Here is a 123,640-nt window from a genome sequence, read left to right on the forward strand (position 1 = left end):
GAAATCATCAAACAAACCGCTCACATTTTCCTCCAGGTAGGACGATGCAGACGCCCGCTTTTCACTTCTTTTAGATATCTCATCGTGAATGGCAACTTATCAGCTGGAAGTCAACGCTTGCAAAACTGAGGTGCTATTCATGTCAGGTGATTTCCCCATATGCCAGGATGTTGTGATCTCCCTGAACAGTTCCCAGACCTCAATTGACCTCACTTCAAGCCACTTCCACATGTTTAACTCACCACTTTTACCTTGGGGGAACCGTGTATGGTATATTGTTGTATAATACATTATAGTATAATAGAGTCTAGTATATTTTAATAGGGTGGTGTTAGTAGAGTATTGTAGATGTGAGGTGGATTATAGTATGGTATGATACGGTATGGGATAGAATAAAGGAGATAATACAGTATGGATTATGTTACAGTATGGTAAGGTATGGAGTAAATTAGACAATACAGTATGGAGTATGGTATAGTATGCCATGCTGTAACAGAGTAGAGTAGAGTAGAGTAGCATAGATGGTGGAGTATAGTATAGCATAGCATAGCAAAGTATAGTTTAGTAGATATGTAGTATATATCAGTATATAGTATAGTATAGTGTAGTATAGTATAGTATAGTGTAGTAGAGGATGGTGGATAAAATAGGATATTATAGTATATTGTAGTATGTAGTATATAGAAGTATATAGTATATCAGGGCACTGGTGGCTCAGTGTTTCGCCTGCCATGCGGAAGGCCCGGGTTCGATTCCCAGCCAGTGCTCAAACCCCAGCCACTGGATGCAGTGCCGGTCCCAAGCCCGGATAATCTGGGAGGGTTGCATCAGAAAAGGGCATCTGGCGTAAAACCTGTGCCAAGTTGTAGTGCGGACTGGGTATTTCGCTGTGGCGACCCCTTGCCGGGAGCAGCCGAAAGACCAACACCAACAACAACGGTAGTATATCGAATAGTAGATAATATAATGTAGTATAGCATAGTAAAGTATAGTAGAGGATGGTGAGTAGTATAGTATAGTATATAGTAGTATATTGTATATCGATTAGTAGATAATACATTGTAGTATAGTAGAGGATGGTGGGTAGTATAGTATATAGGAGTATATGGTTTATCGAATATTAGATAATACAGTATAGTAGATAATGGTGGATAGTATAGTATAATATAGTATAGTAGAGGATGGTGGATAGTATAGTATAGTATAGTATAGTATAGTATAGTATAGTATAGTAGAGGATGGTGAATAGTATAGTATAGTATAGTATAGTATAGTAGAGGATGTTGGATAGTATAGTATAGTATAGTATAGTATAGTATAGTATAGTATAGTATAGTATAGTATAGTAGAGGGTGGTGGATAGTATAGTATAATATAGTATAGTATAGTAGAGGATGTTGGATAGTATAGTATAGTATAGTGGGGTATGGTATGGTATGGTATGGTATGGTATGGTATGGTGTAATATAGTAGAGTACAGTAGAGTAGATAAAAGAGTCCTTTTCCTCTCACTAATCTGATGTCCTTTTCCTCTCACTAATCTGACACACTCATGCTCAGGAGCGTGTTCAGTCACTTGCCATTTCAAGACTGGACTACTTTCCCTCAGTCGTGGTAAGTTTGCTACTGAGCACCTTTTGACCTCTGCAACAGATCCAGAATGCAACTGGCTGCCTGGTTTTCAAGATCTCCCACACCACTCCATTACTTCCTCCACTGGCATCCTGTAGCTGCTGCATGAGATTTAAACTACAAAAACAGACCAGCACCCACTTACAGTACCTCAAAGCACTCATCACAAACTGCACTGAAGTACTCACTACACCACGCTCAATCCGGTCCCACAGCACTGCTCGGTATTCTATCATGTAGTCAAACAGCATTGTGGGTAAAGTAGGAAACGGTTAACCAAAGTTAAATTATGTTAATGATATAGTAAATATTTGAGTCACCAAAGATCATACGGTATGTACGTCAGTCAGGGTTGATTTGTCCTGGAACTGGAACTGAAAATGTTCTCGTCGTTAGCGCTGAGTTAGCACCGGTGAGATTGTTAGCTCTTATCATTGCATATGCCTGATATATCCAGCCTTCCCCTTTTACCCAGTTCCTTATATGGTGATAATATGGAAGCTGGAGTACACTACATGTTCACACACAATCTCAAAGAGTAGACTCACCTACACTAATGTGTGTGGTGGCACATGCAGGGTCGGAGGTCAGATGACAATCTTCCAGACTGTTAGGTGATCAGCTTTTACCCTGAGACACAGAGGTACGGGGGTACAGAGGTCGCGTGAAAGCACAGCTGTCTGAAATCACGTATGCAAAGACGAATAGACACGTTATCTGCTCTAAGCCCAGCGACAAATCTACTGTAGTGATATATATACTCTTTAAGGTAATGGTTTGCAGTTCAGATAACGCAATGCTTGATTTTGATTGACTGACTCGTTTTTTTTTTTTTTTTATAACATAACCTCTGACTCTTGATTCATTCAATGCATGAATTATATACAGTAAAGGACAAGGGTGATAAGCATGTGGTTACCATGCCAACCCTGTTTGTGCTTTTATATTGCTGGAATTAATGATGACACCCTAACAGGAAGTTCTTGTACATAAAACCTGGCTCATATATAATTGTCATTTTGTCTGTACGTTAAATAATGTGTCAAGCTTAAGCTCACTTTATACAGGAATTTGTAATGAATGTGCCCCATCCAGTTCATTTATCAGTCACTGTTCTTCCTTGCAGATTAACAAACAACAAAGGACAACAAAAACCTCATACCAGTGTAGTGTGTGTTTAATATTTAACTATTAACTCTAAGGAACTGGTTATGTAGGGATCATTTACACTTATACAGACATTTTAATCAGATTACATTATTCATTTCATTTCTCAGAATCAAATGTCAAATGCAGTTTATGCCATCATGCAGAAGACAATTATCATATAATGCATGCATCTCTTGATTTAGTGTTTATGGCAAGCATTACACATTAGGGGAAAGATTAGTTCATAAATAAAGTAAAACTGAAAGTTGGAAACAAAGCAGCATTACATATCTAGTATAGAATGTATGCCGCATACTGTTCTCTATGATGCATCATTTGTAAGAGCATTACTTCTATTATTAGGAGCTGGTAGGTTTTGTTTTAAAGTGTATTACTGAACGTACAGTAGACAGTACAGATTTCCATGTCAGTGTGGTTTCCCAGCGCCACCTGCTGACTGAGCAACACACTGCAGTCAAACCTGCTGTCACTAACTGCTGAGGGGTGTGATCAATGGGAAGAGCCTCAGCAGTAATTACACCAAGTTAAAGACTTATTTAATTATATGACTATAGTTTTATGTATTGTATAGTATTGTATTGTATAAGTTTAATGCATATAAAAAACCTGGTCATGATCCAGTCCACATGTGCTCATGACTATTGGGTGCAATCCATCAGTTAGAAACTCCATCAGTACTCCATCAGTTAGAAACTACTGTGCCATACTATACCATACTATACCATACTATACTATACCATACTATACCATACTATACTATACCATACTATACCATACTATACCATACCATACTATACCATACCATACCATACTATACCATACTATGCTATACTATACCATACTATACTATGCTATACCATACTATACTATACCATACTATACTATACCATACCATACTATACCATACTATACCATACTATACCATACTATACCATACCATACTATACCATACCATACCATACTATACCATACTATGCTATACTATACCATACTATACTATGCTATACCATACTATACTATACCATACTATACTATACAATACTGTACTGTACTATAGTATACTATACTATACCATACTATACTATACAATACCATACTATACCATACCATACTATACCATACTATACTATACCATACTATACCATACCATACTATACTATACTATACTATACTATACCACACTATACTACAGTTAACACACATTTTAGTCTTTTCTCGGCTCTCAGCACACCTGATTTAACTAGAATACTAATTAACTGTCTTTGCTTAATTGAAGTGGGAGTGGTTGAGCAGGAAAAACGGTAAACTATGCAGGGCAGTGGTCTTCCAGGTCTAAGGTTGAGATCATCTGCTCCACTATCCTATCATATACACTATTTCACCCAAAGTATTCCATTGCCCCCCATTACATGCATATAAACTTAAGTAACATCACATTCTTAACCCATACAGTTTAATATGATATTGGCCCCGCCCCCTTTGCAACTATAACAGCTTCAACTCTTCTGGGAAGGCTTTCCACAAAGTTTAGGTGTGTGTTCATGAGAAGTTTTGTCGTCAACATCATATTAAACAATATGGATTAAGAATTGGATGTTACTCAAGTTCATATGCATTGGAAGGCAGGCGGGTGAATACTTTTGGCAATATAGTGTACTGTACTATTCTATACTTTACTGTACTGTACTGTGCTTTACTATACTATAGTATATTATACTGTACTATAGTACACTACCTTGTTCTACTCCACCTTACACTACCCTTGTTACTATACTATACTGTACTTTACTGTACTGTACTATACTATAGCTTACCATATTGTAATATACTACAATATTATAGTACACTCTATTGTACTATACTATGCTCTACACTAGTATACAGTTCACTTTACTATACTGTACTATACTATACTATGCTATGCTATGCTGTACTGGCTCAATTGTACTAAACCATATCATACCATATCATAGCATTATGCTTTATTTCTGGAATTTCATTGGGGATCAAAAAAGTATCTCTCTCTCTGTCTATCTATCTATCTATCTATCTATCTATCTATCTCGTACTCTACTCTACTTTCCTCTACTCCATTATACTATACCTTTACTATACTATACTATACTATACTATACTATACTATACTATACTATACTAGAATAGAATAGAATAGAATAGAATAGAATAGAACACACTACAATATTACTCAGTACTACAGGACATTATACTATGTGGCAAATTATAAATTACTCCAGTATAGTGCACTAGTACACAAAGCTACAAAACATTATGGAAAAAAGATAATATACAGTCAAAGTTTAAATACACCTTATCCAAATACATTTAAACTCATTTAAAATACTTTTTCACAATTCCGGACATTTAATCCTACTGTACTAAGTCAGTTAGGATCACGACTTTATTTTACGAATCTGAAGAATGATAGTAGAAAGACAGGTTTATTTCAGTTTCACATTCCCAATAAGTCAGGAGTTTACCTACACAGATGATTTGGTAGCATTCCCCCGGGTCAAACGTTTAATGTAGCCGCCTTCCACAAGCTTCTTACATTAAGTTGCTGGAACATTAGTCCATTCCATTTAATTTTAGCCCAAAGGTTTTTTTTTAAATGTAATAATAATGTTTATATTTATAATAACTGTAACTACTCACACTCAACCGTAGTTACTCACTCATTCTCTAAAACGCACATCATGTACAGGGTAGTGGGGGGCCGGAGGCTATATACTGATATGGCATTTTAGGTACAATAGGGGGCGCCATTACTTTAGTAATCCTGCATCTTAGTGGGTTTATTTTCTCATTTCATCAACTCTGACTCCAGGCCTCCCACGACCCTGTATACAGGATAAAGCAAAATATACCATGTAGATAATAATGATATCTAAATAAGAATCAGTGATAATGTCATGTTTATGTAAATAAGGCTTTCGAGTAAAATATAGTCCCCACTACAGGTTTCTCACCTGCCGTGCAGAAGCCCCGGGTTCGATTCCCACCCAACGTCCAAATCCCATCCGAAGAAAAAAAAGGGAAGGGGTTGTGTCCAAAAGAGCAACCGGTGTAAAACCTGTGCCGAAATTGTTGTAACCTGTTGCAACCACTCGACAGGAAGAGCCGAAAGACTTACAACAACAGAATCCATACTGATGATAAGCATCCACCTCCATGAATCACTGTTGTTAGTGTTCTGGCCAGAACAACTTATGCTGATGATTCAGTCTCCTGCTTCAGAGTTAGCCTGGAATGAAATGAAGGGTTTTGATGCACCATAGAAAATAGTACATGCATGGTGTGTCCGCTTCACATCACGTCACATCACGTCACATCACATCACATCAGAGCACAGCGCAGTGCTGGTGGAGTTTGGAGTCAGGGGTCAGAGCTGAAACTGGATATACAGTATGTAGGAGCCACAGGGTAGAAATGTGACGTACCAGCGTCTCTGTGGCGGTGCTGTGTATTGGGGAGTAAAAGTGTAAAGCAGTTCAGGAACGGCCCTGACTTTTAGGATAAAATACAGATAAGATGTAATTCAATCCTTTATTATAACGTATTAAAACATTTTTAAAAATTTTGAATTTGTGGTCCTGTTGCAAATTTTTAGACATTTGCTTCACCATGCGAGATGCAGAATCCCTGAAAGGTGATCAAGCCTGGGTGGAAAGGTGCATTAATCCACCCTACGCTGTCTTTACCTGCCTCCTGATGAAGACATTATTCTCTCTCTCTCTCTCTCTCTCTCTCTCTCTCTCTCTCTTTGTGTGTGTGCGTGTGTCTGTTTAATCTCAGTTGCACGTCATAGCTCGGAGCCTGACTCTGAAACACATCTGATTCAATAAAGAGGAATCTGCAGAGGCTCCATGAGCATAAAGTGTCCCTGTGCTGCCATGAATTGTTCCTAAGTGGACATTTAAACCTGCCGTGGCGGTGTTTCAAAGCCCTGCTCAGCCCAATTACCATCCTGCGTCTGTGCAGATGGACCCCATTTTGAGGTGCGTGTTATAAACGAACGTATGTGCTTTAGCTTGGAAAGCAGGCCGGCGATATTTGATTCGATTACGCGATCACACGATACAGACAGCGCCTGCACTGAGCGGAGTCTAACAGCAAGATTTAATATTAAAATAATCTAAAATAATGTGTTTTTATTATTATTGATATCGAGCATGAAAGTGATGAATTGGATTTTTAATAAAAAAACACGTCTTGCAGAGAAAGCTGTGAGTAAAAGAGCGAAGCTTTTTCCGTTGTATTCTTCTTGTATTATTATTGATAATAATGTACTATAACTATAAGTGTAAATTGGCATCTATATGGCTTTATCCTGTATACAGAGTTGCAGGGGGCCTGGATCCTATCCCATGAGACTTGGGGCACGAGGCGCGGCACATCCTGGATGGGGTGCCAATCCATCACATGGCACACACACACATGCTTATTCACACACTACGGGCAATTTGGGAACCCTAATCTGCATGTCTTTAAACAGGCCAAAGCCCCGGGGAGAACATGCAAATTCCATGCACACAGACCCGAGATGGGAATCGAACCTGAACATTTACATTTAGGCATTTGGTAGTCGCCCCTTATCCAGAGCGACTTACATTTTTATCTCATTATACATCTGAGCAGTTGAGGGTTAAGGGCCTTGCTCAAGGACCCAGCGGGGTGGTCATAGGATTTGAACCTGGGACCTTCTGAACCATAGTCCAATGCCTTTACCACTGAGTTACCACTGACTCCAAACCTTACTGAACATGGTCTTTATCATAATCATATTCGATTTTGTTTCTTGGAATAAAGCTGCGTCTGAAAAAGTCCGTCCAATTTCTGTTGAGATTTCTGTTCAGTAAATGCAGGCACTGTGTGTGTGTATGATGTATTTTACTAAGACTGGAGGAGGGAAAGGAAATTACAGCGTGGATAATGACTGCATTTTGCAGATACGGCAAATTAGAAATGCGCGTGCACCACGGTGCACCTGTTTCCTCGCGTAAAAGGCTGAGAAAAACAAAGAAGAAAGAAATGTGTCTCCTTTATTCAAATATTTGGACTGAATTATTTTTTTTGTATGATTTTTACAGTCTTTGTACTGAAACTTGGCAATCCTGCTTGTGACCTTTATTGGCAAGTGTTTCACATTATAAAGGAAAGTAAATTCTTCATGATCAATCATCGTCTATACCACTGGATAGGCTGGCAGTCCATCTCAGCGCACACACACACACACACACACACACAATCACTCACATACTACGGGGCACTTTGGAACACCAATTAGAATAATCTGCACGTGGGAGGAAACCAGAGTACCCGGAGGAAACCCAGCAAGCACAGGGAGAACATGCAAACTCCATGCACACAGACCATGAGGTGGGACTCGAACCCAGAACCTGGAGGTGCTCCTTATATCCGTATTTGTATGTTCAGAATAATGTCTTGCTATTCGGTTACTCCTGTATCCATGTGACACCGAATAACGTTTTTAATCTCGGTTTGATATATATTTCAACAGTATGTGTGGTATTGGGGTTTCGGAGCAGCCTTGGGGATTGGTCTATAGATCACACTGATAATATGTGATTTCAGTCTATTGATTCACTGCTTCTCAGCTCCAGCTAATCCTGAACCTTGCCTGGCTTTGATAAAAAAGCTTCTCCCTCCCACTGAATGTCAAGAATATGATGAAGAAACTAAATATATTCTACAGTTGCACAAACACGTTACCTGACATCCTGCATTCAGAGTTTCTACCCCTCTCTTTCCGAGAAAGACATTTTCATGACACTGAAATGGCATCAATTTCCTGTATGACAAAAACACAGCGCTAACCACGCTGCCTGATCGCCCGGAGTGCTATTCAAAACCATAGGCACTTTGCTTCGAATGCGTTTACACGTCTCTTTAAATGGGGGATTCGGTGAGTCAGGTGCCATTTGTGTAACATTCAGGGGTGAAAGTGGTTTTAAATTCTTTTTCTACTGTATGTAGCTAAATAGTGAGGAGAATAAACCATGGAGGTGATGGACGGTTTCCATTTAGATTTCTACTTATTTAACTACATGTTCCATGGTTGAATTTCAATTAATGTTAAAAGTAAAGCTAGTAAACTAGAAAGTACAGTCTCTTGTTCCATGCACCAGGTAGTGCCTTTGATCAGGGGTTAGAGAGGGACTTGGGATTTTAGTTAGCTTCGTAGCTTGCATTAGCCGTGAACAGAATAACAGTCGGTTCAAATGCAATTCAGAAAGTGTTGTTTAATATGGCTAAACGTTATCAGATGTGTTTTCTTGCTGAAAGTGCTTCCTTGTCCGGTTCTGAAGGTGGGTTTTGACAGGCAGCTGCTCTCTTCTCATTCATAGTACTGCATACTGCCACTGAATCTTTTAGTGGTGCCCAGTACCAGACCATATTAGCCTACTTTCACCCAGGGTAACATTTAGAAAACAGTAAAAAAAAAAAAAAAAAAAAAAAAAATTTTAAAACACCTATAAAGTGCATGTTTCAGCACTTGTTGTTGTTCCAAAACATTAAATAAATACAAAAAACTTAATATAAACCAACAAAAGCTTTAGCATTTGATGTCTAAATGCACTTTTTTTGGTTTTAGAAATTGTTGGGTTTTTTTTTTTCGTTTTAGAATTTTTTTTAATTATTGTTAAATCCAAGTAACAATAAATCCTGATTCTTTTTTTTATTTAGAATCATAAGGCTGTTCATTTTAATTAATTCATTCAAATATGAACAAATTTCATTTCTATTCTATATGCTAAAATAAAGGATATAGGAAAAATTTATATATAATATCTATATATACATTGTTTAAAAAAAAAAATAAAAAAAAAAAAATAAAAAAAAATATATATATATATATATATATTTTTTTTTTAATATGATGATAATATGATATCAGTTAAAAATATTTAATAATATTAGAATTATTAATACATTTAAAATATTATTATAAATAAATATATATATATATATATACACACACACAAAATACAGTACTACGAAAACGTCTTACAGAAATGGAGTCAAATGTTTTACAACAATTAAAGCTTCAATTTAAATAATTTGTTGTTTGTGTCACAACCTCAGCAGCGACCTCATTTCCCCTCTTGTCTGTTCAAACCACTTAGCATCATTCAGTATTAGCAGTACACTAATCACCGGCCTGATCATCTGTCATCATCTGCAGCTGTTTCTTACAGGTTCATGCCTTTATTCTTTTTTTTTAATGCTTAAATGCTTTATAGGTTACATTGTGGCTTAATAAACAACAAAAAACATTCCTCTGAAACTGCTCAGGTAGAAGAACTGGACTGAAAATGAGAGACAAAAAAGTCCTTCAGGGAGCCTGGAGAACGATTGCTCGAGACTGCATTAAAAGTACAAGAATGTCTGACTCTTTGAAAAAAAAAATATGCAGAAATGAGGGTTGACTCAGGATTTTCGCCCAGTACTGTATGTTGGAACATTTAAAGAAATCATTAATAGTAAAATATACTACTACAGAATAGAATAAAAGTTGTGATTTCGATGGTGCATCTTTATTTCAGGCGTCTTACATTTTTCTGGCCCTGAAATACGCATCACTACTATTTAGAACAATGCTCGGCCCCGCCCCTTTTCCTTAAAGAGTAACTTGAGGCTTGTAGTTTAAACAGAGGAAGTGGGGTCAGTTGGAGGAAAGAGAGGCCATGTCAGTATTTTTACAGTCACCGTATGTCACTTTAAAAAGCAGCAGAGTCTTCTAAATATTACATACTGCTCCTTTAATGTTCTGTAATTTAAAGCCACTGAGCAATCTTTTTTCTTTCTTTCTAAATAAGACTCTAATTAAGTAAAACACGCACTGGATATCTTGCAACTGGAGCAATAAAATGCCTTTTTTTGAAAAGGGTAAACTGGAAAGCCACTATTTTCTCACTGAAACGTGAAGCAGAGCTGTGAGAATCGATGTGGTTGAATTTCTGATGTGATTTGAAGACATTTTGGAGTTGAGTAGACCGTGTGAAGCATGGGTGAAAGGTTTCGATGTCCAGGCTCGGTGACTCGCTGCTACTTGACATTCAGTGATAGATGACTGAAAAGTGTTTCAGGAGCTCTCAGTGCTGTGTTCCTGTCTCCGCATGCTGTGTTTCCTGCACTTAAATGGTTCTGTAGCTTCCTGCCCACATCTGACCAGAAAGCCGAACCTGAACGGACCCTTGCTCCTTCCCAAGAAGAAGAAGACATTACGAACCAAATGTGGTCTGAGCTACATTCTCTTTAAGTTACAGGCGCTGTTTGAATTGACCCATTGTTGTCCCTCAGGACAAGAGGAAGACATGAATCAAGACACCCCGGTGTTGAGAACTCCTGAGTCTTCGAATGAAGAGCGAGCACATCTTCACCAGGCACTTAAACAAACACCGAACCTACGCTCTGTGGTTTGTCCAAGGTTCTAACTCCCATACTAATCCCAGGCTTTTAACCCAGACCCGGGCTGATATGCATTAGCACATAGACTTGCTTTTCATCAGAACAGAGTTTCAATTGTAAACATTTACACAAATCATTTGAGAAATCTTCATGAAAACAGAACGTCCTTTCTCTACATACTTACACAACGGGTCAATTAAGAATTGGGAAATTTTCCCTGCTGGTTTTGCTGCTATTCTGAGCTTCCCTTAGCACGGCCATCTCCTCCTCCTCCTCCTCCTCCTTTCCCCCCGCCTCCCTTCCATCAGTCATCTCTCATGTCCCTAAAGAGAACTGGCTGATTGTATTTGTCTCCATCTATCAGGCTTCCTAAGTCCATAAACACTGTACAGACATACTGGCATACTAAAGTGCACAGCATTTTTCTCTCCCTCCATGGAAGAGATAGAGATCTTAAGAGATAAAAATCTAAATAACACTTACTAAAGAAGGAGTTGGGGACTTGGTCAGCTTATCCCTGGCAAACCATGGGTAGATTTTTAAAGTGTTGGACTGAAGATCCCCAGACAAGCTGCCACTGCTGAGACCTTGAGCAAAGTGTCTTACGGTCAACTTCTCAGATACAATCAAGCATCGACCTGATCCCCTTACCCATGCCCATTTGGTAGAGTTCTCATCTGCCATACAGGCTTGTCCCAGTCAATACTCCACAACATGCCACTGGGGTTGCAGGGCCCCTTTGGTGCTGGTCTCAAGCACAGGGTAAAAATGTGAGGGTTGTAGGCGTCTAGCGTAAAACCTGTGATAAAATCTTTATGCGTGGATTAGATAATCCATGATCTGTGTGAGAAGCAAAAAATGTGTTGAGTGTTAAGAACCCTTTGTCTAACACTTCTTGAATAATAATAATAATAATAATAATAATAATTCCTCCATCCATCTAGGAACCTCCGTAGTCCAACTAGGGACTGTGGAAGCCAGTGGTGATTACCACTGTTTTTTTCGTATTTAACAACCATGAGCGGCACCTCCAGGATGCAGGTTCGATGTCCCATTCAGATTCGATTCCCGCCTCTGTGTGCATGGAGTTTGCATGTTCTCCCAGTGCTTGGTGGGTTTCCTTCAGGTTCCTCCCACAGTCCAAGGACATGCAGATTAGGCTAATTGGTGTTCCCAAATTGCCCATAGTGTGTGAATGAGTATGTGTGTGTGTGTGTGCCCTGCGATGGATTAGCACCTCGTCCAGGATGTACCATGTGCACTCATTGTCTACACTGCTTTATCTTGTTTTCAAGGTTATCCTGGACAGGGATCTCAGGGCACACTCTGCATGTCTTCAGATTGTGGGAGGAAACCGGAGTACCTGGAGGAAACCCACCCAGAACGGGAGAACATGCAATCTCCCAATAATAGCTAATTAATTGTGATTATTATAACTTGAGGAGTGTTTATCCACGATATATTAGATTGATTTTAGATTTTATTGCAACGCTGGCTTCTACTTACTGTATGTATTGGTATTTTTTCATATTCTAACGTTCCCTGCTTTTTAAGCTACAGGTAAATCTCTCAAAGTGGGAGACAGGTTATGTGTAATTTGAGTCACGTGTAGTCACGGGGATGTTGAAGGAAGTGCTCTGGTGGTGAATAACAACTTCATTACGAGGAGATTGCAACACTGGTTGCCATTGGTAACTTGTAGGAGTGTGTAGGACTCGCTCATAGATACAGGGCCGCGGGTCACATCTGACGCGTGTGCTGTGTATTCTTAGAACCGACTTTTGCACCATCCTGCCTGGGAGGATTGAGCGGCTGACTCGGAATCAGTGATATCATATGGATGGAGAGCGCGAGAGAGATCCCTTCATGACCTCATGATGTAAGCGCTGAGCGACTGCACCGATAAGGGATTGATTTACCAACACATTCCTGTTCCTAACTCAAAGAAAGCAAAGGCTAATGATCAAACACAGTGTGTAAGGGTATGTGTGTGTGTGTGTTTTAGAGACAAAAGGAACACACGAGAGGGAGGGAAAAAAGCTCATGGCTCCCTCCTACACATGCACACTTGCAAGCACACTATGTTAAGCAGATGCACTGCATCATCAGAGAGGCTGATTTCTCCAACACTGCCGTCATGAATCAGAGCACAATCACAAGAATAAACTGACTGTTTACCCAGACGACAACTTCAAGACGCACACACACACACACACACACACACACACACACACACACACGCACACTCACATACACCCACGATTTGCGGATGTGATGTATCACGTGCCGCTCGGTGTGGTCGCCATCGAAGGTTTCAAGGTCAGTGACCAAACAGCAGCTTGATCACACAGCAGAGAGAAACCAGAGCCGGCTTCAAACAGACAGGAAACAGACGGGGAAGAAAAGAAAGATGGAGAGAAAGAAGGAAGAGGGATAGACTCACCAGGCGGGAAAAGAATTCAACATAAAAGGAAAAAATAATGCATTGCCTTTTAAGTGAAGGACAAAAGCATTGCAAAAGGATTTCTAAACTACGCGCTATGCGTTTGTAAACGATGTAGCTGGAGCATATGGAAAGGGTTAGAGATGCACAAAGGTTATTTTACAACGCAGCTGTGTAATATGAAACCGGGGAACCCAGCTAACGGAGAACATTAAAAAACATTCAAGCATTTCCAAAAACAACATTACTGCGATGTTTAAAACCGAATTAGAACTCAAGAATTATGCTTATGATTATTCATTGCTATATTATATACCTCCAGGGTCTGGGTTTGATTCCCATCTCTGTGTGATTGGAGTTTGCATGTTCTCCTCGTGGTTGGCGGGTTTCCTCCGAGTACTCCGGTTTCCTCCCACAGTCCAAAGACATATAATTAGACTAACTGGTGTTCCCAAATTGCCCGGAATGTGTGTTCCCTGAGATGGATTAAAAAAAAACTCTCGAGGTCAACCCATATAGTAGTAGAGTAGCATGCATAAGTATTGACCCCCTTTAAAAGCCTTTAACGATGACATCACCGGCGGAATGGAGTCCACCAGTGTGAAGTTGAAGTGTTAAATGATGTTCTCAGACATGTTCCTGCGAGACCCCAGAGCTTCCTAACGGAACAGTAGGTTGAAAATCAAGGAAATCCTGTTAAATACATTAATCAGAAAATGTAAAGATTTTTGTACAAATGTTAAATAAAATTCTAGATTTAAAATAAGAATTAGACTAAGAAAAGCAACCAAAAGGCTGGGGGCGTGAGTTAAAACTCCCTTTATTTCTCTCTATAATCCCCTGCTACACTAATGCACTTGTCCCAGTGTTTCACTAGTACATCAAGGTAGAAAGCTTTCCTAGTACGTCTAAATCACTGAAGCCACTTTTAAATGTACACCATATTACAATACGCACTATGACATCTGGTTAGCAAAAGTGGTTTGCAGCTGATTTATTTTTTTTTAGATCAGAAAAGCTGACTATCTGGAAACATTATAAAATGTACCCAATTAGCCTGATGGGTCTGCATGGCACATTTTTCTTTTATCTCTCACCACTGCCTGCTCCCAAAGGTAATCAGGACACAGAAACTAACACAGAGGATAATGGATTGAATGCGGTAAATGTGTCATGCCGTGTCCACCTAATACACTCTTCATCTTAATAAATGCGAGCTTCATAGTGGACGGCTTTTCTCCCCAAATTCGATTCTTCGGTACGAGTTGAATTTTACAGATTTTCCGACTGTATTATTTTAAAAGGAAAGACACTCTCATCTTCTTACACACACACACACACACTTACTCCATTAAATCCACCGTTTACAACCATGTTGGGATGTTGGGATGATGAACTCAAATCCCAGAGCTGCTGTAAATACAAAAACACATGGTGTGGTTTTGTAAATAAATGACAAAAGAGGCCGTTTCTTGTATGCGTTTTCATTAAAGCCCGTCTTGACAGAATACATAAATTATGATGGTGTGGGCTTTTTTGTGTGGATGAGTAACTAGCACAGAGGTGGGTGTAGGATGCAGTGGAGAAAGGTAGCGCATTAGTGAGCAGGAAGTGGCCGGGGGTGAGAGAGATCCTATTTTGGACATGTTCTGTGCTCTTCAAATCGAACCGAACTATGGTGATGAGTTTGTGGATAACATAAAAGGATATATGGCCTTTCGCCTTCCTTTTTTCTCCAAATGTGTATAAACAGTATAGATATGTATTGATGTGTGTGTGTGTGTGTGTGTGTGTGCGTCAAAGGCGAGTCAGTGGGTCACAAGGCACAGGAGAAGCAGACAGTGGAAATGGTCAGCATGTCCAGGTCACCGGGGAGCTATGAAGAGGAACGAGGGAAGCGTCATCCCATCCAGAAAGCAGCGTTATTTACGGCCGGCTATGTGACCTGTCGTGCTGTTTTCACACGCCGAGGCTTCACTAGTGTGGGGCATCCGGGAAACGAGTGCCCGCCTCCCTCTTCCTTGGCCATATCGATCCGAGAGTCTCTGGTGCTGCAGAGTGAGGACCGCGCTAAACGGGCCGCTCAGAAAGTGTCTGGCGATAAGAAAACAGAGGAGGATAAGCAGAGGGAGTTCGGAGGAGGGACGGAGGAGAGAGGTAGAGAGGGAGGAGAGGGCAGAAGGAGCCAATAAAAGCTTAATGGAGTCAACAAAAATAGCACCTTTTAATTGAGCCGGAAGAGTGCGGGAAAACACAGAACAATGAAAAGGAAGAGAGGCGTGTGATTAAAATCCCAAAGGTCACGAGGGACCGAGGACCGAAATTCCAAACAGTTAACCAGCGTCAAAAATAAACAAGTTACCTTCTTTTGTTTAACGAGAGGCACAAAAGCAATTCGATTCATTACCGTTCCCCGCTATGTTAACAGTACAAATTAAACGCTCTAGATAAAACAACATGAGTTTATTTGCAACTGCAGCTCGTAATTAAGCACTATAAAAGTTCTCTGTAATGTAATGTACCATTTGCTTGTTATTGATGTGGAGACGTACATGTGTATGATCCGCTCAGACCGGGGCTGATCAGAAAGAAATAAAACCATGGCCACAAACACACACACACACACACACACACACACACACACACACACACACACACACACATAATAAGTATTGTTCTTATGATGACCTTCTACTCACATTCTTATTTATGTGCTGTCCTACATCCAATAAATACATAAACACAAAATACATAAATGAATAGTTGTTTTTACTTGTGGGGACCAGATACAAGACTGTCCCCACCAAACACATCAAAACACTAACACACTCTTAAAACAAAAGCAATAGATAGATAGATAGATAGATAGATAGATAGATAGATAGATAGATAGATAGATAGATAGATAGAAACAAACAAACAAACAAACAAACAAATAGTTATTTTTTACAAATTTTACTTATTTGGTCCCCACCTAGATATAATATTTACCAATATACCATGGCCACAAACTGACACACACACACACACACACACAAACCATTATTGTCCTTATGAGGACTTTCTACTGACATAATTATTTACGCTGGCTACACCTAATAGATATATAAACAAGTTAAAAAAATCAATCAATAAAACATAAATAAATAGTTGTTTTTACTTGTGGGGACCGATCAAAGGGAAGACTGTCCCCAACAAATTCATCAATACACCAACCAATGCACACATAGAAATACTTCGGGACGGACAGACAGACAGACAGACAGACAGATAGATAGATAGATAGATAGATAGATAGACACACACATACATAAACAAATCATTTTTACTTGTGGGGACACTAGTTTTCCCTATTTTGTCCCTATGATGTAATACCATGCCCACACACATGATTATTGTCCTTATGAGGACCTTCTGACATTAATATTCCTGTGCTGTGTTCCAGCCAATAAATATCTCAACAACAAACAAATAAATAAACAAACAAACATAAATAAATAAATAGTTGTTTTTGAATGTCGGGAGCTACCGGATGGAAGTCTGTCCCCAAGAAACACATCAATATACCAAAATATACATGTTTCAGTTCAGACAGATTTTATCATAAATACAACACACTATTTCCCCTACACCACACACACACACACACACACACACACACATTGCCGTGTGGTGTAGAATTACACAGCAGACTGAACCGCGGGTCTGCGAGTCCTGATGCGTGTTTATTGTTTCGAGGAGGTTAAAGATCCGCCTCAATCTGGCAACCCTGCGTGTTTCCCGCACACTGAGCGGCGGCGGCGGCGGCGGTGAACCTCTCCATCTGCAGCGCGTCTCTCTCTCTCTCGGGCTTCACACACACACACACACACACACACACAGAGCAGCACTGAGGGACAGACAGCAGGACACGGGTTGGTCCACGGCTCTCTCGCAGTGTCCCCGTGTCTCTGTCCCCGCTGGAGGAATGCAAGAGGACAGGAGACCGGGGTCTGGAGACACGACGATGCGTAAAGAGCGCCGGAGTCTCGGGGAAACTCAGTCGCTCAGAAACACCGAGTTTATATGAACTGCACTTTCACAGCAGCCTGTGGCCATGAGGACACGCGGAACCGAGTTTATTCTGCCATTAATCGACTAAAGTTTCGGGGGAAAAACACCTGCACCGGCTTTGGACTGAACATGAGGAACAACCGGGACTGAACACACCGACTGGGAGGTAAAGTGGGCTGTGTTAGAATCATACACTCTAACCTGATACATTTATAATAATGATACATTCGAACATGATACATTTATAATAATGATACATTCGAACATGGTAAATCTACAATAATGATACATTGTAACATGATAAGCTTATAATAATGATACATTGTAACATGATGAATTTAAATAATGATACATTCTAACAATGTAAATCTACAATAATGATACACTGTAACATGATAATTTTATAATAATGATACATTCTAACATAAAAATTTTATAATAATGATAATTCTAACATGATCACTTAATAATAATAGTACACTGTAACATATACATTTATAATAATAATAATAATAATAATACACTCTAACATGATAAATTTATAATAATGATACTTTCTAACATGATGAATTTAGTAAATGATACATTCTAAAATGGTAAATTTACAATAATGATACATTCTAACATGATCATTTAATAATAATAGTACACCGTAACAGATACATTTATAATAATAATAATACATTCTAACATAATAAATGTATAATAATTATACATTCCAGCGTGGTAATATCATAATTATACATTTTAACATTTAATATCATTGTGTTATTGATGTTTATGATGATGATGATGATGTTGTTGCTGATTGTTGGTACATCAGACATTCGAATTCTCAGAGTGTTACCGAGATATACTGTTTAAGTGGATCTGCATTAACAGATTTGTGAGAAATCTTGTTTGAGTCCAAGTATTGTATAATGGGTGGCAAAAGTGGGCATAACCTTTTTAATAACTGATATTCATCTATACAAAGGTACTACTCAACACAGTCTCAAACACGAGGCATGCATTTGCGCTATCGTTGACCCTGACTCTAATCCTCCTTGAAAATCCCCTTTGTCGGAGTGGATGGTCTCCCACTGTGCTACAGAATGTTCCCGGAGATGACACCATGGATAAAAGTGAGAGACCGGTGACTGCAACAAAATAGTTTTTAAAGAGGATTTTTCAAAAGTTCGTTTTAACGATTGCGCAAATGGAGATGGCGACTATATTGAGTAGTACCTTTGTAAAGAGAAATGCAATTTGAATGATCTTTGCTGCTAATTCACACTTTTAGCCAAACATTATCATTTAAGAAATCCCTAAAATTTTTGCAATTAACGGAAAAGATTTTCTCGTCATGAAATAACACTTAGCATGTTGCAGCAGCCTCACTCTTACTAATGCCCAACTAACAAACATCCAGAGTTGGACTAACTTACCTATATTTTAAATTCCAATCAACAGTAATTGCTTAAAAGTCTTATACCAATGAATATATTCATACAGTGTTGAATAAACTCATCTAGTTTGGCATTAACAACAAATGAGTACATAATGAGTTAATCCAACAATAACTAAAGTTACACTGCCTGACCAAAAAAAAAGGCACTGTTTCAGGATGGTGAATATATTCTTTTGCATCATGACTTGGACTGATTGGGACTAAACATCTGTGAGTCCATAAAAAAACACTTTTTAGAGAGCTTTAGTTTTTTTAGGGTCATGTGGTGAGATGAGTTCAGACTGATCCTACTCCAAAGCAAAGGGTGCATCAAGATAAGAAGAGATGCACATGAAGTGATGTACCAATCCTGCATACACTGTACTGTACATGCCTCTGAAACCAGTGTTATGATCTGGAGTTGGAGTTGTTTCTTTACACGATGCAGGCCTTTATGAAACAATTTTTTTTTACAAGGCAGTATATGTTTGATTGCCTTCCCCCCAACCCCAAAGTGGTTCTTGCTTTTTTAAAATCAACCCATTTTTAAAGGTAAAAAATAACTCATCTTTTACATTCTTGTAATCGCAAAAAAAGATTACATTGCGAGTAAGCTTTCATTTTTACGGGATAATGTAAGTAGCAAGCAAACAATATTTATTAGAAAAGTTGCTCTAGGTTGCATGGTGGTGTAGTAGCTTGCACTGTCACCTCACACCTCCAGGGTCCTGGGTTCGATTCCCATCTCGGGTCTTTGGGCATGTTCTTCCTGTGCCTAGTAGGTTTCCTCTACAGTCCAAAGACACGCAGGTTACACTAATTGGCATTTCCAAATTGCCTGTAGTGTGTGAATGTTGAATGTGGAGGTCTGCTCACGCGCGTACACATGGGGATAAATAGAATGGTCGTCACTATTGGCCTCCACTGTCCTTAGTTGGACTATGAGCTAGAACTACAAACTTAATATTTGATATTTTACCAAATATCAGATCTTTTTAAATGTCGTTTAAAAAGTTTCTACATAGAACTTCTGTCCTTTTTTAAAGATTGATATAAACACTTTGAAACCTGTCTGTTGATTTGGCCAGGACCTTGATTTCTCAGTAGATTAAAACAAGAATGAAACATAAAACACAAATATTTTAGATTTTAAAGTTTTTAATATTATTTTCTTTTTAGATTCTACTTTAACATCGTTAATGTGTCTCTTGATGTGTTCAGGACCTTCAGGTGCTGAAGATGGAGTGTGCATTGGTGGGATCTCTGTGGCTGCCCCTTGTGGTTCTGCTCAGCGGAGTGTCTCTGGGAGTCGTGGACCTGGAAATGGCCCCTCAGCATGAAGGCTCACCTGCTCCTAAGAACATCACTCTGGCTGTTATCTTACCCCTGCGTAACACAGAGTACCCGTGGGCATGGCCTCGAGTGGGTCCTGCACTAAACTGGGCCGTGGAGAAAGTCAACTCCGACCCTACGCTGCTTCCAGGCCATCAAATGCACCTCGTCTTGAGAAGCAGCGAGAACAAGGAGGGGATGTGTTCCGACTCGGTGGCGCCCCTCGTGGCCGTGGACCTGAAGTTTGCCCATGACCCGTGGGCCTTCATCGGGCCGGGCTGCGACTACGCGTCGTCGCCGGTCGCCCGCTTCACCATGCACTGGGAGGTGCCCATGGTGACGGCTGGAGCGCCGGCGTTGGGATTTAACATGTACACGTACATCACAAACACGGGACCGACGCACGAGAAACTGGGCCAGTTTGTACTGAGGATGCACAGGGACTTCGGCTGGCAAAAGTACGCCATGTTCTTGTACAATGACCAGAAGAATGACGACCGGCCGTGCTACTTCGCTGTCGAGGGACCGTACACTGAGATGAGAGAGAAGAACATCACAGCCGAGCACATCGTGTTTAACGAGGACGATCACGTTTCCTACGCCGATCTCATTAACGATATCAGCCAGCAAGCTCGCGGTGAGTTGGAAAAGTTGGAACTCTGCATGTTAATCCATCTGTCGTGTTTAGTGAAGGGTGGTGAACTAGGATGTAATCCTAGATTTTTTTTCTTTTGACAAATCATTTTCCTCATTAAAAATAAATAAAGTAAAATAAAATTAAGAAAATATATATATAAAAAAATATATAAAATTGGTCAAATGTGTCATAACGGACAATTAAATGATGAAGGAGACGTTCCGCAGTGTGCTCCCTACTCGCACACTCCCTCGGTTAAGGGAACAGAATTCCAACCTGTGAGACACCGTGTAACGTCACCAGCGCAGACGTCAATTCATCCCCGGTTACCCTGGTAACCTCTGTTACCCTGGTAACGTAGGCACCTCGGATACCTGTTGCTGCCACTGTGGAAATTTCACACTACAGAAATTATATGCTGGGTATTTATTGAAACAGACCCGATGCTATTATAGAACGTGTACTATTGAATTTACAAGATGTAAAGAAAAAATATTTATTGTGGCGGTTTTTTTTTAATTAGCTATATAATGTGTAAGATTTATGACGTTGTCATCAATAATAATGTTAAAAGAGATATAAATCTCTTTCGTGCTCTTTTTCATTTACACACCAGCAACACATAATGATGTATGGGGTATATTTCATGTCCAGTTCCGGTGAAGTGACGGCCCATTGTTCACTTGTTCCCTACCAAGTTCACAAGCAGTTTCGTTCCCTAGGTTTGGAATCGCACTTAACATCTCGAACTTTATAATCTCTACAAGATACTGAAGATAGCATTTTATTCCTAGCGAAACTTTTCCATTGATGTGTGATGTCATTTCCTGATGACTGGATACGGCTAGAACTTCTACCAGTTTCTTGTTTCTACTGGTGAGGAGACGGAATATACAATATTTTTTTGCGTTGTAATGAAAAAATATAATATGAAAAACCTAGATATTATCATCAGTCTATCCTTTTTTTTGTATTGGTGGCTCAGTGGTAGGTCTCTCACTTCCCATGCTTGAATCCAACCCAGTGGCTCAAACCCCAGCCACTGGATGCAGTGCCGAACCCGGGTAAAATGGGAGGGTTGCGTCAGGAAGGGGATCCGGCGCCAAGGTGGGAGTGCGGATCGGATGCTCCGTGTGCCGCCCGATGATTCGTCGTGTATGCAAATTTCCTCCAATCAAATGCTTCCATTGAGTACGTCTCACTTCCACTTTTTTTTTTTGCAAGTGCTTGGGGTTTACCAGATGCGCAGTATACTGCTGCGTTTACCTCCACGCTCTCAGAAAGGTGAGCTAATGCTGAATCTCTTTTTGCAATATACAAGAAACATGTTTTATCTCGTCTTCCCATCACCACAATGTGACGTGACCAGCAGAACCAATCATGTTTCTCAGCATGCAGCTGTAGGACGATGGATTCCGTATCTCAGTAGGGTATCTCAGATCTGGGATGTGTTCTCTGGACCGGCTTCTGTGATGTCTCACGTGGTAGCGTTGGTGTATTCTAAACACGTTTGTCCGTAATGGTGACGCACAATGCGCTTTAACAATGTGCCTTTTTTTGTTTGTTTGTTTTTGTTTTTCCCTTTCCAACCTGTAGCCTGTCCTAAATCAATGAAATGATACAACGTGGCATGGTGCACCGTAGGACAGTGACACAAGATTTATTTACCCAGGATGAGTTTCGGAGAATTTTGGTTTCGGGAAAAGTTTAGCTGCTAAACACAGAGAGAGAGAGAGAGAGAGAGAGAGACTGACGAGGGAGAGAGAAACAGAAGAGCAAAACTTCAATGAAAGGTTCAAATCTGCTGCTCATCTTTTAATCATTCTGTAGCTTTTAGAAGTGATGGCTCCCTTCGCTGTTCCTCGTTCCGTCTCTTGTAAGAACGCGCGTCTGCGAATAATTACAGGGCCGGGTCGACCCCCTTCATCCAATTAAGAACAGCACTTCGAGAGTACCGTTTTGTCTCTTTTTGGAGTGTCAGATTGAAAACATGCACTCTTCTTTCTCACGCCTCTTTCATTACTTCCCTTTCTCTCTCTCTCTCTCTCTCTTTCTCTCTCTCTCGTCCCACGCTTTATCTCAATCTAATCAACACATTGTCTCTATTTCTCTGTGCCAATGGTCCTAGAATTGCCATTCTGTAATTCCATCGACTGATCTCCATACATGCATGTGTGTGTGAGTGTGTGTGTGAGTGTGTGTGTAAGAGAGACACAGAGCACTCATAAGGTTCTCGTGTGCAGTGTGCCGTGACGTTTGCTCCGTCATGCAGAAAGACGACGCTGGTCCGAAAATTCGAGATTCAGATGTCGGCGCAGACGCTGATGGAAATGCGTGTCGACAAATGCCAACGAACGCGTAACGAACGCACACGCACGTAAACACACATCCATATATGCATGCCCGTACACAAACACTCCTCTTCACTCCTTTTTAATGACATGCCTCGGAGCCAGAGCTTACATCAAGCTCATCCTGAACACCGACACATGTCAAGGCGCTGCAGGCACTACACTCCAAACATCGTTTATTATCCTCACAGCAGACTCATTTTTTTTCTTTCTTCTTCACGTTAATTAAAGTTAGGAATGCAACAGCTTCCAGGTGTTATTTACACAGATCTGGTCCGTACACTCAATGGGAATCTTTACATTAAGAGCAGCGATGAAAAATGAAAAAAGTCAGTACAAGTAAGTCAGTACAGAATCATCACAAGCACTCCAGGGCCGAGGGTTCGAACCTGAGCTCAGGTTGGTGCCTGTGTGGGTTTCTTCCGGGTTCTTTAATTTCCTCCCACTTGAAGGAGATGCCAGTGTGGCACATTGATGGGTGACATTTACTTGCTAGGAGGTTGGTAGGAGTGTGTGAATGTGTGTGTCATGGTGTGTTGTAATAGCAGAATGTTTTCCTAAGGGGATGTGCTCCAAGTCCTTGACAAACCAGACCACTTACTAAAGATAAATAAACAGATTTTTCTTATTTTTGTGGGACTGTGACAGAGGATGCCCTGAATCTAAATGGCTTGTCGTTACAGTATATGTGCATAGGGTTAAGCTCCTTGTGCAAAAATTGAGGTGCAATCCGGCAGTGGTGGGACTCAAACCTACGACCCTCCAATCACCAGCCCAGAGCCTCAACCGCTTGAGCCACCATTGTTGCGATATAGTGTAATATTAATCTAAGTAATTTAACAAATCTATGCATAAGCATAATAACTGTCTGATTCTGTATCAGTAACATTGTTTATAAGTAAGGAATAATGCTCAGCATGCTTTTATAGTGTCTGTTATTCTTGTTCCTACTTTATATCATGTGGAGCATCCACTGAACAAGTCCATGTGTATGAGCTGTTACTATAGAAACAATAACGTACCAGAACTAGGGCATTATAAACCTGTCATTCATGTTACACCAGTACTACCCTTCCTTGATGTAATACAAAACCAACTCAAACTTTGTAGACAAACAGACTGGAGCATTTACAGTAATAACATTACAGTTATATACTATATAGTATATAACAAGGCGTTACAATAGTCCAACCTAGAGGTGATAAAAGCATGAACTAGTTTTTCTGCATTGTTTAGTGACAACATATTCCTTAACTTGGCAATATTTCTGAGGTAAAAGAATGCTATCCTGGTGATATTATCTACATGAGCTTTAAATGAAAGACTAGAATCTGTAATCTAGATAAAACAGAAAGGCTATATAAAGTAACAGTGTGATCTAAAACCTTGCTTCTAGCTGCATGCGGTCCTATGACTAGAACTTCTGTCTTATCCGGATTAAGCAAAACAAAGTTAATTAGCATCCAGTCCTTTACGCATTGCTCAACTTTAGTAAGCTGGTTTTTCTCATCTGGTTTTGCTGAGACATATAACTGTGTGTTGTTAGCATAACAGGGAAAACTAATACCATGCTTACGGATTATGTTGCCCAGAGGAAGCATGTAAAGGGAAAAAAGCAGTGGGCCTAAAACTGAACCCTGTGGAACACCAAACTCCACTAGCGAACCTGCAAAATAATCACCATTTAAATCTACATACTGATAACGATCAGTCAAATATGATCTAAGCCAGGAGAGGGCTGTACCTTAATTCCTACTCTATTTTCCAATCTGTGAAGACGAATACTATAATCACTATGGGTTTGATTTCCCTTTTGGAAATGTGAAGTTTGCATGTTCTTGGCACCCTGTCCAGGGTGTAGCCCGTCTCATGTCCTACATCTCCTGGCATAGGCCCCCCGTGACCCTGTATACAGGTTAAAGTGGAATAGATGATGTGATGATGAGATGATTTCAGAAGCCCTGACACTGGAGACTCCTTCCATAAAAGTTAAGTTGTAGAAAATGTCACCATAGCAACAGTTACTTTTAGAATCCTTTTAGATATCAACCATTTTTAAACTCTCTTTGTTGTTTATTTAAGAATATGAAGCATCCTCTAAATTCTGTGTCGCTAAATAAACAATAATATACAAGAACTAAAAACTCCCTTTATTTCTCTATATAATCCCTTGCTACACTAATGCACTTATCCAAGGTAGAAAGTTTTCTTAGTACGCCGGAGCCATGATTGAACTTCCGGCATCACATTTGAAACACTGGCCTCCCAGGAACTCCTTTAATGGTCCGAACATGAGGAAATTCCTGTAGTTCCTGTAACATGCAAGTGGTGTTGGTGAATGATCGTATGTATAGTTCACATAGACCAATGTGTCCCTTTAACAAGATTTTCAAGGATCAGGCGTTCTACTTGCTGAATGCTCTGAATCGTTTGAATGATCATTTACATTTACAAACGTACGTTCACCTTAAAACCAGACCTGTTGTCAGAGCTGCAGTTATAGAAGGCCCTCTGACAAATCAGAATTGAGATTTCAGCACTGCGGTACAATAGTGCTTAACATGCATGCTTTCTTTTTGAGCCAAGAATGTTAATACACATAATTCGTAACTGTAAATCATAACACACTTGAAGTCACACAAACAAGGGTGACAATTTTCAAGCAATTATCAGGTTCCTTTCAGACTCACAGTTGTTTACTTAATAGAGTCTGTGTGTGTGTGTGTGTGTGTGTGTGTGTGTGTGTGTGTGTGTGTGTGTGTTTTACAGCATGTACTGTAATTAGAAAGAAGATAGGATGATGGGAAAAGAAATGGAGACAAAGACCTAACATCCTGCCTACAAGCTTCAGCTAAACAAAGCTTTTTCTTAAGAGTAAAAAAAACCACATCATTCTCCGATTAAGCGTGTCACAATGACATATAGCATTAGAATTTCTCTCTAGTAAACTTTTCCAAATATGATGTGCATAATCTAATAAAACCACGAGGCCTGAATTGAATAAAAGATCAAATTTGTTATTTTAATATATTTGGCCCGCTGTGTGTATGATGAATAATCATTGGTGGATTCAGCTTGTTGTTTCCTGACACTGGATTTATTCCCGCAGGTTTGGAACAAATTAATTCATTAGCTAGCCCAAGATTGAAGCAAAAGCTCCAGTATTCTTTCCAGTCTCATGTTTTTGTTGCCCAGAAACCTAAATGACTTCAAAAAACATGGTAACATATGGCGAGCTAGTTAGCCATTTCAAGAGGGGCGGTCAGCGATTCTAACCCTACACACTTTTTTTTTTGTCAGATTCAGCAAATTAGCTCCTCACGCTACGCTAGCTGTACGTTCTGTGTGTCGGCGTGTAAAAGTGTCCAGGGTTCATACACAGCCTTGTATCTGTAAATGACTCGTAAATGAAAAAAAACAAAGTGGTGCAGCCCGTGTCACATAACTCTATTCCAGCCAATCAGCAACAGGGGGTGTTCATGGTCTATGATGAATATGGGTCTGCTTTCCCAGTGTCATTTAGATGGCAATGCGCGTACTGGGATTTGAGGGCGGAGCTTCTGAGCAAGCACTAAAGGGGAGCGTGTATTTGTTTGGCTGTTAAGTTGTAGTGTCACTCAAAGTGCCGAACGGAACCCATCGTCAATCTGGGTTACACTAGATCCCTTGAAGAGCTCTATAATGTAAAGTCATTGAGTAATAAGTGTGTTTAAAGAGAGAGTTTAGGTTTTTCTCTGTTTACAAGCTTGCTATACGTCGCCTTGACGGTCTGGCCCATTGGAATGAACTCCTCGTGCACAATGTTGCGATTGTCGAAAAAGACGATGAGCATGCACTTGGTCGAGCTTCAGACCTGCCTCGCTGTTTTCGGCCATAAAGGTAATGGGCTAAAGAGCACTGTGAAGTTTGTTTTGTCACTGGTAATGATCCTTAATGCGTACCCTGACGTTCTAGGCGGACTTCGATGCGATGTTCTTTCTAATACTGGGTCAGCAGTCTGGGGACGAACATGGTAGCAGCACCACCAACCACCAACAGCAGCAATGTTGTGGATAGTTCTCCGACGATCATCTTGCACAAGTTTGTGTCCATGATGAAATCGCAGAGGTCAGAAACTCCCGATGTACACAGGACGATGTCTTTTGGCACACTGACTTATGAAGGTCAGTGCTCCCTGTGATCGTGCCTGCAGCCTTGTGCTGCCATCATGTTACAAAACTAGTCACAAACCTTTTTGATATCACCTTGAATGATGAGTGTGTTAAAAGGATAGTTCAGGGTTTTTTCCTTTTTATATCAGTCTTGGAATGGGTTTTGCCCAGTGTCTTTTCTTTTTCATTCCAGGTTTTTTCTTTTTCTTCACAGTCAGTGTGCGGACCACGAAAAATTATAGTGACCAAACCTTCGGTGATGTACTTGTATGAGCCTCAAATTTGATGTAAAATGGACTTGAAAAAACCCGAGCTATCTCTTTAACACACTTATCATTCTTTGACTTTTTATTATACACCTCCCGAAGAGAAACGATTTGGCATCGCACTATCTAGTGTCACCCAGATTGAGGATGGGTTCCCTTTCCGGTCTGGTTTCTTTAAAAAGGAACCTCTCTTCCTGTCGTCTCCACCGGTGCTTCAGGGTTGCTTTTTTATATCTGGATTCTTGTAAAGCAGTTTCAGGTCAATGTCCATTGTAAGTCAACCTTCAGTGCATAAGGTTTTGGGATTCCCTAAACTAAAAAACCTATAGAAATCCCTATAGTAACATTTTAACACTTTGTTTAGTTTACATATGTATAATCTGTAGATCGACTAAAAAACATTTGTATGCTAACATCTTGTTCTGGTTAATAAACACAATTTGTTGAACTGGTGCCCTGTTTGAGATGCCTTTGTGCAATCAGACTGCGTATGAAGAATTACTCTTGACTAAATGATTTGTACTCTTACACAGTGTGAGTCATTTTCCTTGACCGAATGCGGATCATAACTGTTAAACCTATTTTAAAATATACTTATCCTGTCACTCAGGCATTACGTGATGCCAGTGTTATAGTCCAAATTATTTTCGTGGACATCTGTTCTACCCGTGAGAGTTCCTCGGATTTACCGCTTTGCACTGAATGACCAGATTTGCATTTATGGGTATCCCTGTAAATATTCCCACACTCTAATCCACATCTGTAGATCTGTAAACGCTCTCTGACCGAGTGTAACTCAAATCTCGGGCTCAGCTGGGGTGGATGCGCTGGATTTTGCCTTAATAAGGAAACAGCCACTGGTGAATGGTAGATATTTCCTGAAAAACATAATTTGTCCCGACTTTTGTTCCTCTTTGATTTATGGCTCTATTTTTGGTCTGATTTCTGGTCTAACGCCTGGACTTTATATTGACCACGGTTCTCTAAAACTGACCTGGGAATTGATTTAGGGAGTTAATCAGACCCAGATGGCAGGAGGCAGGAGGTGAGTGGGGTGGGGAGAGTGTAAATCACATAAGGACACTCACGCACTGTTTTTTTTTTCCAGTTTACTTACAAAGATTAGCTTTAACATTAAAAACATTAACATTGTGCCAGCGAGGAGGATCTGGTGCCTCGGATCACAACTCTATTGGGGTGTGCTGTGGGGTCTGGCACCAGGACATTGGCAGTGGATCTTTTGGGTGCTGTGAGGTGGGGTATTCAGGGGTTCTGACTTGTTTGTGTGGTGGATCCCATGGGTGCTTGATCGGATTGAGATCTGTGGAGTTTAAAGTCCGGCTTGGCGGCCTTGGGCTCTTTGTGCACTGGGTGGTGCACTGGATGTTCTGGTGCCTTTCTATCATAACCAGCAGTGATTTTTGCTGCATTGGCTTTTCTGTGGGATTGAACCGGACGAGTTGCGTTTGGTTCCAAGGGGAATAGGCGTGCCATAGGTGCCTATGATCATGTCACCAGTTTATTAATGTACAGTTGGTGATCAATGTTGTTCTCTTCACCGGGAGGTGGTTTGATGTTGATGTTGGTTTTTATTATCACTACCTCATTGTTTAGATTACACACTATTGGGTTTCATCTTAACGGAGGTTATAGGGACCCTCGATTTAGGGGTTCTGTTGTGGTCACAGTTTTCTAGGACATCTCTATGGCATACGATATGTACAGTAAATCCCCTACATACGACTATTCGAGTTATGGACTTTCACAGATACAAACATGCGTTTCTGGGCTAGCTTCATTAGATCATTCCCGTTTTATGCTAGATTTCTAACTTCGAGTTAATATGATGTAACTTTGAAAATTAGCTTTACAGTACTTAATCAAACAAGAGTTGAGTTACAGTGTTTTAGCGGTAAGCAGTGCTAGCATCAGCCTAGAAAAAATATAGCGCTAAACTTTAAACAGAAGAAAAGAAGAGTTTATAGTGAGGAGCAGGTGACACTGGTACTCATAAGGATGAGTGTTGTTGAGCCAGATGCTCATGTTTGATATGGGAAAGCTAATGTTGTTCTGTAGTTTTAGAATGTCAGATATCAGGGTTTAATGCACCGTAGGTACATGAGTAGTATTTTAAAAAAGTGTGTATGGGTTTTAGGTTTTGGGTTTGAAGTTACATGAGGGTAGAAATGGTGATTTGTAGCCATCAGTGCTTCACAGACCCAGAAGCCCCATTACATCCAATTATTCTGGGTCCTGGTGCTTTGGCTCATATGTTAGCAGCGAGAGGCTAATTCAGACAGCATGGCGAGGGGCGAGCAGGATTACGTTACAGGGTCTCTGGGGTGATCAGGTGTGTTTACCCCTACAGCTCTATTTACCGAATCAAAGCTCTGTGCATGCATGTGTGTGTGTGTGTGTGTGTGTGTGTGTGTGTGTATGCGCGCTTGGGAAAAGAAAAAAAAAAGATCAGTATTATTATTTATTAAAATTCCCCTTCAGAATAATAAGTGCATATTATCAGTCAGAAGGCAGAAAATAAATCTATTTTTCTGTATTAATTACACACAACATGTCAGTTCAGAATATATCAATTTTTCTTTTTCCTAATGCATGTTTCTCGGCAGCTCAAACAAATGATATTTTGCTCATGGCATCGTGGGTTGGTTGTAATTGGTTGTAATTTTAGTAATCCATCCAGTTGTGTCACAAACGCTTTTGAAATACAATCATCATTCAAATTGATTCAACTGATCAAATTCAGTTTATAGGAAAAAAACAAGCTCAGTCGGATTGAATGGATTGATCTGATAAAGCATTCCACAGCATATTCGTGTGTTGGAACGGCTCAGTCAAAGTCCAGATCTAAATCCAATTCAGAATCTTTGGCAAGGCATGAAAATTTGCTGTTCGCAGACACTCTGCATCCAATCTGACTGAGCTGGAGTTGTTTTGGAAATAAGAATGCGCTAAAAAAAAAAAGCTGGTCGAGACATACGTACCCCAAAAGACTTGTAGCTGTAATTGCAGTGAAAGGTGGTTCTACAAAGTGTTGACTCAGGGGGGCTAAATACTAATGCATGCCTGGAGCCTATCCCGGGAGACTTATCATAGAGCACACACACCACAGACAATCTGCATGTCTTTTGAGTGTGGGAGGAAACCAGTCAAGCACAGGGAGAACAGGCAAACTCCATGCACCCTGACCCCGAGGAGGGATTCGAACCCGGACCGTGGAGGTGTGAGGCAACAGTGATAACCACTAGGCAAGGCAAGTCAGGTTTATTTGTATAGCACATTTCATACACAATGGTAATTCAAATGGCTTTACATAAAAGAGAAGAATAAATCATAAAAACAATAGAAAATAATAGCACTTAAACTTAACTAAAAATATTTTAATTTGATTTAGAATAAAAATAAAACAGTTAAAAATATCAGAAACATAAAATAATGCAGTCGGTTCGGACGTAGTACAGTGCTCATTCAATAAATGCACAGCTGAACAGATGAGTTTTAAGTCTAGATTCAAATATTTTAGCTCATCTGATCTCTTCTGGAAGCTGGTTCTAACTGCGGACTCCCCTTGTCTTGTGTAGTTCTGACTCGATCCTAACGATCTGAGTGGTCTGGTTATATTCAGTGATGTACAGTACAGTATTTAAGCCACCTTAGTGCCGCCTACTATTCAGATATTTCTTTGTAATTGATTTGCCGCTTTGTGTCAGTCGATTATATAAAATATCAATAAAATACATTCACGTTTGTGGTTGTAACTTTGGAAAAATTCAAAGGGTATGAATACTTTGGCATGGCACTGTATGTGATAAAAGTGCAGAACAGTTTTGCTGAAATGAAGCAGTCACTTATTCCGTTTTGTTTTAGAAACGTATGTTGTTCTTGAAAGAAATTTGACTTTTGATGGGTTGCTGAGTGTAACGTCATGAAACCACCCAAAATCTGCCCAGTGTCACTGAATCTGTTTATTATTGTAGACTAACCAAGGAGAATAAAGAAGTACTTCTATGGTAGTTGTCATATTTCAAACTGTGACACTTTGTTAAACACATTGTTTGCTAAAACATTTTATAATGGGCCATTTAGTCCGGTATGAGTAATTACACAGGACAAACCACACACACACACACACACACACTTGTATATTTTATTAATGCAAAAGTACAATTCAACTGTCAGAAAGTGGCTTGAACCCACAGCCATCATAAGGGTAAATTCACTAAAGTGGAAAACGACGCTCTGACCAAGTGCTGCACGGTGTGTAAACTCCTGCGTTAAAGTCGTTGGTTGTTGTTACTTTTACTTTTTTCTTCCAATCCTGTTCGGTATGCTATCCATAAGACAGAAACCTATTTGAGAACATCAATGGATCAGAAAGTGAAAGTTTTACACTGTTATTTTTTTTTTCTTCATGTATTTGATTATCACCTTTTTAAAAATGAAACCAATGTGAAAACCATTCCAGTGAGTCAAGGAGCGCGGCGATCTGCAGCTGCACCGACTAATGAGTACAGGACGTCGTTTAACGAAATAAACACTGGCCCGAGTGCAGTAACAATAACACAATGTGACCCAGAATACACAAACAGTCCGTGTTGTTGCACTGATTGAACATTATTAAACAGTTTCGTTCGAGCCCAAATACAAGAACGTTAGTCACGACCTCAGTGTTACATTGTTAAGGCCTGTCTGCCATTCAGTCACAACTCTGATATATAGTACTGTAGTCTTATAATATTACATTCACAAAGTGTCCACCTGCATAGTTGTTTTGTTTAGATATTGAATAGCAGCCGAGGTGAATAAGTGAACAAGGGGAAATTATTCACTGCAGGTTTAGTCTAAAATATTACACCACATTTTAGGTTTTGAATTTTCTCCCCGTGCTTGGTGGGTTTCCTCCGGGTGCTCCGGTTTCCTCCAACAGTCCAAAGATATGCAGATTAAGCTAACTGGAGTTCCCAAATTGCCCATAGAGTATGAATGAGTGTGTGCCCTGCAATAAATTGGCACCCCATCCAGGATGTACACTACCATGCCTCTTGCCCTAAGTCTCCTGGGATGGGCTCCAGGGCCCCCACGACCCTGTATACAGGATAAAGCGGTATAGACAGTGACTGAGTAAGTGACAGTAAAGAAATATAAATCAGGATAATGGTGTATATAACTTCTATCGTCATTCTAAAAATCACTTTGGAAACGTTGTACATTAAAGAGGTGGTGTAGTGGTTAGCACTGTCGCCTTGCACCTCCAGCGTCTGGGTTCGATTCCCGGCCAGACTCGATTCCCGTCTCTGTGCGCATGGAGTTTGCGTCTTCTCCCCGTGCTTGGTGGGTTTCCTCCCGAAGACATGTAGGTTGGGTTAATTGATGTTCTCAAATTGCCCTGTGATGGATTGGCACCCTGTCCAGGGTGTACCCCGCCTCGTGGCCCAAGTCTCCTGGGATAGGCTTCAGGTCTCCCTGACCCTAAATACAGGATAAAGCAGTAATGACAGTAAGTGTGTGAGAATGTGCATTAAAGAGAGACATACATACTTTATTAGATTATAATTTCTATTCTACATTCTTCAAGTGAAAAACTATAAATCTTAAAGTGTATGTAAAGTATAAAATTAAAAGTTCAAGAAAGATTCACATAAAAAAACAATGTCTAAAATCACAGATAGATTTTAGCTGCTGATGAAAAATTACTAAGAGCTTTATTGCTAATTCCGCTAATGTTAGCTAGCTTGATTATGACTAGCTGAGTGCATACAGTATAGATTTAAAAGTTTTTTTTTTGGAAATATGTTAACTTAAAATATAACATATGGCAAGGACAATTCTAGTAAAAGGATTATACTTGATTACTTCCAGACCTGTTGAATCAGGAAATCACTTAATTCGAACTTGTCTGACGAAGTGAAGCGCACAAAGATTTTTTTTTTTTTTAAAGCAGCCTAGTCAAAAGAAATTCAAGAGCAAAAGATTAACATTTTCTTTTTAATCATCCCAAGATATTTGTGGAAGTAACAAAAAAAAATGGATGATAGTGTAGCTGCAGCTGCTAAATTACTAGCGGCTAACTAACAGCACAAATGCTAGCTAGCATGATGATAACCCTGACAGAATAAGATGGCTGAGTGTGTATACTGTAGATTTAAATCTTTTAAAATGTGTTGAGCAGAAAGTTGATTTTCAATACAATGCCATGTGGGAAATAAAAAACTAAAGTAAAAGAATAATACCTAAAAAACAGACGTTGCGCTTTTTCCCACCTCAGCCTTTTAGTGGACAATGTTTGAGGGGTAACATGGACATCTTGTGAGCAGGACAGATGATAGATTGACATTAGTCTTGTTTTATTTTACTGTACAATGTAAGGGTTTGGAAAGCTGGATCATTACTATGAGTGCATGTGGTCGTTCCCCCCTCAGCTATTTCTACAGCACATGTCTGGTTGTACAGTGTGAAATTTAAAAGCAACTTAAAAAAAAAAAAAAGACCGTTTTTATCCTTTCTGTCCCCACATCTGGGGGAAAATTAAGATCACTAGGCAGCCAGTTTCCATAGAGACGGAGAACATTTGAGCAAGTGTACAGAGGAGTGCATCAGGCTGGAGAGGTGGAGAGGTATCATCGGCCCTGTGACCTGATCATTTATGGTGAACTGAAACTACTAGGGTAAACACATGCATATACAGTATATATCACTGTACTTTTTTATTAGAATAAAAAACACATGTAGACCTGCTTATTCGTGTAATTATCCAATCGACCAATCATGGGACGAAAGAGAAATGCAAAAATCATGCAGATATGAGTCAAGAGCTTCAGATGGTGTTCATATCATAGATGAAAATGAGGAGAAAATGTGATAACTGCAGCCTAGTTTGGGCAGCGGGTTAAGGAAGAAATAGGAAAGCTATAGTAACTGAAATAAACACTCCTTATAACCGTTGTGAGCAGAAATGTAGCTGAGATTGTGTCAAACCCCAAGTTGATTGGACTACAACAGCAGAAGACCTTTAGTGGATACAGGTTCAACCGAACTACAGGGTCTCCCCACGGTTTCCCTAAGCCTGTCCAAAAAGACTTGGGGCATAAGGTGGGGTACACCCTAGACAGGGTGCCAATTAATTGCTGGGCACACACACACACACACAAACACACACACAAACATACACTATGGGCGATTTTGAAATGCCAATTGGATTAACCCGCATGTCTTTAGACTGTGGGTAGAAACCGGAGTACCCATGGGAAACCCACCAAGCACAGGAAGAACATGTGGTCCATTAAACTTCTGGGGGTTTTTTTTCCTACAAGTTGCATCCTATCATTTCAAGTCAAATTCATTTGTCAAATTCTCTTTGATCTTCTTTGGACTTGATACTGGTGAGACATTTAAGCTGCACTGTTTGAAAAACATCTTCTATGGCTTTCTTTGCACTATTCTTTGATGGTGCTCCAGAATGTCTTGACTTCTTGTGTCTCTATTACGTTATAATATTGCATGCAACACATACAGTATACTCTCAAGTTATGAGTTATGATCAGGGCTAGCTCAGTGGTTAAGGTATCGGGTTATAGCCCCGGAAGGTCCCAGGTTCAAACCCCACCAACACCAGGTTGCCCTCGTTGGGCCCTTGTGCAAGGCTTTCAACTGGTCAGCTGTATAGTGTAAGTAAAGTTCAAAATGTAAGTAATTGCTTGAGTAACTGTAATCTGCTTTCATAGTTGCTGGTCACTGAATGATATTTTTATGGGTTTACAGACCATTCTTATAAGAGACCGTTGTGAGTAAAAATCCCAAGAGATCAGCACTTTTTGGAATATTAAAACCTGCCAATCTGACACCAACATCTATGCCATCCATTTGGCACATGTATCCCCTCTGCAGTGATATTGGTTTGGTGATCCGATCGCCATCCGGCACATCAAGTGACAGATTTGAGTTGCCAGATACCTGATTGTCATTCACACCCCACGTGCAAATCGAGCAGAAACCCATCATGCACGGGGAGAGTGTGCAAACTCCATGCACACGGCACAACCCAATACGCAAATCAAACCGATTTTTGCGATCAGCCATATACAGTACACACACACACACACTCTTAGGTAGTCTTCTTCATCAGAAATATAGGCAGATGGGAAAGTGCTGGTTGGTTAAAGGGCATCCAGGTACATCTCTACAGTGTGCTTAAAAAGAAAACTCTTTTTTTTTAAACACACTTATACACTCAAACAGACACACACACACTTATCTGCCAGATTTATACGGTGTGATAAGGTTGAGGTTGACATCTGTGTGGGGGAGATGTTTGACAAACACACCTGCAGTTTCAGTCATTTCCAATAAACAGGGCCATCTGTTGCCCTTTGGTCACCCAAATAGCAGTGATGACCTGGGTGAGCCGTTTAAGGTTCAAGCGGCAAGCATTGTAAGTGTGTAAAAGTGCTTTGAGTGTAGTTCACTGAAAATGAGCTCATACCATCTGAAACAAATAAAGTCGCACGATGATGACTTAAATTAAAAGTTTAGGCAGCAGTTATCAGGATGCAATTGATACCAAGGTTATACGTCTTTATGTTCTGATAATCAGTTATACAGTATATTGTGACCTTTGAAACAAACAGTGCTGTTAGTTTGAGCTTTAAAGTGTCAGTTTTGGGGAAAATTTGACCCTTTTCAACAAAATCACTTTTGCATTCTCAATTCTGATCGGTCAGAAGGTTTTCATTCATATTCTGTAAATAACATCTGTTAGAGCAGATCTAGTAAGATCAGTTAAATTAGTCTGATGCATTATTGTTTCAGATTCATCGATATTTACCTTGTCGACTGGCATCAGCCTCTCAGCTGGCATGCCAATCACCAGTGTGGGTTAAGTGCCATCTCATTTGGACATATGTAATTTACCTAGCTAATTTTTTCATCAGCAAAAAAAGAAACGTCCCTTTTTCAGGACTGTGTATTTCAACAATAATGTTATAAAAATCCAAATAACTTCACAGATCTTCATTGTCAAGGGTTTAAACACAAGGAGCCTATCCCTGATGACTTAGAACATGAGGGTGTCTAACTATCGCAGGGTACACACACACTCATTCACATACTACAAGCAATTAGGTAACGCCAGTTAACCTAACCCGCATGTTTTTGGACTCTGCGAGAAAACAGGAGTACCCGGAGGAAACTGATCAACCAAGCACAAGGAGAACATGCAAACTCCATGCACACAGAGACAGTAATCGAACCTGGACCCTGGAGGTGCAAGGCAACAGTGCTAACCACTACGCCAGCGTGCCACCACGCCACCGCATTGATTATCAGCCAGATTATAACTGTATTCAACGCATCAGTATCAGTTTTACAATCTGTGCATTGTTAATGATAAACATTATTGATATGGGGAAGTGTGATGCAGTATGAGCAGTGGTTGGAAAAAGCCAGTTGGGTGGCTTCGTACGTCTCAGAGAAAGCATGTAATGGGCTTCACCCTTCCTGGTTGGTAGCTTGTGTTTGATAGAACAGAGCTGACAGGTAGATGGGAAATGTATGGTGAGTAAATTGTGGTGAAACATGGGGGGGCGTTAAAAGTTCAAGCTCTAAATCAGTGTGTAGATCAGCTTTGTTATGTTGAAGATGAGTCTACATCAAGGATGTGATATGACAAAAGCAGTCTGAGATATTGTCCTAAGTTTGGGAATTCGTGTGATATCAGCATAGAATTGGCAGGACAAGTCACATGATCTGATCACTGAGAAAACAAGAGTGGACCATGAACTGAGCCCTGTGGTGCTCCTGTAGTGAAGCTGTAAGGTAATGAAACTGAACCTCTCCTCTCATCTCGCTGTGTGCTGAGATGAATCCTGTAGATATAATATAAAATCAGGTTCGAGCAGAGCTGTTGATGCCGAGGTCTGTGATTTTGAAAATAAATCTGTTGAAACACAGTACAGACGGCAGAACCGAGACGAGGACAAAGGATACAGTTTATTTCCGCTTTCTGTGACACTTCAGTGACTGAAATCTTCCTGGGGAGCTGATGAATATTTAACTAAACAGTATGTCAATCTGAGCATGCAATTTTAATGAAGACTGTGAATAAGTAAACTCAACATTTAGAAAAACCACATTATCCATTGGATACAGACCCGTTTCAATCAGGACAGATTTCGAGTCTAAATTGATGTAATTGATGAAAACAGTCATGCTGCACACCATCTGAGAACAGCCTGGCTTTGTTCTCAGTGTCTTTGTGTCAGGTGCAGGTGGCCTTTTTATTTCTCTACAGCTATCACTGTTATCTTATCACATCATAGGTGTTAAAATGAATTTCTTGTGATATCTAGGTTAGTTTTAATTTAGCGTTTTGATTTATTTATTTACCTACTTACTAAAATATTTATCTGTTAGTCATATAATTAGGCATTATGGAGAAAGTTTTCCCAGCATGCCGGAGTCATGATCGCACTGCCTGTCTGATTCACTGGCCTCCCAGGAACTCCTGTGGAAATGACTTGGAGCTAGATCAGGACTGTATGGGGGATGTGGCAATAACTCCGAGTTCCTGTAATGTGCAAGTGGTGTTGGTGAAGGATTGTATGTACAGTTCCCTAGGGTTAGGGTTAGGGGTCAACTTTAGGGTCAACTTGAAAAAACTTTTTTTCAAGTTGGTGACATATTATTCGTCGAGTTTTTCAACTAACAGGCGTTCCACTCGCTGAATGTTCCCGGGACGAGTGCAGTGGTTTCCAAGCCACCAACAGTTTTTAAAGTCTTATCATAGTGCTGTAGTTAAACCATTTAAATGTCCTGGGTTGACTTAAACAACCCTCGTCCATAGGGCTGTCAATCAATTAATTTTTTAAATCGTGATTAATCGCACAGCATGTCTGATTAATCGCGTTTTTAATCATGTTGAGATTATACGAAAGTCCCAGCTTGACTTAAACAAAGTATGCGTATTAATTCTCAACTTTATAATGGATTGAATGAACAGGGAGTACAGAAGCACGTCCCAAAATCTAGTTCTATCGAGTTGAAGGTGGACACAAGTGCATATAAAAAGCATGGTGTTTTTCGGGTTAATCAAAACACCGACCGTCAGGCAACATTAAATTAGAGTAATCCATGATCAGGAAACAGGAAGCACAACAAGGCACTACAGGACGTCCCAGACATGGACCGAGTCCAAGGCTTGGAGTTAACGACTAGAGATCACGGCAAGACTTTGCAATCAGATCGACGACACAGGAAGGATAAAAAAGACAAACTGATTATGTAAGCCTGAACTAAAAGTAACAATGAGGGCAAACACCTACTGTAGCACGGGACGCTGGTGGATAAATCAGTATAAACAATAATGGATGGAAATTTTTTTTTTTTTTCATTTGAGGCATAATGTAGGTTTCGTTGGTGTTTATATGCTGTAGCGTTAAAATATGACACAGGTATCACTTTATGGATTTAAAAGCCTGTGAATGCACTATAGGAACCGGACGTTCCAAAGCAATTATTTTAAACACTTTTATCATTAGTTTTGTTTACGTCTTGATGATTAAGAACACATTATTCATTATTTAAATAGCATTCATAATTCAAAATGTTCGACTCGTTAATCAAATTTGCTGCCTTATTACAGGTTACATGTACTATGTAGAGTTAGCAGGTTTCTACAGGACATATATCTATATCGAGTCGTATAGCTAATACAGACGTCATGTAATCAAGTCTCATTAAGAATGCCACACGGTGCTGCTTTCGATTTAGGACTTGTTGCATTAACGTAACACCGAGCCCCTGGTCTGTTTTTCCGCACGATAAACTGGGAAAGAAGAGCGCATGAAGAAAATAAGGTGCCTTTTCTGTTTTTGTGCGGTGTGAAGCAATTTATTTCAGAGGAGGCTGCCACTTTGACTCGAGCACACATTTTCAGAGCGCACGCTTCACCGTGTTGCCCACCTCCCGTGTTTAATTAAACCAAAGCCTCTATTCTTCTTGCTTTCCTGTAAACCGCTCCGCAGGCCATTACTTCTTGTGCTTTGACCATAGGCAGCTGTTTAGCACAGGACAACGACAAATCCCGTTCACCCAGAGAGAAGATCACCAGATCTTAGACATCTTGTACTGTATATACGTCTATAAGCGAAACCACATGTGCGGTCGTGCACTACAGTATGAAGCCTCCCAGTCACAGGATCAGGATCGCCACAACTGCGCAAATGATTTATTGATTTAAAAACAATCGGGCCGTTTTTTTTTTTTCTTTTAAGAGTGTGACTCAAACCTGCTTGGTATATTTAGACGCTGAGGTAGTACTCCCTGGCAGTGGGAATTAGCGCTGTTCGAGTTCCCATGAGTGGGTTGTCTTTGGAAACGGTTCACATTCTAAGATGGCAAAGCCCAGACTATGACAATGAATTTTGCTAAAATAGATGAGAAGACTCCTCCACACGCAGCCATTACTCATTAATCTACCGAACAGGCATTTCACAATATGGACGGCTGACTTGCTGGGCAAAAACAAAAGGCTTGGGGAAGGTTTAAAGCCTGGGAACTTATTTTAGGGAGGATGGGTTTGTGTGATGTTATGCATTGCTGTTCAATTTAGAGAAATTTGAGATTTATTACAAATATGTTGGAATATGAGATGTGTTTTTTTTTCGTTTTGCATGGGTATCTTTTTGAAGTTCAGTGTGTTCTGGAATAATGAATTAAAAATGTGTGCAGTAGCGTGTATAAATATGTTCAGGTTCGATTCCAGCCTCTGAGTCTGTGTGCATGGAGTTCGCATGTTCTCCTCGTGCTTGGTGGGTTTCCTCTGGTTTCCTCTCACAGTCCAAAGGCATGCGGATTAGGCTAACTGGTGTTCCCAAATTGCCTGTAGTGACTGAATGTGTGTGAAAGTTGACCGGAGGTCCTCCCACAGTTGTGAAAACGGGAATAAATACAATGGTAACTGTTGGTCTCCATGGTCCCTAGATGGATCATGGATGGATCCAAAGACATGGACGGCACTTCCAAGTTGCCAGTAGTGTGTGAATGACAATCGGGCGTCGAACTGGCAAACCTACGGATAAATCTTAAGGGGTTGGGGGCGGGGGGTCACCATCGCCAGATGGGCAGACAGGCAATTCCAGCAGTTAAGGTAATTTCCTGTACTATTTGGAAAGTTAATGCTGATAGTGACATAATTAGCTAGATTTGTATGAAGCACAGTACTAGTACTTGGAAAACCTTTCAACCCCCCTTCATTGAAAATGGGGTAGATTTAATTAAAGAAATGGAAGCAAAGATTTTACTGTGACAACCTGATGAAAGTGCCTAAATATAGTATTTAAAAATGGGTTGTTCATATTAAACCTCAGCAGCAACCTCATTTCCCCTCTCGTCTGTTCCAAAAACTCAGAATTCCGCATCAGCAGTGTCTGATATCATCTGTCATCATATCATCTGCACCTGTTTCTCCCTGGGTTATGCCTTAGGTTTGGTGTTTTTAAAGCTTGAATGGTTTATACTGTAGATCACTCAGTGGCTTAACAAACAAAAAACATTATTCTGATACGAGTCAGGTACAAAGAGAAAATGAGAGACGTTAGGAAGTGTGGAGATCTGTTTCTCATTTTGTACAATACAAATTGTTGGCTCAATACTTTTGCACAGTACTTTGTGTGTATGTATATATATATATATATATATATATATATAGTATAAATGATTGTTTGATTTGTTTCTGATTGGCTAAAGGACTAGTTATTTTTCAGTCTTTTTTTGTTGTTTTGTTAAAAGAGGGGAAGTAAGAGTGATGAGGGAGTTAAAAAGAACAAAGTTAGACTTAACCATCATTGAATAAAACCTGGAAAGTTTTATATTTTAAACGATTCAAATAATATAATGGTTTGAAAAACTCTGACGTGGTAGAAGGGGAATAAACACTTCAGGGTAGAGCTGGAAATCGTTGCCTGGACAGGAGGGGTTTGGTCGGGTTCGGGCTTAATTTCTATTATTTTACACGGCCTTGGGCCGGGCGCGCAGTAAGTGAGTGGTCATGTGATGCGTTTCGATTAGCGCGGGAAAGATGCGAAGATGGATGTTGAGGAGGTCCGATTAAGGCCCGATTACGGCTCTACTTCAGGGTGTGCTGTGATTGGAAAATACTGACCCGTGCGTCAATAGTCTGAGAAAACCTCGGCTCCGTGCCAGATCGCCTCACATCATCGCATCGTTGATCGTTGATTATTTTCCTAACAGCATGAGGAATAGTATTTATTTTTTCCTACACTGAATATGATCACGGCACAATCTGTATAAATATCCCTTCCTGTTTCTTATGTAATTTGTTGTAGCTGATGTTCACAGCAATTTGCACTTGAGGGAAAAAAATAAATGCGAGCACGTTTACACTCGGATGACACAACTTGATGCAAATGCTCTGACAGCATGAAATGGGGGAAAAAAAGCGTCAGGTGAAGCCAATGCATGCCAATTTTGCTGTTAGTCACATCAAAACCTGTTTACAGTCTTTTAGTTGTTTTAAAAAAAAAAAAAAAAAGTCTAGAACAAAAGAACATTTGAGTCTAAAAGCTAAATGCCGTGTTCAAGTGTCTGTGATTTAAAACGCATTAGTAAAACCCAGACCTAGTTTTAAATCCTAAAGTCCAAGCAGAGCTTTATTACTGATGGTACCAGATCCCGTTCTCTCTTACACACAGATCTGGCTTTTCAAAGCTTTTACACACACACACACACACCTCCATTACTGCTCAGCACTCGCACACCCCGGCAGCTTTAACAAGCCTCTCAGACTCTTATTAATTGCATATGATTACATCTTAATTGTGGCTTTGATTGTGTGATGGCTGAAAATAGATAATCGTCTCTAATAGTCTCTAATTTGTCTGGCAGAGATGAGGGCTTAATACGAAGTTTAGAATTTGCCTCTTTATATTTGTCCGGATTCTGTCTGTAGAATAATACCAGATTTCTCTCTCTTAGCTTTATAAGCCTTATGTAACAAATACTCAATTATATAATCAGTTATGCAATATGTTACGATATTGAACACTCACGGTACGGTGCACACCTCGGTGTAAGAAGAGGGTAGAGTTTATACCTCATCTGGAAGACAGTTATTCTCTGATGGGACATATTTTAGGACTATTTGACATCCACACTATATATATATATATATATATATATATAACGAAGTGTGTGCAGACGGGAGATCATGACGCACTCAGATATCAGCCCTTTGCGTTTAATCCCAAGTTCAGGCGTCAGCTTTTCAATAAGCGTCTCACTATACAAGCGCTGTCGATTGTTGAACCTTCTTCCTGATGATGTTCCAATACTGACACTTGAGATTTAAACATTGATGAATCTGTGGCTCATCATCAGTAATGATTCTCTTTAAGAAACTTTGGCCTTCCTTAGAGTCCAAATTGGTCCAAATTTCCAAAAATTCTGTTAACAGATATCCCAATGCTTCCGTTTCCATAATGGAGCATTTATGGACCTTATACATTTGAACATTCATGCACATTTGCCCTCACCCTGGACATTTCTATTTAAATTCTATATTAATTTTCACACCAGTTTCCATATTTTCCATATTTGTTATTCCATATTGTCTATATATAATACAATATAAAATATATAAAGTTTTTATATATTTTTTTAGATTTAATATTTTATATTTAGCTACGTTTTTTCTGTATTTGATTCTTATTTTGTTCCATAATTTATTTCTCATTGATAATTTTGATTTTAAGGTCACGAGCGGTCGTATAAGCATTCTACTTCATATCGTTCTGTGTATGACTGTGTATGCGACAAATAAAATTTGAATTTGATTTGAATTTGAGGGATCCTCTACTAATTATTATTATTATTATTATTGGAAATTATTATTGGTGGTAGTAGAGTAGTGGAAGCACGGATACCAAGGGGAATAAAGGGAGCGCACTAGTTTGTTTGTTTTTGCATCATCTTTTTTGCAAGTAAGCTAATTTTTGACTGAGTGTGAGGTTATTACTGGTCAATACGTTTACATTTACTCTTATTCAGAGCGACTTACTGTACAAAAGTGCTTTGAAGTTTCCGTCATTGGATAGATCCTTACGCTGGTTACTAGGTTACAAACTGGAAGGAAGGTTACGGAAGGTTTTTTGTTTTAGTTTAGTTTTTTTGGGAAGATCAAACCAAATATCTAAGAAACGGGAAAAAAAAAGTCTTTAGTCGTGGCTTAAAGGTTGCCAGATACTCAGCTGTTGTACCGGACGTCTATATACACATATAAAATCTCCTTTATTGTCCATTTCCATACAGGGTCAGAAACAAATCCTCTTTATACAAGAGGTAAAAAATGCAAACAAAAACCCCTTAAAGATGCAAGAGGTTAATCCGTTACTGAGCAGAAATAACAGTATCTTGTTTAAGTTGTCTAAGTAAAGCCTATATGCAGGCGGCAGTGCAGTAAATCAGCTGCTGCATGGATGAAATCTGCTTTTATGTGCTTGAGCTTAAATAAATGACTTCTGTAAGTGGTAAGTTTTTTTTTTTCTTTTTTTTTCGCGGAAGCAGGTGCAGCCTACGCAGTGTATTTGCCAGATGGAGCTCCTCACTGATCAATTATTTACGAAATAACTGCGCAGTAATGGGTGCTTTCAGAGCCACACTTGAACAGAGGAGATAAAAGCAGGTGACAGGATGCGTGACGGCAAAACCAGCTTGAATGAGAGCGCCTTTTTTCTCTTATATTGTGTATATACTGTATAGCGTTATGTAAGGAAATAAATGATCAAAGTCTTTATCATGTAGCTAGAGTACTGTAAGTGGTGGCTGGTTGTAATGTTCAGCTAAAACGTCGTAATGGGTTTATACAGTTTATGGAGTTTTTACCAGTAAGTCGAAAAAATATGCAATATGGGATACTTACGTCATCACTTTATATCTTTATATTTCTACACTAATAGGGGTTTATGTTATTTTCTCTGATAATGAAACTTCCAGCCTCCTAACACACAGCATGACTGCAGTTTAATCCCTGTGATCTGAATGAAAACACGTGGGATTGATGTAGACATTTTAATACATTTCTGTTTTTTTTTTTAACACAAATTAATCATATGACCAAGTTTGACCCTAATGGCTTCCCATAATCGTAGCATGGTTACCTGGCTGTGTGTGATAACGGCACAATTTGGATAAAACCAAAGTTGTGTGCTTAAGCCACCTTCAACTGGCACTATTGATGTAAGACGTGTGAGTGGTGACTCATGTGGTTAAGGCTCTAGGTTGTTGGTTTTCCACTCTGAGGATTCAGGTTCGAGCCCCGCCGTCGGTGGGTTGTCCCACCCTGTACTACTCAGCCATCACAGTGCCGGTCCCATTCGAGAGTTTTTGATTAAACATTAATATTTAAGATATTATAAAGGCTATATAATCTGATTTCTCTAACCAGTTTGTCATGCATTTCATTATTCCAACATTGCAAGTTTATAATAGAAGTATTTTTAAATTGCGATTAATCGCGATTAATCACAGAGAATGACTGAGATTAAAAATTTAAATCAATTGACAAAACGATTAAAAAATAAATAATTATGATATTTTCAGTAATAAATCAGTTACAATAAAATAAATAAATTTTAAGTATATATTAATTTATGAAATAAAGCTTTCATCTTTCATTTAATGTTTTGGTTCATCTTACTTTAAATATGCTGATACGTGGATCATTTTCTCCAGTGTACAGTATGTAGTTCATCTTTTTCTGTCAGTTGATTTTAAAGTGGTATGTAGGAAGTGTAATGTAAAGTCACATAGACAATCTTATTTTAGTAAATAAAAGCAGAGATTAAAAGAGCACGATTGAAAGGTCAAAGTCAGGCCGTGTTTTCATCTTCACCAAAGCCTAGTAACTTTTCAATATGCAGAAGGTTCAAATCGTCACACTTCTACTTCCTGCTAGACTGACGTGTGTGGCGGGCTGCGGAAAATCTGACATTTTCTGGTATATACTGGACACAGTAGATCAGGAAACTACGGGCTTTCCTGAACTGAAAGATTTCCCAAGTATGTCAACAGTGAGGAAAAAAGTTATAGTTGTAAGGATGCAGCCCAGTGCAAAGTAGAAACACTGTCACCACCCTGAAGTTCAGTAATATAACAGTGTATCCTGGGGGGGGATACACTGTTATATTGTGGGGCGATTTTTTCCTTAATTTGGTCGTGTCCATTTCCTCCCCATCACTAGGGGGCTCCCACATTAAGGCTACTAATACGACTCAGTCGTGAGGGCCGAAGACTATCACGCATTTTCTCCGAACCACATGATACCAGCCGACCACATCTTTTCGAACTGCTCGCTCACGCAGCGTTGGGGGCGGAGTAACACACTCGGAGGACAGCGCTATTCACTACTTTTGCTTGCGTGAGCTCACAGTCGCCCCTGATTGGCTGTAGAGCCGTGATTAATGTGGGAGCACGAAGTACCTCTCACCCCTCCCCTCTGAGAGAGCTCGGCCAATCAGCTCTCTCTAGACCTCCAGCTGCGAGAGGTTACAGCATCGGGAATCAAACTAGCAATCCAAAAGACTTGCAGATTTCCCGAATTGCCTGTATCGTGTAAATGTTGACCGGAGGTCCTACCATGGTCAGTGGACTGCAGAGGTTCCAAGATGGATGGGGGGAATTGTAGTTTTTTACTTTTTTTGTCTTTGTTTTTCTTATTACCTCCTGTGTTATAGCAGCTACAATACCACCTGCCTCTTTTTTCCTCTTGTTTTTGTTTCTGAGACAAAACACTTAATCCTGGTTTGGTTTGAACGTGTATTATATATAGTAAAGTATGTTAAGTTACTGTATTATATTATTAGATATAATATGCTATACTACTGTAGACAGATAGATAGATACGATGGACATTCAAGTCAAACTGGGACTGAATGTTTAATTTTTGGGGCAGTGTATAAGATGGTAATAGACCAAGTATATGACTAATAATCATATTTCAAGACTTTTATACTTTTTTTATTAAATTGTGCACCGATCTTTAAAAGGAAGCTAAATTATCAGACAACAGGATAAAAAAAATATTATAGTCAGGAAATTTTTAAGCAGGGTAAATATAATATATGTATTTGAATCATGATAAGACTTATTATATACATGTACCCCTATTAAACATATTTTAAGGTGTATCCAATTTAAAACCTCATTAAAAGTGCCCAGTGTTAAGACAAATGTTCTCTCTGCTTGCAGTGGTGTACGTTTGCTGTAAGCTCCAGACGTTCAGGAAGCTGATGGTGCAGTTTAGGAAGCAGAGGCTTCCCCAGGAGGAATTCGTCTTTTTCTTCATTGATCTGTTCGGAGAGAGTGTGCAGAGAAGTCCGGCTAAGCCGTGGGCTCAAGGAGACGCGGACGATCACATCGCGATGGAGGCATTTAAAGTGAGTCCGCTTTTAACATCGGATTTTTTAATGCAGCGCGCTGACGTGTGGTCCGCCAAAGATTAGGCGTCTCAGTCTCAGAAAGTAATCAGGCCGCTAAATCACTGATTGTTCCTTTGTATTATTTACATTACTGTAGTCATAAACTGCAGAAGTACAGCGCTGTGAAAAAATATTTGCCCCCTTTCTGATGTATTCTTTTTTTTTTTTTTTTTGCAAATTTGTGACACCTAAATCATTCATATCAAACCACACCATAATCATTCAATAAAAAGACCTTTATTATGTATTAATTATAGTTCCTAATGATTAAAATATACAATCTGCTTGTTCATTTAGATTAAGATACGTTTCACCCCAGGGAAGTCTATCACACATTCGTCAGTGTATACTCTACTCAAACACTGCTGGGAGGCCTAGTCTTCTAATTTAAAATGTTAATAAAGTCATCTTGAGCATGAGATTTGCATTTGTTGACCTTTTCCGGTTAGGAAATTGCGAAACTGTTTATGCGCTGGTGTGGTTAGTTTACACTAACAAGGGAGATAAAATTTAATTTAAGCACAGAGCCAAGGAATTAAATACTTTGGTCAAAAGATCAACCCTGGTGTAGTTCCAGTAGGGGTGTAGTGCGGTGTCACTATCTGTATGCGTATCTGTATTTGTGCTCAGATTGAAAAACAGAAGTTGCTCAGTTATTATTTTCGCCTATAACTATATTTCTTAAAAACGGATTTAGTGGGGTTGTTTTGGTTGTTGTTGTTTTGTTTGATTTTCTCCAAAATTGATTTGCATTCCTTTATACGTGTCACAATAAAGTAAAATACTTTACTCTTGCTTGTGCAGCTTTTTTGTTGTGTTCTAAAGGGATCTTTATCCTGGTAAGCTTTAGTCTCAAATACTGTAGCTGTTCTTTTTTGAATATAATTTCTTCATTCTGAATAAATCATTCATATTTGGTTAGATCTCTCTTCAGGAACTGGTACAAAAAAAAAACAAATATAAACATTATGAGCATTTTCTCCTTCGAATGGATTGAAAATTGTTTTTATGTTTCCAAGTTGATCATTTCTTGGTTTTTAAAAATAATGAACAAAACCATGAGCTAATCCGCCCTGGAGGCGAGTTCTTAATGCGAAATTTCGTATTGTAAAACGCATTTTCCCATCGGAAATAAGGTAAATGCAGGTAATCTGTCCCAGACTCCCAAAAATATTACCAATGTTACCAATTTCCAACACTATAATCATATTTTTTGCATAGAAAAACAATTAAACCATTTAGAGAAGACATGTAAATTCAGTAAAATATGAAATAAATAGACATTAAACCTCACTTAACCTTTATTTTACATGCGATTGTATACTTTATAATCTGTCCCCATATGATGTTTTGCCCCATCAGTTGTTTTGGTTTCACATTTTTACTCTTGCAATCCCGGTCACACAAGGAGAAGTAAAGAGAAGGGGGAGGCCAACCCTCCATTGTTAGTAACATACAGTAGTTAACAAACTGAGAAGTTAAACTATACCGAGTTAAAAGCTGTTCATGACCTCCAGATAAACTATATGAACAAAAGTACAATATTTGGCCAAACCTATTAATTATTTAGGTGTTTCAGCTGTTTCAATTAATCAGGCCTTTATCCCCAGTGAATGGCTTCAGCATACCAAGACATCTTGGACAATGCTCTGCTTCCAACATTGTGGCAACAGTTAACAAGTTTTCTATTCCAACATGGCTGTGCCCCAGTGCACAAAGCAAGGACTATAAAAACACATTTTTTTATGAGTTTGGTGTAGAAGAACTTGACCGGCCCTAACACAGAGCCCTGACCTCTACCTGATCAAGCACCTTTGGGATTTTCCTTCTCGTCCAACATCACTGCCTGACCTCAAAAATGCTCTACAGAATAAATGGAGACCAATCTCCACAGAAACACTCAGAAATCTTGTGGGATACAATGTCATTTGGCAGGTCTGGCCAAATACTTTTGTCCATATAGTGTATGTTACACTAAAGGAATTTACGAACGTGACCCACTATTTGTTCTATTGAGAATTAATACTGCTTTTGTACCTTTTTGCTTCTGTAATGCACCAAATTATAGAATGACTCTATTACTGTATTCACGTGTATCAATTTTACCATTTCTTCACCTTAAAAGGGGCCTTTGGCTCTTATCTTTATTAACGCAGATCTTCTCTTATAAGGCTGTGTTTCAGCTTCTTTGATTTTACTTTATATTCCGCTCGTGTAAATGAAGCTCTAAGTGTTATAAATCAGCCGAGTTCTTTACAGGCATGTCTGCGTGATGTGAGCCAGGAGGATTGTAACGGGACTCGTTCTGTCATTCGAACCAGTAGACGTCTTTTGAGGATAGCAACTGATGCTGATCTTGAAAATTTTTATGATTTAATTCGCGCCCGAAGACAAAGAACAATGCTTGATGTTAAAAAGGGAATGGAATAGAGTAAGGAAATCACCATATTTATTCATTCATTTCTGTACACATGTGTGGTTTGCTTTTTAGTTGTTTTTTTGCACAGTGGAAGGGATGACAGCTGCTCGACATGCTGTCTGCCAAACAGAGACATAGTCGTCTGAATTGATTGGGCTCAGTGCTGATGAGTGAGGAACAGCCTCTTTTATTAATACTGAAGGTGCTGACCGTAGGCACAGAGCTGCATCCGACACCCAGACGGCAGAGATGAGGAGCTCAAAAGATGAAAAAAAATCAAGAAGTTTCCCCTTTTTTTATTCTGTCTAACGGGGTCCATTGCCCTAAGATGATTTTTTTTTATGTTCTTGTGTGATATTTGGACATGGCGTTAACTTTCAATTAGACAGATCTCAAAAGACCAAATAATTTTTGGGGTATATTGCGTCCTGCTACATGAATATTATTTCTAATTTCCCTTCTGCAATTTTAATCTTTGTGTTTTGACTTTCAAGTCATTCCATTACATCATTCGCTTTTTAATCCATGTTATTCTGAAGAATCTAGAAATAATGACTCATTCTGCTAGGATGCATTGCTCACTGTATCATTATTTATAGGTCATGATTAAGCTTTTCTCTAGCAACTTTTGAATGACTTGTCTGACATTCTAAGGTTGTGCTCAGTCTGAGGAGGAAAATAATACACGGTTTTTAATGCTGTAATTATGCAAAAACAAACAAACAAACAAAAAAGTCCTTGAGGGAGACTGAAGAACTATTCCTCAAGACTACATAAAAAATACAAGAATGTCTGGCTCTTTGGAGACAAAATATGGAGAAATAATGGGGCACAAGACTATGATACAGTACAGTACTTTTTGCACAATGACTTTGTCGCTCTCCAGTGTAAACGTACCTCTATACAGTGGAACCTCGGCATACAAACAACCCACCTGGGTATACAGTACCAGCGAACGAGCTGATTGTGCATACTTTGGTTGTGTGTATGTCTGGTAGATGATCAAAACTTGTTTGGAAAGCCGTGAAGAAAGTTCAATTTTTTTGCATTTTTGCAAGATTTAGTGAAGGCATAGCACCATGGGTACCAAGGATGTTATCAAGCATGATAGCAGGAATGAAAGGGAGGTACTTTCAGTTTGGTTTTTAAAGCAGCCGGTGCCAAGAGGAATCATAAATTAAGGTTAAGTGAGGTTTAATGTATATGTTTATGTCATATTTTCTTTATTTACTTGTCTTTTCTAAATGTTTTTATATGTAAAAAATATAATTATAGTGTTGGAAATTGGAAACTCGTAATATTGGTAATATTGGTGATATTGGTGATATTGGTAATATTGCTGAAAGGCTGGAACAGATTATCTGTGTTTACATTATTTCCTATGGGAAAATGCCTTAAGAACTCGCCCTCGGAAAGAATCAAATTTGTACGTATGCCAAGGTTCCACTGTAGTACAAATGCCACACTATATAATAAAAAAATCTAAGTAATAAAGTTATTGTATAGCTATTTTTTAAAATGTGTCTATAATACTTCAAATATGTTTGTCTCTGCAGTTTTATCTTATAACAAATGTTTCGTCTTTTTTTTTTTTTTAGAGTGTAAAGATTTTGACCTACAGAGAGCCCCAGAACTCCGAATACAAAAACTTTGTGTCCAAGTTGAAAACAGATGCCAAGAAAATGTTCAACTTCAGCATTGAAGACTCACTGGTAAGTAGCATGAAACTTAGTAAGGTAAAGTGGTAAGGTAGTGGTAAGGTACAGTACAGTATGTACCATGGGAACACATACCAGGGTACCATAAAAAATGTTATGGTACTGTCTGTATTACATCACACCCATAGTATCTGATATGGTGCTGTACAGTGTGTACAAACATGAAGGCATGGTGAGGTAGTAGTTAGCGCTGTCCAGGGTCCGGGTTCGATTCCCACCTCAGCGTCTATGTGCAGGGATTTTGCATGTTCTCCCCGTGCTTGGAGTGTTTCCTCCGGTTTCCTCCCAGAGTTGGTGCTCCCAAATTGCCCTTGGTGTGTCAATGCGTGTAGGAATGTTGACTGGAGGGCCCAACATGGTCATAAAATGTATATGATTACAGTAAATAATAAAATACAGTGGTCACCACTGGCCCCCACCGTCTCTAGCTGGACTACAGAAGTTCCTAGCTGAGTCGATGGATCGATATACAAACATACCATATTAGATATCTGCTGAACTTCGGTAGCTGAACCATGGTATTCACCACAGTATTGTGGTACACACCATAGGGTACCACCATATGTCCTATGGTGCTGCCATGGTAACGTCTGAAAAACAATATAATACTAATATAGTATATGGTATATTATACATATACATTATACATATTTTAGATATTATGGTATGTATAGTGTAACACAGCACATATCATAGTAAAAGTTCTTATGTGCATGTAGTATGTAGTAAAAAAAAAATCACTTAATCAAGTATCACTGATAATTTAGAGTCATTTTGGTCCAAATGTGTTTACACACATATCAAAAGATATATAGGCCTATGTTAAATAGCTCCACAAAACATCAGTGTGATACATAATTAGCATAATAAGCTAACTAGCTAGCTGTTAATAATCAACATACAGCTGTTTGTGTGAAAAATATGACATTGTAAATCCAAACTGAATACTAAATTGTTTGTGTTTGTGACAAATGAAGTAAGCTTGTGTGCTAGCATTTGACTAGCGCTTAGAGATGACAGAGATGTGCTGTATAAATCTTGGCCTAATCTTGGATTTTTAATTAATTGTAATTTTCCAGCGCTTATGACCCTATGATAGTCTGAAGAGTTTACTAAGAGTTTATGTGGTGTTTATAATCTCCTCATGGTTTCTGTGTTTCTATCAGGTTGTGTTTTTTGTACCAAGCTGTTGATTTATTCTGATTAAGCCGGTGTTTGTGCGCTTGTCCCAGGTTACTTTTACCATTTACAGAAATGTAGGAAGGAACTCTATTTACTGAAGGAAAGTGAGTCAGCTCACCATGAGCCTTCAGCTGGAGCTCGTGCGCAAGTGCTTCCTGAGTAGGGCATCGGTCTAGCGGTCAAAAGTTTGTTTCGGCGATAAATCGTACACTGATAATGCCTCGAACAGCATGTTGCGCCATGTTCTTTTAGGAGAGGCTTTTATAGCGTGTACTTTCTGAAACCATCATTGTTTAAGGAGTGAAGCTTGTGAGGTTGTTTTTTTTTTTTTTTTTTGGCAGGGACACTTTAATGGAGGATTTTAGTGCTTGTCGAGCGCTGAATACAGTGGGTACAGCGAAAGAACAAAAACGCATCTTAATGACTTTACTGCCTCATGCTAGCTTTAAATTAAAGCCAGAATTCAAAGCTTTCATCCTTCTAAAGAGCCAACTAATCATTTACACATGGCAGCGTTGCAGACTTTCACAAGTCAGTTTCATAATCCATCATTTATTTAGCACAAAAATTGGACAGATTACGAGACTATCGCCGACTTAAACTGAGAACCGTATTAATTAAGTATTTGTAGTTTTACATTTAATACAATAAGGACGGTAAATTTGTGAGTTTTATTTTTTTTCACAAACAAAGTGAATCAGATACCGATGAAGTTTAGTCTTAAAGCAGCTCCAGTGTGTTAAAATTCGCTTATACCACTTCAGCGCTGTTATTTCAGCAACGAAAATATCATCAAATATCAACTAATCCCAGTAAAAATATTCAGTTCAGCTTCTCTAATTAATATCTATTGGTGCAGGCTCTTTCTTTACAGGTACTTTATTCGTAGTTCTTTTTTAAAGTAGATTATTAAATCAGGCTCATAAATGTTTAAAACATCGCTTTTACTTAACATTTTGATTTTACTTACGTGCAGGTAAAACTTTAGGCAGATATCTACATAAGTACTGCATCTAAACTCTGTGTAGCACTCGATTTAAGACGCGCCCATAATTGCTCATAGCTTCTCTTATATTCTACATTTTTATTTCATTTATGGTGCAGAATTAACTTCAGCTAGATATTTAAGTACTGCCGATGTTTCATTAAATTCTGTTCAGCCAGTTTTGCGTGATGTTGTGACAAAATCTGTCTGGACAGACATACAGACATAAAGATTTTTTTTTTCTGAGACTGGTTTCAGGTCCTTTAATGTATGAAATGTAAAGATATTATTAAAAGAGCGAGTTTAAGACAGACAAAACCTTTCTTTATTATATACATATGCACGCTATATATTTTTTAAAGATATCAACATTAATGGAATCATTAATGAATTGAATGAAGTGAATCAGTGGAGAGGTCTGGTGAACTCTGCTTGGTGTCCATTTTTTTTTAAAAAACCTAGACAAGCCCTCTACTATAACAAAGTCTCTACTCTGTACTATTCTCCAGGAGAGAATGTCGCATCTCTCCCGCTGTGTCTCCTAAGCACTTTGTGTTAACCTAAAGTCCGTAAACATCGGACCGGCCCCGAGGGGTTTCGGCCACTCGCTTCACTCGACACACCTCCACAGAGTACACAATGGCTCTTTGTTTTGCTGAGATCTGAAGCTATTCAGATGGCAGTGTGGAGAAATGTACTGGCATTACTTTAATCAGGCTCCAGTGTGCTGCCGGCCGTGTGTGTTCCCTCAGCAGAACACTTTAACATGCTAAAATATGCTCGGGGAGGGATTTCTGTACCAGCACTGAAACAGAACAACAGAATGTCTTGGTCTCTATTTCACATCATGATATCACTGGTCAAGAATTCACAGTTTATGATATTATTATTATTATTATTATTATTATTATTATGCTCTTCGGGACAAAATATGGCATGTACTTTTATTGTTTATTGTACTTTATTTTCACTACAAAATTATAAATACTTGATATTTCATAATTTAAATGATTCAAAATGTGTCTCTTGAGTTTCAAGCATTTTTTTTATTACTATATAAAAGGAATGATGAGGACATGGATCTTATACATACATATTTTTCTTAAAAAAATAATGAAACAACAAAATCACCCACGCATTGGTAATCCGTGGAAATATCCATCTGCTAAAAGGAGCGGAGTTTTATATCAGCCCTGGCCAGGAGTCACTAATGGAAACCCCAGTGGAGTGGTTAGCTAACAGTCCCTCAAGCGTACACACCTTCCAATTACTTCTCTCGCCTACTGATGAATTGAATTATCAGACACAACTTTGTACTTACTAAGCATGTTTTTAGAAATGAAAAAGAAATCTGAAAAATATATATAATTGAATTGGGAAATTTATAAAATCATGGTACTAACAGAATCACAATCCAAATTTATTCCATCCATCCATCTAAGAAACTCTGTAGTCCAATTAGGGACCATGGTGGCCAGAGGTGACCACTGTAATTATTCCCATTTTACGACCGTGGTGGGACCTCCAGTCAAAATTCACAAATGCATTCACACACTATGGGTACACTGTTTGGTAACGCCAATTATTCTAATCTGCATGTCTTTGGACTTTGGAAAGGAACCAGAGTACATAGAGGAAACCCACCAAGCAAGGGGAGAACATGCAAACTCCATGCACACAGACCTGAAGTGAGACTCGAACCAAGCGGCACCTAGGTATCATGATTTATTACTGGAATATTATTTATTACATAATTACTATCATAGTTATTTGATCATCATTGCAATTTGGCAAAGCAAAACTTAAGTTGCCATAGAAATGCTAATATTAAAAGGAGTGCCTTAATATACAGTAGTAATGGGAAGTTTGGATCATTTTAGTGACTCGGTTCTTTGCATCTCGTTCATCAAAATGGACTAATCTTTTTTTTTTTTTTTAGTCATTTAGTTCAGTCCCCCAACACGTCTACATACACAAATTTTGTCTATAGTTCCAGTAATGAAAATAATACAATGCAGCTAAGGACATAAACAGAATGAGCAGAAACTGAACTTCTCATATCGTTCTTTTGACTCTATTGCGCCACATAGCGACTCTGGATGTCACGTGACAAAAGAACGAACGACTCGGAGTAGAAGAGTCATTGAGAAAGAATCGCTCAATTCTCTTTCCTGTACATAACCTACGGAGGTTTTGCGATGATTTGCGCATGTGCGCCCAGTAAAAAATGAACAAATCACTCTCCGAGACTACTTGAACTTCTGAGTCACGTTAAAGATTCGTTCAAAAAGAAAGAACGAATCGTTCATGAATGACCCATCACTAATATACAGTATATACAGTAAGTTGGACACAAATAAGGACATGAATCACTGATACTTAATTGGATAGGATCCTGAGTTTATAATCATAATTCATATTTTTATTAATTGCAATCATACATCATTTTAGCGTATATGACGTTTAGCGTATATCACGCTGTTTAAGCAGTTGGCACAAGGAATTATGGGTAATCTACTCTGTCTCTTTCTCACAAAGAAAAAAAACCTAATTTAAATAGAAGAAAGTAACAGACCATGGTGAGGCAGAATGCAGTTAAAACTGAATTGATGACATTTTTGAAAATGTTAGACTTTTCCTGCTCTAGTACCTCGTTATGAAAACTAGCATTCGGGACCCAAGCTTTTATTAGACAGAATTAGTGTATAATCGTAATCCTCTGTAGAATGCCGTTTTCCATAGCCAGCGCCCGCTTAATTCATATTTGACAGACATGCTTTCTTATTAAGAGGATTTGCCGAGTCAGCCGTTCCGCCGTTTGTTTATTATTAATAAGGCAGAATCAAACGCCGGATGTCGAATTAGCCGAGATTGGCTTCCGCGCGAGTGGCAAGCGTGGGAGTCTGGAGCAGCAGCAGCCATTATAGGAAACAAGGGAGTAAGGGCGGGAAAGACTGACTGCTGAGAAAAGAAATGCAGGTAATGAAGTGACAGGAAGTGTTGGTAAGCAAGCGCGAATCCTGCACGAGGAACGCTTCATTAACGCCGCAGTCATTTCAACAAATCGCTGTCAATTAGAGTCAGGAACACAAATTGGAATCGCAATCAGTAGTGAAGAATGAACTAATCAGAGATAACGAGAGAGATTTTTAATAAAGGCGGGAGAAGAAATGCTCACTTGACGTCTTGACACGAGAGTGGAAATGTGATGCGACTATGGAGCGGAGTGGATGTGGTGCATGTGGTGTCAGGTCAGACTTCTCTCACTTGTGTATCTGGATCGTGACATTATCCTCAGGCTCTCTTTCGTTCATGGTTGGTCCGGGTCTGCTCCAGATGCTGTAACATGTCTAATTAGCGCTCTTATTAAAATGTCATCCACGTCACAAACGTCTGGACGCATAGAATCTACTCTAAAGCTTCTAGTCTCACTTCGTCTGGTTTACCCTTGATAGCTATTCCCATGGATTTATGTTTCAAATCTGATATATTCATTTACAAATGCGTTTTTTATCTTTGTATATTAAACACATTTTAAAGCTACACAGAGATAACTTAAGTAAATAAAAAATGCAGTTTTTAAATGCCGATTTTAATTTATTACGGAAAAAAAACAAGCTGTCCAAACCTAAAAAACAAATTGGCACTAAACCTAATATCTTGGCGGCAGAAACTGCAATCAAGCGTTTACGATAACTGGCAATAAGTCTTCCAGATCGTTATGGAGGAATTTTGGCCCGCTCTTCTTTGCGGAATTGTTTCAATTCAGACACGTTGAAAGATTCAACCTGTTTAAGGTCATGCCACAGCATCTCAATCAAATTTAAGTCTGGACTTTGACTGGGCCACTTCAAATAAATACATAAGTTAGTTATTTTTGAACCATTCAGAGGTGTGTTTTGGATTATTGTCTTGGGTTAAAAGTACTTTTTCACATAGAACCAGACAGCTTTTTTCCCCTTAATGAATGAAATCATCATTTAAAAAAAATGCATTTTGTATTTATTCAGGTTATCTTTGTGTAATATAAAAATGTATTTGATGATCTGAATGAGCGGCATGGTGGCGTAGTGGACCGTCCAGGGTCCGGGTTCCTCAGGTTTGTTTGTGTGCATGGGACTTTGCCTGTTTTCCCCCCGTGCTTGGTGGGTTTCCTCCACTTTCAGATTGGGCTAAGTGACTTTCCCAAATTGCCCTCAGTGTGTGAATGGGAATAGAGGGGGCAAATACTTTTTCATGGTACTTTACAGTCCAAACCGTTGACTTTCACCTGTTTAGACTATAAGCTAGATAGTGATTTCAGCATCAACAGCACAATAGTTTAATATCGTGCAACAGTTCAATGCATAATTCCCAACAGTACACAGTAGTTTCACGTTAAAGCTGTAGAATAAATATGTGGTTTTACAGTAATCTCCAGTTTCTTGTGGGACTACAACAGCTTTAAATTAAAATGTCATTTTTGGTTGAATGACAAATCTATTAGGCGTGTCAATGTGTTAATGAATTCCACTTAAGCAAGAGTCCTAGTGATGGACTGTATAGGGTTAGATATTAAGTTTTTAAAAAATGGGAGATAATAGCTTTATGAAAAAAAATAAAAAATGAACTATTAGGTCAAAATAATGGCATAAAATTCAGATCATTATTAGTTAATAAGTTATAATTATGGTTCAAGGGCTTTCCTACACTGACAAGTGAAACGATTCTATGTGCAAAAGGTCTTGAGCCAGCCCTCATTTCTTCATATTTTGCTTTCAAAGTGCCAGAAAGGAATTTGGGAAATAAGCCTGGAATAGTTCCTCAGGCTTACTGAACGACTGTTTTGGCTCTCATTTTTTAGTCCAGTTCCTGTACCTGAGCAGTTACAGAAGAATGTTTTTTTTTTCACACAGTGACCTATGAATCATTCAGGCCTTGAAAAAAAACATCTCACTTAAGGCATGAACCAGTAAGACACAGGTGCAGATGATGACAGATGATCAGGTCGGTGATGCTGAATGCTGAGTGGTTGGAACAGATGAGAGGGGAAATGAGGTCGCAATTTTTAAAATTTATATTTTTCGGCACTTTGCAGCCTGTCACAGATATAAAACATAAAACATTTGTTCCCCATTTATTTAATTTTATATAAATATATATAAATGAGCAATAATAAAACATAAAGACACACAAAACACTTCCATACATTAATTCTAACACTCTGGCGTCAGACGTGTTTGTTCCTTTTGCTGTGAAGGTAATGCGATGACTGAAATGACTATTAAAACACTCTCCAGGCTAATATGTATGCTGATGTGGAAAAGCTCGACAGGGGATAAGCAAAGGTAATCCTAAAAGCAGCTCCGAATGCAGGGTCTCTAGAGCTCAACCCATCAACTTGAAAACCTTGCTATACGATGACAGTCGTCGCACCGTATGTAGCACCAGAGTTATTTCTTCTTTCTCCATTTCCTAAGGTATATTTTTATATTCATGTCAGAGATTCCTCAACTGTTTGCAACCTTTTTGTACCTGCAAGTTTTACAACCTTTCTATTAAACAAATATTCAATAATGAGGTTGATTATTTAAATACAGTATGTGCAGTAATTAAGGTAACCTTTTGTACTGGCAATCATATATGAGTGGTGTTCAAGTCAAAGCAGGACTTTTTTGATTATAGAATAACTGATATAAAGCGTTCTATATAATCTGCCTGCTTGACGTCTAAATGTAGGCCTTCCAGGAACTCCCAATCATGTGGAAATGGCTTGGAGTGAGGTCAGGACTGTAGGCCGAGGTCCTGTACTGTGCAAGTGGTGTTGCTGAATGAGTGTGTGTACAGACAGATGCGTCTCTTCCGAAAGTTGGTGACGAGTTATCTGTCGATTTTACCTCGGCCGGGATCATCATTCACGGATGTACTGCCTAATTTAAAACATCATTTTGCATTATCCAGATGTTTTACTGCGTCTGAGGCTCATCACTGTACCGTGCTTAAAGTCCCCTGTAAATATAAATGTCAATCAGGTTTGCACCTTCACCATTCACGAGGAATTTCATCACAAGTCCCGGATTGACTCGAACACCCTCAACTTGTACTGTGATTAGTCCCTGGTTTTGGAGGAAATCCAGCCAATTTACTGATCAATCAGAGCGGCTGAGCTGAGCCCTTAAAAAGGATTAAGGATTTTTAAAAAGGATTAAGTTTGCTGGAAATGAGATGTATTTCCATCACGAGCATATCTGAACTTGAAGTTCAAAAATCCTTCAGATAGAGATAAAGGTTTAATTGTGTAGAAAATTTTGTTAAACAGTTTACTATTGTTTAATATTGAGTGATTGTTTAAGTTACAGTAGCATTGATGTGAGCTTCAACCAGTCTGGCTGCTCACTTCTGACTCCTCCCATCAATAAGCCATTTCTACCCATTAAAAAAATAAATAAATAAAAATCATTTTTTATATATATATTTTTTTATTTGTTTGTTGATTCGTTTTTCTTCACCATTCAGTGTGAAATGGCTCTGTGTGAAAATCCAAATCAGCAATTTTTCAAATATTCAAATCCGCTACAGGCAACGTCAATGAGATCAAATACAGGTGTTTGATATGATCATTAATTAAATGCTTTGCCTTTTATGTCCATGATATCACTATACTCACTGCGCCGCTGCCTTGAGATGATAGTACATATGAATAGGCGTTACTATTAAAGTGGCCAATGCATATGGGATTCATATAGTTCTGTGAATGTTTCTATATAGGAAGCAAATTTTTTTTTTTTTTTTTTTTTTTTTTACGATGATCTTGAATTGATCTGGATTTAAACCTTGTATCTGTTGCTCCAGTCTCGTTCACCGTCTTCAGTAATCTCAACCATTCATTTGCCTTTTATTCTCTCTCTCTCTCTCTCTCTCTCATTCCCTCCCCCTCTCATTTTCTTTCTGTCACACACACATGTTCAATGTGCATGAGTCCATGCAGCAGATGTCTATAGTTGCCATGGCAACTTCACTTTTTCATCTCCCCATCCGTTTTTTTTCCCTTTTCCTCTATCTATCCTTTCAGTTGCTCTTTTTTGGAAGTGCCTTGTTCTCTTCCCCCTCTCCTCTTTACATTCCACTGCTTGTTCTGTCAAGACATAGAACCGTCAATTCGCTGCTTCCACCTGGAGTCGCGCAGCAGCCGCCGATGCTAAACTTAGTCCCGCGTTCATACTGTATCTCACCCGGAGGAAAACACCAAACACAGATTAGGAGTGGAACAGTGTGATACTGAACAAGATCGTGTATTAAAGGTGACTGTTAAAATAGCAATAGTTGTTAAGAGTGTCACTCCTAATTAATTACACCCCAGTATTATATATGTGGAAGAAAAAAAATGAGCGGTGAACACCAACAGGGACCAGTTCATCCAACAGTTGGAGGAGGAACCACATACGGATTGTGCGGTCGGGTGTGCACATACTTTTGGACGTGTAGCGTATGTGATCCAAGTCTGAGGAATCTGTTATTTAATTCACAAACAAAAAATATCGCTAGCTTTAGGTCACACAATGGACCGCGCTCTTCTGTGGCTCGAGTCTGAGATGTTTATTATTAGCCCTTAGATTATGTGCCGCGTCCACCGTACAGAACCCCGTGTGTGAGCTGTTACTATAGAAACAATAATGTATTAGAGCAGGGAACATGTTAATCCAGCCCTTTCATTTATGGTGCAGTCTGTATTACTCTGATCAATTGACAATTCAATCAGTGGTATCAATTTTTTTTTCTCATGTTTAGTGTTTTAAATCACGAAAAAGTATTTGCCCCATTTTTTTTTTTGTTACACTTAAATAATTCAGATTATCAAAAAACTTTAAATATTACACAAAGATAACCTGAGTGAATACAGAAAGCATTTTTTTTTATTAAAATTATAATTCCATTTATTAAGGGAACAATATGCCTATACCTAAAAATAATCAAGCATTTGTGATAACTGGACAGTAGAAATGGCTTTATAACCCTTTTCAGGGTGTTGCATACTGTATCAATTGCTTATTTTTTTTCTTCTTCTTCTTCTTATTATTATTTGTTCTTGTATTTCCTTAGATCATGTGGCTTTTTGAGATCTTCACTCTGTCAGACGAGCTCTATTTTAAATGATTTCTTGATTCGATTGGTCTGGCAGTAATCAGGACATTCATTCAGGATTCTTTAAATTAAATTAGGTAGGTTTGGACAGCCTTTTCCCTTAGTAAATTAAATTATACGTACAAAAAAATAGTAGGAAAAAAGTAGTTTTCTGACATCTGGGTCATTTTTGTGTAATATTAAAAATTGTTTAATGATCGTTTAAGCTTGACGATTGAGCAAAAAATAAAAAGCATGGAGGTGCAAATACTTATGAGGATGTGTGTGTATGTATTTGTGTGTGTGTGTGTGTGTGTGTAGAGTATAGGCCAAAAGTTTGGACACACGTTCACTCAACTAATGTGTTTTCTTTATTTTCATGACCATTTCCATTGGTAGATTCTCACTGAAGTCATCAGAACCATGAACCATTAACAAAAAAAAGGTGAAATAACTGAAAACATGTTTTATATTCTAGTTTCTTCAAAATAGCCACCCTTTGCTCTGATTACTGCTTTGCACACTCTTGGAATTCTCTCGATGAGCTTTAAGAGCTAGTCACCTGAAATGGTTTCCAACAGTCTTGAAGGAGTTCCCAGAGGTGTTTAGCACTTGTTGGCCCCTTTGCCTTCACTCTGCGGTCCAGCTCACCCCAAACCATCTCGGGTGGGTTCAGGTCCGGTGACGGTGGATACCTTTTTTTGTTAAGTACATAACTCCACATGTGTTCATTCATGGTTTTGATGCCTTCAGTGAGAATCTCCCAATGTAACGGTCATGAAAATAAAGAAAACACATTGACAGATAGATGAGAAGGTGTGTCCAAACTTTTGGCCTGTACTATATATATATTAAAGTACTGCTTATATAGAGATTAAAGTACTGCTTAGTCCTGATTTAACTGGATTTTTTTTTTTTACATTTTACTTGAATTACTTTTTTTATTTTATTTATTTTTTATTTTTTCCTTAGATCGTGTGGCTTTTTAAACTTTATTTAAGAGATTTCTTGATTCGACATGTTTGGCAGTAATCAGTATATTCATGATCCTTATAATTAAATTAGTTAGGTTTGGACAGCTTTTTCCCTTAATAAATGAAATCATCAGTAAAAAACTACATTCTGTATTTTTTTCTTGTATAATATTAAAAATTGTTTGATTGTTTGATGAAGCTTGAAAATTAATAAAAAAAAAATAATAATAATAATCAGGAAGGGGCAAATACTTATGTTTATGTGTGTATACACACACAGCACAAAATACTGCTTAGTCCCGGTTTGACCTGAATGACCCTCATATGTATAAACGTTCAAGTCAATCCGGGACTATTTGTTCCCTTAATTTTATCAGCGTTCAGATTTACACACTTCTTCAGGAAAAAAAAGGTGCGTGTGTGTGTGTGTGTGTGTGTGTGTGTGTGTGTGTGTGTGTGTGCCTGTGCATCTGTCTGTGCTTGTGTGAGCTGGAAAATGAATAAAAGATTCTGTGCTCTGGAACCCCTGCACCCTCCTGCTCGCGCCCTCCTGCTGGAACCCATGTGTGGATGTTCAGCTCATTCTAGTTGTTGCTTAGATAAATAAACAACAAATGTCTGATGAGTGCCTGGCACCTTTTAGCAACTAGGAATTAAACCGAGGAGATTCGGACCTTCCCGGAGTTTTCGGCTGCTGGAACAATCAGTGGGCAGGTGTTTTATTTTCCCCCAGCTTGAGTAGGTCGCTGTTGAGTTTGGCGTTCCCAGGCCACTTGGAGTTGAGTAATAGCTCTGTGCGTTGTGTGTTTTCCTTCAGGGCCCTGTCATCTCTTTCATATTTTTCTCATTCATCAGTAGCGATTAAGAATGGAAACAAATGTGTTGACACGGGGGAACGAGAGCGCTGGAGCGTTTATGTAATCACCCAATCAGCCAAGGGGAAGAGATGATCAAAAGCGATTGTGGCAGGAGACAATCCGAGAGTGGTGAGAAAAGAGTATAAATAGCGAACTGTATACTTCACCTAGTACCTAATAATATTAGGTATTTATACAGTGTGTACAGGCTGGACATGTTTGGTGGACAAATACGTTCTGAGACGCGTGAACTATTAACATGGCAGGCTCTCTAGAAATAGTCAAAGTTTGATGTTTCAGATTGTAAATCTTTTATCTTGTACCACTCCACGTATATGGTGCTTTTACACATACGTGACATTTGACCCACATTAAAATGGAAACTCTAGGTTTATTTGTGTAACCGTGATGGGACCTCCGGCATTCACATTCAGACAGTTTGGAAATTGCTAGTTAGCATGCCTTTGGACTGTGGGAGGAAACTGGAAAAAAATCCACCAAGTATGACGAGAACATGTCCATACAGACCCGAAGCAGGAATCGAACCCACAACCTGGAGGTGCAAGGCGACAGTGCTGACCACTGAGCCACCATGCTGTCATTTAATGCTAGCACTGAATTCTCATTCAAGTCACATGACCACGTATCAGATATGTATCCTAGGATCTGGGATGCACAGAACATCAGGTTTGTGTCATAGTGGATAAAAAAATAAAATACAAAAATCTGATTTGAGCCCCTTTAGGCTGGTAATGTGAGTGTAGCCTTAGCCTAGCGTATCTGAGAGCATCATCATTGTTGCATGTAATCCAACTCAGAAATGGCAAAATGACTTACCAACACATTATATACAATATATATATTGATAATGTACACACTCACACACACTCTCACACAGACACGTCCACAGTCAGGTTGAAGCTATTGACTATCCTTGCACTTTCTCTCTCTCTCTCAGACAAACACACACACGCACACACACAGACATTGACACTCTCTTTTTTCTTTTTTCTTTTTTTTCTCAGATGAACCTGATAGCCGGAGGTTTCCATGACGGCGTGCTGCTCTACGCTCAAGCCCTGAACGAAACGATGGACCAGCAGTCAGGACAGAAACCTCCTGGGAACATGGTCACCAAGATGATGTGGGACCGCACTTTTCATGGTCAGTCCCTGAATCTGCGTAGAAAATAAATAAATGTCTATTTATGTCTAACCAATGCATGTCAGGTCTAAAATGGCAAAAAAAAAAATTGTTGAAGATTACAGTAGGAAAGCATCATTTCGGCTTTTTCTGTTTCTTAACCGTTGGGTTTCCCGAGAGCCTGTACCCAGGTGTAGCTTTACATTCCTTGCGTAGAGTGTACTGTATGGGTCTTCATTCGTTATAACCCAAGGGTTTGATGTATTCTGCATTTTTGACTTGCTTTTCTGATCACCACTGATGTAAAGAGTGGTTACTGCAGCTTTTCCGTTTCTCTCTGATCTCTCTGGAAAACAAGGCCTGGATGATTTCATCCTTATGAAAAAAAAGATGAGAAGTGTTGTTTGTGAAAATCCCAGAAGATCAGCCAACCACTCAAAGCAGCACATCTGGCACCGACAACAACACCATGTTTAAACTCACTAAGAGTTTTTTCTTCCCCTCATTCTGGTGTGAACATTAACCGAAGCTCTCACCCTGCATCTGCATGACTTTACGCATTGCGAAGTGAAAGAAGAGATATTTTACAGTCCGCTCCGGTAATGCTAACACATCTGCATTTCCACAGCAGGTGCTCATAAATATCATGAGAAGATTGATAATGTCAGCCTGCCAGTGAGTTTCCCAAGCATTTGCAGACTCGCTGTAGTTAAACCCCCTTTTCCCCTTTCATATTCCCAGTTTCTATGCTCCTGGCCATTTTTTGTTACAGCACCGTATTGTATATTGTAGATTCTCCAAAATATTAACACCAGTGTATAAAAGCTTGATATATGGTACCTACTGACCCTGGGCTCACATGGGATATGATTGATTTCACCGACATGGTGCATCATCATCATCATCATCATCATCATGTCTTCAGAAATATTAGCCTTACTTACAATCAGAACTGTTTCTATATCAATCATTTACTTTGATGTATTATCGTCATTCCTTCTTAGAGACGGTACACTTGGGCCGAGTCTCATAACCATGAGCATTACATGGTCGAACAAGCATGATATTGCTGTTTTTATATTAAACCCCGTTCCATTTGGTTTATTTGACCAAACACGCATACATAATTATACAGTACAGTGGTTAGTTCCAACCGAGCGATCTGATTGGATGAGAGACATTCCACGAGTGGTGATAATAGTCGGTAACACAGCTAAGATGTTTAACTACCACGTCCCAGGTGTTCTATGATCGTTATTTACACTATTCTAACTGTCGATCACAGCATGGGTGAAAATAGGTCTCTACTTGCCTGCCAAAAACACCAGGCATGGAGGCACTTTCATCATCTGTTTTCGCTTTCCATTTGGAATTCAACCCTGGAAGCCGTCAGTTAACGTACTTAATATTCTAAAGTGGTATAAGTGGAAATATAAAGAGAAACTTACAATTTCCGTCATCTCCATGGGTTACTTTCCTGAGACTTTGGCGGCATAGTATAGATAGAAATTTAAAACCCCTGTTCACTCCTGTTAATGACACTAACTCTGTCGCCAGCTCCGCCAGTTGCGGTTAGTTAGTTTTTTCAGGCGCAGAAGGATATCGGTAAAGTGCTCACCCTATCATCCGGAGATCGCTGGTTCGGTTCCCAGGTGATGCTGTAACCTCTGGCAGCCGGAGGTCTAGAGAGAGCTGATTGGCCGAGCTCTCTCTCGGGATGAGAGGTACTCCCACATTAATCACGACTTTACAGCCAATCAGGGGCGTCTGTGAGCTCACGCAAGCGCAAGAAGCGAATAGCGCTGTCCTCCGAGTGTGTTACGCCGACGCCACCCCGACAGTGCGTGAGCGAGCAGTTCGAAAAGATGCGGTCGGCTGGCGTCACCTGATTCGGAGGAAACACGTGATAGTCTTCGGCCCTCTCGGCTGAGCGGTAGTAGTAGCCTTAATGTGGAGCCCCCTAGTGACGGGGAGGAATTGGACACGACTAAATTAAGAATAAATTCAGGAAAAATAATTCGGGGGGAAAAAAAAGCAATATGACACTCAAGGTTGTGGTACTGCATATTGCTGGATATAGCACGGCTGTGAGATCTTCAGTACTCGAGTTGCCGCCATAAATATAAAACCAAAACTCATAAATATAATATGTCCTAACCAGCTTGTTTACTGGGGAAATTTCTTATTTCAACACCATTAGGGCCGAAAATCACTAGGTACCTCCCGATAAGATATTATCACGATACCTAGGCGCAGATTTAATTTGTGTTCCAATTTGATATTTTTTGTTTGTTAGTTTTTTCCAGATTTTGTTACAATTCTAAACAAACCTGGCAAATAATTTGTGAATGATGTATGAATAGTTTACAGCTCGCACACCTGCAGGTTTATAGAGAGCTGCCATATTTTACCACCTTAAACATATATAAATTCTACATTTATGTATATAAAAAAAATCGGTTGTGGTGATTTATGAAGGAATCGCAATACATACCTGAATCGATTTTTGCTAACCACTAAGCCACCTTACTATCAAATTTAAATAAAAATCACAAATCAAAATCCTTATGATGTGTTTGGGTGAAAAGTGCTCCTGAGGCTGTAGAAGGTGTAATTACTTTATCCATCCAAGTATTATCTTTACAGCTTATCTTGTGTAGTTTGTGGGGGGCCTTGAGCTTGTCCTAGGGAACTAAGAGCACAAGCTGGGGTACAACTCAAGCAAACTCCGTGCACATAGACCGGGGAGAGGATTTGGACCTCCAACCCTGGAGCACTAAGCTGCTGGAACGACTTCATATTCAAAAGTCAATTAGTTAACAATTTGCAAGCTCGTTTCTGTGCTACTTAAAAATGATTGTGATGGGATTTAAATTATTTCATGATTATTAACTTTTCTCAGTTAAATCAGAGCCAATCAAATCAAATCAAATGAAATTAGCTTGTAACCCTCGTGCCATGTTTGTCTCAGAGTCCCATGGACTGGCTTATTAAAACATGCATTAAAAAGTTTTTAGAATTGCCTATTGTTTTATTACACATTTTTTTTCCGAAACCTCATTACTAGTCATTCAAGATTTACACCTCCCTTCGGGATCGTCTATAAACCTCATTTACCTTAAATGATGTTTATTCTTTGTGTAGTGTGTTTTATTTGCATCACTATGATTTAGAACCCAACGGAGAGAACATGATGAAGAATGACAGATTATGAGAGCGCACAGGGAAGGAACGCAGCGAGAGACTACAAAACCATGTTTTTTCCTCACCGCATGCTGTAACACCGCGTCCTCCCTCCAGCTGCATGTGCAAACACATCTGCATGCCACATGCTGACATGACCAACGCTGCCACTCACTCAGCATTTTCCATAGAGAAAAAAGTAGGACATGAACAGGAGAGTTACAATGATGCTTGGTTGCTCAGCTTGTGTGTGTTTGTTAACGATCTGGACCAGCTAATCACTAGTGACAGTTGTACTAGAACATTGTATGGGAACAATGGTACATTTGTTTCAGTGTAGAGTAAAGCTTTTGTATAAAATTCCGCTAATGCTAATTTACGACAGCCGTGGCCAAATGTTTTGAGAATGACACAACTATTCATTTTTTTACAAAGTCTGCTGTTTTAGTGCTTTTGGATCTTTTTGTCAGATGTTACTAAAGTATAATCACAAGCATTGCATAGGTGTCAAAGGCTTTTATTGACAATTCCACTAAGTTTATGCAAAGAGTCAATATTTTCAACGTTGACACTTCTTTTTCAAGATCTCTGCAATTCACTCTGGCGTGCTGTCAATCAAGTTCTGGGCTACAGAATTGATGGCAGCCCATTCTTGCGTAATCAATGCTTGGAGAACTTGTCAGAATTTGTTGATGTTTTTGTACCATTCTTTATTCATGGCTATGTTCTTAGTCAAAATTGTGAGTGAGCCCACTTTCTTGGCTGGGATGCATTCCCACACATGAATCATGATGCCAACAGTAAAGCATCCTAAAACCATTCAGGTGTGGGGTCGCTTCTCAGCCAAGAAAGTGGGCTCACTCACAATTTTGACTAAGAACATAGCCATGATTAAAGAATGGTATAAAAACATCCTCAGAGAGTAACTTCTCTCAACCATCCACAAACAGTTTGGTGACGACTAATGCCTTTTCCAGCATGATGGAGCTCCTCGCCATGAGGCCAAAGTGACAACTAAGCATCCCTGGAAACAAAACATGGTCCATGGCCAAGAGACTTCCCAGATCTTAATCTCATTGTATTTTCAGGTGGGTCAACAAACACAACCCCACACATTCTGACAAACTCCAAGCATTGATTATGCAAGAATGGGCTGCCATCAGTCAGGATGATGATTGACAGAAGTTGATTGACAGCACGCCAGGGCGAATTGCAGAGGTCTTGAAAAAGGAGGGTCAATGCCGCAAATATTAAATCTTTACATCTTGGCACTTACTGTATGAGATGAAATGCTTGTACGTATACAGTAGACTTTGTGAAAATTCTTTTTTGTGTCATTCTCAAAACATGTCCATGGATAAACTTCTTATATGGAATATAAACTCACTGTTTTAAGTTGTGTTCACTAACATTGCGAATACTTTAGGTCTCTGCTGGGTCCATCCTTGCCCTTGAACATTAAAGCCAGTGCGTGCAGTAAATCTACCTTGAAGGTGCTCCCTGCCTGACCTAGAGTATAAATATACTGTGGTTCTCACAGTGCAGTCCAGAGGTCCCAGGAGCAGAGCCAGGGTTTTCAATGATTTGTGGAAGTTATTTTATAGTTAAAGGTGTCTTTGTGGAGAAAATGAAGGAGAACATTAGCGTCTGTGGTTTTCCCGAGACTAGTGTCTAGCACCCTAGAACCTGATCTCACATTTAAGGCATGGCCGATGAAGATTTATTACAGAAAATTTCCCATCAATATTCAGACCGCAGACGAAAACTGCGAAATGAAGGGCTTCTCAGACAGTTGCGTGGGACAGAGTTTCTAGAGAACAGAGACACGATTCAGTTTCTGACCTTAAGTTAAAGCTTCTTGTCTGAAAGCACTTTGAGCAAAAGCCACTTAAAAAAACAAACAAAAAAAAAAACAGCATTGCTCAAGGACTGAATTAAATCGACTGCTCTTGCTTGAAGACGAGCGCCCAGTCAGCTTATCCGACCAATCATGTGCATGCTGTCGTTATTAGAAGGTATGAAATGAACCAAAATGTTGGTGAAATGTAATTAATTCGTCAACTCGAAATAGAGATAACTGCAGTACATTAGCCTAAATTCTGTGCACATGTTACAGTTTCATGACCTTAAATTAGTAACTCATTAGTACAGTTAGACGTGTGCACATGTACGTGTCAGCACATTATATAAAAGAAGAACATTTTGGCGAGCTTGAGTAGGCATGGCATTGCGTGGGATTTGTGATTTTTAATGCATCCATCCCACCATCCATTCATCTGTCCAACCAAACATCCAGCTATACATACATACTGTAAATATATACAAACATGCAAAAGTTTGGGCACAATTTATTTTTTACATTCTAGAACAATACTAGATTTTTTCAGTTTTGGGATAGTGGTGGATCAAATGGTTAAGGCTCTGGGTTAATGATTGGAAGTCTCGGGTTCAAGTCCCTGCACCACCAAGTTGCCATTGTTGAGCCCTTGGCCAAGACCCTTAAACCTATCTGCTCCAGGGACACTGTATCCTTGATGATCCTGCACTCTGACCTCAGCTTCCTAACTGGGTTATGTGAAAAAAAAAAAGTTTTATTGTCAATATTGTTATGTTATTGTCAAGTACATTTGTAAAAACCCATCAAGCACCAGGATGAAACTGTCTCTCATGAAGACCTTCCTTGGAAAGCAAGACCAAAATGTACCTCTAAAGCTCATTTAGAGTCACCAGCCTCCGAAATCACCAATTAACAAACAGCACCTCAGATTAGAGCCGTTATAAAGGCTTTACAGAGCATAAATGCATTTAAATTTACGGCATTTGGCAGATGACTGTATCCAAAGCGACTTACATTTTTATTTCATTCTACATTTGAAAATTTTGGGCCTAGCTCAAGGGAGGGCTAAGGGCCTAGCTCGAACAGTGGCAGTGCTAGGGATTGAACATGGGACCTCTGATCAGCGGTCCAATACCTTATGCCACATCTCAAAAAAATCAGGAAAGTCTATGGAGTTAGAAAGTGTGTCCAAAAGTTTTGACTGGTGGTGCACATACATACATACATATATACATACATTCATACATCTATCCAACTAGCCAGCTAGCTATCCAACCACCTACAGTATCCATCCATCCAACCAACCATCCATAGATACATACTGTACATACTTAAATCCATCCAGGAACCTCTGCAGTCCAGTTAGGGACCGTGGAGGCCAATGGTGACCATTGTATTTATTCCCATTTTACAAATATGGTGGACCTCTGTAGTCGGACACACTATGGGCAATTTGGTAACACCAATTAGCCTAATCTGCATGTCCTTGGGCTGTTGGAAGAAACCCACCAAGCATGGGGAGAACATGCAAACTCCATGCACACAGACTCCGAGACATCTATTAAGTTAAAGTTAATATGTCAAAGTCTACGGGTAACTTTATTCTTTTTAGCATAAAAAAACAAATGAAATTCATTATATGCTGAATCTTGAGTGTGAATTAAGTTGTAATTGTAAATCTTGTAAATCAACTTGATCAGGGCATCCAAGGATTTGTGTCCTTGTGTGACTTGCACTTGTGTCCTCCTGGTTGTTCTTTGGGCATTACAGCTTTGCAGCCTGTTTGTGGAATTGCTATTGGGAATGTTTTAAAGATTGACTCAGAGTTTCTCAGGGGCTTCTGGGCTCTGCTCCATAGTCACACACTGAATTTACTGTGCAGATTTCCTTTTACACTAATTGATTCTGAGAGCCACGCCACAAAGCTGACCACCATCTTTTAGCTTCCCTTGCAAAAAATAGCTGTTCCGGTCAACAAAGTCCTTCAAAAGTTGACCCTGAGATGAAAACGCTTTCATCTACGAGAGATAGAAACCGTGGAAGGATCCGGGTTGTGGAATTTCCTTTCCTTTTCTCTTTTTTTTCTTCTTCTTTGCTTTTTGCAGCACTTACTTTTCTAGGTCCGCCACTCATGGGCATTCCAGCAAGCTCTTAGCTGCATGGGCAATACTGGAAGCGCTCAGCGATCCTTGCAATCCTTTGACAAGGTATAACCGAGGCAACCAGTGAGAATTGAAAAAGACATCAGTATAAGAGTTCGCTCTATACTGTATATGCGAATTGTTAGAAACGAGCAGGAAAGATTCTCACACATCTGCACAACAGCTGCTTACTCATCTAATGTTTCCCGACTTACTGACCACATCATGGTTTAAACACATAAATCACATCCATATTTTTTTCTTTTTAAAGATGTTGAATTTCCCATTATGCATTTTAAAAGAACTCAAGTCTCCGTCTCTGGAGCCGAGCGGCTTGTCGTCAGGCCTTGATGTCTGTGGAATGCTCCATTTTCTCAGGGTCATTATTCTGTTAAGACAGATGGCAGCCCAGTGCTGAAACACGACTGCGTTCTGATGATGATGATGATGCACTTGTGCGGATTCCATCTCATGAAATCTGCCAATAAGGGTGGAATATATATATATATATATATATATATATATATATATATATATATATATATATATATATATATTAGGCCGAGGTCGACAAATTTGACGAATTATCAAAGTTAGACCTGTACGATTTGGGCGATGAAAGTTATCTCCGTGTGACTGTGTAATTTGGCTGGCACTCTGATGACTTCAACTGATTTCTTCACCGCCGAATGTTCAACAGTAATGGCAACACTGGGTTACTAACGACTGACGTGTGTAAAACAAAAAGCGAAAATGTGCAATTTGATTTGCTAATGGGGTCTCCTGAGAATTGCGTCAATCAAATGAGCAGGAGAAAGTCATGTCCAAAGTTGTAATGAATATGCAGTTTTGTGACATTTCCACTAAGCGGTGCGAATTTATTCCGGTGTATTTTTACAAAACCTGAAAGTCACAGGGGGAATTAAAACTGCATGTACTGATAAATACAGCATGCACTATATAGTACGCGTGAAGGGCAGGTATCCGATAACCCTAACCCTAACCGTAGGTCTGATCCTATTATTTAAAAACTAGACAGTGTAAACTGTTAACCGTTATTGCTATTTCGACATTCACATATGTTTTAAACAGAAACCACTTATTATAGTGAGACTCATAAAAAAGGGGGCATAAACATAGGGCGCATAAGGATTGGACTTTGGAGCAAGGGAAAAAGGTAGGAAGGGAGACGCATAAAGCGATCAAATTGTGAGAGTGGTCCTGGGAGCACGAGGAGTTGTTTTCACACATGAACTGGGAACCTGACCTAAAGACTTTTCAGAGTGGTTCAACTCTCCCATCATCCCCAAGATCTTAACACCCCAAAAAATAGTTAAAGCAAGGCCCCAGCATATGCGCTCTGTATATATCAATGCTACCAAATAGTACTGCATGTGAAGTCTTATGTCTATTATTCTTATTGTTACCAATGTACAGTCCAAGCTAAGTAGTACGCCTATCTTTTTGTAATAAAACACCTGCAAGCTTTTACTAACCACATGTCCTTTATCATCTTGCACAATAACATTACCTCTCCCTTTTTTGTTTTTGGATCTTAGTCAAATAACTTTTGCAAAATCCATGTAACATGTGTGAACCATTTGGATGGAAATGTCAGAAATGTACCTATGATCCAAGACAGATGCTTATCTCCAATGGTAGGTCTGCACAAGTGACCTGGACGCTGTGAGGTCAAATTCCTGAAGTATTCAAGAGCCACTGTCTAACCCTGGAGGAAGGACCGTAACCCCTGACTGTTAAAGCTCTATTTCGGGATCCTGAGGTTATCTAAACACTTGCACTTTTTGACGCCGTGACCATTTGTATAAACAGTCAAGGAGGATTAAATTATTTGAAGATGGCGATTCAAGTGAACTCGGAGGGAAATCTACTCCTGAAAGCTAGACTCATAAAAAACAGTCGTTTCAACTTGACACAGAACGAGGAGACGAAGACGCTCAGTTCAGACATTACATAATCACCTACACTACCAGTCCAAAGTTTGGACGCACTTTCGTACTTCATGGTTTTAATTTCTGTCTACACTGGAAAACCATCCTAAAGGTGTGAAAATATGCAATAATCTTCTTTAAACAATTGACATTGAGATGTGTCTGCAACTCGGAGGTGCAGGTTGTTGATTGGTACTTTTTGAGGCTGGTAAGAAAATGAACTTCTCCTCTGCAGTGGAGGTAGGTCTTGGTCCTGCTTTCCTGGGATTGTCTCCATGAGAGACAGCTTTATCATGGTGCAGTTGGTGTGTCCAAACTTTTAACTTGTACTGTTACTGAAAAGTTAAAGATTCCTAAAACGAATACACATTGTTTACATGACAGGCTTTTGCAAAAATTAAAAGAGCTCTTTTTTATGATGCCCCTTCTCGAATCGGTGGTAAGTGCGGTGACTCGAGTCACTTGGGATAAAATCGTTTGCACAACAAATCAATGTAAATGACTCCGAGCTCTTTTTATTTTCCCCTCCACGTCTCTTTCTGCTCGATTTATATTGCGTGCCTTGTTATCTTTAGCCGTCTCGATCCGCCCGCTCGCTCGCACCGCAGATCCATTTTCGGGTATATTTAACCAGAGAATAATCCAATACTGCCGTCCGATATCGTCCTGGTTCCCCCTCAGCTGGGACCAGACAGGCAGTAATAACCGCACCAGGACAGGAGAGTAATGGTGTGTAGGGTGTAGGGTGCAGTCCCCCGAGGTGTTTTAATGATCTGTAAGTGCTTCAGAAACTGCCGTTTGTGTGTGGATATAAAGTGGAGGAGGAAAAATGTATTTGGTTTGTGTGTGTCAGTAGGATCGACAGACTTGTTCTGAAAATGGCAACCTATTTCATGACCATGAACAGGAAAGAATATAAATGTCAGCAGAGTCTAGACATTTTTTTGAATGCGAGATTTTGGGTGCTGTAGTTACTTTGACTGTATAACAAGGCTGATCATATACAGTATGTAGATCACAATTAATAATAATTCCAGAAATCGTTTATTAGCATTTTTATATCATTTATTTAAAAAAATATAAATAATGCTGCATGATTTAGAAAAAAATGTCAAACTGTGTGAGCTGGCATTACAGGTTTTTATGTACAGTAGCACGACTGGCTTTTAGATGAACTTGGCGTAGATTTGATGGCAGTTATCTTAAATGCTTAAGTGGAGTCGTTTTACCCATCCATAATAATTCCTCAATATGTGAAACTACAGTATATACTGTATATACAGTACTACAATATAAGCACAGTTTGAAAATGTGAATCAAGTATGTCTAAATATAAAAACGCTCATTAACTTATTTACTTATCATATACAGTATGGCACAGTGGTGTAGGGGTTAGCAATACCACTTTGAACCTCCAGGGTTGCTGGTTTGAATTTCAAACTCTCGTTCATGTGCAAACAATGAACTTTGCATTGTTCTTCCTTTGCATTATACTGTAACAGTGTTGGTAACTAAAGTAACAACAGTTAGTTCCGATCAAGCAATCTGATTGGATGCGAGTGCTGATAATAGAAGATAACAGCACTGGAGAACCTAACTATATATATACAGTATCACTTCATATCACAGGTTATAATTACGGTAAATTGCACAAATCTGGGTGGAAATGGATTTGTACAATGACACTAACCGTCAGTCACCAGCTCCGCCAGTCGCAGATGGATATGTGTTGGTCGATCAAATTAACTAGTTGAATAAGGAAACGAATTCTAATTTCTGATAACACATAGTGTTTGTAAAACCGTTGTATGGAAGCAATATCACATTCAAGGTCGTGCTGGATATCGTAGGCACATGGAACGAGCCAGAGTGCTGATATTTACCACAACAGCACTCTCGTGCGATATTATCATATTCATTGTCTGTAGAGTTTGTTATAGCCCGGGTTGAAAATATCATAAATCTGTAATTGTGCCGCTGATGAAGACTGATACCTTTTCCCATAAGCATGAAAATGACACCAACAACAGTTCCTACATAACCATCTCAGACATAATGAATAATTAATCCGTTTCCCCACAGTTCCCTTCCTCGTAGTCATAAAGCTGCATAAAACATTCATATCAACTGAAGCCTTAGAGAGCCAGGATTATTTCTGATTAAGGATTCCTATAATGCTTATGAATGTGTTATGATGGTCTAATATACAGTAGAGTCTGTCCTCTCTCTCTCTCTCTCTCTCTCTCTCTTTCTCTCTCTCTCTCTCTCTCTCTTCCTCTCTCTCTCTCTCTCTCCCTCTCTCTCTCTCTCTCTCTCTCTCTTCCTCTCTCTCTCTCTCTCCCTCTCTCTCTCTCTCTTTCTCTCTCTCTCTCTCCCTCTCTCTCTCTCTCTCTCTCCCTCTCTCTCTCTCTCTCTCTCTCTCTCTTTCTCTCTCTCCCTCTCTCCCCCTCTCTCTCTCTCTCTCTCTCTTTTCCGTTTAGTCTGCTTCATTCCACCCTGTTAAATGATTTATTCACATCATGTCCCTGTTGCCTTGTTGTCTGTCGTCCCCTACTTTATAGTGTTTATGTCCTTATTCCGCTCAGCTGTAATTGTGTGTCTGTGTGTGTTAGAGGGATTCGGAGGAGGGACGGAGCATTTATTTATCTCCGCCGTCTGCGTCATTGTCTCTGAGGCCGACAGACCTGTCTAAACTCGGTCCACTGGTTTGTTTGTTTTTTTCTCTTTCCACCCCCCCTCCCCCCTCCTCTAATTGAACCCATCCTTTTCTCTCTGGTCTTACTCATCTCACTCTTCCTCCATTACTGTGTCACCTCTCTAACATTAAAGACTTTCCAGCAACTGTAGAACCATCATAACCCTCTCCTACTCCTACTCCTACTCGTTTCCTTTTATCCGTTTTCTCCAACCGCTTTCATCTCATTTATAGTTCAGAGGTACTGCATGGAGCTGTCTTTCTTCTCAGGTCCATGTTCTTAAACACTCTGAGACTGCTGCGTCTGACTCACTTATAACTCAGTCTGAGTTATAGCCATTTGAAAAGAGAGAGGAAAAAAAAAAAGCACGTACTGTACTGTTTAATCATTAAACTCGGGCCATTAAATGGTCTTCCCTTTTTTCTTTTATTGTAGAATGATGATAAATTATATAATCCCATCTTGTTTGCTTCCTGTTCCCCTTGTTCCCCTGGCTCATTTATTTAATCTGAATCCCGTACTGTTTATAGGACTCCTGATCAACAGCGCTTCAAATGAGATTATACTGAACAGACTATGGCGGCACGGCGGCTTAGTGGTTAGCACTGTCGCCTCGCACCTCCAGGGTGCAGGTTCGATTCCCAACTCACAGTTTGTGTGCATTGAGGTTGCATGTTCAACCCGTGCTTGGTGGGTTACCTCCAGGTACGCCTACTGTACTTACGCCTTTTTCGATGCTGCCCCTAATATTATAGATATTTTTTTTATAAATGAAAGAACACTTTGTAGTTTTATCTATCTACAGTATGTCTTAATTACCAGGCGGCACGTTGGTGTAGTGCTTAGCACTGTCGCCTTGCACCTCCAGGGTCCGGGTTCGATTCCCATCTCTGTGTGCGACGTTCTGGGACATCTGCAACACAAGTTCCTGTTATCCCTTATGTTATAGCATTTTTATAAACGCTATAAAACGGACCCCTGACCAGTATTTCTATTGAATCTAATATTAAAATAAAAAAACCTAGAGTTTATCAGATTTTCGAAAAGTTCTCGGTCTCTCGCCTAGCAGAAAGAAGCTCTCATGAATGTTAAGAGAGCCTCCCCAGAGTACCGTCTTTACCTTTTAAGAATAAAAAAAATCTATTTACTGAGCAAGCAATATTTTGTATAATTTGTTAATAGAGAGATGATGGTACTGTATATTAGACATGTGCATAATAATAAAGCTGTGATTTGCCTTAAAGCCGGGACTACTGTTAGAAAATTAATCACCACCTTATTGACAGTCCAGTCACTTCGATTCCAGTCGTCTGTGTGACCTTTTTTTCCCCTACAATATCTATATGATAAAAATCCCACAAGCAGAAAGAAGAGGCTCTCTTCTAAGGCACATTGTATTCACTGATATCATTTTACATGCGCTGTGCAGAGTAGAGGAGGTCAGGAGCGTGACACTGATTTAAAAAGGTATTTTATTTTCTTCTCTCCCTCCCTGTAGAGGATTTCTTCTTCCGCACAGCACCATGTTCTGCAAGTTAATGTGACCATTAGAGGAGAAGAAGTGCGGAATAAGAATCCCGTGAACTTAGTGTGTGTGTATGTTTTGTGACTCCTCCGAGCGCGGTCACTCAGCAGCAGTAACACGTTCACGTCGTTCACGCCATCAGTTTCGGCGGCTGCACCGTATCACGGTCAGGCTGATCTTTAGAGAACCTCCGGAGCGCACTAATCCACACTTACTTTACACTGGAGTTAACAGCATGTGTGGCGTAGAGCATTTAATAAAAACTCACACACACACATATGCACATACAGTTATCTAATGGCTTGGCAGTAGAGCTCCCACCAGGGGCCAAGATATTGAACCTCCATTACTTTAAGTGCTCTCTCTCTCTGTCTCTCTCTCTCTCTCTCTCTCTCTCTTTCGTTCTCTCTGTCCATCCTACTTGGATAATAAATCTCCTACCGGCATCTGATCTTATTTCAGATCAATAGACGCCCCCCCCCCTCACACACACACACACACCCCAAAAAAGCACAGATTTTACAATCCAATGTCAAAAGCCAGTCGCAATATTTGTCGCCAAATGCTGGAGTGGTTGTGTCTTTGTTTTAGGACGCACCATCATCATAATAGTTAAATATACAAAAAATGTTTGATTAACAAATTGCGCACTGTAGTAGAATAATTCTTCCTCTATATACAGTAAAGGTAAAGGTACTACTCAGCATGGCATGCATTTGCGCCATCGTTGGACCTGACTCTTGAATCCTCTTTGAGGACAGATGGAGACTATCTAAAATCCACTTTGTGTTTTGTCTTCAATGCTGGTTCGCCTTTTTCATCATCTGTGAACATTGCTCTTGTCAATGGTGTCATCCTGTACACAGCGAGAGACAATCAACTGTGACAAAGGGGATGTTCAAAGAGAATTCAAGAGTCAGGTTCAGTGATGGCGTTGCTTGTGATTGAGACTATCGAGTAGGACCTTTGTATACAGAAGGGATTACTCTACAGTGTGCGATTTTGCATTTACTTTGGTACAGCCCTTGTATATGAATGTGGAGGCAGTATGAAATATTTGTTGTTGTTGGTCTTTTGGCTGCTCCCGGCAAGGGGTCGCCACACCGGACTATCGGGTCTGCACATACAAGCTTGACACAGGTTTTACCCCGAATGCCCTTCCTGACGCAACCCTCCCATTTTATACGGACTTGAGACCGGCACTTTATCCAGTTCCAGGGGTTTGGGCACTGGCAGGGAATCCAACCCAGGCTTTCCGCATGGTAGGCGACAGACCTACCACTGAGCCACCAGCGCCCTTAACAGTATAAAATATATAAAACGCATTAAAAAAAGTTTCGAGATTTGCAAACAGTCGCGCTGTTTCACGCATAGCTAATTTCGCAATGCATCCAGCGGAGCGATCTTTGATGTTGACCCTTGTTATGGCATACTCGCTTATATCGTCTTCCTCCGTATCCCTCCAGAGGAACCTGTGAAGATGCACTTCACACTCTTCAAGCCAGACAGAGTTGTACATCTTCTTAATGTCTCCAAGAACAGCAAAAACTCTCTTTCCAAATTGAAGCAAGTCAGCTCTGATAGGGTTGAGTACATCTGGTCCCTTTATTAGGAGATCATGCAGGTGCGTTTCATTGAATTTTTAGCTACTACTCCAGACCAGCCGCACCGGAGTGGTTGTTGAGTGGGGGTGTGGTGCCACTAAGTTGCTAATATACCAAACTGGTCCCTTCCACTTCTTAATCTCTTCCTTAGTGAGTTTAATCGCTGCTCCTCTTTTGACCATATCATAGACCTGAGCTGCATAAATACCCCACCATTCTGGTACTGTCTTGAGTTGCTTTTCTGTTCTTAAGAAAGCATTTTCCAACCCACTTTTGTTGTGTACCCCGATACTGTCCCACTTCCATCACTCAAGAAAATCTTGGTTACTTGACAGTGAGTTTTTTGTTTTAGCCACATGACTTTTCCCTCTTTGGATTATCTTGGGGATAATTGGAGTTTTAGCCTTCTCAAATATTTCACCACAAATCCTGTTGCTTTTGCTGTATTTCTGGCAGCAGTAGAATTGGCTATTCACGGTCTTGGCCCCTGGAGAAGAATTCTCGATGCGCACTGCAGCGAATGTCTGAAAAGACGTTAATGTATGCACCTGGTTAACCTGCGGAGCTGCCTCACCCTTTTCAGTTGTTGAGATGATGGGCTCCTCCACTGTGAAGAGTGTTGCATCCCGTCTTAGGGCCATACAGGTTCCATCACTGGTAATGATCCTCCACATGTAGGACGTGTCATCCACGCCACGCTGATGGAGTTTTTGGCAAACTTCGAGATGATGTTCCTTTTGCTTCTGGGTCAGCAGCCTTGGGGATGAACTTGGCAGCAACACAGCGCATGTTACACACCGACAATGGCAGCAACGTTGTGGATTGTTCCCCAACGATCATAATGCATCAAGGTTCAAATGTTTTCACGGGTTGAGCTCGTTGAAGGTCTTCCTGATCCCTTGTAGTCTTTCAGTGATGGTATTCTGCTCTTGAATTGCGCATGCTGCTTAAACACCTTGAAAGACTTGACAAATTGTGTCGCAGATTTGCCCGATTTTATGCAGAATTTCAAGTTCCTTTAAGCTCCTTGTTTAAACTTGCTGTCCATGATGAAATAGCAGGCGTGGTAATGCGCGTCACCAGAATAGCACCAGTTGCACATTTACATTTAGTTATTTGGCAGAGGCTCTCACAGATTGCAGAGTGACTTACAAAAGCGCTTAAGTTTCGGACATATGATGCACACAGCTCCTGATGTACACACGACGATGTCTTTTGGCACACTGACTTATCTAGGTCATGCTCTCATACAAATACAACTGATGTACATTTACAAAACAAATCTGGTTTAATAATCATGAAGCCCATCAGCAGCAACATAATCTAAGGAACAGCTTGTGGCAGTGTCTGATTCCAATCCGTTCATCATAATGAATCATTTGACGATGAATCATATCTACACTGCAACAAAAAAAAAATGCAGTTAATGGATGTATCCAGAATCCTTGTATTAATACTTTTCTGTTAATTCCTCATATAAGATTTACAAGATACATTTTTTAAAATCTATTACCTATTGATAAACTTATTATTAGGCATGCTAATCTGTGTATACTGTTCAGGACAATTGTGACCCCTTTTGACATTTGAAAGCAGGAAAAACATCTAAATCACATTATTTTTGCCTAAAGGTTTGTTCCCAGGTTGTACAAAAATAGAAGTAGTTGTTTGAAGAATTCTCATGTACAGTACTGTTAATGAGGGGTCTTGATCCAACCCTTATTTCTTTATATAAAATGATATCAAATGATGCAGGTTAAATAAAGGCAATGGGAACAAACCACCTCAGCAGCGACCTCATTTCCCCTCCCGTCTATTCCAACCACTCAGCATTCAGCATCACCAGTATACTAATTACCGTCCTGATCATCTGCACCTGTTTCTCACTGGTTCATGCCTTAGGTTAGATGTTTTTAATGCCTGTATGATTCATACCGTAGGTTACATTGTGGCTTAACAAAAAACAAAAAAAACAAAAAAACATTTCTCTGAAACTGCTCGGGTACAGGGAGAGGACTGAAAAGGAGAGACAAAAAAAGTCATTCAGGAAGCCTGGAGAACTATTGCTCAAGACCGCATTAAAATACAGAACAGTCTGGCTCTTTGGAAGAAAAAAACATGAAGAAATGAGGGTGCTCAGGACTTTTGCACAGGACTGTACCTGGTAAACAACAACAATAAAAAAACTTGCACATTCTGTTCTGAGATATAAAATTTGGTCAGAGAGGAAATAAACCTGAGTTGCTGTTTGCTCTGATTGCAGAGGCAGTGCCACCTCCCCTGTAATCTGGCCATCGATCATCAGATAAATCAGAACAATTCATTGTGAATCAAAGTGTCAATCATGTAGTGTCAAATCGGAGGGAGTGGTGGCTCAGGTGGCTAAGGCTCTGGGTGGATGATTTGGGGGAATCTGAGGATCCGGTTTCGAGGCCTAATGTTGGTGGGTTGCCAAATCCTATAAACCCCAGCGTCAGGAAAAATGGGAAGGTTCTGTCAGGAAGGTCATCCAGTATAAAACCTGTGCCATGTTGTGTACGGATCAGAAGACTTCTTGACTGGACCAGCTGAAAAAGAAGTTATCAGAGACTAATTACTATGTAACGGGAAATCTTGTTATATCGGCTGGTCATTTTATTAATACCGTATATTGACTTAAGTGTCAATTTATAGAAAGAAACAAAACTGATGAGAAAACAGGCTGAGTAATAAATCATGCTTGATTTATAATACTCACAAGAAGACAGATGAGATCAATATGCCATATTTAACTTTATTCAGTATTATCTGTAGCATGCTGTGTATCACTTGGCTGGGCTCACCGGCGCTAAAATCTGTTTTCCAGTTGCGCTATAAAGGACCGGGTTTGTGTTTTGTAATTGAGCGCCAACGCTCCAGCTGCCTCGACTTACACGGTTACGGCATATTTTATTTGCATTCGATTTTCTCAATAAATCGATTTCATATGTTCATATCAAAGCGCTGAGAATGCGCGTGCTATATTTAGGAGGTTCGCCTGGGAAAAATGCACATCACTTACTTTTTCAAATACTTTTCAGTTATAGTTAGTAAGTTTCAGTTCAGTGAGTTAAAAAAAAAAAACCCGTGTAAGAAGTCAGCAAGTATTGATATTTAGCAATTTGATTAGCTTTCATTAAACAGCGACAAGGTTAGCTGGTATCGCGGTTTAATTCGATTTGGCTGCCTTAGAGCATTTTGTAACCTCAATGTTGTGTTGCTGATTCGGGAGTGAGAATTGTTATTAAAGCATGAACTCTAGTAATTACGCCGTAACTCTAATCACAAGCCGATATTAGATTGTCAACAACGACTGTTGTTTTCGAGTGCGTGCAGGGGATCTGGGCAGCTTTGGGGATTTTTATTTTATTTTATATTTTTTTGTGCAGGCCAAATGTGCAATTTGTCTCCAGAATGAGAATGCATTAGAGGGAAAATTTGGCGAAACTGAGACAGAGCGATTGTTCACAAGCTGTAAATGTCAAACTGTCAGTCACTTGCGTTATCTCCCGGTTTGCACGCTCCGCTCTGATGAACCGTCTCCCCGCAGACGCTCCCGATCGGGCTCGGCCAGGCCTCCGCGGTGTCGTGTGTTGACCTTTGAGCCCCCCCTGGGTGCCAGCCTGAGCTTTTGGCTCAAAACTAGGAACATCTGTTGGCTCTTAGCGTTTAATCCCTCAGCTGAGGCGCTCTCTCGCTGTGTGGACATAGAAAGTTGTGCCGAGGAGTAAATTTGAGAATATTATTAGCGTCGGATTTTTTTCTTTACTCTGGAAAGAGTTTAAAAAGAGAGAGACCTTCTACAGTTTCTGAAAGCATACCTAAGGCTGTCTGTCGTTATCAGTTAGGATTGTGATCTGTGAGCAGGGTTCCAGCTGTGTGTTCTGAGTTCAGAGCCAAGGCTAGAAATAAAAGTTCTTGCTTTTCCCATCCTCTAGAGTGTTTCATCCTGTACTTAATCTTTATTGTGAGTGATCAGAAGGCGTTGATTAATTATCTGTAGCAGCATGCAACACAGTGTCTTTAAACCTTCAATCTTATGTTATATTTAAATATATATATATTTATATATACACATTGATTTATTTTTACTCGTATTAGACTTGAACTAGCTAGATTTCTACAATCCTTTTTTTTTTCAATCTACAGTAAGTACAGTGGTACCTCGGCATACAGAAGCCCCACCTTGCGAATTTTTGACTTAAGAACAAAAATTTTGCAAAACATTTGCCTTAGCATGCAAAGCATTTTCTCCTTATGAGCGACGGGGCCAGTAGCGCGTACTTTCAGTTGCACGTATTTTCGGTTTTGTGTACTTCCGGTAGCTGATCAAAACTTGCCAAGCCCAGCGAAGCGAGTTTATATATTTTTTGTATATAAATGGGTTTGTTTGCATTTTTGTGCAAGATGTAAAGAAGAAGAAAAGCAAGAAGAAAAGGGAAAAGCAACTGGTGCAATCATCTATGCCACTTAATTCTATATACAGGTTTGCACCGGGCCTGGAGCCTATCCCAGAAGACTTAGGGCACGAGGCGGGGTACACCCTGGACTGGGTTCCAATCCCGGTACCAAACTCCTATGACTGGATTCATGCTGAAGCAATTCCAACCCACTAAAACAGCGCACTTATCGACACACGCGCAGTCGTCGCCCTCCTATTAATACCCATTCCAAAACAAGATGCTTCAGCGCTCCATTATTCCAAAAGTCTAAAATTGCTTTCTTTTTGGCCATGTGAGTGCTACAGAACAAAGTGTTCCGCCGCATTTGATGTGAAATGAACTGAAAATCACATCCAGTGTACTTGAGGACAAAGCCAGACGGAAAAAATAAATTGCATCAAGGTCCGATTAGTTATCTAATAGACGAGGCTGCGGTACCCATCTATCTCTGGGGACAGATTAGTACACACATTTAGAAGAACTCGTCATAATGACTAAAAAAAAATACTTTTTCGATTCATTAATAAAAGGAGATTACATATTTCAAAGATTCATTGTGGTTCTTCGTGTCAGGGCAAAAATTTCAGAATCCCTACGGTCTTTTTGTGCCATAATTTTTTTCTTTTCTTTTGTTTTTTTGTGAATCAGAGAACTTTTTTTTCCCCTCTCTCTCTCTCTCTCTCTCTCTGCCCAGCTGGAGTCTGAGGAATCGGTTTTCACAAGGTGCTACCACTTCTCAGATATCTCCCTAACCCAATCCTGCCTGCTGCATGTCCTAACCGTTGACCCTCTGCACCCTGTCCGACTCGGTGTGCGTGTGTGCAATGAGGACATCCTGTAGCCGTGACATGTTTTCCTAAAACCATGTTCCCCACCCTGTCCTCACTCCCTAACTCAGATTTCACTCCAGAGAGAAAGAGAGGGAATCTGAGCACGGCCCCGGAGTCAAGCGTCACTCGCCCTCCCTGCCTCTCTGCGCTTATTAGATTAGTCGCCAGCTGAGGCCAACATGCAGCACTTCCTGTGACAGACGCTCCCTTCCTGTGAGGAGACCTTTGGCACAGAATCGCGCCTCTCTTTATTTTCCTCAGTGCCTAATTGTTTTCAGTTGTGTGTGAATATGAAATGGTACATGCCAGCGTTCGGTCCTTGACGTTTAAACGCATGAGCGATCCCTGAAGTGCTTCTGTCACCAACTTTGTTTTCGAATCGTTCACATTCTTTCTAGCTCCACCTTTGTCCTTACTCTCTGCTGTTTTTGGATGTCATTGTCACTTGTAAGCGATTGCCAAAGAATTTACGAATATTTGGTTTGTTTTTCTTTTTTTTTTTTACACACATTTTAACACACTGGATCCTAGCTGCGTTCTGTTCTTCCGTTCAGAAGAATCTAAGCCAAGCTCTGTGCAGATATTCATGTATACATTCTCAGTGAACACTGGTTCTGCTTACATCTTGTACCCCTTGTACTACTGTAAGTGCGGACATTATGAACATTTGCTTATATCCTGGGTTTAATTCCTCAGCCAGTGCCCAAACCCCAGCCAGTGGATGCAGTGCCGATCCCAAGCCTGGTTAAAATGGTAGGGTTGCGTCAGAAGGGCATCCGGCTAAATCCTGTGCCAGGCTTGTACGTATGGACCGGAAGGGTCCGTTGTGGTGGGTCTGTTGGACTCCGTATTAACATCAATTAACATCAACTGTTATGATGAACTGCCTGCCACTTAACACACAGTATAAATGCAGTTAAATTCCTGCTCTCTGTTTCACCTAAATGAGGATGGGTTCCCTGTTAAGTCCGGTTCCTCTCAAGGTTTCTTCCTAGGGAGATCTCAGGGAGTTTTTCCTTGCCACTTTCGCCCTCTGCTTGCTCACCAGGGACGATCTGACCATTTTGATTCATACACATTCACATTCCATACAAACTTAAATAATTCTTTTTATTGTGTAAAGCTGCTTTGCGACAATGATAATTGTTAAAAGCGCTATACAAATAAAATTGAATTGGATTGAATTGGTGACCCTTTACCGGGAGATCATACCGTACATCATATTTCTATTTTTATTTCTATTTTTATTTTTATTTTTATTTTTTCTAGTTTAATTTAATTTTTCTATTAAATTTTCTATCGCATTCCTTTTATTCATATTTATTTCTTATTTATAATAAGAATTTATAATAATAAACTTTAATTCTCTTTTAGGGTCAATGGCAGTCGTATAAGCATTTCACTACATTTCGTACTGTGTATGACTGTGTATGTGACAAATAAAATTTGAATTTGATAGAGCAGCTGAAAGACCAGGAACAACTTCCATCCAGAATCGCATTAATTTCCCTCCAGGATCTTGTATTGATGATGAGAGAATCGACCATCTATCAAATCCTAAAGATTCTTAATAAGGTCTAAATTCTGTTGTGAGCAATCCATGTGTGAAAAGGTTGTCTTGTTCTCCTTGAACCACTCCTTCACAATTAGAGCCCAATGCTGGAATTGTCATCTTGGAGTATGCCAATGGAAAAAACTTTTCATTGATGGAAAAATCTGGTCATTCAGTACATTCAGGTTGTCAGCTGACCGCATGTTTTAGAGCACATAACGTTGCTAAACCTAGACCTGACCAACAGCAGCAACCCCAGATCCTAACACTGCCCTTGGCTTGTCCACAGGCTTGTCCAATGGTCACTATACGGTACATGCACTTCCCTGCTTAAGGTGATGCACCCATCACTCTGGAACAGAGGTATCTGAACTCATCCGACAACCTGACCTTTATTTATGCTTCCCAAATTGAAGCCTTTCTTCAGATTAGTCTCGCTGATAAGTGGTTTTCTTAAGGCTACACAGAAGCTTAGTCCCAATCCCTTGAGTTCTCTTCACATTGTGCTCTTTCCTTTACTATTAAACATACCTGTAAGTCTTCCATTGCACTCATTCAGGATTTTTTTCTGGCCACATTTTTTTCCTTGAAGATGATGGCTTACCACTATCCTTCCATGCTTTAATAATGTCATAGTAAATCAATGCAGTATTCATATAGCGGAAGGCTCTTAACTATGTGCTTAGTAAAATCCAGGTGATGACTTTTTTTTCTCTTCTTTTTTTTCTTTTTTGAAAGTGTATAATCCTAATAATTATATGTTGCAACGTTCTGTACTGAGCAGTTAATTTAATGGAAGGAGTCTCCAGTATCAGTGTTTTGTCATAGTTTATAGCTGCAATAACAAACTTACTCACGTAGTCATCTTCTATACTGCTTTATCCTGTAATCAGGGTCACGGGGACCTGGAGTCTATTCCAGGAGACTTAGGGCACGAGGCAGGGTACACCCTGGACAGGGTGAAATAACAAACTGTCAAAAGAAATTAGATATTGTAGATGTAAAATAATAATAATAATAATAATAATAATAATAATAATAATAATTCAGGCATAAAAACTGTATAAAATAATCCAAGGTCGCGAGGGGACTGGAGCCTATCCCAGGAGACTTAGGGTACAAGGCAGGGTGTACCCTGGACGGGCTGCCAATCCTCGCAGGGCACACAAACTCACTACGGGGAAATTTGGGAACATCAGTTAGCCTATTTTGCATGTCTTTGACCAGTGGGAGGAAACTCTATGCACACAGACCCTGAGGTGGGAGTTGAACCCAGACCCTGGAGGTGCGAGGCGACAGTGCTAACCACTGTACTGCCTTAATAAAAATTATTCTTTCATATTAACAATTTTTTACAAAATAGTCAAGTTCTGTACACGTGTCTAAAATATATATTTCTTTGGAAACAAAGCTCTATGTTGTAATAGCTGAGGGGGAGAATGCAAATTGCATTTGTGTTTTTCATTCCCAGGTAATTTTTCTTTCTTGTTCAAATGCAAAAAGGATTGTTTGTTAATGTAATGTACACTGACACTCATACGGTTTGGGAAGATTTTTGGAGGGCAGACGCTAGCACCAGACCTGTTCTACGGCTAGAAATTCTTGGCAGCACCAAAGACTATTCTTTGTGAACGGCTTCCAAACGCCTGACTAATTCGCCAGGGAGGAAACGAGGATGTAGCAAAGTGTCAACTGATCTCTTTTCGTCCAGCATGTTTGAAAAACTGTGAATGCTGTTACAGGATGTTTAATCAATGTTTAATACGCAAGCAATGTCCTTTATTTTTCAGCTGAAGGAGGGAAAAAGTTAAATTGAAGTTAAACTGTAAATAAAATATAGTTAAACTTAGTAAAAATAAAAGTTAATCAACCTGGATGCTAGCTAGCTAGTGAGTCGGGGAAACTAGCTATCACACTGGAGGCTAGCTACCGGTTCAGCTGCTTATAAACATTTCAAGCTCTCAGGAAGAGTGGGAAAGTATAACAGCAGATTTAAAAAAATAAAAATATAAAAAACATAATCTGAGAATAATCTTAGTTAAGGAGAGTAATATATTAAACCACAATGCTGCTTGGTTTCTTAGGGGGGAAATGCTAGCATTAGCTTTACAACCACAACACTAGCATTAGCAGCTGAGCTCCTTTTGTACAAATTGCATTTCTGCCTTTTCAGAATTGTTGTTTATATAACTACAATTTCCATTTAACACAGAAATGGTTATTTTATCTTCATTTATTTTATTTTTTTTCCCCTCATTAAACATGATGTTCACTTTGGAGAGGCAGACTGAACTCGTGTTTCCCTTACATCCCTAATCAGCAGTAAATACAGTCCATTCAGCAGCAGACGTGATGTCCTTATCGAGCTGAAAGCACACACCGGATCCTTGGGGTCCTGCACCAGAGTTCAGGCTGAAACAGCAAACAGCACAGAGCCGTCTCTCTCATCAATAATTTGGCTTCAGCCTAAGAGTCTGGCCTCGAGGTGCTATTAATAGTGTTGTGGATGTAATACATGACAATAAAGATCATATGATCATTATTGCCATGTATTAATACTTTACATGGGATTAAACAAACTTGTTAAAGTAAAATCAATGGAAAAATATGAACTGAAAAAAAAAAATAAGGAGGTGTGGCTACTGTGCCAGTTTCACCCGAGGCGTGTCAGTACCAGTGAAGGGTTTACACTATTAGAAAAGCACTATGAGGCATTACATCCAGGGTCTGGGTTCGATTCCCGCCTCGGATCTGTGTGCATGGAGTTTGCATGTTCTTCCAGTGTTGTTGGGTTTCCTCTGGGTACTTCAGTTTCCTCCCACAGTCCAAAACCCTAACCTGTGCCCTGTGATGGATTTGTGCCCTGTCCAGGCTGTACCCTGCCTCATGCCCTAGATCTCCTGGGATAGACTCTAGTCCCTGTATACATGATAAGCGGTATAGAATTTAAAATAAATGAATATGATGCACACAGTAGCTTTAATTAAAGTGAAGCTGAAGTCTGACCTTTTTTTAAAAATGATCAAAATTGCATGTCATGAGTAATTAAAAGTGAGCTGAGAGTAAAATGTTTAGAGCTGCGTCACACTGAGACAGCTCAGGGACAAAAGCCTTTCAGAGACAAAATCGCTTACCCTCACGGGGCCCCGTAACAGGGAGTATAAATCTGGAGCGTTTGCACTACATTGATTAAAGCTATAATAAATAAATGAATCAACCGCACAACGTCTGATTGTTTACTTTTTCGTTCAGCTAGCTATGATCGTTCCTGTATGTTTATACATTAGGAAACCGTAGGATAGGAAACCATTGTTGTCTTTTCAGATTAAACTTTCTCTTCCTGTTTCGAAGGAGCCGGCCCTTTATAAACAAGCTGCCTTCATCATGTATTGGAAAAGCTGATGGTAAAGTCAAGTGCTCCCATTTTAGCTCCTGTTTGGTAGGAACCCTACAGCCCGAGCTGTCATTAGCAGCGCTATTAAAATGTAATCGTGAAATGGAGGATTATTGACAAAGCAAGGACAAAAGAAGTTCAATGTTATTGACCAAGCACATAGAAGTGGTGAATTCTTGCAAAGCTCCTCTCAGACGCTGTATTAATCTGAGCATTCAGCAGTACTCGTTTGTGCCTTTTAGTTCATTTTCAGCTCAGATCACTTCTATATTAAAAGGCAGCAAAAATGCAGGTGCGTTTAAATAAACCCTCTTTATTAAAGCTTATCCAGAAAATGTAGACAGAGTGTATCTATCAGCTGAGCTGCTGGCAAATCCATAATGTTTAATAAGTTGGGTATCGCTCCAGGAAACAGCTCCAGCATGACTAGGAACAAGGAACGCAAAGAGACTACATGGGAGTGAACTTGTGAAATTAGGTGTTTTCCAGATTAGGCAACATTTGGGAGCACTTCTTGCACATTTATAATGTGTCCTACAGCATATATGAAGTCATGCATAAAGATTTCAGTGCTGTTCTGACTTTATTTCTCTATATAATCCCCTGCTACACTAATGCACTCATCCCAGTGTTTCACTAGTGCTTGAATACCATCAAGGTATAAAGTTTTCTCTGTACGCAGGAGCCAGGATCAGACTGCCTGTCTGATTCACGTCTGAAACGCTGGCCTCCCAGGAACTCCTTTAAAGGTTCAAACATGTTGAAATGGCTTGTCAGGACTGTACAGGATGTGGCAATAACTCCCAGCCGTGTTCCTGTAATGTGCGAGTGATTGTTTGTACAGTTCTCACAGACAGATGTGACTCTTCTACAAGTTGCCGACAAATTAACTGTTGATTTTCAAGGATCTGGCGTTCCACTCACTAAATGTTTACGGGAACAACTGCAGATTTTGTCTTGAAGGCCCCTCGTAAGAGTTAACTACATAACTCTTTGAAATCTGTTTGTAAGAACTTAATACACTCTAATAATATAATGGACTATAGATCTGTTCTCCATGTCATAATGCATTATAAAATACAACACTGGTTTAAATTAAATTACACATCGCTCAATTGACCAAACCACTTGGGGGTATATAAACATAATCAGTGATGGGATGGTGTGTGGCGGCCTGGCATTGAGCGAAGTTAGTGTTACCACTCTAAAGCCTGGTGACCTGCAATGGCTGACATATCGCCCAGGGGGTATTTCCACCTCACGCCCAGTTGTTCCTGGGATATTCCACAGATCAACCATAACCCTGACCAGAAAAAAACTTTTCAAAGGTGAATGATCTTTTGAAGGGGACGTTGGAACAAGGGCTTGCTCTGTCCCTTTTCAAATGTCAATTTTATACTGCGGTAACTGCAGGAATGGCAAGTTTGTGTGATGCATCTACAGTACGTGTTTTGTTGTATTGGTTATTTTAGTACTTAGATATACAAGAGTCCTGTGATAGAGCAAAAGACCCGTTTCTAGCAAAAGTATCAAATATAGCCATCTCACTCACTGATCGCCTATACCGTTTTATCTTGCATACAGGGTTGCTGGGGCCTGGAGACTATTCCATCCTGGACAGGGTGCCAAACCATCTCAGGGCACACACATAGATACACTCTCATTTACATACTATGGGCAATTTGGGAATGCCATTTGACCTAATCGGTACGTCGTTCGACTATGGGAGGAAACCGGAGTACCCAGTGGAAACCCATCAAGCATGGAAAGAACATGCAAACTCCATGCACACAGACCCGAGATGGAAATGGAACCCAGAATCTGTAGATAAAAAGCTGGTCTCTGAGAGCTGAAATCATCAGCAGAGTGACCTACTGTACACGTCACCTTAAACCTGTTTTCCAGTGAAACGGTCCAAAACCATTGGCGATGGATGTGGTGGTCCATGCCTGACCCTCACACCCCCACCGCCAGCACCTCATGACGTCTCTGTCAATTTCCCCTTAACCACATAAAAAGTAAAAGTATTTAAACTTATGTTTGCCTGACTTTCCTATTTATATAAACCTATCCTGATAAAAATAAATGCTATGACCTAATATTTTTAGAGGAGTAGTGTGAGTTTATCCTTTAACAACCCCATGATTATGACTATGATTAATGTCATGTTGCCTTAATTCGACAGTTCTACTGCAGACGAAATGGGATTGAAGACGCCAAACTGTGTTTTTATGTTTGTGCAACTGTCCAATTTACTTTATTCAATCTCTGTTCCAGAAAAAAATAGTTTGTGCATAGTTTAGAGTCACTTTCTTCACTCCCTTGTGAAGTTGATTGAGAGGCTGTTCGCTGATTAATTTGTATTAAATTGTCCAGGGGAACGTATCAAAATTGCTGGCTGTAGTCCAGACAGCTCGGAGTGAATGGAATGTTGACGTCCAATACTTTAACGGTTGAAGTCTATCCAAAGAGGAGTGAGTTTGAGTGAGGTTGTGCTGGGATATCCATACTCGTGGAATGCCCCAAACTTGTCCAATCGCATAACTTATAATCGTTGTCGTATAGACTTGGGGCATGAGGCAGGTTACATCCTGGAAGCCGAAGTACCTGGAGGAAACCCACCAAGCATGGAGAGAACAAGCCAATCCACGCACACAGCCCCGAGGCTGTATCGAACCTGGACCCTGGAGATGCATGGCCACTACACCACCATGTTGTCTAAGACCTAACTTATGTACTTTAAAACAAATGAGCCTGTCACACATCTGAACAAAGGCTGTTCTTGGCTAGCATCCCCTAAACCAGTTTCCCAGTAGTTCCAACATCCCTGTCAAAAATGCTTTTTGAAATGCTTGGCTTGTAGCCTCATGCTTTAATTAGAATTACCCAAATGAATACACTACTTCAACTTTCGCTTACCCTTTGTATATTTGCTATTTTAATACACGCAACACAAAATTCCTAATTCAAAATGACAACTCGAATGTGTATAAAGGCAAAAGGATTTCAGATCTGCCATTATGTTCATATCCCCAGTGAGCTGAGCTTGGACTGAGAGAACTAACTCGCACCCATTCCCACACCCCAGCAAACTCCTTCTGTCCTTCTAATGCCTGGCATGTTAGCCACAATGCCCCTTTGCTGACATTCCCATGTTGCTGTTTCCCACTGCTGTGATTGTACAGGCTCTATATATTGTGCGTTCGATGTTGTTCATAGAGAGCGGAGATATTCCCGCTGCTGTCTTCGTTTTATAAGACCCAGTGCCAGTATTTAATACCTATAAAGTTCCATTATGTAACCACTTAAGTAACCTTAACATTCTTTTAACATTCTGCTTGGGTGAACGTTTTGAACGAGTTGGATAATTATGCTTCAGTTTAAGCATGATATTGATTGAGGTCAGTTTATTGTATCTTGGATTATTGTATCTTGCTGTTTTTTTTTTTTAATATACGAAATTCTTGCAATATTCTTGGTTATTAGATCAGTGTATACAGTATGTAACATATGGGTAAATTTGTGCATTGGATACAATATGTATGCACAGGATGGCACGATGGTTTACTGTCACCTTGCATTCCAGGATCCGGGTTCGATTCCCGGCCAGGTTCGAATCGCGTCTCTGTGTACATGGAGTTTGCATGTTCTCCCCATGCTTGGTGGGTTTCCTCCAGGTACTCCAGTTTTCTCCCACAGTCCAAAGATATGCAGATTAGGCTAATAGCCATTCCAAAATTGCCTTTAGTGTGTAAATGAATGTGTGAGTGTATGTATGTGTGTGTGCCCTGCGATGGATTGGCACCCTGTCCAGGCTGTACCCCGTCTCATGCCCTAAGTCTCCTGGGATAGTCTCAAGGTCCTATTTACAGTAAAGTGGAATAGATGATGAGTGAGATGTGCACACAGTAGAATTGAGCAGCACCTCAAACTTTTAGTTTCAACACTTAAAAGCCTGTGGATTATAGACAGCGACCCAAGAGACCCCAATTTTAAGGGCACAAAGGTCTGATTGTTGAGTTTCCCTTTTAAAGATTAAATTTGCCTCGTATTTTATACTCCTCTTGCCAATTCCCCACACGATAACTAACACTTTTCCACCATAAAACAGCGGCTAACGTGCTATCTTCGACACTCATGAAGATATCCAAACGTTATTTGAACTGCTTCTCATGATGTCCACTTTCTTCCCCGCACATAAGCTTACGAATTCCCACGATTGAGATTGCAGATTAGCGGCTGCGTGTGTTACAGTATGTGCGGATCCGCGAGTGTTCAGAGTGAAAGCACTGAGATTGATGGGAGCTTTGAGCGTGTCAGTCTCACCCTCAGCTTTGCTCCTTTGGGAATTCGTGTACCACGCTGTATATTAATATAACCAAATCAGCAGCGAGCACCAGGCTGGCGCTGGAGATGGGCTTCGCTGTTGTGTTTCCAGTCCAGTGCTAATTAGTGTCAGCGGCGTGTTACGAAAACTGTGGTTTCCATGGCTTTCAATAAAAAAATAAATAAATATATATAAAAAAAAAAACCTCCTTGTTTCTTTGCTCTTTGGGGTGACTCAGGATTTTCCATTCTTCTGCATTTCAGAATAATCTTGGAGCTCTATGGAACCGTTTTAATTAAAGCTGTCACCTATTTTTTATTTATTTATTTATCTTTGTACGAGGAGAACGAATCTGAATGCTGAGCGGCCGTCAGGGTTTTAGTTGAATGTCCACCAAACAGCTCTAATCAGTGACGCAGCGGAAAGATGAAGACGCCGCCGGCTCTTTGTTTTAATCCCAGTAATGTGTTATGCCTTCTACAGTCCTGTTTTAATAAAAGAGGCGTGGCCTATCTAAGAAAGTTTCGCTCTGTGGCCTCACACCTCCAGGTTCCTGGTTCGATTCCCACTATGGGGTCTGTGTGCATGGAGTTTGTATGTTCTTTCATGTGCTAAGTGGGTTTCCTCCTGGTACTCCGGTTTCCTCCTACACTCCAAAGACTAGGCTAATAGGCATTCCCAGATTGCCTGTAGTGTGTGTGTGTGTGTGTGTGTGTGTGCGATGGATTGGCACCCTGTCCAGTGTGTTTGGTCCAGTATGACCAAAGTCTCCTTAGATAGGCTCCATGCTCCATGCTCCAGATGGTGAATGAACAGCCATGGAAGCCTCTAGTGGGCAGTGAAGGTACTGCAGACGGCCTGCGAGGGTTCTATTACTGTATAACAAACTATATTTATATTATTATTTTCACTTTTGTAATAACTTACCGCGAGATAATCTTTCTGATTAAGTACTTACATTTAAAACGTATCCAGATCTAATAAAACAAAGCCTTATGATCAAAAAACAAAACAAAACATGATGTTCTTAATTTATCGTCGTCTCATGTGTGTGTGTGTGATGAAAGGTTTGGGTGGGCCGCAGAAGAGGTAAAAAAAACACATTTAAAATCGGGCTGCAACCTTGTTAAGTTCGGGAATGGCTGAACATAAATCATTAATCCATTCGCACACACTCCTACTCTCTAAAAGGGTTCACCGCCTGGGCTTCAGCGTATTTCTATTTACGGACAGATGAGAGGAAAATTCTGCCTTGGCAAAAAGCAGCTCCAGTGCCACCTGTTGCTACGTTAAACTGGCTCCGTTCCCCGCGCAGGCCGTGTGTGTTTGCGCTCTCCATATCGCGAGCGTATGTGTTCCGTATGGAAGTGCAGAGGAAGAGCAAGTGTGTGTGTTTCGAAGCGCAAGACCCCTGTTAGTGCTTGTGTTGTGCAGTACAAATCCCAGCACTACCCAGCTGCCTCTGCTCCAGACATGTTCCTTTGCGTTCCATTTCTGCCATATTCGTACTGTACACCGATCATTTTCTTTATTTCCTATTAGGCGTCACTGGCCTGGTCAAGATGGACAAAGACGGCAACCGAGAAATAGATTTTGCCCTGTGGGACATGACCGACACCGACTCTGGGGTTTATCAGGTATCTTCATTTTAAACCTTTCCTGGATATCGTGTTTTTAAGTTTGGAGTTTTGTGTGACCCTCGTGTTGTGTTTGCCGCAGATCGTGTCAGAGTATAACAGCAGTCAGAAGCAGATGATTCCTAAGCCGGGGCTGAAGGTGCACTGGCTGAAAGGCGTTCCTCCTCCTGACATCCCAGTGTGCGGCTTCAAGAACGACAATCCTTCCTGTCTGGCCAGTAAGCAGCGCTAGAGCTCCTCCTTCACTGCACAATCCTTATGATGATGATAGTATTTAGGTGTATTAATCAAGGAAAATACATTTTGTCCCTTTACTGTATGTCATATGAAGAATTATGACCTAGACTGATGATGAGGATGATGATGATGATGATGATGATGATGATTATTATTGCAACACCAATGGATCTGTCTCTATATTGATTAATTAAATGTTAAATGAAATTTAGTTCACTAATTAGACAAATGTAATATACACTTACAGTGGGGGCCAAAAGTATTAAGACAACATAGTGTACATTATTATACAGTAGTTCTCCCTGTACACAAAACGGGTGATGCCACTAATTAGTTCTCGCCTATCAGACTGAAAAGTCGTGCTAATTTTAACCACCCAGTTTAAGTCAATAAACAGAACAAATATGTAGCAGGAATTTTACCTTAGTCACCTCGCACCTCCAGGGTACGGGTTCGATTCCCACCTCAGGTCTATGTGGATGAATGGAGTTTGCATGTTCTCCCCGTACTTGGTGGCTTTCCTCCGGTACTCTTGTACAGTCCAAAGACCTGCAGATTCGGAACGGCACCCTATTTAGTGTGCCGCCTCGTACCCTAGGTCGCCTGGGAAGAAGTGGAAAGAGTAGTAAACTTTTGTACTCAAGTACAAGTACTGTTACTTTAGTGAAATTTTACTGAAGTACATGTAAAGGTACCAGACTAAAAATCTACCCAAGTAAAAGTACAAAGTAGCTCATTAAAAATTTACTCGGAGTAAAAGTTACAGAGTTGCTTCTTTTAACAGTGTTGGTGGGATGTGGGAAATAAATAAAAAATAAAAAGCAATCGAGCAGGCATGGCGACATCAGAGTTCATGAATAGGTTTATTTTATTATTTTTATTCATAGTTTTTTTTTTTCTTCACGCTAAATACCGATTGTTGTTTGGCAGTTTTATTCCACCAAATAAGAAATTATTCTTGTTATCCAGGTTCTCATCATTCTGAAATTGTCAGAATGTCATTAAACATTGAATTTCACTTTTGTCCCAATACTTTTGGCCAGCACTGTACACTCTTAAATATAACGGTCCTAGAAAAGACCTAAATGATAGAATAATAGAAAAAGAAAACAATGTTTGGTCTTCTAAAGAACCTTCTGATTGATGTTCTGATGTTAACTTGTTTGTTGATGCTACAGAGAACTTTAAAAAAAAAAAACATTCTTTTTATCTTGGCACCATCAAAAAAGTTCTTAAAGAGTCATGAACTAAAAGTGTTTCTAGGGAACCGAGATGTGGCCGTGGTGAGATGTCTGTTTAACCGGACATTAAAGAAAGAACTCTGATTCCATTATCCAGTGTAAGACCACATGGTGCTGTTGGAACTGTTGATCAGTTCCCTATAAAGAGATGTTCTGACAGTAGTTTGTCTGTGAAGTTTCTACAGACATATGTGTACATATTTAAACCTTTTTCTGTCCTTGATTTCAGGAACGGTCACGATGCATCAGATGATCTCGATAGTGGTGTGCTTCATCTTCATCATCATCGTCACCGTCACGGTCTTCGTGTACAGGTCAGTTAAACACAGTGCTCGCAGCTTCTAATATTCTCTCTCCACTTTGACCCCTCATTTATCCTCATTATCACTCCCTTGTCTTTCTCTCTGTTTTACTTCGTCTCCGGTGATTGTCCATTTTTTTTCTTTCTTTCTTTTTCACCGCATTGACATCCAAACCATTCAAACACCGTTAGTCTTCTCTCACGTGCTTCCTAATTCTAAAAAAAAAAAAAAAAAAGGAAAAAGAAAAGAAAAAGAAAAGATGTCCTTTGTTTTGTTTTGTTTTTTATCTCCTTCCTCTTCCATTTCCTCTCCGTATTGTTGAGGTTATTTTCAGTCTGACAAGCAAAAATGTACCGGACTCGTCTTAAAAAAAGAAAAAAGAAAAAAAAACATGCACCTTTTATAGATTTAATACATTTGTACTTTATTTACATGAACATGTAATGCTTCCTAATAGACGAAATTAAAAATCAAGCGATAAATTGATTATATAGCGTACTGTAGATAGGCAGCACACCTTGTTCACATCCAATCTCTTTTTTTTCTGTTTTTTTGTTTCAGAGTGTTGCAGGAAGGTTTGTGTTGTGTATCTGTAAGCTCGTTAGCGCTTCGACATTTATGATTTCGAAGTGTCGTCCAAGACATAAGGACCTAGGGAGCGATCAGCAGTGGAACCTGTCTGTTCCATAGACTGGAAACGGTGTTCCTGGAAAGTCCAAAACCGTCTGGTGATGTCTGTTTGTGTCGCGCCAAGTTGAAGCGATGGCCCTGTCTCTGCTAGGATCGTCTAGACGGAGCATGATAGTGTGAAGAGAAAAGGCACAATCAAAATGTGATATTTTAATCACAATGCTCTAGTGAGGGGAGGATGGTTATAATTTCCTGTGTATATACAGTATACAACTAAAAGTAATCAGTTTCATTACAGCGTTACTTTCTGATAAAAGTAACTAGTTTGAGTACTTTTTCATTGCGGAATATGAAAGTTCCTTTGTGATTCCTCATGCATGTTGTTTTAGTCAAGACCTTTATAATTATTCTACCATCATCACTCAGTGAAGTTTGGCCCATAATCTGTTAACTACTGACAGCAGGAATGAACAGAGGGGGGGTGGGTTATCTGGGATGGGGGCGGGGCTTGTAGGATGACTTTCACACACACTAACGGAAACACTGCTGTCTGGTTCACGGATTACATAAATTGTCTGAATAACAGATTACATTTTTGAAAATATAACTAAATAACTGAGTAATTAAATGGTGGACCTAACGCGTTAGGTTACTCGTTACATCAAAAAAAAAATACTTTGTTACACCCAACACTGACTATGAATTTGTTATATACTATATATAGTGCAACATGTCCATGATTACAGGAGAATGAAATGGATGAATGAATAGGTGAAATAATATATACACTATATATACGCCAAAATTTTTGACACAAGTTTTGATTTATTTTCTATGTTCTGGAACAATACTGTTCAAAACTAAGAAATTCAAAACACATATGGAATTATGGAATTAAGTAACGACAATCAGTTTAAGACATGAAGGTCAGTTGTTCTGCAATAGTTCTTGCAAGAACAGTAGTGTATTATCAAGCAGATTTGCAAAACCCATCAAGCACCATGATGAAACTGGCCTTCATGAAGACCTTCCCAGGAAAACTTGAGACCAAAAACGTGACTCTGCTTCATCATTGGGGAAGTTCTATAGAGTCACCAGCCTCAGGAATCACTCATTATTGTAACAACAGCACCTCAGATTAGAGCCGTTATGAAGGATTTACAGAGCAGAAGTAGCAGATACTGTACATCTCAATATCAATATCAACTGTTCAGAGGAGATTATGGACATCTGGAGCATTGTTTTATAGTGTAGAAAGAAATAATCATCAGGAACAACAAGGATACATGTAATGGAACATGGATCAGGATAGACGGTGTGTCGAACTTTATTTGAAATATCATGTATGTTGTAGCACAAGTGAAGTAAAGTAACATACAGTATCTTGAACTATGATACTGTCGATACAATTTGTATTCATCTGCACTGATGTTTTTTCTCTCTCTCTCTTTTGAAGTTTTGAATTTGAATGTCTATAAGCTATTTAAGCAATATTGCATGAGCAAAACTTTGTCAAGCACTGTAGCAAATCACAGCCTTGCCGATATTTCATTCCGTACACAATATGGCAAAAAAATGGTCTGTTTTTGCTCTGTTAGTAAACTTATTAGATACTGTAGCTCGTGTTCGTTTATACGTTCCTGTTGAAGCTAACACAGTGCCTTGCCCATGGTCTATGCCTACTTTTGTCTGGTTGTGATAGGAGGTGACTAGAGGTCTGTTATGGATCAGCACCAGACTCCCTCAAACCTTCATGACCCGTAGTGTGACGTCTACCCGCTGTATAGTCGTTCAGGGTGGAGTGACGTGTCTTCCTTTCACTTTGGCTACAGTGTCGGTATTCTTGTATTATGCTTCATAGCTACATCTATGTTTTTTCTGCATTATGAATTGTTAAGATGATATATATATGATAAGTAGTGTTAACTACTCATAACGCTTGCATTACTGTAGAACACCATTAGCGGGGAAACCAAGCAGCTTTGTATTTGTGTAGTGCATCATGATCATGAGCTCTCTACCTAGAACCTGTCAATATTCCTATGGCCGGAAAAATAATAATAATTGGACAATGTACTTGGTATCGGTGACATAATGTGACGTAATGTGTTTTTAAAAATGGTTGTCGTGACACTAAGTCATGTTACTGTAAACATTACTATGAACCTCGTTATCGACGACCCTTCGTGAACTCGCTGTACTGATCAAGTGCTTGTGATTAGACCTGAACTGTCTGAAACTGTTAAGTATCGATTCAAAGATATTAATGTTACATATTAACTGTATTATTTTTCAATAAATCCTGTGCATGAAAAAATGTGAAGTTTACAGCATTTCTTTGATAAATAATATAGACTGGTGAGATTATTGCAAGAGATTACATACTGTAGGACACGAAATGGCACTTTGACCCAAGCTTTACGTGAACTATACAATAATATATAAACAGTATATCCAACTTAGCATAGACGTAAGGAATAAAAAAAATGATATGCGTGATTTCTGTAAGACAATAATCTATCATGGGGTTGCAACATGTTGTAAGAACCCATCACAAAGCAGTTGAAAGCTTTTAACCTTATGAATGAATGACATCACATTATGCTTTATAATCAGTTATAGTTAAGTTTAAAGTTGTAGACCGGGGTACTGAATTTAAACTTATTAATCAAATTTTCTTCAAATCTAAGGTACGAATTTCATGTTTGTGTTCGGTTTCAAATCTCCATACAGTATATGCAGTCACTGTAAAATAAGCAATTTAAATTAGTCAATTTTCAGTAACTAGTGGATAGTTTGAACTTTTATAACCTTGTATTTATGTGAAATACAAACAACCAATCTTTTAGTAAATGAATATGTAAGGACTTTGGTTGCTCTGTCATACCGGGCTCTCAGTTCAGGTATTGTCCCTCACCTGCGTATATATTTGCTCTAACGACCCGTGTTTTGTCTCACAGTGACACTTCACATTTACTGCTTTTTATCAGCGCCAAACTGGTTTTAAACTTCCCACAGGAAAAATAAGCATACATTGATTTGTCTATATAAACCTTTTCTTTTCTTGAAGTAAGCCATGCTGTGTCGAGCTTCTTTATCTGTTTTTTTTCCCACACTCTGTCATATTGTGTTGATTGGCTTTGTTGACTTGCCCAACTCAATGAAAAAAGCACTAGGTTACTGGTATATTCATTATTCTCATCTCGCATCAGGGCCCTGTAGGTCCAGATCCGGACAGCGGTCCAACATTAAGTAGAGCATCAATGTGGAAGACAAATTTCTTCCTGTTCTTACTTCACCTTAGAGGGCTAATGTACTAAGTTACTGATGGGAAGGTTGACGGTTCGAGTCCCAGCTCCACCAGGTCCAAGCCATCGTTGGGCCCTTAAGCACGGCCTTTACGTCTGTCTGCTCCAGGGCTGCTGTCTCATGACTGACCTTGTGCATTAGTGGATATGTGAATATGTGGATATTCTTTTTTTATTCCTTCAAACACAAAAATTCAATCTCGGCCTCAGTCTTGCGAAAACTTTAGAAGAAATATTCGTGACAAAGTTGATATCTGAATGATACACATACAGTACAAGAACTCTCATTAAATCCACTGAGACCTTTAAAACTAAGGAATTCTCCAGTTAGAAGCACTCTCACTAAAACTCAACAGTAATGTTTTAGATTTCATGTTTTGGGAACCATCATGTTCGTCAAAGTGAAGGGTTTTTTTTTTGAGAGTTTTTGGAAGGAGTGGAATTTTCTTAATTTTGCTTATCTTTTGAGGAACTATGAACACGATCAGAATGCCTCAGTACTGTGGGAAAGCCTTCGGTCCATTCGTACACTGCGTCCTTTTATGTTCCATCTCTACCCACTTCTCCATGTGTCTCATAGTGTTTTATGGTCCTTCTTTTCCTTTACATTCACTCGCTCTGTCTCACTCACCCACGCGTTCTGTCCTCCAGAAAGGTGAAGTTGGAGAACGAGTTAGCGGCACAGCTCTGGAGGGTGCACTGGGAGGACATTCAGATTAATAACCTGGAGAAGCCGCTGCGTAGGACATGCAGCAGATTGACACTATCACTGGTGAGGACATTCGTATACGCAGAATCACACACACAGTTCACGTGTCAAAATGTATAATATTATTGAGGCTAGATTTTAAAATGCTATAATGCTTAGATCAGTTTCTTTACTAAGCTTCCTTTTTCTCAGCAAACAAGTTGATTTTTTTATTTATTGTTATTTTTTAATATATATTGGTGTATTAATAATACACGTGTTAAAAATTATATATATATATATATATATATATATATATATTATTATTATTTATTTTTTTTTTTTTTTATTATATATATATATATTTTTTTTTATTATAATTTATTTTATTTTTTTTCCAGGAATTCTTTTTTTTTTTTTTTTTTTACAAAATTTTATTAAAGTTTATACTTGTTTCCTCACATTAAGCCAAATTCCAAACATGAAAAAAGTGGGTTTTATCAGCGTGCTCCAGTTTCCTCCCATAATCCAAATACATGCAGTGGAGCACGTGGAAGAACTTACAAACTCGACCCACACAGACCCGAGACGGGATTCGAACCCTCTTCCCTGCGAGACGACACAAGCTTTAAGGCTTAGCCCTGTCGTCTATATAAAGTATATGATAAATGACATGGAATCGATGTATTTAAGAATCAATGTAATGTTTAAATAGAATAATGACGGGTGGGAATCGGCTACGACTAAATTAGGGAGAATATCATAAAAAATCTCAAGGAAAAATAAGAAGAAGAAGAAAGAAAAGAAATACTTCTTTTATTCCCTTCTGATCATCCGGGGGGCATCCGCTGTACATTCATCATAGACTAGATGCCTCTTGGATGATCGGAAAAGAAAAAGATGGGAAAAATGTTAAGATACTACTACTGTATACATTTGAATCGTAACGAAGAATTGTGGGTTTTTTTTTTTTGTTTTTTTTTTCATTTTACGTCAATTTTCACGTCAAAAGTTCCGCAATAGCGTGTGTCCAAACTCCTGTGAGTACGCCGTACAGTACAGTACATCAGGAACCAACAACAATCTGTAGTCTAATCTTCTTGCTACTAAGCTTTTTGCACTGATTGCTGACACACACACACACACACACACAGCTGGGTGACTCCTTAATGTTTGGGTCAGGCAATCATTGTAAAAATGATTAAAAACAAACAAAGCAGAAATTGGAGCAGGTTTTGTAATATTTCTTGCCTGGAAGCCAAAACTATTTCGAAAAAAATCTCATTTATATATATCTTCTTTTTTTTTTCCCCGAAATGAAAAAGGAATGAACACAATGTAGCTCCACCTAGCCTCCTGGCTAGCTCACTTGCCTCCTTTTCCCAATCACACTCCCACCTGCCATATGGAGGATTTCCAAGCATGTGCTCAGTGTATCAGTGCACATAGTCTCATTATTTAGCCTGTGAAATCACAAGCGAGGCACGGCCGGGGTTACGTAGTGAATAAGGGTTAAAGTACGTGCCAGAGATTCTCAGTGTGTGATTTGTTGCTCAATTTCCTCCCTACAGAGGGGCTCTAATTATGGCTCGCTGCTGACCATGGAGGGAAATGTTCAGATTTATGCCAAGACCTGTTACTACAAGGTACGAGAACTTATTATTTTTTTTCTTTCATTTTCTGGAAATATGAAAGAACACACCAGAGTTCAAGCAAGGTCGTGATCGATAAATCATGGTACGACTGCATGTGATTTTATTTTAGATTAGGACGATATAGAAAGAATAAATATATTTCAGGGAATATATATATATATATTTTTTGCTTTTTCTTTCTAGGGAAACATAACAGCCATCAAGTATATCAACAAGAAGCGCATCGAGCTCACCAGGAAGGTTCTGTTTGAACTTAAACATGTAAGTGCCTCGCCACTTCAATAATGTTATTACATTAATAATGATATAAATAATTTTTTAGATTGTGACGCGGAGAGGCGTGCTGATGTACGATTTATCGTCCCTCCTGTCTTTACAGATGCGCGATGTTCAGAATGAACACCTGACCAGATTCATCGGAGCGTGTATAGATGCGCCAAACATCTGCATTCTTACTGAGTACTGCCCAAGAGGCAGCTTACAGGTCAGCACACACACACACACCACTCCCACCTCGACTTATAAACATCATAAGATATTCCTGTATAACACATGACTGTGGAGAATTTTAATTAAAATTGAAATTGTGTGTGTGTGTGTGTGTGTGTGTGAAGGACCTGCTGTAGTGAAATTGCTTTGGTGTAATGCTTTACTCGAACATCATGAGTCAATCTCATTTAACTTTGACCTTCATATAACCTACTCTGTCAGTAATGATGGGTTCGGCGCTAATTGAAGTGGTGTGTGTGTACATCCTACAGGACCTCATGGAGATTGAGAGTATTACACTGGACTGGATGTTCCGCTATTCTCTAATCAATGACATCGTCAAAGTGAGTTTATTAATCTTCTTTAAACATCCTAAATCTTAAAAAAATCTTTAATCTTATTCTGTATATCGATATACCAATGGACTTGGTATGAGGTGTTATCAAAAAGTTTCGTAACCCACCAACAGAAGGCAGCACAAGTCTGCACGCACAGTCAGAGGGAGCACCGACCTTCATAAGTCAGTGTGCCAAAAGACATCGTCCTGTGTACATTGGGAGCCGTGCAACTGGTGCTATTCTGACCATGTGACACATTTCCACTTCTGTTATTTCACCAAGTTGGACCAAAGAGCGACCATGAAACTGGGCACATCAAAAACATGGTTCAGGAGATGTTTGACATGGTTCAGCAAGTTTACGACGTGAGGTGTTTCACGCACGCTTCAAGAACAGAAGATCATCACTGGAAGACGACAAGAGATCAAAACTTGCTGACCTTCAACAAGCTCAAATGTCAAAATCCATTGTGCATGATGATTGTCGAAGAACCATCCACAACATTGTTGCCATTGTCGGTGTGTCATACGGAACAGTCCAGGCGATCCTCACGTGTGATTTGAACATGCACCGTGCCGCTGCCAAGTTTATCCCCCAAGAACCGTAGATGACCCGTCCTCCATGTCGAGGATCATTACCTGTAATAAAACTTACAGTTACTACGGGTACGACCCTGAGACAAAGCAACAGTCTTCACAATGAAAGAGTCCATCATCTTCACGACCAAAAAAGGCAAGGCAGGTCCGCAGCTCGACCAGGTGCATACTCATAGTCTTTTTCGACATTTGCGACATTGTACATCGAGAATTCGTCCCCGGGGTCAAGGGTCAATAGTGGATTCTACCTCCAGGTTTTTAAGGTCATACGGCGAAAAAAGCTGAGCTAATCTCGAAACTTTTTGATACCACCTCATATCATGGAATAGAGTCCTGATATAACCACTATATCCACACGTCATATTATATGGAAGACTTCATTACTTTACTTAAGTAGAGTTTTCACACACATCTGTATTTTACTTGCGTAACTTTATCTGTGGATACCTTATACTTTTACTCCACTACATCCTACTGCAAATACCTGTACTTCACTCCATTACTCTATAGCATTGTGTTACATACCCACACAGTGGTGTGTAGTTTTTGCAGCAGTAATATTATGACTGTTGTGTGTGATGTACTGTAATTGGGTGATTTGCCTTCCCTTGATGAAATGTTGATTCATGTAGCAGGTGTTTGAAATTCAAACTGGACCGACAAAAGCACAGACTTTTGCCACAGTGAGCAAATACAAGCTCAGTACATTTGATTCTTTAACAAATTTGATAGGTTTCTACTTTTGTACTTTTTTCATAAGTGCAAATGTAAATGCAAATTCTACTTTCACTTGAGTAATATTTCACCTGATTTAGCTCTACTTTTACTCCAGTGCAGGATTTGCGAAGGTAAACAGGATATAAAACATCAGTACACACCATTTATAACCGTCTAAAAGACACACAAAGTTCAAAAGACGAACATAGTTTACATAGGAATTAGAAACAACAGTAGAGGTAATAGCAACAGGAGACATGGAGAAACTCAGGAAACTTGAAAGAAAAGAAACAAAAAGAACAAAACAGGAAACATAGTTTTTAACAATCCTGTGTATATACAGTACTCACAGGGAAATAGATTATACACAATGCTGGACGAATGCCTTTGACCGGTTTTATTAACATTTTGGTGGGACTTTAAGAAATAACCTAAAGTCATGTACTCTAGAATTTTTTTTAGTGAGAAAAAGGTTTCCGGTTTCAGAGAAAAGTCAAGCTCTAACTAGACAAGGCAGATCAGCATCATTCTAATTAGACATACGGTAATAGTAGTGTACCTACACTTAATGCTAACACTATCTAATATGAACTGGAAGACAAATCTACAGTAGACTTACAGTTACTTTGCCTTCAGTTTGTTACATTAACAAGTGCTCTCGCTTTCTCTTTAATAAAACCCTCATTTAGAAAGTGTACACTATTAATCCTAAAATAAAAGGTATATGTAGGGTACAGTATTCAATACAGAACTTACTCTACTTTGTATTGAATTTTACTCAGAAGTGGGAAGTATGAATTTATAAAAGTTTTGAGCTGCATAGTGAAAAAAGAAAGGAAAAGAAATTGTCCAAGTAGATTCCTCCATTAAAGAGTCCTTTTGTCAGCATCAAGTCCGCTAGCTGACATTATGATTTCACAGGATTCCAAACTGTATAATCCGTGTTGTCAATTTAGCTAGCCTATATTAATTACTATATTTAGCTCACTTAAAGTTTGGAAGTGATAATTTCAACTTTTACTGTTGATAGCCGTCGGCCATGTTGATCTGAACCTCTCAACTTTCTGAGTAGGAACTCCTAGTTTACTTTTACTTAAAAAAAAGCTTAAAGCCCAGTTTCCATGATTTTTGTTGCAAAATCAACCGAACATTTCCTTATTTTGACCCCATTCCCGCGGGACGTTCTTCAATATTTCTAGGATGCTGAAGGAACTTCAAGGTCTTTGTCTAAGAGGCATTATGGGAAGACACAGAAAACTTAACAATTCTGTACAGTAAAGACACGAATAATGATTCCAAATGATCATACAAACAATAAACTATCACTGGTCTGTGGAAACATAATGTGGACCATACGGTATATAAATTCTTACCGCTTCGTAGCAAAATTTGCTAACGTTGGAACTGGGTATTAGTCAAGCATGTTTTTATTTTCTTATTTTATTTCAAATTGTGGATAAAACTTCCCCCACCTGTAAGTTTAACGTCTTTGGACAAACGGGATAACAAGATGACAACAAAACAAGTCGAGATACTGATGAGGAACATCAAGGGGAGGCTTCAAACAGTAAGAAAACAGGAAGTAGGAAATGTGCAGAAAGTCCAGGAAGTAGAAACAAAAGGCCTGGCCTTAGTGAAACATTCCACAATATTTATGAGCACATTAGCTAACCCGAGCAAAATCATTTCAAAATCCTGTAATCAAGGACTGTGAGGTGGCCACATGGTCGCAATAAAGCATCATCAATAACTGTAAATGCTAATTATTACTTATTATATTAATAATAGAATAAAATTATTAATTAAAAAAAACATTAGTCATGTAAGATCTTTTATGTAAATTATTCAAATGACTCACGATCGGTGACGTCCAAACGATTTGAGCGTTCATGACAAGACACCGTCAAATGAGCGATCCGGGATATTAAATATTCATAACGAGTGATTAGAGCAGGACTTTTCAGATTCTCTACAATTTGCATGAGTGATAATAATAATAATAATAATAATAATAATAATAATAGAAATAAAGCGATCTTTTCTCTCTGCAGGGAATGTCCTTCCTCCATAACAGTATGATCGTCTCCCACGGCAACCTGAAGTCCTCTAACTGCGTGGTGGACAGTCGCTTCGTTCTGAAGATCACAGACTACGGGCTGGTCAGCTTCCGCAACGAGAGCAACTCTGAGGACACGTACGCTTACTACGCACGTGAGCAAACGCTAAGGAGTTAAACGTTTACATGAGGTGGTGTGCCTGAGCAGGGAAATAATAATAATATAAAAACTGTAGAAAGTAGAAAAGGTGGATTGCAGGTACATGGGTGGAATAAAAGCAAGAGAGATGTGTGTCAAATGTCAATGCAAGTGAATTCTTGAAAATGACCAAAAATAGAAAAATGGCTAATAAGATTTGACTCATCTGATTATTTTTTAAAACTTAAAATAAACAGAATGTTTACTATCTTAAATATTCAGCATTTTTTAGGTCCATACCTAAATTTGAGCAGTTTTGTCCAGATGTTCAGCAGGGATCATTAGGTTTTTTTTGGGGTACGGGTGTGGGAGAAATGAGTCCGCTTTACCGGTTTCAATTATTCAGTCTGGGAGCACAATAATAGAATATTATATGTCTGTCCTGTAAAGCTGTCCTGATGGTGAATAATCCTAATTTTGCAAAATCCTCAACAAAACAGAGTTCACAGTCCAATACAGTGGAAAACAGCTCACTTCCTTAGGCACGGTTATGGTGTTTGGCCACATGATGGCAGTGTGGGTGAAAGGAGACAGAGATTTAGTCAAGTGGATTAGTATACTTTACATTGTATATTCGTGTCAAAGGCGTATAAGACTAATTTTGTTAGACTTAAGAACAAATCAGACTTACGAATGTGCTCCTGAAACTAAACTTGTTCGTTAGTCGGGGACTACCTGTATCTTTCTTTTTTGCCCCTATGTGGGGCAAACATGCACAGATAGAGTATATTTATTCCGACAAGAGTGAAACGATTAGATCCTGTTTACATGGAGGGCCCCAGAGTGGGGTAATCATCTGGAGATCGCAAGTTCGAATCCTTGGTGATGCCAGGAGCCTAGAGAGAACTGATTGGTCGAGCTCCCTCGGGGAGGAGGCACTTAGCGCATTTACATTAATCATAGGCGTCATAGCGCTCTACAGCCAATCACGGGTGTCATAGCGCTTTCCCATGGTGTGTGAGCGAGCATTTGGTAGTTGTAGCTGTAGGGTTTTCCCACTAAATGGATTATTAAAGATTTACAATTTAGAAAATCCATTTCAATTTGGCCAGTGTTCTATCAATTCTTGCTACCATTCACCATAATTTTTTGCTACTTAATTGTTCTGCATGTGCAAAGATCAGCAAGATTGGAAATTAGATTTAATTAGAATCATCAGAATATGCTACCCATTTCTACAATTAATATGTTATAAAAAAAAAAAAATAGATCATGCTCCAGTTATTGTTATAGGACGTTTACTCCTTTAGCAATTTAAATTTTTTTAATACAGTAGTATAATTTAACATTTTTCAGTAGAGTGTCATTTTTTTGACATGGCAAAGCACGGATGGGGTCAGACTGTTCCAACTGAGGTGTTAACATGATGAATTTTTATTCCTTAGGAACTATAATTCCCATTATAAGTGGGAATTATATTTGCATCAGAGTCCATGCAAACTAACCTAAAGCTGCACAATGTCCCCAAATGTCCCAAATTCAACGAAATTCTAAAATGCACTTAAAATAATTAGAATTTACTTCCCACTCAAGTTGTTACACTGATTATGTAATTCACAATTTAAAAAAAAGGCAAATAGAGGCATTTGTACTTAAAGGTCACGGACATTTTTGGACCCTTGCTGAGTATTTTACTCAAACAGCATGATAATGTTTTTATTTCTGTGCTTTAATTTCTAGTCTCCTGACCTTGCTATGATAACTCCCTGCAAAGATCCTGGTGTGTGAAAGGATGATCTGCTTAATTTATTAAACCTTTAGTAAAGTTGTGCATGCTGGTTAGATTGAACAAAAAATTGGGAACTTGTATGTGTATATGTTGATGGACAGCACTCACCTGCTGTTTTCTTGACATATATTTTCTACATACGTTTTCTAGAATAGTTTCTCGCTTGCTATGCGGAAGGCCCAGGTTCGATTCCCAGCCAATTACCCAAAATCCAGCCACTGGATGCAGTGCCAAGTCCCAAGCCTGGTTAAAATGGGAGGGTTGCATCAGGAAGGGTATCTAGTGTAAAACCTGTGCCTAGTTGTTGTGCGGATCAGACGGGTCACTATCGCGACCCCTTCAACCAAAAGACCAACGACGACTTCCTGACACACAATTTTCCTTCACTTTGTATGTTTAATGAAGATAGCTACAGGGTAGTTCAGTGAGTGGTAAAGATGTTGGACTGCTGATCAGAAGGTGATGGGTTCTAACCCCAGCACCACCGAAATGTCTACACGGTTGTGTCTTAATGTGCTTAAAGCCCTTAACCCTTAGGATGTGTTTATTGTAGCGAAACCCAACAGTAAAAGCTAAACTATATGAAAGTATAGTGATTCATGCGATTAATTAATTTTATGATTTTAATCTAATCAATATTACTACGTCTTGTTATGATTATGATTCATTTTGGACACATTCGGCAGCCCGGACGGGATCACATTTTTGTTTGTTAGTTTGTTTTTTAAATCTCTGGATAAATAACAAATCTCTGGCGTAAATGCTTTTGTGAACAGATCTGTTCATATTTGTAATGATGGATGAGACCAAATGTCAATTAGTCAAGATTAAATGTGTAGCTTTTTACAAGTATTAGGAATATCCGAGCTTGTGGGGACATTTGGATGTTTTTGTTTTTTTTTAGTTCTGTTATCAGAACCAAGGTCAGGGTTTTATTTAGGTGTTGTATAGCATTTTCAATTGAATTAGCTGTGTGTGTGTGTGTGTGTGTGTGTGTGTGTGTGTGTGTGTGTGTGTGTGTGTGTGTGTAGGTAAGCTGTGGACAGCTCCAGAGCACCTGCGTGCAGAGGGCAGGCCAGCATGCGGCACTCAGAAGGGAGACGTGTACAGTTTCGGTATCATCCTGCAGGAGCTGGCTCTACTCAAGGGAGTTTTCTACCTGGACGGTCCTACACTCAGCCCTAAAGGTCAGACCCACACACACACACACACACACACACATATGGGTCCTCCTGGGTCGAGGGTTCGATTCCCCCCTCGGGTCTGTATGTGTCCTTGGAGTTTGTGTGTTCCCACTGTGCTTGGAAGGTTCCCTCCGTGTACTCCGGTTTCCTCCTACAGTCTAAAGACATCCAGAGTAGGATAACTGGCATTCCCAAATTGCTCGCGTGGTGGATTGGCACATACAGGATAACGCAGTATAGAAGATGAATGAATGAATGAATAAATCAACACACACACACATAAAGGGGAGACAACAGAACTGTCACACAGTCCAAGGGAACTGTTTCTTCTCTGCATTTAAGAATAAAAAGTGACAGACAGGACAATACATGCTTTACAAAAATGTGTGTGTCCCTGTTCTCATATTCTGACATGCTACTATTAAGAGTTAATAGACAGCTAAATGCCTAGCATGGTCCTTTCTCTTTGTGTAACCTTTGTCTTATCTCACCTCTGCAGTGCCCTGACCCTAGGTGTGTGTGTGTGTGTGTGTGTGTGTGTGTGTGTGTGTGTGTGTGTGCACGCCATTTGCTATTTCATCGCAGCATTGGGTCCATGCCATCAGCGATTGTTCTCGGAAAATTTGCCCAATACACTCTCTCACACACACACACACACACACACGGGTGGTTCAATCACAACGGAAAAGTGACACTTCTGGAACAAAACCAAGCGCTGCATATATGAGAGGCAATAATAACATAACACCAAAGAAAACGTAATGAAAAAAAGGCGGGACAGAAAGAGAGTGCTGGGAAGACGCGAGGTGGAGACGCATTCTGGTGATGAACTGGTTCTCGCCGACAGTCCATGAGGTGAAACAGAGATAAGGACACGGACAATAAACTCCTGCCTCATGTGTCCACTTGAGGCAGCGTTGGGATTTCCTTGCCCGCATGTGCTGTTCTAGTGGAACACATACTGTAGTAGTGGCATGGCAATCGTTCACCAGGCGTTGCCAGGTATTCAAAATCTCTCCGCTCTCTATTCTTCATCCAGATGTGTCCCTTTCATGACACACGCAGTGGATTTGGTGGAATCTCGTTCAAAGCTCATGTGCATCATTTTTCATCATCATGCTCTCTATAATTAACATAATATAATTAAATCAAGGATATTGTTTATGATACAGTAGTCAGGAACCTTTCCTTCACGATCGTGGTAGGACATTGCGTTCAACATTCACTCACTATGGGGAAATTTGCGTACTCCAGTTAGTCTGATCTGCATGTCGTTGGATTGTGGGAGGAAACCGGAGAACCCGGAGGAAACCCATCAAGCACGGGGAGAACCGAGGTGGGATCCGAACCCCAGACATGCAGGGCCACAGCGCTAACCACTAAGCCGCCAAGTTCTTTATTATTTTATTTTAACGTGTGTAGAAACCACCACTTCAACCCTTCACTGCCCCTGGAGCTCATTTAAAGAGACTTATTGCACAAGTGCTTTTATGTAAATGATTTTTTGATGTAAATGAAGTCTCCGTCATCCTGCATGGCTTGATTAAAATTCCAACGTCGAGTCTCAAATTTAAGCACAAAAGGACTAATAGCAAATAATTGTGTCTTTGAATTATACATAATCGTGTCCTAATGGTCTCGAGGACATTATTTCGAGCATGGTTATAGCTGGCCGTGTAATTCAAACTGATTTGTCCCTGTCTCTCACTGTCTCACTTCATGTCTCTCTATCAGCGATCGTGGAGCGGGTGGCAGATGGACGATGGCCGTATCTGCGCCCCCTGCTGTGCACTCAGAGCCACAGTGAAGAGCTGGGTCAGCTGATGCAGCGCTGCTGGGCTGAGGAACCCAGCGACAGGCCTGATTTTAACCAGATCAAAGTGATGCTACGAAAACACAACAGGTAGCCAACACATGTTAGATAAACGTTGAGGTAGCTTAGCAGCAGCATGTAATATTTCGCTTAAAATCAAAGTCTTTTTACTGTATATGGTGTCCTGATTATAAACCACACTCACTTTTTATGCTTAATTGGTACTGAACCTACATTAAACTAGCATGAATTCATCTTTAACTCAAAACCCCTTAAACTGCTAGAATTTATTCATAGATTTTACTTTAGACAGTATTGATATGAGTTCAGTAGTCACAGTACTGACAGAAGTAACAGTAGTGATAGTAGTTCAGTTGTAACAGTAGTGACAATAGTGATCATACTAAGAGTAGTGACAGAAGTAACAGTAGTAACAGTAGTAAAAGCAGTGACAGAAGTAACAGTAGTAGCGGTAGAGATAATATTAAGGGGAGAAACAATGGTAAAAGTAGTAATTATAAGGGAAATAGTGACAAAATTTAACATTAGTGACAGTAGCAACAGGGTAACAATAGTAAGTATAGTAACAGTAGTTCAGTAATAACAGTAATATCGGTAGTGACAATAGTGAAAGTATTGACAGAATTAACAGTAGTAACAGTAGTAGTAGTAGTGAAAATAGTAACAGTAACCACAATTGTGACAATAGTAAAATTATTGACAGTAGTAATGGTAGTGACCATAGTAAAAGTAGTGACAGAATTAACAGTATTGACAGTAGCAATAGTATAACAATAGTGACAATAGGAGCAGCAGAGTAGTGACAGTATTTTAGTAGTAACATTAATGACAATAGTGATAATGTCCGTAGTGAAAGGACTGGCAATAGTTCATTAAAGACAGTAGTGACAGTATTAACAGTAGTAACAGTAGTGATAGTACTAACAGTAGTAACAGTAGTGATAGTGCTGACTATAGTTCATTAGTAACAGTAGTAACAGAAGTGATAGTACTGACTGTAGTAACAGTACTAACAGTAGTAACAGTAGTGATAGTACTAACAGTAGTAACAGAAGTGATAGTACTAACAGTTCATTAGTAACAATAGAAACAGTAGTGATATTACTGACCATGGTTTACTATTAACAGTAGTGATAGTACTGACCTTAGTAACAGTAGTGATAGTACAGGGCCAGGGGTAGCTCAGTGGTTAAGGCATTGGATTTGAGCAAGGCCCTTAACCCTCAACTAGTAATAGTACTGACTGTAGTAACAGTAGTGATAGTACTGACTGTAGTAATAGATAGATAGTAATAAATAGTACTGACTGTAGTAACAGTAGTGAGAGTACTGACTAGTAATTGATAGTAATAGATAGATAGTAATAGATAGTACTGACTGTAGTAACAGAAGTGATAGTACTGATTGTAGTAATAGAAGTGATAGTACTGACTGTAGTAACAGTAGTGATAGTACTGATTGTAGTAATAGAAGTGATAGTACTGCCTGTAGTAACAGTAGTGATACTACTGATTGTAGTTATAGAAGTGATAGTACTAACTGTAGTAACAGTAGTTATAGTAATGATTGTAGTAACAGTAGTGATAGTACTGACTGTAGTAACAGTAGTGATAGTACTGATTGTAGTAATAGAAGTGATAGTACTGACTGTAGTAATAGAAGTGATAGTACTGACTGTAGTAACAGTAGTGATAGTACTGACTGTAGTAATTGATAGTAATAGATAGATAGTAATAGATAGTACTGACTGTAGTAATTGATAGTAATAGATAGATAGTAATAGATAGTACTGACTGTAGTAACAATAGTGATAGTACTGACTGTAGTAACAGAAGTGATAGTACTGACTGTAGTAACAGTAGTGATAGTACTGACTGTAGTAACAGAAGTGATAGTACTGATTGTAGTAACAGTAGTGATTGTACTGACTGTAGTAACAGTAGTGATAGTACTGACTGTAGTAACAGTAGTGATAGTACTGACTGTAGTAACAGAAGTGATAGTACTGACTGTAGTAACAGTAGTGATAGTACTGACTGTAGTAACAGAAGTGATAGTACTGACTGTAGTAACAGTAGTGATAGTACTGGCTGTAGTAACAGAAGTGACAGTACTGATTGTAGTAACAGTAGTGATAGTACTGGCTGTAGTAACAGTAGTGATAGGACTGGCTGTAGTAACAGAAGTGATAGTACTGGCTGTAGTAACAGTAGTGATAGTACTGGCTGTAGTACCAGTAGTGATAGTACTGACTGTAGTAACAGTAGTAATAGTACTGGCTGTAGTAACAGAAGTGATAGTACTGACTGTAGTAACAGAAGTGATAGTACTGACTGTAGTAACTGTAGTGATAGTACTGACTGTAGTAACAGAAGTGATAGTACTGACTGTAGTAACTGTAGTGATAGTACTGACTGTAGTAACAGTAGTGATAGTACTGACTGTAGTAACAGTAGTGATAGTACTGGCTGTAGTAACAGTAGTTATAGTACTGACTGTAGTAACAGAAGTGATAGTACTGACTGTAGTAACAGAAGTGATAGTACTGGCTGTAGTAACAGTAGTGATAGTACTGACTGTAGTAACAGTAGTGATAGTACTGACTGTAGTAACAGAAGTGATAGTACTGACTGTAGTAACTGTAGTGATAGTACTGACTGTAGTAACTGTAGTGATAGTACTGACTGTAGTAACAGTAGTGATAGTACTGGCTGTAGTAATAGAAGTGATAGTACTGACTGTAGTAACAGTAGTGATAGTACTGGCTGTAGTAACAGTAGTCATAGTACTGGCTGTAGTAACAGTAGTGATAGTACTGGCTGTAGTAACTGTAGTGATAGTACTGGCTGTAGTAACAGTAGTGATAGGACTGGCTGTAGTAACAGAAGTGATAGTACTGGCTGTAGTAACAGTAGTGATAGTACTGGCTGTAGTACCAGTAGTGATAGTACTGACTGTAGTAACAGTAGTGATAGTACTGGCTGTAGTAACAGAAGTGATAGTACTGACTGTAGTAACAGAAGTGATAGTACTGACTGTAGTAACTGTAGTGATAGTACTGACTGTAGTAACAGAAGTGATAGTACTGACTGTAGTAACTGTAGTGATAGTACTGACTGTAGTAACAGAAGTGATAGTACTGACTGTAGTAACTGTAGTGATAGTACTGACTGTAGTAACAGTAGTGATAGTACTGACTGTAGTAATAGAAGTGATAGTACTGACTGTAGTAACAGTAGTGATAGTACTGGCTGTAGTAACAGTAGTCATAGTACTGACTGTAGTAACAGAAGTGATAGTACTGGCTGTAGTAACAGTAGTGATAGTACTGACTGTAGTAACAGTAGTGATAGTACTGACTGTAGTAACAGTAGTGATAGTACTGGCTGTAGTAATAGAAGTGATAGTACTGACTGTAGTAACAGTAGTGATAGTACTGGCTGTAGTAACAGTAGTTATAGTACTGACTGTAGTAACAGAAGTGATAGTACTGGCTGTAGTAACAGTAGTGATAGTACTGGCTGTAGTAACAGTAGTGATAGTACTGACTGTAGTAACAGAAGTGATAGTACTGACTGTAGTAACTGTAGTGATAGTACTGGCTGTAGTAATAGAAGTGATAGTACTGACTGTAGTAACAGTAGTGATAGTACTGGCTGTAGTAACAGTAGTCATAGTACTGGCTGTAGTAACAGTAGTGATAGTACTGACTGTAGTAACTGTAGTGATAGTACTGACTGTAGTAACAGAAGTGATAGTACTGACTGTAGTAACAGAAGTGATAGTACTGACTGTAGTAACTGTAGTCATAGTACTGACTGTAGTAACAGAAGTGATAGTACTGGCTGTAGTAACAGTAGTGATAGTACTGACTGTAGTAACAGTAGTGATAGTACTGACTGTAGTAACAGAAGTGATAGTACTGGCTGTAGTAACTGTAGTGATAGTACTGACTGTAGTAACAGAAGTGATAGTACTGACTGTAGTTACAGTAGTGATAGTACTGACTGTAGTAACAGAAGTGATAGTACTGACTGTAGTAACAGTAGTGATAGTACTGACTGTAGTAACAGTAGTGATAGTACTGACTGTAGTAACAATAGTGATAGTACTGACTGTAGTAACAGTAGTGATAGTACTGGCTGTAGTAACAGTAGTGATAGTACTGACTGTAGTAACAGTAGTGATAGTACTGACTGTAGTAACAGTAGTGATAGTACTGGCTGTAGTAATAGAAGTGATAGTACTGACTGTAATAACAGTAGTGATAGTACTGGCTGTAGTAACAGTAGTGATAGTACTGACTGTAGTAATAGTAGTGATAGTACTGACTGTAGTAACTGTAGTGATAGTACTGACTGTAGTAACAGAAGTGATAGTACTGACTGTAGTAACAGAAGTGATAGTACTGACTGTAGTAACAGAAGTGATAGTACTGACTGTAGTAACTGTAGTAATAGTACTGACCATGGTTCAGTATTAAAAGTAGTTATAGTACTGACTGTATTTCAATAATAACAGTAGTAATAGTACTGACTGTAGTGCAGAGGTAACAGTAGTAATAGTAGTTCAGTAATGACCGTAGTGATAGTAGTTCAGTAGTAACCGTAGTTACAGTAGTGATAGTACTGTTTTGGTTAAGCGTCAGTTAGATGACATTAATGTCATTGATTATTTTACTACAACAGCATCGCTCCAAGTTCTTTTTTGTTTTTTATGCTGTTTCAAACTAAAAATTATGATATGGTGTTAAACATCATGATCAGTTAGTACAGCAAAAGAAACACTACAGAAAACACTGAAATGGTCTTGCTGTGTTTATCTGTCCCTCGCCACAGAGGCTACGGCTCCAACATCCTGGACAATCTGCTCTCGCGCATGGAGCAGTACGCGAATAACCTGGAGGAGCTGGTGGAAGAGAGGACGCAGGCATATCACGAGGAGAAACGCAAGGCTGAAGCACTGCTCTATCAGATCCTCCCTCAGTCAGTGTGATCCACAATCTAAACCACGTCCATCACTCTGCTTCCATTCTACTCTGTACAAAGTACCCTAATCATGTTTTTGTTTTTTTTTATTGTTGGATGCAGCTCAGTGGCAGAGCAGCTGAAAAGAGGCGAGACGGTGCAGGCCGAAGCCTTCGACTCGGTCACCATTTACTTCAGCGATATAGTGGGCTTCACGTCTCTGTCTGCAGAGAGCACGCCCATGCAGGTGAACACATTCATACACGCTGGATCTGATCCACACACCATGGCTGAGTTACAGTATTCACAGGCAGGCTGATGTTTTGTTCAACAGGTGGTTACTTTGCTGAACGACCTGTACACATGCTTCGACGCCATCATCGACAACTTTGACGTTTACAAGGTAAAGACGGGGTTGAATACGGCGCCTCTGCTATCATAATTCAGTAAATAAGATAATAAAAGTTAATAACATACGAATTTGATATTGTTATGCATTAAGTAACCTGCCGTTATTTTTATGGTTACAAACAACACACACGTTGACAAGTTTGTGTGTGGCTCCCCCAGGTGGAGACCATCGGTGATGCGTACATGGTCGTATCCGGACTTCCAGTAAGGAACGGGAAGCTGCACACGCGCGAGATCGCCCGTATGTCCCTCGCCCTCCTGAAAGCCGTGCACACGTTCAGGATCCGCCATCGACCTGATCAGCAGCTCCGCCTGCGCATCGGCATTCACACCGGTGAGGGCATGGGGTCAGAGGTCAAATAAAAAAAATCGGAAAACGTTACGTCCAAAACGGGTTTCATTAATACTAATTTATAAATAATTGTTAAATCAAGTTCTGTGTGTGCGACAGGCCCGGTGTGCGCTGGGGTTGTTGGACTGAAGATGCCCAGGTATTGTTTGTTTGGTGACACGGTGAACACGGCGTCACGTATGGAGTCTAATGGCGAAGGTAAGACACGTGTCTCACTGAACAGTGTTATTATACACATTCCAACTCGCTATTGTTTCCAAGCGCTTACTTTAAGTTGTCGTTTCATCCATTTGTAATACGAGGGGCGTTCGAGTCAAACCGGGACTTTTCTCTATATAATCCCCTGCTACACTAATGCACTTATCCCAGCATTTCACTAATAATAAGATTGGACTGCCTAAGTCACATCTAAATCCCCGGCCTCCCAGGAACTCCTTGAATGCTTCAAACATGTGGAAATGGTTTGAAGCGAGGTCAGCTTGAAATCGTCATAAGATTTAACACCTTCGCTCATGAGTCCCGGTATCACTTGAACGCCCCTCTCACTTAATTAAAGTCCGCTTGACATTCCGCACCTTTAAATGCAACTGGATTCAAAAGTATCCCATACAGGATGGTTATAGGAAAATAATCATCTTTGCAGTGTGAATAGTATTTATCGTTTATTATAGATGTTTAACACGTGCCATGTGTTTCTGCCAGCGCTCAAGATCCATGTTTCCGAGGCGACGCGAACAGTGCTGCAGGAGTTCAACTGCTTCCAGCTGGAGCTGAGAGGAGACGTAGAAATGAAGGGCAAAGGAAGGATGAGGACCTACTGGCTCCTGGGGGAGAGCACGGCCGAGCACGCCTGAGCGGAACCGCCAGAGCAGGACACGGGAGTGGAGGAAAATAAATACCATGTAGCAGAAATGTATAGAGGCACAAACAAGGCCTTGGAGACAGCCAGAGAGAACCACGGTGCGACGTGGAGATACACAGTCATAAGGATATGATGGATGTCCTGGATAGTCTGTTTCAGCCTGGGTTCAAATAAACTGATCATCAGCACCAAATTGCAAGACTGATATATAAAGGACTAAACATTTCAAGCAGCAGGATAGCGCCATCTAGTGCTGTAGACTCGTGTGTCTTTATACTTTCTTTTTTTTTTTTTTTTTAAGTTTTACTTAGGACGGTTCGAAAGTCTTGTCGTCTTCGAGTAGTTTCCTTCGTAAGAAGACGGAAAGGTGAAGATTTCCCATTGGGTCATGTATCATAATGTGTTATACTGAGATCAATCTCTCTGAACCCCGTTAATGTGTTCAAAGTGTTTATTTTCCTATTAAATGCCCCTTAGCTCAAGGTTTAAATAGACTGATCTGTGTGTTTTTCTGTTTTATATACGTCTCGCAAGTGCTTGTGAATGATTTGTGTTCAGTAGGCATGTGCCAATAATCATGACATCATGATATTTCAACAACAAGCGCTATAAACACTACAGAATGTCGCGTAGGTAGGAAACGTAGTTGAACATTAAAGAGGAAAGAAAAGAAAATTATCGCAAGCACATGTCAGATGCCTTTTTTTTTTTTACTACATTTAAATATAGTTTTTCAAAAGATCTATTTTTATGATTCGTATACTGCTGATGATAAATAATGCCGAGTGGTTGGAACGGACGAGAGGGGAAATGAGGTCGCTGCTGAGGTTGTGACATAAACAACCATCATTTTTAAATCTTTAGTCATTTTGCAACCTGTCTCAATGAAAAATGTGTTTCTTTCAAGACTTTTACACGGAACTGTACACTCACATGGCCTCTTTATTAGGAACACTTTACTAATACTGAGTAGGACCTGCCATGAAGCGATGCACATGATCAGCAATACTCAAATAGGCTGATTAGTATTTACAGTATGCCAAGGTTAAATTCCCCACATCACATTACACTACCCCCCACCAGCCTGGACACATGGCAAGTTCAGGCTGTCATTGCCAAATTCTGACCCTATCATTACAACATTGTCATTATACTGCATATCCATAAGTGTAATTTAATTAATTAATCAATCAATTAATTAATGAATTGATTAAGAAATACTTATTATTATTATTATTATTATTATTCATGCACAATATCTGAATATATTGATCATATATATATATATATATATATATATATATATATATATATATATATATAAATATATATTGATTTATCTTGATTCTTTTCAATAATAAATACTTTTGTAGTCTCAGATTCCCATTCCTAAATGACATGAGAGGAATCTGATGTGGTTTTCTACTGCTGTAGCTCATCTACTTCATGACTAGGTCCAGATTTTATTGGAGCAACATTCCGATTAAACCCTAGTTTTGCCAAACAAAAGTTATCAAGGTCACGTTCTTTCCTCGTCACATGAATGAGTATGAATCAAAATGATCAGATCATCCCTGGTGAGCAAGCTGCGGGCAACAGTGGCAAGGAAAAACTCCCTGAGATGGTAATAGGAAGAAACCTTGAGAGGAACCGGACTCAACAGGGAACCCATCCTCATCTGGGTGAAACAGAGAGCAGGAATTGATCTGCACTCATACTGTGTGTTAATTGTTAGGCAGTTCAGCTATAACAGTTGATGGTAACTGATGTTATAAATTGAAGTTATCGTGACACAGTTTTGGCACATGCCTATGGTTTTGTCTTTTCATTTTTACGCTTATAGTTTATAAATGCCTGTACAAGCTGTGACAGAAAAGAGCCACCGTGCCAGAAGCTACGCCCGACGATCGTCTCCCCGCGCCTTCCTGTGGGTGAAGCCTCGACCAGCCCGTGGACTCCACAGACACACCGGTTATATACGACCAGCTCAAGTTCTCACACACCTGTAGCTCCTTTGGAAAAGAGTACACATGTGTGTGTGTGTGTGTGTGTAAAGAAAAGTTTACCAAATCCTGAACTTCTATGAACATGCCAGAGGAAGATGAATTCATGTGATTAAGACATTTGTTTTATAATGTGATCTATTACAAGTGCAGCTCTGTGGATCGATATCTCTCTCTCTCTCTCTCTCTCTCTCTCTCGCTCTCTCTCTCGGTCTCTCTCTTTTCTTTCTTTCTTTCTTTTTTTTAGGAAGGGCTTAAATCTTGTGTTTGTCTCAGAATTGTGTTTCAGGAAACTCTAAGTGAAAATCTAAAATATATGGTAGAAATACATTTGTATTTATGTGCTTCATGGTGTGTGTGGGCTTTTGTTTTAAAAAAAAAAAGGAAAATGAATGAAAAACAATAATAATAAAAATTAATAATAATAATAAAAATAAACTGTTAATACGCTCTTTCATATAATAGTTGTGTAATGCATGTGTAACGCAACATTCAAAGTGTAAAGTAACACGATTAATAGATGTTATGTGGTGTTATTTTTGTACTCTGTAAAACTGAACACTGCATAACTGTTTGAAATTAGAATCGCACCAAACATGTCTCGAGTTATTGATTACCTCTTGGGAAAGTGGGTGATTTATTATTATTATTATTATTATTATTATTGTTGTTGTTGTTGTTGTTGTTGTTGCTTTTTTCTGTCTACCTAGGTATATAAGAAAACACTCAGATAAAGGGACAGTAATGCTTAATTAATATATCTTTCTTTCACTAAAAAGGAAAATGTAGGAAAAAAATCGCCATTTCAGAAAAGTCCAATTATTGGGCTGCATCAAGCAAAGAAAACAACTAAGAGGATTTTAAATGACTGGTTCGGGGTTAAGAACCCTTTAACACATTATTAAAGCCTGTAAGGATAACACTGAACCATCAACGTTGTGGAAGAAATGTGATCAGAAAAATATCATGAATGGAGATCACTTAAACACATGAATGGTATATTAAATAAGTCAACAGTAAAAACCAGAGCTGTGTTTAATAGTGAAAGTGAGAGCAGTTCCATACACACACATGATGTGATCAAAACTCACAACAACTGTGTAGCGATGCGAAAACCCCTTCTTAGTAAGTCTAATCACTTCAGTTTGAAGTGGGGAATCACATGACGTGCTGCACCCATCATGCATAGTGTCCACTGTACAAGCCTCAGGTCTAGACTTAGCAACGTTATCTGGAAATAAAATGGCTGCTGACGGCCTGAATGTACTGAATAACCAGAATATCACATCTACTGAGTTTTTCGTTCCTGATGGAACCGGGATATTCCAGGCCTCAAATTGTGAAAGAGTGTTACTGTGAAGTGGGAGGGATGTATTAGGCAGCATATGAACTTTTTCTCCCTGACATTAATGTTTCGGAAGCAGAAAAAAAATGGATCAAATTGTGACGGTTCAGAGGACAGGGTCACAGCAAATCCGAAATGGCATCTCTTGTGAGATGTTCCTGGTCTGCAGTAGTCAGGACATGACAAAAGTGAACTAAGGAAGGAAAACCGGCTGAACTGGCAAGAGGGTCAAGGCTCACTGATGCACACGGGGAGGGAAGGCTGGGCCGTGTAGAAACGCTAGTGTAGATCAGATTGAGGAACTGGGTGTGATTAAAAACAAAAAAAATAGGTGGCATAACAAAGTGCATTACAGTTATGGTGGTAAGGTTGGGTCATAATGTTATGGCTGATCATTGAGAGAGTGAAGGTATATTACACAATATATATATATATATATATATATATATATATATATATATATACACACACACATCATACTATTTTTTTCTTTTCCTGAAGTGTGTGTATACATCTTTTGGCTCTTACTGTAGATATGGTGTTGGTTGCTTGGACATGATCCTA

At 39.5% G+C, this 123,640-nt stretch overlaps 1 protein-coding gene across 1 annotated transcript; it reads left to right on the top strand.

The window, feature by feature from the left end:
- Positions 1–17,455: 17,455 nt before the first annotated feature.
- npr1a (natriuretic peptide receptor 1a) lies at positions 17,456–120,926 on the top strand. Its single transcript, XM_053490098.1, has 22 exons — positions 17,456–17,915; positions 20,400–21,147; positions 47,188–47,375; positions 51,435–51,548; positions 64,678–64,816; positions 95,839–95,933; positions 96,016–96,151; positions 97,641–97,725; positions 102,303–102,423; positions 103,911–103,985; positions 104,178–104,255; positions 104,374–104,478; positions 104,756–104,827; positions 108,186–108,345; positions 111,150–111,305; positions 113,037–113,205; positions 117,975–118,121; positions 118,227–118,350; positions 118,438–118,506; positions 118,674–118,848; positions 118,966–119,064; positions 119,569–120,926. Exons 2-22 carry the CDS (start codon positions 20,418–20,420, stop codon positions 119,718–119,720), a joined length of 3,189 nt encoding a protein of 1,062 aa, XP_053346073.1. The 5' UTR covers positions 17,456–17,915; positions 20,400–20,417; the 3' UTR covers positions 119,721–120,926.
- The last annotated feature ends 2,714 nt before the right edge of the window (positions 120,927–123,640 follow it).

Source organism: Clarias gariepinus, chromosome 28 (genome assembly GCF_024256425.1).
Source record: "Clarias gariepinus isolate MV-2021 ecotype Netherlands chromosome 28, CGAR_prim_01v2, whole genome shotgun sequence".
Lineage (NCBI taxonomy): Eukaryota > Metazoa > Chordata > Actinopteri > Siluriformes > Clariidae > Clarias > Clarias gariepinus.

Coding starts and splice junctions, on each gene's coding strand:
- npr1a (XM_053490098.1), top strand. CDS start 20,418: ATGGAGTGTGCATTGGTGGGATCTCTGTGGCTGCCCCTTGTGGTTCTG. Junction 21,148..47,187: donor TATCAGCCAGCAAGCTCGCG/GTGAGTTGGAAA, acceptor CTCTGCTTGCAG/TGGTGTACGTTTGCTGTAAG. Junction 96,152..97,640: donor CAATCCTTCCTGTCTGGCCA/GTAAGCAGCGCT, acceptor CCTTGATTTCAG/GAACGGTCACGATGCATCAG.